A 144,179-nucleotide genomic window follows, 5' to 3' on the forward strand; every position below is an offset into this window, starting at 1 on the left:
GGAGCATTGAGAACCAAGGCTGACGAGCCCATGCCAGTGCCAGGAGGATTACCTGGGCCTCGTCTATGTTGATCTTTTCCAGAACCCTGGGAATTAATACTACCGGGGGAAAGGCGTATAGTAATGCTGTCCCCCAGTGGAGAAGAAAGGCATCTCCAGGGAGTGGCGTCCTAGTCCGGCTCTTGAACAATAAGTGGGACATTTCGAATTGAGTTCTGTCGCGAACAAATCTATTGTTGGAAATCCCCATCGAGCGAAGACACGAGTCAGCACGTCCGTGCGTACCTCCCATTCGTGGTCGTGAGGAAAACACCTGCTGAGAGAGTCTGCTATTAAGTAGTCGATGCCTGGAAGGTAGGATGCTGTGAGAATGGTGTTGTTGGCGATACACCAATTCCATAAACGAGTGCTCTCTGAGCAAAGAGAACGGGATCAGGCACCCCCTTGTTTGTTGATATAAAACATAGTCGCCATGTTGTCCGTTAGAAGCCTGGTCGTTGTATTCTGAATGTGGAATTGGAAATGTTTGCAAGCATGTCGTACCGCTCTTAACTCGAGCACATTGATATGTAGCAGCATCTCTTGTGTCGACCAACGTCCCTGAACCGTGAGATTGCCCATGTGAGCTCTCCAACCCGTAAGGGAGGCATCTGTAGTAATTTGTGCTGTGGGTTGTGGGCGATGAAATGGAACGCCCGTGAGAAGATTGGCCGGGTTGACCCACCACTGTAGGGAATCCCGGACATAACTGTGGCACCACTACCGGCCTGTGGACAGTGTGCTTTGACGGGATGTAAACCATGGCCAACCAATGCTGGAGGCAACGAAAACGTAACCTTGTGTTGCGCACTACAATGGTGGCGGCAGCCAAGTGTCCCAACAGTTGTAGACAGAAACATGTGGGAATTGTTGGAGCATGCACCACAGTGTGTACCAGCTCTCTGATTGCCGTAAAACGTTCCATTGGTAAATATGCTCGCGCTGCAGTTGAATCGAGTCGCGCACCTATGAACATGAGCTTTTGGGAGGGAACTAACGATGACTTCTTTGAGTTTATGAGGAGACCCAGAGCCGCAAATTCGTCGGATACTGTCCGAACCATGTGACATGTTTCCATATACGTCGTACCCCTGAGGAGACAATCGTCTAAGTAAGGAAATATTGTCACCTCCAGTCTGCGAAAATGGGCCACGACCACCGCTAATGTTTTGGTGAAAACTCTGGGAGCACATGCTAGACCAAATGGTAGGACCTTGTACTGATAATGCTCGCTCCCCAACCGGAAACGAAGAAAACACCTGTGCGCCACGTGAATCTCTACGTGGAAGTAGGCGTCCTGCAAGTCGAGGACTGCAAACCAATCCTTTTTGTTCAATGATGGAATAATGGTTGATAAGGTTACCATCTTGAAACGGTGCTTTCGAAGGTACCGGTTTAGCTTTCGAAGGTCTAGGATGGGTCTCCAACCTCCCGACTTCTTTGGTGTGAGAAAATATCGGGAGTAAAACCCCTTTCCCCAGAACTGTTTGGGAACTCCCTTTATCGCTCCGATGGCGAGCAAGCGTTGAACTTCCTGTTTCAACAGTTTCTCGTGAGAGGGGTCCCTGAAGAGGAATGGGGTAGGAGGAGTGGTAGGGGAATAGAGAGAAAGGGGATGGAGAGGCCGGACTGAACTACTTCTAGCACCCATCTGTCCGTGGTGATTGCAGACCACTGGTGATAAAATGAGCATAGACGATGGTGAAAAAGATGATGATTTTCCGTGTTGATTAAAGGCAGTTGGCTTGCATCCTCAACAAGCAAGTCAAATTTGCTGCTTAGTCGACGACTGATTAGCCGAACGGTTCTGTTGTGGCCGCTTGCGCTGAGGGCACTGTCTAGGATGCTGGTTGTCGATGGGACGTGTCTGCTGTCTAGAAAAATTGAAATCGTATCTCCGTTGGTAAGGGAAATAACGTCTCCGTTTGAAGGAAGGTGTGTACATCCCAAGCGTACATAGAGTTGTACGTGAATCTTTCCCCGAATGGAGGACCTCATCAGTGTTTGCCGCAAAGAGTTTAAGTTTGTCAAACAGTAGATCCTCAACCTTATTTTGCAACTCCTTTGGAGCCCCTGCTGATGAAAGCCAAGATGATCTCCTCATGGCAATACCTGTAGCAGCGGCTCGAGCTGCTGTGTCAGCCACATCCATGGCAATCCGTAGTGCAGTACTACATGATGCGTAGCCTTCTTGAACTACTGCTTTCAGGAGTGGCTTCTTGCTGTCTGGAAGGTGGTGCAGCAGCTCTGTTAACTTCAAATAATTATCGAAATTATGATTCGATAGATGGGCTGAGTAGTTTGCAATCCGCAACAACAGCGTGGCTGAGGAGTAGACTTTCCTGCCAAAAATATCTAATTTTTTATTGTCCTTGTCTGGAAGGGTATTTCTGTACTGTGGCACCTTATTCCTACGTTGCGCTGCGTCTACTACCAACGAGTTAGGTTGGGGGTGATTGAATAAAAAGTCCAATCTTTTCACCGGAACAAAATATTTGTGTCAGCCTTTTTACTCGTAGGGGTAACCGATGTTGGGGTTTGCCATATCTCATCTGCCACTTCCATTATCGCGTCATCAATTGGTAACGCGATCTTTGCACGTTGTTGTGGATGGAGGTTTTTCAAGAGGCGGTATTTCTTAACCGGAACATCCGCCAGCTGTATTTCCTGTGTTCCCGCCACTCGTTTGAAGAGATCCTGAAAGTGTTTCAGATCATCCAGGGGGGAGATGTCAATCGGGCATATCGCCTCATCCGGGGAAGACGAGGAACAGTCTGCTGGAGGAATCTCCGGCTTAGGGTCTTCTGCTTCAGACAACTGTCCCTCTTCCGGTTCAGACTGGTCTAGCTGTATCGTTGGACTCTTAGCCGGAGAAGGTGAGTGTAATGGCTGTGATCGGTGAAATAAGTATTTTGCTGTTGGTGATTGGCGGATGCAGGAAGATCCCCTGCGTGATGATGGAGTATAGTCACGCTGGGGACGATCATAATATGATCTATGATAGCAGTCATAATAGCACTCGGACCATGACGGGGAGGAGTGCCGAGAGGAACGTGCACTACCATGATGGATGTAATAGACGCGACATGGAGAGCGTCTAACAGACCCATACCTCGAAAATCGGGAGGGTGAACGGGATCGTGAACGGGACCGATGTGTGTCTAAGTACACTGCATCCCTATAGTCATGCCGGCTGCACATAATCCGTGAAGGAGACACATAAGCACGATAGCGATCATGTCTTCCTGGTGAAACAGCTGGAGAAAAGGATCTGTCCCTATAATGGGTCTTGGATAATGATTTTCTAGGTGTAGAAGTCCCACCCATCCCCAGAGGCATGGGGGAGCCAGGCACCGAATGAAAGTGAAGCGGTGCTGGAGAAGTCAGCTGTTGCGGTATGTCGTCCGGTGCCGAGGTTAACGACGGTGCCGTGCCTGAGGCATCAACATGTTCTGGTTCAGATGCCGGTGCTGGAAGGGGCGGTGCTGACGCCGGGGCAGGCAGGATAGGCACCGGTGCATTAGGTGCCGCTGAAGCCGGTGCGGAGAGGCTAGTCAATTGCGGCACCGGCGTGTCTGTCAGTTTCAGGGAGCGCGCCGCTGAAGCCGGTGCAGACTTGCTGGCCAGCTGCAGCGCCGCTCCCGATGTCGGTGCTGAAGCCGATCTCCCTCTGGGCGATGGGGGTTCTCTCCTACCAGCCCCAGCACGGTTACCAGACCCCCCGGGGGTCACCTTGGAAGCTCCCGCCGACGTTGTGGCTGCCGCAGGGAGAGAGCGTGTTGGGGATGGCTTTGCTGTCTTGGAGAGAGCCGATCCCGGAGAAGCTGCTCTCCTCTTATGCCCCGAGGTTTTTGTGGTCGCAGGAGGGATCGGATCAGGCTGCAATGCCTTGTCAAACATCAACATTCTGACCTTCATCTCCTGCTCCCTCTGGGCTCTTGAGGTTAATTTTCTACAATGGTTGCACTTGTCAGGGACATGAGATTCCCCCAGGCACCTGATACAAGTGTCATGGCCGTCAGCTGTTGGCATGGCTTCACAGCACTTTAAGCATTTTTTGAACCCAGTTGAGCCAGGCATTGTCACCACAGTTAAGGAATGCCTGTGTAATCCCCGTATGGGTAGTCAATTTCACCAGCTTAGCTGCGGCGGCTTTCACTGAACAGTCTTGAGAGAAAACTTTTTTTTTTTCAGAAGAACAAGAAAGAGGAACACGACTAACACTAAACTTTAACTAACTATTTACAGTAGAGAACTATCTAAAACCATCAGTAAAGAGAGATCAGGGAGCTCCGACCGCAACCTGAGGCGGTTGAGAGGAACTGACGGTTGCCGGCTCTCACACGGCTGATCAAAGGCGCGAACGCTGTCCTGGTGAACCACACATGCGCGAGCCGGCAGAGCATGGCTATGAAAAGTCTCCGAGCCGCAGCACCGGGACGGGACCCGACACCTAGAGTGGAGCACCCACGGGGCCACTCGAAGAAGAACTATCAGTTATTAAATAAAAATAAGAGGTAGCAAGTTTAAAACAAACAAAAAGAAGTATTTCTTTATGCCACATACAGTCAACATGTGGAACTAGCTACCAGAGGATGTTGTGAAGTCCAAGACTATAACAGGGTTCAGAAAAAGAACTAGATAAATTCATGGAGGATAGGTCTATAAAGGGCTATTAGCCAGGACGAGTAGGGGTGCAAAACCACACACTGTAATGTTCCTAGTTTCTGTTTACCAAAAGCCAGGAAAGGGTGACATGGGATGGATCACTTGATGATTACCCATTCTGTTCATTCCCTCTACAGTAACTGGACGCTGTCAGAAGATAGGCTACCTCAATAGATGGATCATTGGTCTCGGCCAGTAGGGCTGTTATGTTCTTAAACTTGTTTTTCTACCCAGGTGAAGCTCAAGATGACTTTTTTTCCCCCCAATAGCCTAGTGGAAAGTTGTTGTTATAGAATAGATCTATAGCACTGAATCTATCATTGGCATCACTTTATCTCTAGAGGCAACAGGAATTTGTTCTTGCTGTGGGCAATGGGATCTTGTTCTTGCAAACTGAATGTTCTTATTCCACGAGTTTAAAATCGTAGGTAAAGAAGAGGTATGACTTGTTTTAAGTGGACTGACAAACATCTCTTAACACTAGCGGTCACTGTCCTACGGACTACTATGAAACAAACCAAGTGAATTATCAAATGAGGCAGAGAAGAAAGCAAAATTTGAAAAACAAACATCTTACAGAATTACTGTAAATATAAAGTCAGAAAAGAACATTGGTTATCTTTCTAATTTATGCATAATCTGTATTGCAACTAGTAACATTTAGACATAGTGGGAAAAGAGAATCAAAAGAATTTCTGAAGTCTCAGAGTCCTCCATTTTGTTTGCTAATAGAAAATTTCACATAAAGGTAAGGACTATGAATCTTTTCCCAGTCATATTTGTATGCCAATCTTAATAGACAAGATGGACATAAAGCAGGGGTGGGCAATTTCTGAAGTAGCCTCGGGCCACCCTGGAAGGGGCAGAGCTAAACAGGAAGGGACAGGGCTACCCCACCCCCAGACTACAATTGGTCTGGGGGTGAGAGCCCCTGTGCCCCCCCCTTCTCACTAGGCACCCATGCCCTGGAAGAGGCTTGGCTTGCTCCCCCACCCCCAGGCCAATCAGGGCTTACTCCTGCCCTGCCAGGAGCACATGGCACTTTGAAGTGCCACAGGCTACTTGCAGGGCTGGGGCAGGGTGAAGGAAGTTTCATGCAGTTCCTCCGCCCCCAGGTCCTGATTGGCCTGGGGGTGGGGGAGCACACGAAACCTCCTCTGGTCTCCCCCCCTGCCCTGCGAGCATGGCGCTTCAAAGCACCACGTGCTCCTGACAGGGTGGGAGGAGGCTTCGCACACTTCCTCGACCCCAGAGCCTAATTGGCTTGGGGGCGGAGCAGCAGCAGGGCTTCTGTGGGCCAGATCCACCCTCTTGGTGGGGTAGATCCAGCCCATGGAGGCCCTTTTGCCCACCCCTGACAAAGGGTGAGGGAAAGGGTCAAACATACAGAGTATTCAATTTAATGGCAGCAAACATGTTTGCTGTTCCACAATTTTTGGGGGTGGAGTGGGAAAGCTAATTAAGAGGGGATAAGCTAAATAGAAAGAATAGAAGAAGAAGGGGGTTTGTGGATCAGGGCAGTGGAGAAAAGGGCAAAGGGATAGGTGTGGAGTAAAATCAGCTATATCAGCGCAATAGTTCATTTCTTCAGCCAGCTAATGATAACACATGGAAGAAGGGCCAGATGGGTTAAATCTAGCTGTATCCCCTCAGTTTTCTCAAAGAACCTCTTCTCCATTACCTCTTGTTCCTGAAGAGAAATTTGCAAAGACTTTGGTCTGTGAAGCTCCAGAAGACCTTGCACAGATCCAAATACATACACACAGCAGGTCAGAAAGGGACCAAAAAGGCTGAATGTCTCTGTCTCTCTCGCTCCTGCTCCCTCTAACCTGAAGATGGAGAAACCATTATTTTTTTTTCCAGTTTTATATACATTTTTACAAAGTTGCTGGGGGTTTTCCTTATTTTGTTTTTTAAATTTTTTTATTTGTGGGTGTAGAATTTCTTTTTCTTGAAAGTAAGGGATTATTGGTACTGACGAGAGCCAGAAACACTGTGGGAAGGTATTGTGCAAGCTTCCTCATAGCTCTGCCAATTGACCTCAATTCTTGACCTGCAAAATCTCAGCTATTCTTGTCCTGTGCCAAATTATGCAGTGGTTTTGAGAGGCACACAACTAAACCAGCAAACCCTTTCTGACATGTGACCTAACTAGTATTTGAACTCAAGTTCCAAGGTGATCGACTGCTATGAAAACCTGGCATTACATAGTGACCCAGAAGTGGTGTTTTAGGACCAAATGTTCAAAACTGAATCTCATTTTGTGTCTACAGTTAATTACTGAAGGAATAGTCAGACACAATCACTTGTGCATGCAACTCATCATTTAATACTCCCAGAGTAAATATTTTTGTGATGTACTTACTGATTTGCTAATGGATACACAGGACAGTTGACTGGAGAGAATTAGATACTAAGCCAGTGTTTCAGTGGACATTTAAAATATCATTTTACTATCAGTTATATCAGTAGAACCCCAAAGCAAGTCAGGGAATAAGACACCCAATCTCCTGTCCATGGATTCAAAATACTTTAATATAAGGACATATGCAGTGAGGTTATTCTTCGCTGGAGTGCCACAGGATATGTTGACTTTTCCATTAGAAACTACTTTTACCATGTTGTATTGCAGGCCACGAGCCATTTAGGTTTGAAAACATGTGCCAAGGCAGCAACTGTTTTTATAAAGTCACGCTTTCTCCATTATTTTCATTTTTTTTATTTATGAACCACAATTCCCATTGAAGCAATTCATATACAATACCCGAGGAATATAAGCATACAGTAAACAGTATTACAGGTAAAGTGCCTTTTCTTTATATGGACAAACTAAAAAAATGTTTCCTAAGTTTGCAAGAGAAAGAGAGACACTGTTTTTAAACACTGTTATCCCTATCAAGATTAACATTAGTGTTTTCCGTTTAAAGAACACATTCCAACTCCAAAGCCATTGCTCTTTTAGTTCCAGGAGTCATTACTCCTTTAAAAAAAAAAAAAAAAAAAAAAGGAATTGAGCACTGAAAGAAAACACTGTACTTTATGAATGCTGCTTTATCGTTATATCAACAATTGCACAGGGCCCAGCATTTAGCAAGAGCTATTTACTTTCTGCCTAAAAACTTCCACATAGACTGACGCCGACAGCACACATCAGGATCAATACAATGTGCCTAATTTGCTGCACTGAGAGCGCAAAGTGCAGAAATGCTGTGGACAGCTGTTGTCAGCACCGTATTTCATTGCTGTTAAGTTTACTTTATGCTATTCCTGCTTTGGTCATGTTCCAGCCAGAGGGGAAATAGAGGAAAGGGAGGTTACAAAACAAAAGGCATTAGGAGTTCAATATCAATTCTTATTTGCCAATCCGGAAAAGAGTTTTGCAAATAGGTCACTCATTAAAAGTTTATATAGCTGAATTCAGGAAGGCCACCTCTAAGCTGAACAACCGTAAAGAAAAAAGGATTTTATTGAGCCTTCTGGGTGGGCACAACCATCAGGCAGAATCCAAAGCTTACATAAAACATTACCTTTCAGATACTTATCTAGCCACTCAGTAAGCATTAAGTTATTATTTACCCTTATGCAAACAACTTAGTAATTCATTTTTGTTCCTCTTTACCTAAACCTTAAGTAGTAAAACTCAGCTACAGACTTAAACAAGTCACCTTCATGCTGCTTCTTACCAATAAGAGAATGTTATAAAGCAACCTGAAAAACAAAGGAATGACCTTAACAATTTAGGCCCCAATCCTGCAAACACTTACCTTGGTGCTTAAGTCTAGTCACACAAGTAGTCTCACTGACATCAACAGAACTACTTGCATATATAAAGCTAAGCATGAGGGTAAGTGTTTGCAGGACGGAGGCCTTAGAGTTTGTGAAACTAGCTATCGGCCTCACAATGGAATCTGAAACTTTCCTTATTTGAAAAACATCAAGACTTCTAGTTACACCACATACTTCCAAAACAAAGACTTAAGGAGTAGTGCTGCTCCACTGAATTTGATGAGGCTGTGACAAATTCATACTACTCAAGGTTCTACACTGAGAATACAAGTTAGGAATTGACACTACAGGAACATGATTTGAAGCCTGGTGGTAAATTAAATGCGACTGCCTGTCAATCTAAACTGCACAATGTGCATCACCTGCTACCCAACTTGCATTTTGCAATCTTTTAAAGTATTGTGTCATCCTGGATTGTGTACCATATTAACCCTTCTGGCGTACAGTTTGACGTCTCTCCATCCTTCATGACAGTATATTCATTTGACTTCATGCTTCCTGACCTTGCTCTCATTTCATGTAAAAGAACAAAATGTTCAGATGAATCAATGGTATGATACTGTTGAAGAAGAAGAAAAAAAAGCAAACATTCTGGGATGTATTAAGAGGAGCGTTGTGAGCATGACATGAGAAGTAATTAGTCTGCTCTACTCTGCACTGATTAGGTCGCATCTGGAATATTGTGTGTAGTTCTGGGTACCACATTCAGCAAGAAGGTGGACAAATTGGAGCAGCCCCAGAGAAGAGCAACAAAAATTATTAAAACTTCAGAAAACATGATCTATGAGGGAAGTTTGAAAAAATGAGTTTGATCAATTTAGAGAAGACTGAGGAGGGACATCATAGTTTTCAAATACATAAAAGAATATTATTACATAAAAGAATATTACAAGGCAGAGGGAGAAATCTTATTTTCCTTTACCTCTGAGGAAAGTACAAGTAGTAATGGGCTTAAATTGCAGCTAGAGAGGTTTAGGTTGGAAACTTCCTGTCAGGGTGATTAAGTTTGGGAATAAATTGTGTAGGGAGGTTGTGGAATCTCCATGACTGAAAATTAAGGGAAAAACAGACAGACAACTCTCAAGAATGGTTCAGATAATTCTTGATCTTGCCAGGTGTGCACTGTACTGAATTAGAATAATTTCCAGTCTTATGATTCAAGACTAGCTTCACGATGGAGAATTTAGACACCCAACTCCAACATTTAGGTATCTCTGGCATTCGTAAAACCACTGGCTCAGCTGCTGCCTAACCTTGCGGGCACCTAAGGATATATTAGCATTTGGTGTGATAGAGAATATATTGTACATTGAACAGAGAACTTTGGAGAGACAGAACTCAGAGTGGATCCCCCTGGATGGGATTAACACAGGGAAGATGATGACTAGTAAGATCAGGGACTGATTATGCTAAGTATTGTACAAAAAACAGTCTTTGCTGTGAAAACCTTGTATCTTAAATAGTGAAGATCTAAAACTGATGGGAGAAAGGGAGTGTAACCCGCTTCCCCCCCCCCCCAGGTTACTCAGGAGGGAGGTCACACTCACAGGTGTGCCTGGGCACCTGATGGTTTTAAACATAAAAGGAGATCCTGAATACCCCAGTGGTGATGTTTAGTTGGGAATTCCCTATCCACACCCTTGCTGTAGTCCCTGGCTCAAAGAATATGCAATGGCGGTGCCTCTACCTGGCTGGCCCTGTACACACTTAATGGTGTGCCTTTGGAGCCTCCAGGAATAAAAATTTTCCAGCAATAATCTGGATCTAACTTCAGAACAACAATTACAAATTATAAATAATATACATCTGATTGATTACATTAGAATGCACACACCTTTACTTTACAACGTAAAGAAACAGGGTTTAACAGATTAACTGTGAATAACATTAACAAAGTACACAGAAATAATAGGAACTTATCTATTTGGCATTTGCACTGCCACTATTTATCCCACGCCAGAGCGTGTACTCCTCTGGACTCAGAGTCCCAGACACTTGCTTGCATGGGCATGCTTGAAGATCTGCAGCTGGATTGGAGGTTCTCTGTAGGTTGTGTGTGTGTGTGAGTCCAAGCTGTGCAGCCAGCTGCAAACTCCCTCTGTCACTGGAGCAGGCTCCACCAAATGCCAGCAGCTCTGGTTGACTGGGCTGGACACTCTGCCTCTTTTTGGACCCAGAGTTAGTCTATAGCTCTGAGGTCTGTCCCAGGCAACACTTTCCCAAAGAGCCCATTTACTTACAGCCACCTTCTGTGTGCTGGTTTTTTTGTAGTCCTCCCTCAGCCATAGGCGCAGCCAGAGTCTCTCCCCTCTAGGGCAATCAGCAGCCTGCTAGATCCAAGCACCGCAGACTTTCAGTCCCAGGCTGTAGCCACAACACAACACTTCCTGGGCTGGATATAAGGCTCTTCCACAGCAGTCTGGCTCTCCTCTCTCCAAAAATGGAGCACCCCAGACTGCTGAGACCCTCTCTCAACATGCCTGGACAAGTCCTCTCTTCCTGGTTTCCTCAAGAGCTCATGGGAGTTGTAGTCTCTACGGCTAGATTGCAGCACATAGGATCCTCCCAGAAAAGTCAGAGGCACCTTTAGTAAGGGGACTACAGGAGTATTATCATTTTAGAAATGGAGGAAAGTAGCACAGATATGACCTGTAGGAGTTCAGAGACTCTGGGAAGTGAACTCAGATCTCCTGAGCCTCAGTCTGGTGTCTTAAAGACCATCTTTCTTTTTGCATAGGCTGCAGTTTTGGCCTTTTTGTTTTCAGTTTTTACTGAATAATTTCCAGGTTTTAGTAAAGCAATTTGGTTTTAACTGGTTTTCATCTGGATTTTGGACCACTTACATACATGGAAATAGTGATTATGTTATAAAAGTCCAATAAAGGTTGAACCTCCCTGGTCTGGCACCCTCAGGACCTGACCAGTCCCAGATGAGGGATTTTGCTAGACCAGGGAGGTCATATCTGTCCCCCTGCTACTAGCCCCCCAGTCCTGGACTGGCCACCAGCTTCCTGGCTGCTCCCCTCTGCCACCAGCCCACCAATCCTCCCCCTATCCCTGCTAAGACAAGCAGCCCAGCTCCCTGCGTACCAGGCTCCCGAATGCACAAGGCAGCCCCCCACTGGATTGTATGTAGCAACCCAGCTGTGGCAAGCCGGGAAGCCCAGCCTCCAGCCTTCCACCAGGACACTCTCGTCCTGCTGGACCACAGATGTTGCTGGACGAGGGAGTCCTGGTTAGCAGAGGATCAACCAGTACCTTAGATTCACAGGTGTCTGTATGTTAACAATAAATAAAAGTGCAAATGTGAGGCTGTATTTGAAAGTAAGACAATGTAGTGGAACACATGCACACTTACATATACTATCATGTACAATCCATGAAATAAACCATAGCATTGAACTACTTTTACTAAGCTGTTTTGTTTTTTATTCCATCCTCACTTCCTCAGATAATGACCCCAAGAACAACTCAAGTTAATTTTCTGCATATGCTTATAAGGCAGCCTACTATGTAAGTGAGAATGATTTGGCACACATACCACAATATCAAAAGAGAATATACATTTTTATAATTTCTCTAGTTCATAAAATACTTGATTTGTCTGCTGATATTTCCAAAGTAATTTTGAGGTCTTTGAGTCTATTCTGCAGTTACTATCCCTTTGAGTGAAAATTTTCCATGCTTGGCCCTGGAGGTTTTTCGCCTTCCTCTGTAGCATGGGGTACAGATCACAGCTGGAGATTCTCTGCATCTTGGGGTCTTCAAAGTATTTGAAGGCTTTAATATCTGAGATATAAGTGAGAGGATTATTCTGGGAGAGGCGGGTGAGATTCTGTGGCCTGCACTGTGCAGGGGGTCAGACTAGATGATTATAATGGTCCCTTCTGGTCTATGAGTCTATGAGAAAATGGATGTGTCTTAGTGCAGTCCCCAAACCTTCCCGCTGAAATTAGGAAATATTAAGAACATGAAGAAGTCAAGAATCATAGATATGCACTGAGTCACTTGAACTTGAGTTGAATCTTAACTTCTTAAGACATTGGAGTGTGATAGCCAGAGAAGTGACCACGTAAAAAAGCTTCAGAGGGGTAGCCTAGTTAGTCTGTAACAGGAAAAACTTAAAAAAAAAAACCCAACACACAGTCTGGTAACACTTTAAAGACTAATATCTGCATGTTTTGTTAGTATGTAAAAAAGGACACCTTACTGCTCAAGAAATCTGTTGTGTGTGTCTACATCTACACTACAAGTTTTCTTGGCAAAAAATATGTTGATGAGGGACTCATTTGCATGAACTGCAATCTCATTTGCATATTTTCTGCCAATCCATTTTTGCGCCAAAACGAGCAGCGTGGACATTTTATTTTTGCACAAGATTGGTATACCTACTTTTTGGGGGCAAAAACACCTAGCACAAAAACAGATCAACAGAAAATATGCAAATGAGATCATGACTCATGCAAATTACCATGACTCATGACTCTATTACCATTTTGCCAAGAAAACTCAGAGTAGACGTAGCCTGAGTGTAGAGTTTGTATTACAGGCTCAATTATAAGAGGTGCCTTTTGTGTTGTGATTTAAAAAAAAACCAAACAAACCCACAGCAACTTTTACTCTATTGCAAAGTCAACACAGCTAAAGGTGAGATAGCTGGGTTCTATTTCTTTTTATGCATTGTCAACAGAATTAGGCATGCTAAATATCATGTCTGACACTCCAGTTTGGCACAAGCCTATCTTAGGGATTCCACCCACTCAACTGGTCCCTTGACCAGAGCTCTCTCAAGGAACAAATGTAATTCAAGGAAGTCATCAAAGCTGGTGACTATATGCAGTTAATTAATGATATGATCGCTCCTATTGCAGGGCAGAATTCTTCCCTCAGTTACAAAATTACCAGTACAGTTTTTTAGACTAACAGATTACACAGGTGTTACTTGTGGGAAGAATCGGAACACAACTGATCTGTTCAAGTATAATCGGGGACATCCTTTGGCCAGGAGGATCTTTAATCCTGATGAGGGAAGAAGTCAAGTTGCAGAACTCAGGTGAGTTTTGCAGGGCAACTCTGGAAAAAAACTCATTTGATTAAATATGTTTTTTGAAATAATTGTGAATCTAGAATCCTCCCATATTTACATTCACATTTTGAAGAACTGCTACATTTAAAATATTTGAATGGTATATCACTTGAGGGCATCGAGGTGTAAATCCACTCTAGTATTTTTTCCCTGAAAAATCTCAGGGAAATTAAACGCAATAAAAAAGTGAATGCTGAGTAGACAAGCAGCAAGAACTCAAACATCAAGAAATTCATAAAACTGACACATCTGCGGCAACATTAGCTCAGCCAAGTCTCACATTGCTTGAATTCCTATACAGCCAAGAAACTCACATCAAGGACCAGGACTCTTATCAAAGGTGCTGTACATACACAGAACAAATAGATGGTCCCCACTCTGATATTTTTTTTAATCAAGTCAAGTCAGGTCTATGGCCTGTGTTATCTTCTTTGACCTGCTGCATCATAATAGCTCCTTGGGGCACCACAACCACAAAATGTTTGCCATTTCAGCAGGAAGGTCTAGAGACAGCACTACAAAACCCATTTCCCATTTCAAAGCTTGGAAAATTTTGGCTCAGAAAGAGACAGTAACTGCAGAATAAACACAAAGAACTCAAAATTAACTAGTGTTTGCTGTTTGGATATATCAACAGATAAATCAAATATTCAATGGTATGAGAGAAACCATAATAAAATGTATAAAATTGTATGAGAAAAAAACCAAAACATTGAGGTAGGCGAAGGAAAAAAGGAGGTATTAGTCTTCTTTGTAAGTCTCTAGAGTTTGTATTTCCACGCCTCTTGACAACCACAAGGGCTCAACACTCAAAAAAAATAAATAAACCTGACGTTCTCACATTACCACTAGGCTCCAGGAATTGAGAAAAAAAAATCACCAGGAATTGCGATACTTGTGACAGTTACAAGAAATGGCAACACTGTTTTCTTTGTTAATGTATACCTTGATACTGGAAAAGTTTTGAAAAGTATGAGTATGGTATAATTTGCAGATCTTCTAGTATATAATACAGTTACAATGTAATTTATAGTGTTGTAAGGGCTGGATAAGGCCTGAGGCAGTGGTATAACAACATAGCTCCCAAACACCTAAAACTTTTGCCATTATAGCTATGGTTGCTGAGGAGTGGGGAGAAAAAAAAAAATCACATTCCTACCCAACCCCTATGCAGGAAACCAAAACAACAACGTTCGATGGATTATATTTACAGGGTCCTTTTGCCAGTATAGATTATTTCATTCAGTGTAACCTATACCAGCAAAATAGTGCTTTTTGCATTACAAGCTGTATTTCCCTAAGAAAGTTTGCTATTACAGTTTTACCTGTGTATCATACCAGCAGAGATTATAGGTCTGGGGAGATATGGGGACATGTATCCTTTCCCTCTCCCCAATTTCCTGCTTGGCTTGTGCTGAGCATGCCCAGTCAAGTCAGCTGCCTTCAATGTGCCATCTCTACTATTGGCAGGCAGATCTGGATAATCTCTGTACAGCAGCAAACTCTTCCCATAGGCTGTGTCCAGACTCAGGGGTTTTTTCGGGAAAAGTAGCCTTTTTCCGAAAAAACTTCACCTGCGTCTAGACTGCAGCCGCGTTCTTTCGAAATTAAATCAAAAGAACGCGGCTTTTCTTTCGACGGCGGTAAACCTCATTTCACGAGGAAGAACGCCTTCTTTCGAAAGTGCTTCTTTCGAAAGAAGGCGTTCTTGAATGTAAATAGGGCTTCTTCGAAAGAGAGCATCCAGACTCACTGGGTGCTTTCTTTCGAAAAAGCGGCTTGCTCTTTCGAAAGTTCCGCGTGCAGTCTAGACGCTCTCTTTCGAAAGAGGCTCTTTCGAAAGTATCTTTCGAAAGAGGCTTGCAGTCTAGACATAGCCATATAGACAAAGCCTCAGAGGAGTATCATTGGGCAACAAATTAGAGACTTTCCTCAGTTTCCAGAATGCAGGAAAGTTTGTTTTCTAGCTGCTGGTCTCCAACTAATCAAAATTACTGCAAATTATTTGACTTGCACAGCTCAATATAAAAAAAAAAGGCAGAAAACAAACAGCAATATCTTAGGTTTGCAATACACTAACATATTCAGGATGTGTACCATGGCAAACTTAATGTACAAGAATCAATGTGGCAAATACAAACATGATATAATTCTACCTGGTGCTTTTCCTGAATACCTATGCTTGGATTCTTCAACCACGGTATTACATTTAACACATGCCTTTATAAATTCAAATATTAGGGACTTCATTAAAGTGTTGCAGTGCTGAGCACCAACCTAAGCAACCTGGGTATTCCCAATGGATACTCTAACTAGTAAATCTGAACCCTTGACTCTCCAACATGTTAATGGAAAAAATGACACCACTTCAAAGCGCAGGGAAATAAAATCTGTTAGCTAATGGCAAGATAATTAACATGCAAATTCAAGATCACACCGAATCCAGATTAAGCTCAGAAATGAGACCTGGAATAGACTTCATTCTCAATTCACAACAAATTACAGTAATGTCTCTGGGTTGTTAATGAGATGCAGCATGGCTTTGAAAACCAAGCAGCACACAGAAAATTAAAACATTGGTCCAAATTCAGCAGTTGTGCTTTGCCACTGATTTAACTGGAGTTACGTCACAGATGAACTTGACCCATGTAAAATAATTAGCACCATTCTCCCTTCATTCATATAGAATATAAAATAAACTTGCACATTATGCTTCTAAGAAAACTGCATGAGACACAAATGCAGGGGAAAGTTAATGATTAAAAGTAAGAGTAAAACCAGAAGACAAACTAGCTGGACTAATCCCAGACAATACCATCTGTAGTTTTACAATCATTAAGCAGCAAGTTCTTCCAATAGATGCCCTAGGAAAGACTGCTAACTCTGGGGGAAAAAAAGTTAAAAAACGAGTGATCCTGTAACAACAACAAAGCTTAAAATAAGTGGTCTATATTTTTTTTAAGTTACAGACTAACACAACTACCCCCCTCTGAGACGGATAACTCTGAAACAGCCAGAAGCTACTGATAGAAAAAATAATACACACTTCAGAAGAATAGAGACTATGAAGCTGCCAAGAACACTACAATGGCAGCAGCTGACTGACACTAGAGCAGACAGAAGGAAGAAGGGGTGCACATTTAACAAGGCCAGCAACAGAAGGATGCCAAGTGAGTATTGCAAATGAATGTGTACATGTGCTAATTTTCTTTATAGCTGTTATTTTTAACCAGAACAATTTCTGTCAGCAGCAGTCTGTGTATTCATGAGATCACATCTGGACACTTGCAAATCACAGTACGATACCAATCTACAAAACTACAAGCAAGAAGGACATCCATCTGTGTAGTCACGTATAATGAGGAATCGTGAAAATGTTCATTTGTTTAAGGATCCCACCCAAAAAGCAGTGGTTTTTAGGCTACAGGGAAAGAAAAATGAAGAAAGGCAGACAGGAGAAAAGGTATAAAGTTAGGATAATTGTATCCTATTACAGTAAAACTCCAGTTGTCCAGCATCCAGTGGTTCGGCACTCCTGCTAGTCCAGCACCACCTGGAACCCAGAAGTGCTCCAGGCAGTTGGACAATTGGAGCTGCTCTGTGCCGGGCTTCCCCGAGTCAGCCGCTGGTCAGTTTCAGCAGCGGCTGACTTGGGGATGCCCAGGGCAGAGCAGCTGGGGTGCTGCTGGGTTGGTCCCGTAGCGCTGCCCTTCGGCACTGTGGGACCAACCTGGCAGCACCCCAGCTGCTCTGCCCCAGGCTTCCCTGAGTCAGCCGCTGGTCAGTTTCAGCAGCGGCAGACTTGGGGACGCCCGGGGCAGAGCAGCTGGGGTGCTGCCAGGTTGGTACCGCAGCACCACCACCCCCCCATCTTCCCCTCCCCACCCCAGACCCCTCATAGCCTCCCCTTTCGATAGTCTGGCATATCTGATAATCCAGCACCCCCTGGGTCCTAAAGGTGACGGATTATCGGAAGTTTACTGTACATTGTATTTGCTATATCAAATCAAAAAGTTTAAAATGTGCTATTTACAGGTGTCCATTCTCGTTTTAAATGAGAATGGACATTAATCCAGTTGCACAGCCTTTGCTATTTGCAATTTAAAATCTTACTGTTAACTAATTTGCTAGACTAGCATGAGGTTATGAACAGGAAGCATTAGACACAGAAGAGTATGAAATGTGTCCCTGCTTGTTTTTTTCCTGTGTATGGTATCAGAAAAAGGCATGAGATTTCCTTTGCTTCTGCTCCATGGTCAAACTCACCAGATCCAGAATTCTGAAGCCAGTACTGACTTGCAGAGTTTTGTCGTCACACACTCATACATAACTCTAGGATGTGAAGAATGGCAACGATATGAGGGCTAGATGTAAAATTTCCACTAGTTTGAAAGTCACTTGTTTGAAAGATGCCCTTTTAGACTAAAGAAACTGTATAAAAATAAGAAATGCCAATAATTTTTGTAAAAACTGTCCAAGTCGTGGAAAAACATTTAACTATATCCACGGTACTACTCCTACCCATGTACCATCATACAAATCTTATTTGGAAATATTTGCATGGTTACAAGCCTTTCTGAAATTTTTGCTGACAAGTATTCTATTGGCATTATAGCACTGAGATGCATGAATGGTTTAACTTTCTATTGTGAAACTCACATGAACATATGACATGAGCTTCCTAAATTACTTTGTAAAGTATAGTCGCTATACTAAGCAAAAAAAAAGGATAAAAATCAGATTGTAGACCAGAGTTCATTTGTATGAAAGGTTTCCCCCTTAAAACTCAGGCAAAATGTTTAGTAGTAGAATTAATTAATTTAAAATTAAGCACTCAAATCCATATCTAGGGCCCACAAATTCCCTGTAAGTGGCTTAAAGTTTCAAAAGTGTCTATGGATCTAGGAGACTAACTTTAGCTACCAATGTATGATGTTAGCTTAAGTATTATGCAATTAAAACAAATCTAGAAATTGGAAATAATATTTATAAATGGCTGAAATGTTTTAATACAATACAGCACAGTGGTTGACTGCTCCTTCTGCCCTTAGGATATCACAACACCCAAAGTATTATCCAAGACACACATGCCAGATAGTAGATATGTTCCCCACTCCAAGCCTTGGTGCTGCAGAGACGTTGTCTTGGGCAGTAGAGGAAAGTAAACACTGGTGCACCTGTAAGGATTACTGCATTCCTTTTCCACTCTATGGGAGATCAGCTTTATTATGGGCATCTGGGACACAGGGGCTCCTAACGGATTGGCTGAGTGGAAGGTCACATCAGAAACCCACTAGCTGCCACACCTCTAGGAACAAGTTTTTATAACTCCTTTTCCCTGACTCAGGAACTGTTCTGCATTTGGGAGCAACAGCTATCATCCTTTCACCCTTTGGGAAAAGTGTGTGATTAGGTTTCTAGTTCTTACAGTGGGCATCATATTAATTGCTTTTGGCCTGGAAAGAATATTTCCCTCACTGCCAGATCAGCCTGCATGGAGTGAGGCTTATTCACCTTACCTTCAGCAACCCAGGACCCAAAAGCTGAAGTCAGTTGTAAAGTTTATGCAGTATGCCAGATGTCCAGCATAAATCTGGTTCCTCAATAAACTGAAACTGGATTAGGTAATCTCCAAAAGGTGGTGAGAAATGGGACTCCTACTGACTATTACGACGGGTCAGCCCCTCTTCCTCCTCCTCATTAACCACTGTACACGGCAGTATGGGGACCCAGCAACCGTGATGGGAGCAGCTTAAATGGGTTGAGGAGAATGGATAAAAGCAGCCCTCAGCAGTTGGTACTGATTATGGAAAGATGATTTACATTGGATAAGTTATCAGATTCCCAGATGTGGCTCAACTAGGCCACAGCTTTATTAACACATTACTGGACAAAAGAAACATGCAAGAAGAAAGCTACATAAATAGATTTTGTACAAGTTACTAGAAAATTAATGGTTTTTCCTCTCTCAAACTTCAAACCTCTATTCAGCATTCATTCAGAAACTGTTTACAGTCAAGCTTGTTTTCCAACTTTAAGGCACAAAAGCAAAAATGGCCAAGTGCCTCCAAACCATGGAAGCAGCTGCTCCTACCCAACTTACAGGAAATAGCAAGAAAAGTGCGCAGCATGAGACACATCTGGAAGAGATTGCATAGTCTTTGAAAATATTGTCCCAATTCCTTTCCTCCTGCTGATGAGATTTCAGGCTACTGAAGTGCTACATGAACTACAGACGATTAGATAATATGTAGGCTTCAACTATACACATTATTTGTGTCAGAATAAATGGCGAAAATTGTCATGCTCATCTGGAAATAAATATCCTGATTCAGAAGAAAGAATATGGTAAAATGTAGTGGAATAAACAGAAAAATATCAATCTTCCAATTGATTTTTAACTTGGGAAAACTGGTATTTACTGTATGAGGTGACAAAGGTAAATTATAAGGAAATTAGCAATACGTGCTTTTTGTGTTTGTACTAAGTAAGTTACATAATAAAGACTGGAATGAAGGGAGAGAGTAAATACAGAACGCTGGGATTCATACTCATTTAGCAATAAATTTACTTGTATTACATGCTCACATGACACGCATGAATACTAAAATGTGTTAATTCTCTAATGTAAGGTGCAAAACATAAAAGAAAAACATAATTAGCAAAACAAAACAATGTTTTATTTGCTTTTTTTCATAACGACAATGAATGCAAAAAAAAAAAACAGTTGAAATTCATGGGGAAATGCAAATAAACTATTAAACAATGATTTTTTTTTCAAGAAAAGCTAGGGAGTTTTCCCCTGACATGTTAGTCTATATTCATTTTTCTTTTAAGTAGTTTTGCAAGATTAAGAATAATGAATGTGACCAGTTAATATGCTTTTTAAAAAAAATTCAGTTATTAGATACAAAATTGAATATAACACTAACTTAAGACAATAAATCTCATTCTTTTAATGTTGGTATTAAAACCAAGCAAAGCTCTAATTAAAATAAAGGAACAGGAAGAAAAAAATAAATGTTTTTCAAAGATGTAAAATATACTGATTACTGATTGCAAGTAAGATTCCAGTTGTATTAAAGAATTAAGAGCGCTATTCTCCCATTGTGGTAGAAGCATAACTCTCACAAACAGTAGGAGTTATGTATGTACATGAATAGGAGAATCTGCCCTTCTAGAGATGATATATTTTAAGGAGTAATACCGTTACTTTTAAGTAAATACTATCAAGAGAGCTTTGTTTTACTTTTGCCAGTACAGCCTAAAAAAATAAAACACCCATGAAGAAAAAAAGACATTTCAAAAGTGACATTAAAATTTACTCATCAGCTTCATTCTAATGTAACACTGGAGTATTTATTCTCAAGAAGCATCGTAAGACAGCTACAAAAGCCCTTTTGAGAAAATTACAACATAACAAATTGTGTCTCTCTCACATAAAACCTTCTTAAGTAAGATGATCGTTACAAACCAAGGAACTGATCTGCAATTGCATCTATGCAGAAGCAGAGGTCCAACTACAGTTGGACACATGCAGAGTGATGCCCTGATGGCCCAATGCTTGAAAGGGTTGGAGCTCCTCTCACAAGCAATAAGACTATCCATACAAGTATGTGTTTTCAGGTTTAGGCTCAAATTGTTCAAATCATACCAGGAGAAAACTAATTCTTCAGATGGACATTTAAAGGCTTTTGCCCTCTTTTAGAATTATATCTAAAATAAAATTATACTTGAACATTCAAATTAGCAAAAAAATAGTGTATATATACATTGTCCATATTAAGATTAAACACAATTTACAGTGAATGAGAAAATATTGTGGTTACAAATATATTTTGACATAATTCCTAAGAAGCAATCTAACCAGTCATCTATGCATAGTTATTTACACAGGAGCTAGAAGGGGTGTTTCATTTTTAAATCAATTGATATTTTGGTCAGAAAGTTTGATAAAAAGTTCATCAATACAGGCTTATAATAATCAGGAACTGCAAGTTTTAGTAAATTTTATAAGAAATATGTATGTTGCACAATCATTAGATGAACCTAAATTACATAAAAAGCTAACAAAGTCAGACCTGGTTAATCTGAATCATTTAGTATATACCATTTTTACTCTCAATTTAACTTCAGATAACCAAGACAGTGGTACATACATTCTATGAAACTAACTATCACTTAAATCTTTCACAAACAACAAGCACAGATTAACCATGTCTGACTGTACTTAATCTATCACCCGACTGTATGCATGGTTTGTTCTCATTTCAATCTTATCCTTTGTTTTTGCACATTTGTATGTGCGCTAATTAAAGGCAATACTGAATATAAATATTTGCTAGAATGAACAGAACTGGCACTTAAACAAAAACCATCCTGTCACTCATTTTTGAAGCTGTATTTTTTTCTTCACTAATCTGTCTTCTGTTTTTAGTAGTCTTCTATCCTATTAACTTGGAGGGTTACTGATCATCTGGAAATTTCACATTGGTAAAGGGAAGGAATGTCTGGTTGATGCAGTCTGGAAATAAAGAAAGAATATTACTTCAGTTCAGGCTAATTACCTGTAAACAATGCTGGAGGTTGGGAGGGGACGCAAGGTTATACAGAGATAGTGCAGCAACTCCCCTCCCCCAAATCAGGGTAATTAAGCAGATGACAAGATTTTTTTTTTAAGACTGTTAGAATACTTTGCAAGGTGCCTCTCTCAGCTAACATTGACAAATTAGTAATTCTGTCTAGTGCAATAATCCCTTCTACTAAATGAATAAAATTCACTGATTTATGTACACATTTGCTTTGATTGTGTGATTATTTCAATTTAATACATAAAACGTTTGAACAAATATTAAGTCTCTCCAGCTTTGGAAGAGCTTCTCCTCTCCTCTCCCCCACCCCGTACTCTCTGAGGGTATGTCTACACTTGCACCCTAGTTCAAACTAGGGATGCAAATGTAGGCATTCAAAATAGTTAATGAAGCAGGGATTTAAATATCCCGTGCTTCATTAGCATGATCTTGCCAACACGTTACTCTGATCAACAACTGTTTTGAAAGTGAAAGTGCGCTCTGGGACGCGTTAGTTCGATCCAAACCCCTTGGTTTGGGGAGTAACGTTACTCCTCAAACCAAGGGGTTTGGTTTGACCTAACGCGTCCCGGTGCACACTTTCACTTTCGAAACAGCTGTTGATCAGAGTAACGTGCCGGTGAGATCATGCTTCATTGACTATTTCGAATGCCTGCATTAGCATCCCTACCTCAAACTAGGGTGCAAGTGTAGACATACCCTGAGAGTATGTCTACACAGCTGAGAAAAACTCGAATCTAGCTATGCAACCTGAGCTACATCAATTGTATAGCTGAAGTCAAAATAGCTTAATTTGACTTTTGGTGCTGTCTACACAACAGGGAGTCAAAGGAAGAACATGAGGGTCACAGGAGTCAGTAAGTAGTAAGAAGTCCTCCAGCTCACCATTATTTTGAAATAATGGCTTGCTGTATGGACGTGTACTATGTTATTTCAGAATAATGCTGCTGCGTATATATAGCCTGAAAGGTCAAAGGTTTGAGGACAAATACAGCACCCACTGAAGCTAACTCCCTGACTTCAGTGAGTGCTGCATATATCCCTCAGCTTTCATCCTATATTAGATTTTGGTCTCAGATGAAAGAATCATAGTCCAAGCCACCCTTCTTCAAGCCAGTATGTTCAGACACAATGTGGGCAGTTAATTTTTAGTGCCCATAGGTTTTGATCGTTATATGCCTGCGCGTATTTTTATTCAACGCCATAACGTAATTATTTAGTAAAGAGATAGTATATGTTTTCATGCAGCATTTACTATACTTTTACTTACTCTGTAAAGGTGGTTGTATTGCTCAGAAAATGAAAGATATGCTATTGCTAGGAAAAGAATAAAATATTGTAGTGTGGACACCACCAAAATTTATTTGACATTTAAGAGTAGCCTATCTCTTTAGTATTAAGAATTTGCTTTACCGCTTTACTGCAAAATGCCATGTTTTGACAAAATGACACAAAGTTAAACATAACACGTTGCAATTTTGTTCATGAAGATATATTTCTTGGATCAAGATCTGTAAAGCATAGCCGAAATAATTATTTTCCATATTTTATCAGAATGTGTCTAAATGGATTTTATCATCTTAAATAAAAGACCCATCATTTCTAGACTGTTTCCATCTTTTTCCCTGGACTTCCAATACTGTACTGCTGAGTATGTCATACTGATTCTACTGCCAATCTTTGAAAAGTCTTCTTTAATAAAGAGCAATCCTATGCCACTTAAAGTTTTTAGTCTCTAAGGTGTTACAGGGCTGCTTGATGTTTTTATAGTTACAGACTAACACGGCTACCCTCCTGAGACTTCTTGATTAAGTTACATATAGTTTCTAAATGAAATAAAAAAGCCCAACAATAAACACTTCAAGTATTCCACAAAATTAGGAAAATACTACAATCAGAGGTGTAAATAATTAGTCAAGTATACGATTAACCATTAGGCCTAGGCTTATCGATTAATCTTCTCAACTACTCACATCCACCCCGCCCCTGCTTCTGGGGGGAGCCAGCGTCAAAAGCCAGTTCTCCCCAACACAGGCTTCATGGTGCTGCCTCGCCCACTCTCCACTGCATCCCATGGAGCAGCCTCTGTCTATGCTGAGCCTGGGCCTGCCCTGGGCAGAGTTTGCTTCATGGTAGGAGTCCCTGTCTGTGAGTCTCTCTTTGTGGCCAGCCTGAGCCACTGTGAACAGCAGCCTCCTCCCCCTTACCCGCCCCTCTGCAGCAGCTTTTGTCTGTGGGGTGCTCAGACCCCATTGGACAGGGACTGCTGCCACCTTGCACTGCTGCCTCTGATATGAGGCAGCAATGTGGGGCAGCAGGCAGCCGGTCTGAGTGGGGAGCTGATTTTTAAACTGGCTTCCCTTACAGACTGGTTCTGCTTGGCACTGCACTGTTGCCTCTGATACTATCAAACATCCCTAACTACAACAGTTACTTGTGAACATGAAGACAGTGTTTAGTAACACTACAGGAGAAGGTGTCTCCCTGTGTTAAGTATGTAACAGAATTCAAAAGATCTACCTAATAGATGAAAAGTGTTACAAGAGTAAAAAGGCATACATGTGCCAGACTGATTAGCCAGCTAACTCAAGGATACACAGAGCATACTGTTAGATATATAATAAATATCTTGGCTCACAAGTGGCTTGGAAACAGTCATATACATAAGTGAATACACATCTATTCCTTACCTCTTCAAAGAAAACTCAGTCAAATGTAATATTCAGATAGCCAATAAGGAAGCACTGACCTGACTGATGAGCCAAATCAGTTCACATTTGCTAATGACTTATCCTGATTGGATGCAGATAGATCATGCAAGATGAACAATTTTAATCTTGATTTCTAAGTTGGTTTTATCTTAAAAACGCTACTTTCAAAATACATACTTGGAAAAAGTATCACCAAATACTTCTGACATGCCTTCAGAATATATGGTACAAGATCCTCTTTTTTGGTGACTTTGGAGAGTTAATGCTCCTTCATTTCAGCTACTCTGTGCTCAAGATTTACCTTTTAGAGACAAAAGTCTTAATGTTTACAAAATTGCTTACCTCTAATACAAGAAGAAAAATCTTGTTCTATGAGCAGCTGCCATGCTTTCAGACATGTTTCTGACTTTAAGGTAATTGACAAACCCTCGGAAGAACAGGAGAAGACCTGAAAATATTTAAAAGAAACATGAGAAATGCTAAGATACCCATCATATTAAAATAAGATAAGAGTCATTATTTGCATAACCCTAATCTTCCACAAACCACCCCTGTGTCTCAAATTTAGTGTCTCATCCCATTATATTTATATATATATGAATTAAATCAAAATGATAAATCAAACATCAGTAAAGACTTTACAATGAATTTCAGGGTACTAAATATTTAAAGTATACTTCTAGCCCAATAAATAAAATGCTCTAGCAGAAAGATATAATGAATGGCAGTAGATGACTGCTGGATGTTTGGACACACGACATTTTTTAGCTAGATAAAGAGGCACAGTGCTGATTAGCACAAGATCTGTTGAGCATTTGTTGTAAATGCATGCTTTTTGGTGCAAGTCATTTAGAAATAAACAGTGTATTTTCCCTCATCATTTAGTTATAATAATTCATAGAGTTATTTATAACAGTAGGTTCAAAATGGTCCAATGGAAGTTATTTTTCAAGTTTCAATGCATAATTAGATGAACTCACTTTCAAATGATGTTGATGACGATTCGAAATTTAATGACAATGACAGACTAGACATTTCTAAAACAAAAAGACTAGGCCACACTATCAAGGAGTATAAGGTAGGTAGATTAGTGGTTCTCAACAGGGGATGTGGACCTTCTCGGGGGCCATGACCAGGGCCAGCATTAGACTTGCTGAGGCATATAGGTAGGAGGCTGAAGACCAAAGTGATAAGCATGGCCACAGTTGGAGTAGTCTCATTCTGAGCCCGGCCAGGGCACTATATACCTGCGGAGCCATATGTCCTAGGATCTGAGACACTCTCAAGCTATGATCATGGGGGCAACTGCGAATTATTGAAGGAGGATGACAGGGCCTAAAACAGTGGTCTCCAACCTTTTTACGCTCAAGATCACTTTTTAATTGTCAGAACAAGCCAAGATCTACCGCCCTATCCTTCCCCCAAGACCACACCCCTTTCTTGAAGCCCCGCCCTCTCTGTTCTCCCCCTCTCCATCACTTACTATCCACAGCCCTTATACACTCTAAGGGTACTGCTACACTGCCGCTTTTTTTCGATTCCTCTGTAGGAAGAGGTTTTCCAACATTTGACCTGGGTAGACTGGGCCAAATGTCAGAAAAGCCCCTTCTTTTGGAAGCCCCCTTATTCCTTGTGGAACAAGGAATACAGGGGTTACCGAAAGAGCATGTTTGCTCTTCCTCTAAAAAAAAGTGGAAGAACAAACGCGTCTCTGGACGCAGAAGAGTTTCCCTGGGATACCTCTGGAATCCTGAAAAACTCCTGCAGTCTAGCCATAACCTCACTGGGTTGAGACAGGATGTGTGGGCTCTGGGGTGGGAATGAGGGATTTGGGTGTGGGAAGGGGTGAGAAGTGCAAGCTCTGAGAAGGAATTTGGGTGCAGGAGGGGCTGCTGGCTCAGGGAGGGTGCTCCAGGCTGGGGAGTGTTGGGGTACTGAGCAAGCCACAGGCTTGTGGATGTGAGGGTGCAGGAGTTTGAGTTGGGGGATGTGAGGGGCTCAGGGCAGGGAGGTTGTGAGTATAATGGGCTCAGAACACAGATTTGTGGTGTGTGGATGGTGTAGGAGTGTTGTGACCGAAGACTGAGGATGTGGGGGTGCAGGAGTTTGGGGATGTGAAAGGCTCAGGACAGGGGCTTCCAGTGTATGATAGGCTCAGATCTAGGGTCGGGGGGAGGGGGGTATGTGCAGGAGTGTTATGATGCTGCAGACAGATGGGGGGTTTATTGGCCAGGCTTCATTTTTAAATAAAATGTCAACGCCAAAAAGTTTCAGCATTGTTTTTATTCATGAGAAGGGCAGGGAACCTGTTTCAAGTCAGGGGTCTCTGACCCACAGAAAAGTCAGTTGGGGCCACACAAATGAGATGCAAAAAAAAAAAAAATTCCTCCAACCCTCCCCCCCCCCCCCCAAAGCCTCACTAATGTGGCCCCAACTGTGGTGGTGGGAGCAGGGGAGATGGTACTGGGGAAGGGTGCTAGCGGGTGCTGGGGCAGGCGACGGTGTCAGTGGGGGCAGAGGACAGGATGCTGGGGTGGGGACAGGGTGCTAGTGGGGGCAGATTGCCAGTGGGGGCAGGAGACAGGGTGCTAGTGGATGCTGGGGCAGGGGACAGGATGCCAGTGGGAGCAGGGGACAGGAAAGGATGCCAGTGGGAGCAGAGTGCCAGTGGGGGCAGACTGTTGGTTGGGGCACAGAACAGGGAATCCTCAGCACGCACCTTCCCCCTCCGAACTCCCTGCAGAGGAGGGAAGCTCCGGCAAGCGCCTCCTCCCGGGACTCCTTCCCCTCCCCCACAGAGGAGGGAAGCTCCAGCGTGTCTCCCCTCTGGAGACTCCTAACCCCTCTAGCCCGTCTCCCCCAGAGGAGGGAAGCCCCAGCGCATTTTCCCCTGGAACTCCTACCTCCTCCCCCCACGCAGCAAGTCCCCGGCAGCTGCCAGACTTCCGTCTACCCTGCGGGAAGCCGGCACTAACTCCATTGTTGCTGGAGGTAGGTAGTGGGGCTTCTTGGGGGTGGAGGGAACTGGGGTGGGGAGCCCTGAGCGCCTCCCAATCGACCAGCTGATCACAATCTACAGATTGGTGACCACGGGCCTAGAATCTCTCGACGGAGTGATGCTCTGGCTGTGGTCAAGTCTAGAACTGCCCCCTATGAACTCTATCCTTTGAGTAGGTGCCAAGAGGGACTTTTTCTTGTTTATTAGCAGACAGAGCTGGCAGCATGTGTCCAGCATGGACCTTTTGCCTCAACAGGCCCTTGATGAGCCAGTCATTCAGGTATGAATATAACTGTACATGCTGATGCTTCAGGTATGCCACAGCGACTGACACACACTTGGTGAAAACCCTGGGGGCCATAGAGAGGTCAAAGGGCAGGATAGCAAATTAGTAATGGTTCCTTCCCACTACCTCTCTCAGACCCTCTAAGATGGCAATATGGAAGTACACATCCTTGAGGTTGAAGGCAGAATACCAAGTCCCTGAGATCCAGATAGGGAATGGAAATGGTTAGGCAGACCATACAGAACTTGAAGTACACCAAATATTAGGCCATAGGCCCCCATTTGCCTTAGGGATCAAAAAGTAGTGGGAGTAGAACCCTCTGTTATCGAACTCTGGAGGCATCCTCTCCATTGCTCTCACCTGGGGCAAATGGGATAGCTCCTGCTTGAGAAGCTGCTCATGAGAATGGTGCCTAAAGAGGGATAAGGGCGGAGGGTAGGAGGGCGGTGTGGAGGAGAGCTGGAGGATGTAGCCACACTGGACAGTGGCCAAGACACAATGGTCCTATGTAATGTCCCTCCATGACAGGAGGAAGGGACAGGATAGGTGGATAGTATGTTGGGAGTCCAGTACGTTGTCCCCAGGCACACCCTCCAAAGGAATGCTCGCCCTGGAGTTTTGCCTGGCTGGTCGATTGCTGGCCAGACTGGGGGTGGCAGCCCTGATTTCCCTTTGAGGGCTTAGGCCATGAAGGGGCTCTCTCTGGCTGGGGATACTGACCTTATGTTGAGAGGACTGGGGCTTAAACCTTTTCCTCTCGGATCCTGGGAAATCCAGATTTAGGCTTTTCAAGGTCATATGGAAGTCCTTCAAGCCTGTGCAACTTCGCGTCCATTTGTTCTGTGAACACGGCCCACGTATCAAAAGGCAGGTCTTGAATGAAGTTCTGTGTCTCTAGAGACAGGCCTAACTGGAGAATCCTTGCCACCCGCCTCACATTGATGGTGGAGGCCATAAAGAAAGCTGCTGAGTCTGCTTCATCAGACTCTGACTTCAGGGCAGCCAGAGCTACGGAGGACCCTTCTTTGATGAGGGCCTTCTACTCCTTGTAGGAGGCTTCAGGCAATGTGGTCTCAAACCTAGCAAGAACCTGTCAGGCATTCACTTCATACCTGGTGAACAAGACTTGGTGGTTTTCCACCATTAACTGCAAGCTAGTCAAAGAACAGATCTTTCTACCAAACAAGTCCAGTCATTTGGACTCTTTATTCTTAAGGGCAGGTACTGGATGGCCTTCATGTTCCTTATGGCTCACCGATTCCACCACAAGAAAGATGGGAGATGGGTGGATATAAATGTAGTCATGATCCCCTGCTGGGACAAACTTCTTCTGCTCAGCTCTGTTGGCTATCGGCAGAATGGAGGAGGGAGTCTGCTGTAGTATCTTGCCAATCTTCGCAACCGCCTCATGCCAGGGTAATGCCACCCTGCTAGGCCCTGCTTGAATCAGGACCCCAAGCAATGAACCTGAGATCTCTTGCACCTCCTTGGCCTGGAGGCCCAAGCTGTTAGCCACCTCTGAGGAAGTCTTGGTCGGCTCTCAAGTCCTCCTGGGGTACCGCCAGGGAAAAAGCCACAACTGCCTCATTTGGCGATGAAGAGGAGGTGGCTAGGGCTGGTTCGGCATCTTCACAAGGCGGGAGCTGCTCTCATAGAATCATAGAGCTGGAAGAGACCTCAGAAGGTCATCAAGTCCAGCCCCCTGCTCTAGGCAGGACCAATTCCAACTAAATCAACCCGGCCAGGGCTTTGTCAAGCCGAGACTTAAACACCTCTAGGGATGGAGACTCCACTACTTCCATAGGTAACCCATTCCAGTGCTTCACCACCCTCCTAGTGAAATAGTTTTTCCTAATATCCAACCTGGACCTCTCCCACCACAACTTGAGACCATTGCTCCTTGTTCTACCATCTGTCACTACTGACAACAGCCTCTCTCCATCCTCTTTGGAACCTCCCTTCAGGAAGTTGAAGGCTGCTATCAAATCCCCCCTCACTCTTCACTTCTGCAGACTAAACAGACCCAAGTCATATGCTCCAGCCCCCTAATCATTTTGGTTGCCCTCCGCTGGACCCTCTCCAATGCGTCCACATCCTTTTTGTAGTGGGGGGCCCAGAACTGGACACAATACTCCAGATGTGGCCTCACCTAAGCCGAATAAAGGGGAATAATGACATCTCTGGATCTGCTGGCAATGCTCATCTTAATGCAACCTAATATGCCATTAGCCTTCTTGGCTACAAGGGCACACTGTTGACTCATATCCAACTTCTCATCCACTGTAACCCCCAGGTCCCTTTCTGCAGAACTACTACTTAACTGGTTGATCCCCAGCTTGTAACTAGGCTTGGGATTCTTCCGTCCCAAGTGCAGGACTCTACACTTGTCCTTGTTGAACCTCATCAGATTTCTTGTGGCCCAATCCTCCAATTTGTCTAAGTCATTCTGGACCCTATCTCTGCCCTTAAGCATATCTACCTCTCTCCCCAGCTTAGTGTCATACGCAAACTTGCTGAGGGTGCAATTCATCCCCTCATCCAGGTCATTAATAAAGATATTGAACAAAACCGGTTCTAGAACCGAACCCTGGGGCACTCCACTAGAAACAGACCGCCATCCTGACATCGAGCCGTTGATCACTACCCGCTGGGCCCGGCCTTCTAGCCATCTTTCTATCCATCTTACCATCCATTTATCTAATCCACATTCCCTTAACTTGCTGGCAAGAATATTGTGGGAGACCATATCAAAAGCCTTGCTAATGTCAAGATATATAACATCCACTGACTTCCCCACGTCCACCGAGCCAGTTACCTCATCATAGAAGCTAATCAGATTGGTCAGGCATGACTTGCCCTTTGTGAATCCATGCTGACTATTCCTAATCACTTTCCTCTTATCAAAGTGCCTCAAAATGGATTCCTTAAGGATCCCTTCCATGATTTTTCCAGGAACCGAGGTAAGACTGACCGGCCTATAGTTCCCTGGATCGTCCTTCTTCCCTTTTTTGAAGATGGGCACTACATTTTCCTTTATCCAATCGTCCGGGATTTCTCCCGATCTCCATGACTTTTCAAAGATAATAGCCAAAGGCTCCTCAATGACATTTGCCAAATCCCTCAGTACCCTTGGATGCACTAAGTCCGGACCCATGGATTTACTCCCACTACTCTCTTACTCCCACTACCTGTTGGGGGGGGGGGGGGAAGAGCGGGGAAAGAGAGAAGGAACTGGTGTCCCCATGTCCTGTTAGGGTCCACAACACTCTGGTTGCACTGAGGGGGCATCGTGCCCCAGTTTCTCACATGTAGACCAATGAGGACTTTGGACTGTTCTCCTCAGACACTGGAGGAGAGTGATCAGACTGTGCCAGGAGATCAGGGCTGAATGGCAGTTTGCCCCTGTGCCAGGGCCCCATTGGCATAGGGAACGGTACCAACACAGTACTTCTGTACTGCGCGACCTTGAAGACCACCGGCATGGAGGGAAGACGGATCTCCAGCACAGATGAAGATCACCTGGACACTGGGCTCAGTGCCTTCTGGGGCTTCTCTGGCCTGTCCACTGGCTGGTCATCCTTCTTCCACTTATCCTTATGAAAGCACTTGTCTCTAAGGGTATGCCTACGCTACAACGAATTACTTAATTCGAACTAAGCTAATTCGAATTAGCACGTCCACATTAAGTGGACCCTGAACCGGGGTTAAGGATGGCCGGAAGCAGTGCCAGCAGGGCAACAGAGGAGGACTTAGAGCGTGGAGATGCTGTCTCAGGCTAGCCGAGGGCTGTGCTTAAAGGGTCCCGACCCCCACCCCGGACAGACAGCTCTCAGGGGTGCCCCGCTTGCAAGGCAGTCCTGGCTTGGATTGCCCGGACTACCCACAATGGGCACATCACACTACTCAGCCATCAGCCCGGCTGCACTTGCTGCAGGTTGCCATCTGGGGAGAAGGGACAATTGGGGGGCTGCAGGAGAGCTTCCACCCCCGGAAGCCCGCAGAGCCAGCCCAGTCCTTCCCATCGGGGGCTCGTGCCCCATTCCTCCCTCACCTCCTTCCACTTACCCTTCCGTAGCCCCTCTTCTTGATGTACAAAATAAAGATAACGTGTCTTCCAAAATGGAATCTGTCGTTATTGAACAAAACTGGGGGAGACTGGGAAAAGGAGGTGGAAGAGGGGAAGAGAGAGGCTGGGAGAGGGGCGGGCAACTAAAATGATCAGGGGTTGGGAACAGGTCCCATATGAAGAGAGGCTAAAGAGCCTGGGACTTTTCAGCTTAGAAAAGAGGAGACGGAGGGGGGACAGGATAGAGGTCTATAAAAGCATGAGTGGGATGGAGAGGGTGCATACAGAAAAGTTCTTCATTAGTTCGCATAAAGAAGGACTAGAGGACACCAAAGGAAAGGAATGGGTAGCAGGCTTCAAACTAGTAACAGACAGTTGTTCTTCACAAAGCAAAGAGTCAACCTGTGGAACTCCTTGCTGCAGGAGGCTGTGAAGGCTAGAACTAGAACAGAGTTTAAAGAGAAGTGAGATCAAGTCATGGAGGTTGGGTCCATGGAGTGGTATTAGCCAGGGGGTAGGAGTGGTGTCCCTGCCCAAAGTTTTTGGAAGGCTGGAGAGGGATGGCACGAGACAAATGGCTTGGTCATTGCTTCAGTCCATCCCCTCCAGGTTGCCTAGTGTTGGCCGCTGTTGGCAGACAGGCTACTGAGCTAGATGGACCTTTGGTCTGACCCAGTGTGGCCATTCTAAGCTCAGGGCTCAGGGTCGGTGGTCTCAGTGGACCACCTTGATTTTCATGCAAACCTGCTCCTGGGTGGCCAGGCTGGCAGCTCTCCTGCCCTAGACGGCCGCTTTCCTGTGCCTAGTGCAGAGGTCGTGGACGAGGTCCACGATGTCTGCACTGGACCAGGCGGGTGCCCGCCTCTTGCGGTCCTGGGCAAGCTCCCGGGAGCCGCCAGCCTGGTCCCGGGAAGAGGGGGAGGACTGGGGGGCATCGGGTGGCTGGCTCGAGCCGTGCCAGGTGCGGGGTCTGCTGGCTGGGTGCTGGCAGGCTTGCACCTGGCACGGGCACCGTAGCCAGCCTGTGCCCCTTTAAGGGGTCTGGGGCCGGGAGGGGGGCATACGAGTTTCCCTGGTGTTGGCCAGAGTGGCCACCAGGGCAAGCTGGGGAGGTCTAGCCTCCCAGTAGTTCGAATTAAGGGGCTACACACCCTTTAATTCGAACTAGTAAGTTCAAACTAGGCTTAGTCCTCGTACAATGAGGTTTACCTAGTTCGAACTAAGTGCTCCGCTAGTTCGAATTAAGTTCAAACTAGCAGAGCGCTAGTGTAGCGCCTATCAAAGTTAATTCAAACTAACGTCCATTAGTTCGAATTAACTTTGTAGTGTAGACATACCCTAACTGGCTTCCTAGCAGGCCTACATAGGGCTGTGAGTGATGACTGGCACCAAGCTGTTGACGCCGGCAGTGCACTGCGCACCAAGGCACCGTCACTTGGTGCCGAGTCCAACTGCTGATCCATTAAGAGAGCTTTCAGATAAATGCTCCACTCTTTAATAGTTTTAGGATGGAAGGACCTACAAATGCGACACGTGTCCAACACACGTCTTTCCTCCAGGCAAAAAAAGCAGTCAGAATGTGGATTGCTGACTGGCATGGGCCTGCGACATGCTACGCAGACTTTGAAGCCAGAAGAAGGGAGTCTCATCCCCCAGACAGAGTCTGTTGGAGGGACCGAAGTTCAACAGTTCACTAGTACTTCACCAGTTCATTAATGACTATCACAATGCAAAGGGAGTGCTTGCTACAGCTAAGGCTAGAACATCTGTTCCACGCACGGTCACTGGCAGTAAGAAGGAACTAAGGATGATGGAGGGACGGGGGTACCCTATATAGCGCGGCATGCATGCGCCACTCCAGGGGGCACTGGAGACGCTGGTCCCTACAGGTACTACTTAGGGGAAAAGTTTCTGGCACGGGTGCACGTGGCAGGCACACACACCTTTGTTGAATGGACATGAACAAGCACTCAAAGAAGAATCCACATGTCTCCCACTCAATTCATAAGGTGCAGACCCTGTGAATTGGACTATCAAGTCTCTCTTGCTCTCTCTTATCCAATGAGCATTTTGCTTTTTCAACTGGAACTATTCACCTAAATCAACACAAATTCATGAAATATTTTGGTTGACCTGATAAAACGTTTTCAGTGAAAAGTATTTTAACCAGAACATTTCGTTTGGCTCTAACTAAAAGTAGGTCATATAGTTTTATTACTAAGCTGAATGCTGAGGTAACAGAGAGGTGAAGGTAAGACTGGCATTCTACTGCATGAACCTGCAGTCATCAACACAAATTGCTTCCACATACAGCTGTAAGGGCTGTGCAAGAGCATCAAGAGAGGGCTGATAGGCTTTCAAGGAACCACAACTGAAAGCTAATTTTTGATAGCATACATATTAAGCAGCAGATCCAAGCTCAATCAACTTTTTGAATTTCTTCCAGGTGGAGACTTAGCCAATAGTAGTGGAATTTTTTTTTTTTTTTTTTTTTAGAATCATAAAGCAACTTTTTATACAATTGTATTTTCCCTTCCACGTCCTCCCCCACGCCCAAATCATCCTCCCCTCCAGTGTTTAAAACAGTATTTTGTTAGTAGTCAGTCTGGTTCTTGTCGGTAGTATTCCCCATCTCTCCAGGGCCTTAAAGGAACTGAATATGCAGCTGGTGTCTACACCATGAAGGAAAGGAAAGATGGGTGGGCCTTAGCATGTTTGCTGGCACCATTCAAAAAATCCTTTTGCACAGAAGCAGGAGAGCAGTAAAACTTTCGTATTTTTTTTTTTGTTCAAAAGATAAAAAAAAACAGATTATGCCCATTAAATAGTATTCGCCAGAAAGTAGTAAATCATTTATATCTGTGTCCCTTCAAACTCAGAGTATTCTTTTCTGTGTTCTGTTAAGAGTCTCCACTTAAAAACCAGAGGGTCACAATTTAGTCACTGCAATACATAGCCTAAGATGTTAAATACTGTAATCTTAAAATATGCAAACAATTATGTCAGTCCAAACATTTATTTATCTTTAGAATAATGAATTATAATTATTCAATACATTTAAATGCCTTTTATCCCAAAACATATTATAAACATTAAAAAATAAGGTTAATATTTTCCAACTTTTGAGAGTGAAGTTAAGCTTCTCAATTTGAATTTACTCACAAGATGTTACTGAAATCAATGGGAACTTGAGGCACATCTTTTATATAGGTGGGCAAAAATGAGTTAAATGTCTTGACTTCAGGCACTCACGTCTGAAAATTTTGGCCCAAAATTTTATACAGAATCATTTCACCCACTATTGAAATGAAGTCGCCTCTGGGATAAAATACAAAAGCTATTTAAAAGGCCTGGTGCTCAGGTTTTCACCATTTGCAATTCCCACTGATTTCTCCAACAGTGCACAGCAACAGAGCAAAAACAAATTAAATATAAAAAGTTAAGAATACTTCTCATATTCAGTCGAAAGCACGAAGAAAAATGTTCGGTTACTGGCATATTCCAATGATCTTTATTACTCCTCAACAGTTAAGATCTCTTTTCTACATCTCACTCAACCAGTGTAAGGCCCCTAACATCTCAAGTGGAAAGAGTGCCACCTACTGATTCACATCACATTTTAGTACGTTTCCAGTTAGAAAATAGCAGGAATTAAAATAAGTTAATGGTATAGACTGAACTCTCGCAAAAACTACAAGGGTAGTATGTTCGTCAATATTTAACTAAAGCAGAAACTAAAGAGCAAAAACCAGAAATTTTATGAATCTGAACAGATTTCTTAGTCAAAGAAAACAGACTAAACGGAAGTACTGTGATCAAAAAGCATGACGCCTTTCCCTTTGCCTGACTAATGATTAATGTAATATGTATTTCAAAGACAAAAAAAGGATACTTTCGTAGATCACCCAGACTGATTTTCGATGGTGGTATCTTCTGAGCACTTTGATCATCAATGTAGACATTGAAAATTAACACTTATAACTACCATGTTTCTTAAACTTATAGTTTCCAATTGTGTAATTTCTACACTCTCACCAGCCGCATTTATTTATTTTTGTTTTTAAACACACAAGTTACAAATCAGACATGTGCACAATTATATTAACAGCATAGAACTCTGAACTGAAGATCAGACTAACCAGAGATTCACACAGGAATAGGAGTGCATCTAAGACTTTGGTAAAAGCAATGCAAATAAAATACTAAAGATGATTTTTAACAGATGACAAAAGCATACAGCTTTTAGTACATATTGTAATGTTTTGATTTTTAAAAACATATACAGAACTCATTAAGAAATTCTCTATCAATATAAGATTTGTTTTGAATTGTAACTTACCAAGTACGAGAAATATCCACCAAAGCCAGTACTGTCCATTGAAATATCCAGTAAAATAGTCTGAGAACTGAAAAATACAAGGATTAATCAATTTTAAGTGGTAGTATCTTGAATATATTTTAAATGTAGATATGATACAGTGAACTAGCAAATTAAAATATAAAATACACTCAAGTAGAAAAGCAAACAATTATTTCAAGAAGCTATAAAATACACAAACGGTGTCAGTTTAGTGTTTTTTAACAAAGGATTTCTAAACTTGTTAAAAATATAATACTTATTTGAATCATCTCGCATTTTCTATTAAAATGAATTACTGTCACCTCTTTTTAATGTCTGCAATCCCAAGCACACTACAGCAGCCTGCTGCTTTAGATATTAAACACCAAAAGCCACATTAGTTTAATCTTATCAGACAGGGATGTTCTGCTGACCCCTCAAAAGAAGAGCTTTTGACCTTCTGTATACCCCCTACTGTTAATCGCTGCCAAGAATACCAGCCCCATAAAGACCTCCAACTCATTAAAGCCTTTTCATTTTCAAACTAGATGCTCCAGCATTCAGTTCACAGCAGTGAACTGAACACAGCTACAATGAACCTTGAAGTGCATTTCAACAGTTCCTGTTAGTGACCATGGTAGACAGTCTTGTCCTCTCTGTTTTGTGGGAATATGAACAGGCAGCTGGAGGGCTGGGTGTGAGGGTATTTGAGACTGGTATCTTTTCCTTAACCAGACTCCAGACTGAGTGATTCACTGATAAAAAGGTTAATTAAATGCCCCCAGAGTGCACATCAGCTCTCCTTACCCCTATTTTTAACTCTTCCTTAGTAGTTATTAAAAAGGAACAGAATAATTTGTGCAAGCTGTAATAATTCAATAATGTTCTGTATACTCCCTGCCTACCGCTGTTCAGCTTGTTTGATGCATACTGTCACAGAGCTTACCCATACACTCCTTTACAGCACATTTTGTAGAATAGCTAGGCTTTGTCTATACAGGCAGTCCCCGGGTTACGTACAAGATAGGGACTGTAGGTTTGTTCTTAAGTTGAATCTGTATGTAAGTCGGAACTGGCATCCAGATTCAGCCGCTGCTGAAACTAATCAGTTTCAACAGTGGCTGAATCTGTGACACCAGTTCCGACTTAAATACAGATTCAACTTAAGAACTCCAGGCGTCCCCAAGTCAGCTGCTGCTGAAACTGATCAGCAGCTGATTCCAGTAAGCCTGGGGCAGAGCAACTCTGCCTCAGGCTTCCTGTAGTCAGCCGCTGGTCAGTTTCAGCAGCGGCTGACTTGGAGACGCCTGAGGCAGAGCAGCTGGGGTGCTGCCGGGTTGGTCCAGTAGCGCCAAGGAGCGGTGCTGCGGGACCAACCGGCAGCGCCCCACCTGCTCTACCACAGGCCCCGGGCTTTGCTCCACGTCTTCCTGGTCTGCTGGGGGGGACACAATAGCTGCGTCCCCCCCCCCAGCAGACCAGGGAGACGTGGAGCAAAGCGGCGGAGGACCCGGGCCGGACCGCGGCGCTTCCAGATCAGCGCCGCGGGTCCGGCCCGGGTCCTCCGCCGCTTTGCTCCGCGTCTCCCTAGTCTGCTGGCTCCCCCAGCAGACCAGGGAGACGGGGAGCAGCTTTTCTCGCCCCAGAGGAGGTGGGCGGCGGGACCAGGCGTCCCGCCGCTCCAGTCCTCCGGGGCGAGAAAATCCCCGTCCGTAACTGCGGATCCGACTTACGTCGGATCTGCGTAACTCGGGGACTGCCTGTACTACACGCTTTGCCAGAAGAGGCAATACAAATGAAGTGTGGATTAGCATTTTCTCGTGCTTCATTTGCATATTCTCTTCCGGTCACTTTTTGCGCAAGGGGTTTTTGCACAAAAACCCCTTGCGCAAAAAGTGACCAAAAGAGATTATGCAAATGAAGCACGAGAAAATGCTAATCCACACTTCATTTGCATTGCCTCTTCTGGCAAAGCATGTAGTGTAGCCATTGCCCTACTATAAAAGCCCAGACATCACATACACTAAAGTTAAGATATGAGGTCAGATCCTCAGTTGGTATAAACCAATCAATGGAGTTCTATAGAGTTAGACTACTGAGGATTAGGTTTATGAACTTCATTAGTATTTTTCCAGAGTAGAAATATTTTTCATTCATTAGTTAAAATTCATTACAAAAAGTCTTTGGTCTCTAACAGCACTCATTACAAGTAACTTCTTTAAAAAAAAAAATCAAGTATTCATGTAAGGTAGAGTCAGTGTTGGAATTGAGAGTTGAAACATTTTTATAATTGTTTCAGTTCTCAAATCCCTATCTTGGATTCCTAGATATCTAGCATCAGTTGCTTCAGAGACAAAGGTCCCTTCCTGCCTGCATTTGTGACTTTAAGAGACCACAAATCCAGCCCAGTGCATTGCAGTGGGACCAAGTAACCCAACATGTATATGCTAGGAACCAAAAATAGGCATATTTTGGATAATCTCAGGAGAGATGCCTTCTAATTTCTAGAAAGGATGAGATTCCTCAACTCCCTCTCCTCAGCCTTTGTACATTAGGTAAAAAGAGGCCAGTGTAACATAAAGGGACCTAAAAGCCCCAAATTAGCCAAGAGAAAATTCCCCTGGCACAAACTGAGGAAAAAGCTGTAAGGCTGTTTTTCCTCAAGAGCCCCATACCAAGTACTGGAGAGGAGGCATAGCTGGGACATTAGGGAGAGGCCACATCGCACAGTGTTATAGAGATTCTTGGCAACAATGCCACATTCAGGGCAACCAAATGAGGTTGCCATATACTGGCTAGATAATATTGCAGTGCTGAAATCACACCAAGAGCTTCTGCAGCCCCATAACAGCTCCAAACTGGGAGAGCACAAAAGATGCCCTAGCTCCCACCTTATTTGGATTGAGCTGAAAGTTCTGTGCCTGTGAACACGTGCTCCAGTACCACAGATTCAAAGTTAAAGCACAGAAGGGACTATTAGGTTATCTGTCCTGTATATTATAGGACATTAAATTGCTCACAGTTAACCCTATATTGATCCCGGTAACTTGTGCTGTTTTTAAGCATTTCCCCAGAGCAGCATCCAGAAAAAGACATCAAGAGTAGGACACTCTACCATTTCCCTTGGTAGTTTGTTCCAGTGGTGAATCATCCTCACTATTAAAAACATGCCTTTTTTTGTACCCCCAAATTTGTATTGCTTCAGCTTTCAGCCCTTTGTTCTTATTACGCCTGTTCCCACTAAATTAAAGACCTTTTGAAGACATACTTATCAAAGCATCTTTCAAACTTTTTTTATTAAAAAGACTGAGGTCTAAAATCTCTTATTGAACTGGAGAAAATGCCTTACATGAATCATTTTTGCAGCTCTTTTCTCCACACACCAGAATTTTTTGGAAACCACTTTTTTTTTTTTTAAATGTTGACAACAGAACTGGACACAATATTCCAGTACTCCAGGAAGAAGTAAGGATCACCTCCCAGCTTCTCATCTGCTGTGTATAAATCCTAGGACTGCAGTAGCCCTCTTTGCACAGCTAGTTTATGTTAAATTGCTTGCTTACCTTAACCAGTGCCCTTCATGGTACAGAAACAGGAATGTGTGTCCGCATCTGCAAAATCATCCGTATACATCCACATCCACAGATGCAGACACCTGCGGATTTGCAGGCTTCTAACCATAGCCCCATAATGCTTTTTAGAGTCACCACTTATATAGTTACAATCCTCCATTTTGTAGGGTTGGCCTATATTTAGTTCTTAGATATATAACTTCACATTTTACTGGATTAAAAACATTGTTTGAATGGACCCAGCTTGCCAAGTGAATCTCATTGTAAATATTTTAAATCTAAATATACAAAAGGAATCATTTTAGAGACTAGCTTAAGCCCTGTAGAATAGTCTACTATCCCTTCCAAGCCCTTTTTGGCATTCACGTTGGATATTCTTGTTATTCACATAAACATCCAACTCCTTTCTGAATCTTGCCAAATTCTTGGTTTCAACAGCAGACTGGCAGTGAGTTCCATAGGTTGTTTTTTTTTTTTAGTAAGCATTTCTCTTTTTAAATTTTCTACCTTACAGTTTCATTTAACGCAGGATCTCAATCTCCCAACCCACGGACAATCACTGACCAGAGCCATTGGGCAAACTGCCTGGGAGTCCCCATTCTCCAAACCCCGCCCCCAGACTCTCTTACAAGGATGTGGATTTGGGGAATTCTGAGGGGTTATGGCATGGCAGCAGCATTCCCTCCCCTCTTCAACAGTGCAGGAACCATGGGAAAGTGCTCCCTGGGGAAAAATCTAAATACAGATGTATAAGTACGCATCCTCGTGGGATGAAAGTCTGCTGGCAGAGCTGTGTCAATAGATTCCGGGCATGTCACAGAGAACAACAATAGGGCTATTAAGGAATTTCTTCACCTCCCAAAAGCTCCAAGGAGGCCCTGTCGAGACACTTGTATCAATTGATTTGATGGAATGTAAGAACCTAAGTTTATAATACACCTTTATTTGATTCTTGCATAATCTTTCACAGTTAAATCCTTTTTGATAGAAATAGGAACACTGCAAGGTAAAAACTGTTACAGCAGATACAAAGCAACGCCAATGTTCAATAACCCACACATTAAAAGGACAGTAAAAGCTATTAATTGAATAAAAAGATATTAGCTGACAAAATTTTTCAGTGTCTACTTTAGTCAATATTTTATTGTATTAACTGTTAAATATTAGAACCATATAATAAAAATGCATACATACCACTTTAAGTGGTATTTTAAATAAAGTAGATACACTGAAACAATCTTGATTCATACTATTTTAGTAGAGACAGTCATAAAATAGTCATCTGGAACCTTACCCGTACAATGAGAATCCATTTAATCAGCGATAGACCAAATCCACAGATTGCACCATATCTTCCTGCTATGGTGTTAGTTATACAGAAGGATAAACAAAATCCAATCCAGTTGAAAATAAATGCCACTACGACCAAGAGAAATAGTAGCTGTATTAGTTACTCTTCTTTAGCCATACAAACTAAGTAACTTTAATGAATAAATGAGTATATTTACAAGATTAGAGATAAAAAAATCATATCCTTCAGAAATCTAAATGTTCCTAACGATATACAGTTTAAAAAGTGCACTAGCTAACATCCATCAAGCCAGTTATTTTAAATAGAGAAGACAGACAAATAAAAGTAGATTCTTTTTTAAAAGAGCAAGTGTTATATCCTCTACAGCAGTGGTCTCCAAACTTTTTACACCTAAGATCACTTTTTAAATGACAGACCAAGTCAAGATCTACCGCCCCGCTCCTTCCTTGAAGCCCCGCCCTCTCTATTCTCCTCCTCTCCTTCACTTGCTATCCCCAAGCCTTATACTGCTGCTTTAAAAATTTAAAAAAAAATTAAAAAATTCTGCTGTAGGAAGAGGGCTTTCCAACATTTGGCCTGTCTAGACTGGACCAAACGTCAGAAAACAAACCCTTCTTTTGGAAGCCCCCTTATTCCTCATGGAAAGAGGAATATAGGGGTGACCGAAAGAGATTGTTTGCTCTTCCGCTTTTTTTAGTGGAAGAACAAACGCAACCCTGGAAGCAGAAGAGTTTTTCTGGGATATCTCCAGAATCCTGAAAAACTCCTGCAGTCTAGCCGGACCCTTGCTGGGTTGAGACAGGATGTGTAGTCTCTGGGGTGGGAATGAAAGATTTGGGGGTGGGAAGGGGTGAGAGGTGCAAGCTCTGGGAGGAAATCTGGATGCAGGAGGAGGTGGAGAAGGGGTCACTGTCTCAGGGAGGGGTCTTCAGGCCGGGCAGTGTTGGGGTACTAAGCAAGCCACAGGCTTGTGGATGTGAGGGTGCAGGAATTTGGGTTGGGGTATGTGATGGGGCTCAGGGCAGGGGGTTCCAGTGCATGATAGGCTCAAATCTAGGGTCTGGGGAAGGGGGAATGCAGGAGTGGTTGTGGCCAGATGGGGGCTTGGCCCCAATTGGGGGTTTGTTGGCAAAGGTTTCATTTTTAAATAAAATACTAGGTCAAACAAAAAGTTTCTGCATTGTCTTTATTAATCAGAATGTCAGGGAACCTGCCTTGAGTCAGGGGTCACTAACCCATAGAAAAGTCAGTCGGGAGCAGGGGACACAGTACTAGGGAGGGATGCTAGCGGGTTCTGGGGGAGGGGAGAGGGAACAGGGTGCCAGAAGGACAGGTTTCTGCAGCAGGGGCCAGGGTGCCAGTGGGGGACAGGATTCGGCAGCATGGGGGAGGGACGGGGGGTACCCTACACCAGCCACGGAGGGAAGCCTCCATCCCGGGCTTCCTCCAGTGCCGACCCTCCTCCCCCGCGAAGGAAGGAAGACCCGTTGCATACCTCTGCTGGCCCCGCCCCCTCCCGCCAAGTGGGGAAGCCCACTCAGGCAACCCTCCCCCCTCATACGCACCTGCCCCGGGGCTGAAACCCCCTCGCGCACCTGCCCCTCCGCAGCACAGGAAAATGCCCGCGTCGGGCTGAAACATCCCCCCCTTTTTCCCTCGTGCGGCACAGGAAAACCCCGTGCGTGCCTGCTCTGGGGCCTGCCCAGCACATACATAAACACCCCCTCACGCAGGGAATCCTCACGCGCACGCCTGACCTGGGGCTGACTCACCCCTTCTGTGCAGTGCAGGGAGCCGATGCTCCCTCCCACGCTGCATCTGGCAGAGCAGCAAGCGCACTTCCGGAACCGCCGGAAGTAGCGCTAAACTGTGGGACTTCTGTCCATCCCCGGGAAGCTGACACTACTTCCATTTTCATTTGAGGTAGTTAGTGGGGCTTCTTGGGGGCGGGGGGGAACAGGACACCTCACGATCGACGGGTCGAGGCCTCATGATCGAGTGGTCGATCGCACTCGACCTGTTGGTGACCATGGCTCTACAGAACTTACTAGAAGCTACTGAACCTCAGAAAAGAGCACCAAATAAGCACTATGAATTGGATAAATACACGAAGTGACACATTCATCTTAGAACAATGAAAAGTGTAGCACGATTATCAGTAAGGAAAATACGATTACAAACACTTAAATCGATTCTATACAGAGATTTGCCTTGTCTGCATAAAAAATTACTTTTTGGTTTATAAAACTGATAAAGTCAAAAAAATTATATTGGGAACCTGACATGTTACAAGAATAGGGCTTTCGATCACTATGATTTGATATCAATGAAATTTCATACCGGGCTCTGGGGGCATAATGCAATCTGCAGTATATTATTCAGATAAGTGATATTATGAAAATGTAATGCCATTTATTTTTGTAAGAGGCAGCCAGCTCGCCGGGAGCAGGGTGGGAGCTTGCAATCATTCACGGTGACTGATAAACCCAGGCTTATCAGTTAATGGTGTAAATGGTTATACTTTTACATCTCTAGTCTGCACTGCAGCTTGGACGGGGCATCTTAGCCCAGGCAGCCAGACATGTGCTACATTTGTTTGCGTCAACGTACTAAAGTTGCAACAAGGATACTGCTGCACTGCTGGAGAGCTGGCTACACCCCCGTGCTGGTGCGTGTTACCATGTAACTGCAGAAATTTTCCCCAGTTATCCAATTAACATCCCTAATACAGACATATTGAGTCTTATTTCCTGATTCACGGACCACCTGCAAAAAGCCACAAAGGCTAAGTCTGTCTGCCAGGATGCTTGCTTAGCTTAAAGAAAGGGAGATCAGTGAAGTCTCCTTACAAATATCCTGGATTATTGTCTAGTACATTCCAAAGGGAGCAGTCTTTCAGAAATTAGAATTTCTAATTGTAAATTAAATCCAGTGTAAAACAATACATTTTGCACCATAAATCAGCTGAGTAGAGCTATAGTTAATGTTTGACAGGAAAACAGCACTTGAAATGCTTGCTTTCTGGATACTTGAATACACTGAAGGTAAATGCATATACAGTTTTCCCCCTACCTTTAGCGTCTGCCCCCTCACCCAATCTTCCAGATATACAGTAGCCCAAGACTCAAGACAGGTCTGTGACCTCTGCCTGCTCTATTCCACAATGCAGGTCCTTGAATCCCCAAGTCCATGGTTAAATTAAAGGTTTCCAGGTAAAGGGAACCCCACTTTCCCTTCATGGGGCTTTTCTCCCCCTCCAGCCTTGAATTTTGATTCTTGCTCCTCCTTCCCCCAAAACAGATTCAGCAGCAACACTGGCTTCTGTCCCACAAGTTAAAAAATTCACCAAGCAAGGAAGACCCTGCCCTGAAGACATCATGGTCACAAAGCAAAGCTCAGACAGCGAGTCGCAGGAGCTATCTTTGTTATAGACAATTCTTTAAAGGCTATATTGTGATGTGACAATTGCAATAACTTTATTGGTGGCAGGACAGTGTAAAAGCACAGAGTAATTCCTCTCCACAGAACCACCCTCCCCCCTCCCAGGCAACAGAACTAGAAGTGCAGGTCTGGGCCATTTGCTGGACAATGGGAAACAGCTGCTCCATTATGCCTTACAATGGGAGTAACTGTTGTAGGATACAGAATGTGCATAAGCCAAGCCCCACCATCAGAGGGCCAGTTCGTGCCACCAGCACAACAGGCACCCCACTGCCAGCCAGTTGGACTGCCCTCTGGTGCATCACTGTACAGTAGTGGTTCCATGACAATATCTAGACACACAGGCAAAAGTTGAGAGAACAGCTCCTTCATGTTCCTTCTTATAAAACTTTTGGGTTCCAGGCATACTGCCCTTGTGTTCTTATGCTCTCAATGAGAACAAAAAGTTAGAGCACTCTCCCTGTTTTACTTAATCCAACTACTCTCTCACTAATGTACTTAGACCCTGATCTCTTTGAGGGCTGGTGCCATTTATTTTAGCCCTATATTCACTTCTGCAGTCCATCTGACCAGTTTTATATTAGCTGCTGCAATTTGGACAGGTTGGGTATCCCTGGTCCGGCACCCTTGGAACTTGACCGGTCCCGGATAAGAGATTTGCTGGAACAGGGAAGGTAATTTCTCTAGCCCCTGCTGCCAAACCCCCTGCCCAGCCTGCTGGCCAGCTCCTCACGTCCTGCTGGTCCTGCCAACCCCGCTAGGCAGCCACCACTGCTGGGACCCGCAAGGCAGCCACATGTGCCACACTGGGGCTCCAGGTTTTTCCAGGCAGCTGCGTGCACCATGCCAAGGCTAGGGAAACCAGTTCTAAGTGGTGGGACCGCATTGTCAAGAGGGATGAGAGAAGTGGCTATAGAACTTCTGAATGAGTAAAGCAACCTCCCTGGAGCTATGTGCTGAGCTGGCCCCTGAACTGTGGTGCAAGGACACCCCAATGAGAGCTGAGAAGCGTGTGGCCATTGCAGTATGGAAGCTGACCACACCACACTGCTACTGTTCAGCTGCGAATCTCTTTGGAGTAGGCAAGTTTACCATTGGGGCAGTATTTCTGCAAGTGTGATAAATGACATTTTGCTGGACAGGACAGTGACTTTGGGAAATATGGATGACAGTGGCTGGCTTTGTTGAAAAGGCCTTTTCTAACTGTGGCAGGAACAGTGGCCTGTACATGCTGCCACTTTTTCTAGACTTGAAATTTGCAGTAGGAGATATGGAAATGCCCACAGTGATCGCAGATGATACAGCCTTCCCCTTATAGCCATGGTACATGAAGCCTTACATGGGGCACCTGGACAGCAGCAAGGAGCAGTTCAACAACAGGCTAAGCCACTGCCAAATGGTTGTTGAATGTGCCTCTGGCAGACTGAAGGAGAGATGGAAGGATCTCTATAGCAGGCTGGACATTTAGGAGGATCATATCCCCAAGGTGGTGGCCGCATTCTTTTGCTTACATCATTTGTGAGAGTAAGGATATCCCATGAGTGGAGCACTGAGGTACAGCATTTTGACTCACACTTTGACCAGACACTTGAGCTATTAAGAGGAATGCTTATGTTGGCCATCAATATCAGGGAGGCTCTGAGGAACCTCTCTGACAATGAGGGGACTTGAGGTTTCTCTGTGTTTGGGTTGTAGGCGAGGCATTCAGGCCAGAGTGTTGTGTGGGTTCAACACAAAATAAAAAAAAAAAAATTCATGAAAAAATACCTGACATTTGTTTTTAATTGTATTTTACAACCTCACCGCTGTGCTGATGGCCAGCTATCCAAGTTGGTTTTGCAGGGAGTGGAGTGTAAGGGGGGAAATGTAAGGAGTGGAGTGTAAGGAATGGTTGCTGGATGCAGAATTTCACCTTTGCAGTCATGCATGATTTGGGAAGGTAGAGGCTGTGCTCTTCACTCTGTCTCCCTAACTTGTCTCTACTCTCTTTTGATTGACTGAGCAGTGGAGTGACCCAGCAAATCCTTCACCAGATCATCACACATCCGTGGCTCTCCCCAATACTCCCACACCTTAGTTGGTATATTCTGTTTGATGGTGTCCAAGATGGCTGACTCCTCAAGTCCTGGCCTGAAAACGTAACCATCCATTACCAATAGTGACTGTATTTTTCATGATAAAGATTGTTACAGTTCTATACCATGCAAGGCCCTGGAAATATATTCCCACTTTGTTCGACCATCGTGGAGGCAAGCAGATCTCTGCAGACACTTATATCATGGTGATTTCCTAAAAATGAGAGAGAGAGTGTGTGCGCGTGTGCGTGTGCAGGGGGAGAGTTGATGTTTCCCCAAGAAACATCACTTGTGCATCACTTGTACAAGGAAACATTTTTGATTATCCTACACTTATCTATGGGCTGCAATCGCTGACATAACCCTGCAGAAGGTCAACAATGTGCTGCCGTTGGTTCCGGCTGCACACACTGAGGGCTGGTTTGGGAAAGTGTCATACCAGAGGGGTGGGGTAAAGGCAGCCCTGCCATGGAATCTCAATGACAAAAACCAGTAATTACATCAGGCAAATCTTTTATATCATTTTCAAGGAAGATTCTATTGTTATCTATGCATGCATTAATGCTGTGTTTGGCCATAGTGAAATACAGCCTCTGGATGTCCCAAACTGAGGTTCCCCCTCCCCAACTACATAGGCTGCCCTGCATGGCCACCATCCGTTCAGTCCTCAATCCAGCCCACCTGTACAGCAACATACCGTGTCCTTTCTGTTGCTTCAACATGTGGCATCTTCATAACAACGAGTTCCTGAATGTCCTCACAAACATCATTTGAGAACAATTCCTCACTGCCTGGCTCTCAGATTGCCACCATAGTGACCCTAGCCTCCTGGCCCTCTTCAGTCTCTTCATTAACTTGGGCTTTTTGTTTATCTGGGACCATATTTTTGGCTCTCTTCTCTTCTTAGAACTATTCACAGTATCCATGGGTTTGGTCATGAGGTCCCCAGTCAGAATTCCATCCAGTTCTTTATGAAACTGGCATGTTTTGGATGCATCAGACTGTCGGTTTGCCTCCTTTGCCTTGTGGTAAGCCTGCTGGAGCTATTTGACCTTGGCACTGCACTGTAAGGTGTCTTGCTCATACCCCTGCTGGCACACAGCACTCAAGAAATATGACCATATATGCCCCAGTTCTTACAGGAGACTTGCAGTTCCAATTGCACCAAATCTTCACCCCACACACTGATTAGATCCAAAAACTCTGCAATGATCCAAGCAGGGGATCATTTTAACGCTACCAGCCCTGTTTCCTTGAGAAGACACCATGAAGACCATTACACAATGGTTTTAATTTTCCCAGGGTTTGCAGGTAGGAGGGGAGCATCTCTTTACCTGTAAACATTACGCGCTTAAAGACGAGCGGATGCCCAGAGTAGCCAAACAGGGCATTGCAGGATGCATGCTGGAGTCCAATCAACTCAACAAAAATCTTGTTTGACACATACTGCATAATTGTCAACAGTGTACACTAGAATCCCTTGTGGAGGGAGAAGTTTTCGGTCACGAAAAACAGCCACATGTCATGACATTTGTCATGCTGTAATATGGAAGCTCAGAAGTTTGAGAAAAGACAGTTTCTCCACAAAACATGACAATGTAGAGAAGGCCTGAGAGTCTGAAGAGCTCTGATGCATAGTCTCTCATGGAGGGACAGACAAAAGAGGAGTGATTATTTGTCTGTCCATATGCATGGGCATCAGAGAACCAGGGAATACCAGTGACAGGGGAGGTACTAGAGATAGTGGAGGTTGTAAATACTAAGGGGTCTGACTGAGATCAATAAAGCCACTGTACTAGGCAGGGTGGAAATGTGTGGTCTGTTATATCTCCTTGTCCCTTCTGAAGCAGCTCTTAAAACGAATAGAGATTTTCAACTTTGCACTGTTTCCTGTCTGAAAGCATCTGTGAATCTCTGAAAACTGCCATCGTAAACTGGAAACTCCCAGTATGTGAGATATCACTAGGCAAGTACTGAGTACTATGCATGCTCCACCTTTCCCAACATGGATGAGAAGAAACTTGGGGCAATTCAGCTGTCACAGTTCTAAATACTCTCTGCACAGGCGAAGAGGATACCTTGCATGCATGGGCGGACTGAATGAGCATTGCTGTCAAATATCTCTAATAGAAGGTACATGGGTTACACATACACCTGAAGTGGAGCACCCATAGGGACGCTACTCAAACAAAATCTAGCCACTCTTCTTGAGCTTAAGATAACCAGAAATACAAACTGTAAAAATTGTGGGAATGCCTAAGAGGCATTCCCAATTGTGTTAAAATGTGCCTTAGAGTCTCATTGCCTTGCATTTTTCTCTTGTTATTCATTTATATTCATTAACATCAGCATTTTCCTTTATAAGTATGTGCCAATTTTCTATCTACATTTGGACAATCTGGTCTGATTGGCTAATTTATTGTTCCAAACTACTGCCAAGTTTCTTAACATGACTAATCCTGACCATCATATTTGGTCATTTCTACCCTTATACCATCTTACTTTTGGCTAATATATTTGAATGTGGAATTCAAAGTATAACCAAACTAACATTAATATGGAATCCTAAAATAAACTCACTTGGAGACACATACATTTTTGCTATGTATTTTGGATGAAGAAAAAATAAATTGTGTTCAGTATTACTTTTAATTTATGTCCAGATGTGCTATTCAGCTAGGAAGCTTCTGGAATTTTACAGTATAAAAATAAGGTGTTACTTAAAAAAAAAGTGAGAAATGGGAGTTAACAAGGAAAGGCAGCAGTTACTTCTACGAAGCATAGTGATAGAAATGTAGCCGTTAGTCCTGTTTTTTGATTCAGCTACACCAGACTATGTAGCACTTTAAAGACTAACAAGATGGTTTATTAGGTGATGAGCTTCCATGGGCCAGATCTGAGGAAGTGGGGTCTGGCCCACAAAAGCTCATCACCTAATAAACCATCTTGTTAGTCTTTAAAGTGCTACATAGTCCTGTTTTTTGATTCTTCTATGAAGTATTTATTCTACATTCTGCTATCAGTTTAATTTATATGAATCACTATTTTACTCCTGCAATGTACCATTACCAGCATATGCTCTATTTATATTTCTACAAGGAAATGTGTTTGCTTATTTAGAACTCCAGATTATATGGATTTTTTTTAAAATAAATATACTGGCATTGAAGTTTTTTCTCCCCTTTTATAAAAATACAGACATGGCCACTAGATGGCTTGAAAACATGACTTTCAATGAACAAAACAACAACAACAACGAGTTTGGTGGCTCTTTAAAGACTACAAATGAATTAGGGGAGCTTTCATGAGTTCTCTCTCACACAAGCTTCTGCCCTAATAGCTCAATAAATCTCTTAATCTTTAAAGAGCCACGAGGCTCATTTTTTTGCTGCAAGACTAACATGGCTACCTCTCTGAAACATAACTCCTAGTGCAACTTAAAGAGTTTCACCACTAGGTGGTAGCTACAGATCATACATTGATTCCTCCAGGCGTGCTCACAGCACCGCCAGCCCCCGCAGTCAGGCCTCAGGAAAAGGCTGAGACAGGGCCAGGGCAGGCCCGGTGAGAATCAGGACCACAGCAGCCTGGCTGTGCTGGTCACTGGAGATGGCAGGGTCCCATTTGCGAAGAGCACAGCCGGGTTCACAGCCAGGGGGCTGGCTGCCCTCAGCACGGGAGCCTGGTAGGGCCCAAGAGGGCCAGCAACTTTGGAGAAGGGGGCTGGGTTCCTGCTTTGGGGCTCACTCCCCCTGGGGAAGGACGTTACAGATCATACATTAATTCTTAAAATCTTATTTGTATTATCTCTCAGTTTGAATAGAACAAGTTTAGATAACGAATGACTTGTTTTACTCAAAACTTACAAGTGACAAATCTGATTTTGGAGGATCTTTGGTTTCAAAATTGTAACATACAGCTGGAAACTTACAGTCTGTGATCTGTCTACACCACATACACCTTTCAGTGGTGTGTAGAGCACATGCATTACATGACCCACACAAATTTCAACAGCATTATATACGACAGGGGCAATGCTTAGGCAAGTGGACTAAAGACATACCTGAAACCCATGAGTATGTACTCTATTCGCTCAAGCAGTGTGTCTACTTCAGCACTACTTTTAGTAGGGATATAAAAATGTGTTTATTTTGGTAAACATGTAATCGCTGATTTTGTCAGCAGTTACACATTAACACACACAGGGAGGGTGTGGCCTGCATGTAACCATGAAGGTTAACCAATTACATTCCTATTTTCAGCAGCGTAATTTCCCCAATGCCTCAGCCTTTCCCCTGCCACAGGGAAAGGCTCGAGCAGCAGACAAAGCTCTAACAGCTCCCCATTGTGAAGACTTTCCTTGCTGCTTCCTCCTGCCAGAGCCTGTCATGGAAGCATGTTGCTACACGGTTGAAAGGATACGCAAACTAGTTTTCACTGTGGTGGGTATTAGGGATGTTAGATGTCAGGTAACTGAATAGTCATGTAAACACATGAAATTTTTGCAGTTACACAACTATTTGATAGTCCCTAGGGGCAGGTGCCAGTGCGTTCCCAACCCCACTCCTGGGGAGCCCTCTGCCGCCCCACACTGCTCACTGTGTCAGAGGCAGTAGCATAGGGCGGCAGGGGGTTGGGCTGCGAGGGGAGCCAATTTAAAAAAAACTCCCTGCACAGACAGGTTGCCTGCTACCACCCGCTGCTGCCTCTGATATAGAGACAGCGGGGGAGGTGGGGGAGGGAAAGAAATGCATGTAGTCGAGAAGATTAAGAGATAAGCCTAGGCTTATCAGTTAATCGTACAGTCAACTACACGTAGACATCCCTAGTGTGTATAAAAACATACCCTACATACCGCCGCCAGTGATGTGCAGTGTAGACATAGCCACAGAAAAGGAGTTCTCTCTTATGCCCCTGTTAAGGCAAACCACAAGAAAGTGTAGTGTAGGGAACTAATCCAAACAATTTAGTTTTACATACCCCAAGCAATGAGGACAACCCTCCAAGCTCTTACAGTACCCTTTTATTTCATCCCATTCCTCCATAATATAACGCTTACAGAACTTAAACCAGGGATGTTGGAAAGCATGTAATAAGGTAACCATTCATCTACTAAAGATCTCATTGGTTAAATACACTGTGGGCTCTTCAGTATTAAGTTTAGCTTTTACACTGCAGAGACTGCATCAAAGCCTCCTCCCTGGGCATGGAGTAGGCTGCCCTGCTCTCTCAGCTCCCAGGGAGGAGCCTTCACTGCCTTGCTTCAGCAAAAAACGCCTCAACAGGAACCAGCTGAGTTTATCGGGTAAATGATTATCGATTAAATGCTAACATCCCTAACTTAAACCATTTCCCTCTTCCCTGGTGTGTAAACTCTTCTCTTTTTTGTACATTTATATTCCCCCTTAACTTAATTAAATTATCTATGTGCTCAGTCTTCTCAAGCATTACTGTATCCCCCTAATCATTCCTTTAGGTCCTCCAACTTTCAAGCAAAGTTTTACTCAGAATCCAACACCATGGGTCTGCACTTTATGTGAAATGGAGGTATTATTGAAATTTCATTTTCTAATCAAATATTTGTGCACACAAATGCCTATTAACACATACAGTTACCTAACTGGTGAATGAACACAATGTAAGCATATACCTCCATGAAAACTGCTGCATGCACCAACTCGTGAAAAATAAGGTCTTAGTATGCCAGTCTCTTAAATGAAGGAGCCCAGTAAAGAGTCAAGAAAGAAATTACTGCTTGTTTGTATGGGCAATTTTTGTATCCTTGAAAACATTTAGAGAATTTCTTAAAAGCAGAAAAAATTTGCATGCCTAATGTTAACTCAACAGTTTCTCAAAGATGCCATTTGTTACAGTGTTACTATCTTTCATATTCTGCTATTCCAATGGAGATTATACATCTTAGACATGAAATAACTTACTGAAAAATGCCAACATGAAGATGCCATCATTGCCCACTCTAAGTTGATCTGCATCACTGAAGTCATCCCGAGGTGGATATTCTTCTTCCTGGATTTACACATTGGAGACACGTTAGTGAAGGAAATTTAATTTCAGATTAATGCATTGTCTTGTAGATTTAAACCATTAATTGTGTTTTTAAAAACATGTGAGACAGCCATTTAATAAATGAAAAACTCAGAGCAAAATTATTAAACTTATATTCAAATGGAGTCTATTGCTTTACTATGATAAAGCCCAGGTATCAATAACATTGATCTATAAACTTCAGATAAACTGAAACATGCACAATTGGAAGCGGTACATTCAATTTAAATTGAGCTACATGTTACTTGGTAGCCAAATTCTGTTCAACAGTTAGCAGAAAAACATCCATCCATAGAGTTATACTATGATTGAATTTAGCCCAATGTATTTTAACATTCCTCATCCATATACTCAGTGTGAACAGAAGAAAATATTCACATTATAATTGCCAATAAAATATGTAAACATAATAAGTAATGTCTATTTTCATCATTTATATAGTTCTTTTCTTCAAAACAGAGAATTTCTCCAAGTTGCCAAGGTATTCACATTTTTATGGTGACTAATAATATTTATCACATTAGACACACTTGACTTATTTTTCCTGAATTTCAAGGGATCTTATTTTCAGAGCCACAAAATTCTGAGGCTTGAGGATGGGGAGAGAGTGTTAAAGTAAAGATGCCATCTTCCATCACAACATACTCTACAAACAGGGATGTATACTGCAGAGACATTTTTAAATAATTCCCATTATCACCATTTTAGCTCCATATTTCTAAGCCATTTTCGTGTAACTACAGTTCAATCACAAATATGGTTGAAGACTAGATTTTAAGGGTCTCTACTGGAAGTTTCAGATCCCAGAGTTAGCAAGAAGTTTGTATTTGTTCAAATTGTGAGACCTATAAAAATCGAACATAATAGGTATTAAGAAATTTATATGCAAGAAGCATGAAAGCATTTTCATTTATCTTTTTAAAGTGAGAGCTTCACATGATCAGTTTTTGGGGTAGAGTAGAGGATGACATGACAACATTTTACACTACCCAAGTAGAATAAACGGAAATAACATTTAGAAGCTTTAAAACTGAAAAGTAAGTACTGTATTTGGAATAAGAAAAGTCAGTTTAGTACAACACACAGTTAAATACTTTGGTTTCCTAAGATGCTAAACTTACAGAGTCCCAAATTCAGAAGTTTATGATTGTACACACACTTTTTAAATACTTAAAGTTTAAATAAAATGACTATACCATTAAACATATCCAACCAAATTTAACCAGTACACATTTTATATTAGAGCTGTCTTTTCCTGAGAAAATACTTAGCTTTGCTAACAGATAGTCCCTAACTACACTGCATTAGGGTTTCCTGATCAACATTCTGGGAAATTCTATCAAAAACAAAACGATCTCACATGTGCCCACATGCTTCAAAATAAAGCAAAGAGAAGTAAAAGCTTCAGTAACATCCTGACACAAGTGTTCCCGCTAAACTGCAGGGCAGCACAGCTTCACAGGTGATTAATCAGCCCCACCCAGTCAGCTCTGTGCATGGAGCCCTAACCCTCTGAATGGGCACAGCTGATTAATCACCTGTGAAGCTATGCTGCCCTGCAGCTAGAGGGAACCACTGGGGCTACATCTAGACTGCAAGCCTCTTTCGAAAGAGCCTTTTTCGAAATATACTTTTGAAAAAGGATCTTTCAAAAAAGAGCATCTAGACTACAACCAGTACTTTCGAAAAAGCAAGCCACTTTTTTGAAAGCGAGCACCCAGGCAGTCTGCATGCTCTCTTTTGGAAAAGCCCAGTTTGTATTACATAGTGCCTTTTTTCAAAAGAGCACTTTTAAAAAAATAGACATTCTTCCTCATAAAACGAGGTTTTCTGCAGTCAAAAAAACTGCCCTGTTCTTTCGATTTACTGTCAACAGAACACAGCAGCAGTCTAGACGCATGGGAAGTTTTTCGAAAAAAGGCCACTTTTCTAGACATTCCCTGGGTGACACCAGGGGCCATTATCCAGGGCTCTGCAATCCAATAGGCACCAATTACGAGTGTTAGATTTGAATGTCCTGATGAATCTGCCTCTCACTCTGTAGCCCATGCAGTGCCTTGAGGTGTGGATGTGCAGAATAGGGCGCACAACTGCTGCTGCACCAAACCCACAGACAAGAGGCAGCCTGTGACAGATAACCAGCACAGAAAGTCACCATCGGGCAGAGCCCAAAAGAAGAGAAGATGTTGCTGACAGATTCTTGGTGGGTAGAAAAACCAGGTTGGCCTTCAAAATTTGGCCACAGCAGACCTCTAGCACAATGACTGTAAACTAGTTCTCGGGTAAGTACGACAATTAATTTACTAAGTTCATAATGAAGTCAAGACACATACATGGTGATGCCTGCAAGATAATAATTCACAAGATTCCTCAGTCATGTTAAAACTCTGAAATCCCTAACAATTCTTTGTTGTTGATTTCAGTGATTTAAATGTCTCACCTCAATCTTTAATTTTGATAGGAGACAAGATGTATAAATGGTTTCACATTTTTCTTGTCTAGATACAGAACTATAGGTGTCATAATACGTTGAGAAAAACATTTAATTTGATAATTATGAATTTACAGGGCAATATGCAGAGTTGTAACTGAGGGGAAAAAAGTCAACGGTCCTCTCTCAAATACAGGATATACACATAGTTTAAAGCCACTTAATTTAACATTCGAAACCTAAACCTAGAGCCCTTCATTGCTATTTGACCTTATTCCAGACCCAATTTCAAATTCTAGAGCTAGAAACAGCAATTTTCACACAAAAGAATTCCTATCTGTACCATGTAAAATCTGTATTACTATTTTGAGGAGTTTTAATAGAAGGTTTGGAAACGTGTATTTCAGATTTGTACATAAGGCTAAGTGCATAGAAGGTGAGGCAAAGCTAAAAATGATGATGCCATTCTTAAACAGCTACAAGATGGGTTTCCTCTTGCGGAAAACTGCATAAAGATCAAGGAAGAAAATATAAATTCCTATAGCTCCTTAAAGAGAGTGTCCCCCACTCACATCATCCCTAATATTATATTATGTTAGTTTATCTACATTAAGAAGGAAATAAACATACAATACCTAACTAGAAAGATTTACAGTTTTTATTCAAACCAAAATATAAACTTATTTTAGAAATAAAGTAACACTTGAGGAAGGTCTGATAAAAAAAAAAACACTTTCCCAAAGCTGCTCTAACCTTTGCTTTACATCTTCCACGACAGCTAAACAAATTATTTAAGTGTGTTAAAATAACATTACATGATCTGTAGATGAAACAGCATTGTCAGACGTCAAGTTAACAGGAGGAACAGGAACATTTTATCGTTTTGTTTTTTTAAACCAAGTAAGCTACATTACAGAAGAAAGGAGACACACCTGGGAAAATTTTAAAAAGGTGGTCAGCTTCACCCTCCATAAAGCCATATGATGGTCACTAAGGACATGTCTACACAACAGGGCTAAACTCGAAATAAGCTATGCAACTTGAGCTAAGTCAATTGCATAGCTTAAGTCAAAATAGCTTATTTCAACTTTGGGCATGTCTACACAGCAGTTATTTTCAAACAGAGCACTGAAATAGAGCACACTTGCCCCAACTTCCCTTACTCCTCATATAATGAGGTTTACAGAAGTCAGAGTAGGAAGCTCGTTATTTAGAATTTATTTCAAAGTAACAGGTTTGCTGTGTAGATGCACACTATATTATTTTGGAATAACGCTGCTGTGTAGACATGCCTTAAACGTCCAGAGTCATTTTTTAAAAATTCATGTTAAAAATACCCTGGATGCAGAGAAATCACTCTGCTTTGAAAATGCCCTGGGCATTATTTAACCACAGTACAGCACAGTGTATTGACACATTAAAATATTTTCAACAGCAGATTGCTTATGTTTTTATTTACAGACTTGAAAGTAAAATTCTGTCTAGATCCATGAAAGCTTTTTATACTCAGATTCTGGTATATTTACTTATCTAGCTCCCTCATATGAAAGGAAAGATACAAACAGAAATCAAGATCTTTCCTGGGGAATTTGAAAGAAGAAATTCACACACACACAGTACTAATAATTTTAGTATATTTTGTTAAATGTGAGGTTTATGTTATTAGCAGTGCAATAGAAGACCAAGATGTATTAACTATCATAATAGTTACATATTATATTAATGGCCTTAAATTATGCAAATGGGTATTTGATACTAATCCTAAATCAACTGGTTATAGCCAGAGAAAGTTTTCAACTGACCCCAGATTATGTTGCCAAATGGCTTGAATAATATTTTATAATCACAGAAATAACATATGAAAGATACCTCTTTCAAGCCAGAGGTCATGCCTCCACTAATGTAGGTTTGCCCCGTGCAGATTATCTTGTTTGTATAGTTTTGTTTTATATGTTGCAGTGTTTCCTTATAGGTAAATACTGCCAGCCTCTTAATGGTATTTTAGTGCGGGGGGTGGGTCTCTGAATTGTTTAATGTAATAGTCATGTGTTAACCTGAACTGAATACCACATATTGCTTAATATCTTTATTAAAAGATTTTTAGAGTAGCTAGAAACTTCTACAAACACAATGTTGAATCAATAGCATTCCATAAAAATTAAGGACATGTCCCTGCTTCTCAACTTGAGGCATTTAGAGCTCTAAACAAAAGCTCTAATTCACTTACCCCCTTTAATTGCTTAGCTCACAAAGCGGATCATGCAGCCTGAAAGATTCACACACATTTTTTTGTAACTGCTACAGATTTTATGATATACTTGTTACTATAAAAAACTAATTTGGCTTTTAAGACCAGAATCCAAGGATAACATTTAAGGAAATAAAATAAATAATAAGCATCACAAATACAATAGCATATACTGTGAACAGAAAAGTGCTAATCTTCCAGCATCTTCAGTTATAGAGGTATCTGGTACTGACACTATGGTTACAGTTCTGTCATCAGCTTCATCATGAATATTTTTCAGGGGGTTATAATTTTCTCCAACAGGTATTTAGCATCTATCCTGAGAAAAACTGGCTAATCAATTAAGAAATTTGAGTCTTAAGCAACCTGTCTGACAGCTGCTGCAGCTTTATACAGTGCAAAAGGTTTGTATAATATCTTTTCATAAACATAATTTATAATCCCCTGAAAAAGAGTTGTCGTAAATATTAACATAATTCAAATACAGATTTTCAAATGGCACATATTTCGCATATGTAACAATTTCTGAGATTTCAATGGTGATAAAATACTTCTGAAGTGGGTACGGGCAACTCAATGTTTACCAGTATGAAAATTCATAGCAATGTCTAAACTAGATAGAACTGTGCCATACCTCTGGTGGACTGAGGAATATTTCATCAAACAGACTCCTAGATTCCCTAAACTGGCCGTGCTAAGCATGTAAAACAGAAAAAACATAAGACAAAAGAACTAAGGAAGAGTGTTACAAGAAAGCCATTTATTACAAACAAATCATTAAACTATTCTGAAAATTATTTTTTTCATTTAAAAGATCTTATAAATATCACTTGGTTTTCATTACCTATTTCCCTTTTAATATTCTAAACTAAGACTGCAATTAGAATTTTTCTAAAGGGATAAATTAATGAGGGGAAACCTATGGATAGAGAGGGCAGAGTAGCACATACACAAAAAAACCCGAAATGAAAATGAAAAACCAAAATAAACATTAAAAATTGCAAAGTCAAGCACTCAAAAGTTAGGAAATGCCATATATATTTTTTTCCCCAGTCACCTCCTCTTGTCTCAATTTGTCAGTTTTTTCTTTGTCAGCAATAAAAAGCACCACATTTCTGACTCAACATAAATTTTTATCCCAGGAATTGGAATAGTTAACTCAATGAATCCTCTCATCCCCACCCTGCTGGTACATACTAACTATAGAGAATGGGAAGGGGGGGGGGGGGGGTTGAGGAGTTTAACAAACAGCTGTACTTAAATAAATGCTCTACAGTTCTATAACTTCAAAAGATATTAAGCAACCAAAAGACATCACCCAAAAATTATTTTAAAAAAAACCAAACACGTGGGCCTACATTCTTTTTACATAACTTTAGAGAACTATACATTTTTAAAATCAGCTTCATCTACAGATTCCCCCAAAGATTTTTACACAGATATTTCAACTTACTCTTTGTGCAGCTTCGGCTGCAGCAGCTGCCATTGCTGCAGCTTTGGCTTTCTCTGCTTCATCGTAAGTAGGAAGAGAGGTAGCTACACTATATGGAGGTGGTACAGGGTAAAATTCATTGTGTGTTTCTGTTTCTGTTAAAAACAAAAAGAATGAGATTCATGCTTTGTATCTCAAAAGAAAAAACAGAAAATAGTCTACAGCAATATTAATGTGCACTAAAGTAACAGAAGGGCTGGTGACATTTAAACTGTAGAGTCATTAATTTCAGTCTCTTTGTTTAACAGCAACTTGACCTATAAGTGTTTGCAGACATTGCAAGAAGTTTTTTGGTTAATTTTTTAAGAAAAGTTTACCCAACAGGCAAGAGTGATTCACAATTTAAAGAAGCCCAGAGTGACAACTCAAAAGTAATTTCATTAAAGTCTGACCTAGAAACTTTCTGTAGAAAGAGGGTGAAGAGTTTTGGAATTAAGTTTACAGTTTGCTAAAAAGCAAACAAGTGTTCCGCTCATACACAATTATTTTATCTGATGGTAGAACAAGGGTGCAAAGAAACATCAGAAAAAAAAGAGCTTGAGGTTCTTAATGTTAAAAAATAGACTCATGCTTACCCTGGACATATCACATCAGAGGCAAGACAACTGCTTGCTCTTCAAATGTTTCCGTTTTGATATGTTACTTTTAAAAAAGTAATACTTTACATAAAAGAATCATAGAACTGGAAGGAACCTCCAGAGATCATCAAGTTTAGTACCCTGCACTTATAGCAGGACCAAGCACTACCTAGATCAGGTATGAGCAATCATTTTTGAAAGGGGGGGTAGTGCCACCCGAGAAAGGTTGGGGCCTCAGGCAGAAGGGGCAGTGCCAGGAGCTGCAAGTCCTTTCAACTGCTTCTATTTAAGGGCTTGCGCCTTCCCTGCAGGAAGGAACGAACCCTTTGAATAGAAGCAGTTGAAAGGGCTCACAGCTCTTGGCCCCACCCCTAGCACGTGGCGTGGCAACCGGGATTATATTGGTTTGTAGCTATTTATTCATGCAAGGAGTTTTACCATACTCTTTTTAACTTGCTTACTAGTACTGAAGTTCCCTGGGGGCCTTTTAAATATAAAGATAGCACATTTTTAAAAACAAAATATTAGCCAACTTTGTCCTCTGCTATCAAATTTGATTATATATAAAAGGGAAGTTACCTTGTGCAGTAATGGCAGTTCCTCAAGATGTGTGTCCTGGTGGGTGCGCCATTACCCATCTCAAAGAACCACTGTTACTGCACAAGGTGAGTAACTTCCCCTTCCTCGACTGATGTTCCCACGGGTTCTCCAGTGTTGATGACTACTTAGCGGTACACAAAGATGGAAGGTGGGCTTTGGCTAGGTTTTATGTGCGATGAAAGGACGCACTGGCTACCACAAAGTTAGTGTCCTCTATTGTAGAAATTGCATAGTGCCTCATGAAAGTATGATTAGAGGATCAGGTAGCAGCACAACAGATGTCTTTGAGCAGAACTCCCTTTAAGAAGGCTTTTGATGCTGTCACCACTCGAGTGGAGTGCACCCTAAGGGGCATAGGAAGAGGTGTGCCTCGGAGGGAATAACACTGGAGAATGCAAGATGTTACCAATTTTGAGACACACCGCAATGAGAGTGGCATTCCCCTGGAATGCTCCGCCAGTGAAACAAATGGCATCTGTGATTTTTGGAAGGGCCATGTACCATCTATATAGAACACCCTCCTTCAGGCATCCAGGGTGTCTAGAATAACCTCTTCTCAGGGAGCAAGAGGCTTTGGGCAGAAAGCCAGAAGAACGATAGAGCTAGATATGAGTCAACAGTGTGCCCTTGATGTGGAAATTGAAACGGTAGGTAGGTAGGTAGGTGGGTGGGTGGGAGGGAGGGAGGGAGGGAGGGAGGGAGGAAGGAAGGAAGGAAGGAAGGAAGAGGGCAGAGAACCATCAACTGGAGGGTGGAACACTGCAAGCATAAGTGATGAAACTGATGACCATGTTGTTGCAGGAACATAAAGTAGTCGAGGACTGTATGGTGGGAGGTAGTCAAGGCTTGGATGTAGTTTCTCTCACATCAGGCCATAAATTGCCTCCACTTATAAAGGCAAGTGGTCAGATGTCTACGGTGGAGTAGGACATTCCTTACTTATTATGAACACCTTTGTTCTGCCTCTGAGAACCAGAGAGGAGCCATGCCATCAGATGTAGTGTCTGTGGTTGCAGGTGGCAAAGGGTGCCTCTGTTCTGCGAAAGGAGATCTGGGCAGGTTGCAAGAGGGTAGGGAGATTGGAGAAACAGGGGTAGAAACAGGGAATCCAGATCTGTCTGGCCCATGCCGGGATAGGAGGATGACTACGGCATTGTCTGACTATCTTGTGGAGGACTCTGGGGATGAGCAGGATGGGAGGAAAGGTGTCGAAGAGGTGAGTATTCCATGGAATAAGAAAAGCATCTCCCAAAGATCTGGGTAACATGCCTACCCTGGAGCAATACTGAAGGCACTTGGTATTGTGGCATGTTACAAAGAGGTCTACCAACAGCCAACCCCATCAGTGGAAGACATTGTGCAGGATCCTAGTATGAATTTCCCATTCATGTTCTATTGCAAACTGGTGACTAAGGGTATCTTCAATAACACTCTTGACGCCAAGTAGGTATGATGCGGTGATGGTAAGATTGTTGTGGATACACTAGTTCCACAGGCATACAGTCTCTGAACAGAGCGCAAGAATGTGTACCTCCCTGTCAATGGATGTAAAACGAGGTAGTGAAACTGTCTGTAAGGATGCGTACCATGGAACCCTGGATGTGTTGAAGGAAGTGTTTGCAGGTGTTGTGCACAGCTCAGAGCTCCTGAAGACTGATGTGGAGCCTGGACTCATTGGCAGACCATTTGCCCTAAGCAAAGCGACGTTGGAAACAGCATCCCAGCCGAAGTGCGATGCATTCATGGTAATGTGGCTGGATGCCTGTGTCTCATGAAATAGGATACCAGGTATGAGGTTCCTTAGATTGATCCACCAGTGCAAGAACAAAACGACACTCAGGGGAACTGAGATGTGACTGTGCACACAGTGTTTGGACAGCGTGCAGACCAAGGCAAGCCAGCGTTAAAGGCACCTGAAGTGCAGACACGTATGTCAGATGAAGTATGCTGTAGCAGCCATGTGTGCCATAAGCTGAAGGCAGGTAAGTATTGGGATCGTGGGACTCAATACCCTGGCTGGAGCCAAGATTTTTATTGCTTCAACGCGTTGGTTTGGCTCGTGCTGTGGTACAATCAAGACAAGCTCTATGAATTCTAGGGATTGGGTCGGTCAGAGGGTAGACTTCTGCTCACTGATAATCAGGCTGAGAGATTTGAAAAAGCCCTTGGTAAAGAGCATCTCTCGTGGCCTCCTGTGAAGGGCTGCAAATGAGACATTTTTTAGGTATGGAAATATAATGATGCCTTTGCTGCTGCTATAGCCAAGGTCTTGGAGAAGACTCTGGGAGCAGATGAAAGTCCAAAAGGCAGAACTCTGTAACTGGTCTGAAGACAGAGAAAAGTGGAGGAAGTGTCTGAGAGTTGATATATGGTTATATGAAAATACGCATCTTGGAGGTCGAGTGCTGCAAGCCAGTCTCCCTCCTCCAGTGCCAGGGTAATTGCCACAAGTGAGACCATCTTGAATCACTGTTTGCGGAAGTATTTGTTTAGATGGCGGAGATCAAGGATGGGTCTCCAGATGCCTGTTCTTTTTTCTGTGAGGAAGTAATTTGAGTAAAATCCCCTGCCCTGATATTGCCCGGGTACCCTCTCTATAGCTCCTATGCGTAGGACACCTCTTGAAGGAGCAGAATTCGAGAGGGGGATCTCTGAAGAGAGATGGGGAAGGTTGGAGGAACTGAAATCAGAGCAATAGAATATCTGCACTTTATCATCTCTAGGACCCAGCGGTCAGTGGTAATTGCTGCCCACTGGATGTAAAAAGGGCACAAATGGTGATGGAATATGGCATATTTAGAAGACACTGGTTGAGTGGAGAGATTGTGCAGGCCACCAACCAAAGCCTCAAACCTGCTGCTTGGAGGTTGGATGAGTGTTATTGGTTCGTTGGCGCTGGTTTCTTTTCCTGGCGCGATTACAGTCGAATGGCCTTTGATATTGCTGCCTACCAAATGTCAAGTCTCTCTCTCTCTGGCAGGAAGTACACCGTCTCCTACGACATGGGGGCATATACATCCCCAAAGTGTGTAAGGTGGTCTGCAAGTCCTTGCTGGAGTGAAAGACTTCATCTTTTTTTTTCACAAAGAGCTTATCTTTCTCAAATAGTAGATCCTCCACTTCGGTCTGGAGCTCTTTGGGGACCCTTACTGCTTGTAATCACAACACATGCCTCATCACAATAGATGTTGCAGTTGCTCTCACAGCTGTGTCAGCAGAGATGAACACCATTTGCAGTACTGTGCAAGATGGAGTATCGCTTTCCTGCACTACAGATTCCTTAATTTGCTCCATATTCACATACTAACAAACACAACAGTTTCAAGATATTTAACTTATATACCCAAGTGTACAAAATATTAATTCATTGCAAAACCAAGCAATATTAGAAAATGTATAGATTTGCTTTCCTTTATACTGCAGCATCAGCATATAACAGGTTTCTGCAGCTGACAGTGATGGTAGCACAGGTGTTTCTCTTGCAAATACTTCCTATGTGCAGACACATATTCATGATATTCACAGGGGAAATGTTTGCAGGATCAGGGCCGCAATGCATACTTCGGGACTACTCTGAACAAGAGCGAACAAGCAATTGTGGAATTAAAAGTATACACATATCAGATAATAGTAAGCATGAAAAAGATGGGATCATATTACCCCACAATGAGTAGCTGATGGAGAGATGCAGATATCCTCAAACAGTACTACTAGCTAAAGCGGTTACATAACCAAGAAAAAGTACCTGAGGTCACAGCTGCTTCTCCAGAAATACTACAGTAAGGTGGAGGAGAAACATCTGCTTCAGATAAAGTTGCTGGCTGAGAAGTTTGTGCAATCTCTGTAGAAGTGGATGGTTGCTCAACTGTAGATTCTGGAGGATCATCTTCATTGTGAAGCTTTAAAAAAAAAAAATCCACATTTCAGAAGATTCTTTACGTACAAGTTAAATGTTGACATTAACCTCTTCAGATTTTATTGAAGAATAGCAATTTACCACTATTTTTAGGTTACTGGAATCATTTAAAGCTTCTACTAATAAATTCAGGGATTATGCTAATATACCCAACAGTTAAGATTTAACAGACACAAGACGCTTTTATCAAAGTGCTTCCAAGAGTAACCTTTAAACAATCACTTCAAAAGTACCTCAGGTGTTCAGTACAATTCCATTCTATTTTAAAGCCTATCCTGCTAGTTTCTGAAACTTAAAATGGGTTTCACTAAACACTCAAGTGCAAAGCCTTGGTTTTTTGTTTTTTTTAAAGTATTAAAGATTCTAAATCATTAAAGAATTCATGATGTGTAGATCAGCGGTTCTCACTTGGCTCACTGCAAACCTTTCCACGGACCACCAGTTACTAATGGAAACTCTCCATTAGCTACATAATTATGCCCAAGCCATTCTGCGAGTGACGCAGCTAGAGAGAATGGTTTAATTTAAAATATTAAACAGATGAAGTGTTAACTCTATTTAAAATGAAGTTTGGGAAACTAACCAAAGAAAAATATTAATTCATGACCAACACAAAATGTTTCAATGTTTTTCTTTATTTATGGCAGAGACCACTGACCAACAGAAAAATCAGATGGGAACCACATAAGTGAGAAGCAAAAAAAAACAAAAACAAAAAAACAAAAAACAAAACTCCTCCAAAAATCCCCAATCCTCACTCATATGGCTCCCAATTGAGACACCTCACTCCTCAGGTGCTCTAGCCCCATAGGGTGAGGGGGAGAGACAGGGAGGACTGCGGTTCAGTGTTCCGATAGACATAGGTGTTCATAGCACATTTCATTAGGGTGTGAACCCAGGGAATTTTATTTTTAAAAGGCGAACATTTCCTGAATACTCAGTCATAAAGGACATTATTTTTATTCATCAAACAAACTAAAGAAACTAAACTCAACTGAACTTTAATTTTTAAAAAAATTAAACAACTAAACTTTATTTAAAAGAGTGTATCGTGCAATTAAAACAAAACGCAAAGCCGCTTTTTTTTTTTGAGACATTAGGGTGTGCCTGGGCACACCCAGCACACCCCCTCCACACGCCTATGCCCATAGGTCAGATTTACTCTTCCAGGGTTCTAGGGCTAGTGGATTTTGTGTTCTCTCCCTCCCCTCCCCCCCTCAGCTCTGGGATGGGGACAAAAAATGACGGGTTCAGCATGCAGGACAGGGCTGCCAGTGAGTGGGATAGGGATGCAGGATCTGGGTGGGAGGTGGGGTGCAGGAGAGGGTGAGGGTGCAAGGGCTGGGTAGGAGGTCAGATGCAGGAGCAGGTTGGGGAACAGGGTGTCTGGCCAGGAACAGGGTCTAGGAGCAGGCTGGGGGTAGAATGTCTGGCCGGGAGGAAGGTGCAAAAAGGGGGAGGGGTACAGAGTCTGGGCATAAGAGAATGGGGGGGATGGGGGACACACTTATTGCTTTCACATGCTGCGCTGCTCCCAGTCATGCGTCCCTGATTCCGCCAATAGGAGCAGCAAAGAAAGCCTCCAGACAGCACATCCATGCTGTTCCCCCCACCTGAAAAGAGGGAGCAGCAGCACACAGAGCTGCTCCTGGCTCCGCTTCTTCCTTGTGAGCTGGATCCAGAAGGAAAGTTGGGGGCTATCTCCTCTCTCCTACCTGCCTCACCAGTGGGAAGCCAGAACTGGCATCCCAACTTGGGGGGGGGGGGGGGGGGGGGGGGGGGAGAGGCCACGAGGCTGGAGCATTGGCACAGGCTCTCTGTTGCAAGGGGAAGCACAAAGAGGAGGTGGGCTGCAGACCACCTGGAAGGTGGGGGTCTGCGGACTGCAGTTTGAGAACCAATGGTGTAGAGCAGGGGTCTCCAAACTACGGCCCGGGGGCCGGATGCGGCCCGCGAGGCCCTCTCATCCGGCCCGTGGAGACCTTTTTGGATTCAAAGGCAGAAGAAGTGAGATTGTTTCAAAACCCATTTGAAGCAGATGTGGCCAGTTGCCCAGATGAACTGCAGCTGGAAGTCATTGAGTTGCAAGCAAATGACCTCCTTAGGGACAAGTTCAAAATAGGACTGGTGGGTTTTTACCAGTTTTTGCCCAAGGAAGACTTTCCTAATGTCAAAACTTTTGCATCAAGGTACCTTTCAATCTTTGGAACAACATACCTGTGTGAACAAACATTTTCAAGAATGAAATACGTGAAGAACAATTTGAGAACAAACTTGTCCGATGATAATCTCAGGTCACTGTTGATGTTAGGGACAACAAATCTAAAGCCAGAAATGTCTGCTATTTTGGCATCCAGGAAACAATTTCACCATTCACACTAATACAGGTGTTCATGTGTAGTGTATGAATGTGTTATTAAATAATAACTGAATAAAATAATATTAAATAAATAATTAAAAACAACATCCATGTTTTGATTGTTTTTTATTTGGACCTCAAGTGTGTAGTCGGCCCCCGAACTGCTGTTTGATAGTTAATGCGGCCCTCGGGCTGAAAAGTTTGGAGACCCCTGGTGTAGAGGAACAAAATGAATTCATTTAAAAACAAAAAACAACTCTTACCCTTTCACCATATTAATACAAAGATAGGTAATACACCCTAGTCTGTTTCTTTGTTATGACTATTTGGGATTGGAATCCTTGCATATTTTGTTTTATGGTCTTCTCAAGTTCTCAGTCAACTGTCTTACTAAAGACACTGCCTCTACCAATAATCTTTCCCACATACGTTTATAGTCAACACCTAAAGCATAGCAGGATTACCCCCACCCCCCAAAAAAACCCTTTGTATTTTAGAGCTATATTAAAGTAAAGTACACAAATCAACAGAATCTATAAGAAATGAATTTGCGTGGGAAAGTATAATGACTTAAGAAAAAAGAGTAAACCCTATTTGGCCATGATGCTGCGCTAATCCCCTTAAGTAGAAAAAAATCATCCTGGTGATTTGAGCCAAAAAACAAGTATTCTTCAGAATATAAAAATCCAAGTTAAATTTAACAGCTTGCTGTCCTTTCTGTGTCAGGCAGGCAGAATAGGTGAATTAGGAGAGCTACAAGATTTGAAGAGCAAAAAGCTAAAGAGACACCAAATATATGATATAAAATATATCAAAAAGCAAAAAATAAGATTGGTGAGGTTTTTTTGGATTAACAGAATAAGGAAGACAAAGACAAGTTACATCTTTACTTCAGTCTGCAACGCAAGATAGATTGCTGAGATGGCTCTCAGTCTTACTCTTAAGAAAGAAAAAGTGCTGTTGGAGATAGATGTGTCAAAAAAGGTGGTTGTTGAACAAACTTGGTAAGGGATAACAAAGTCCCCAAACATTTGGAGGAACTTTAAAAATAAAAGACATCACCTAATATACCATGGAGTACTAAAGAGATGCAAATATTGCTTCAGTAATTTTTTTTTTTTTTTAAAGGCAATAGGTAATATTGGGGGCATTACAGACTAATAAAACTTAGTTCCATTACAGGTACATTGTATGAAATAAGAATTTCAATACACCTTGAAGAAAATTATACAGGGACAAGCTAGTGTGATTTCAGAAAAGGAAAACTATTAAAACTCTTAAAATGTTTCACAAAGTAACTCATAAAATTTGATATAGATTTTCAAAATAAGCCTTGGTCAAGAATCCCTCACGACTTATTATTTAAGTACCTACTTATGCATCAGATGAGAAGTAAATATACCATCATGAATTAGGAAGTGGGTAAAAAACAGAAAATAGGTAAGAATTAGGGATATAAACATAATTTTACAAGTTAACTGTTCAGATGATTAAAATTAAATTAGTGGATTAAAGGGAAAGAGACTGGAGTCGCAGGGACCAGCACAATCAGAGCTTAATGGATAAGGAGGGTCAACAAGAAAGAGTAATGCTAGTTAACTGTTCACTTTCTCCTTCTAGTAATGTAATCAACTGTTATGACAAAGGATTAATACTAGGGTACACAAGGATATATTGCAAGACTTGCAGTATCTTATTATTGTTCTAAAAGATTGGATTGTGACGGGGTGCGGTCACAGATGACCTCTCGGGGTGCCTCCCAGGGTGCTGACATGGCCACTGACAGTCGCCTTCCTGCTCTCTGGGGCTCCTCACTGCCCAGTACCGCTGGGCCAGCTTCGCTGGTCTCCTCCAGAAAGGCCCCGAGCTCAGGTCCCTGCCCCCACTGAAAAGCAGTACAGACACCAAACCTCTTCAGGTCTAAGGAGTGCGCAGTTTAGGGCCCAGCCTATCCCATCTGGGGTTATCATTCCCCAGATGGGATCATACCCCAAAAAATTAAGTAAGCCACCTTTAACAATGAAAGCGGGAATGTGCACACTGGTTACCCCCTCCCCCAAAGGTAACATTTGCTTACACTGGGTTTGATAGACAATAAAAATGGTTTAATTAAGTTTAAGCAGTAGGATTTAAGGAGTAATAAGTGAAGACAGGCAGAGCAAAGTAGGTTACAAATCAAAAGAAACAAAACTGCTTGGCTAATTCTACATTGAAACCTCAGTACAATCAAACTTACCGTAAAACTTCTTTTCCAGCTGCCCCTCCAAACCAGGGCTTTCCTCCACACCCTGGGGTCCCCGGCCCTTCCTCCAGGTGCAGCCCAGCCAAAAGACCCCAGCCTCTCCTTTCCTAGTCCTTTTGTTAAGGAGTTGAGGCCACTCCTACCAACCACTGCTCAGACTTAAGGACAAAAGATTGTTTAACAGTGGCACATCTAGAAGATACAGGAAACACCTTCCATGTCTCCCATTCACACATTTGAAACCTCACAAAGTATTCCCTACTCCATGTCTCTAATTTTACGCACACAAATGATACATACAACAGCGTAAGAAACAGAGCCAGCAGATCATGACATGAAGATCGATGGGCTTACATAAAATAATTTGCACAAACCACCTTTGAGTTATATATATTCATGTCCATGAGTCCATTTCATAAAGCATGGGGGGGGGGGGGGGTTCGTCACAAGTGGTGAACGACTATTATGGTGAAAAATATACAGAAGACAACATTATTTAGCCTAGTAAAAAAATAAATAAAAAAGTCACACATACAGAACTGGAAGCGACTGTTTAGGAAGGAGCACTGCAGAAAGGGATCTAGAGATCACAGTAGACCACAAGTTAAGCATGAGTCAGTGTGACACGGCTGCAAAATAAGCCAACATGTTAATGCATCCCAGAATCAGGAGTGCTGTGAGCAAGACACGAAGTCATTCTTCCGCTCTGCTCTGTGCTGATTAGGTCTCAGTTGCAGTATTGTGTCCAGTTCTGGGCGCCACATTTTAAGAAAGATGTGGATAAAGTGCAGAGAAGAGCAACAAAAATGATTAAAAGTCTAGAAAACATGACCTATGATGGAAGACTGAAAGAACTGGGCTTGTTTTGTTTAGAAGATAGAAGACAGAGGGGACATGACAGGGGTTTTCAAGTATCTAAAAGGGTGTTATATGGAAGAGGGAGAAAAATTGTTCTCCTTGGTCTTTGATGGTAGGACAAGAAGCAATGGGGTTAAACTACAGCAAGGGAGGTTTAGGTAGGACACTGACCATCCTGACAATTAGGAAGTTTTTCCTAAACACTGGAATAAATTGCCTAGAGGGTTGTGGAATCTCCATCACTGGAGATATTTAATAGCAGGTTCGACAGACATCTATCAGGGATGATCTAGATCATGGGTTCCCAAACTGGGTGGTGTGCCCCCCTGGGGAGGATGAAGAAATTCCGGGGGGGGGAGGGAGAGGGAGGAGGGTTAGGCGACCCAGCCACACCCTCCCCATCAATCCCACCCCAAATTTTGCTGCTATTATTTTGGGGAGGGAGGTGTGAGGGTTTCTCAAAAACCAAAAAGGGGGCGTGATGCTGAAAAGTTTGGGAACCACTGATCTAGACAGTGCTTGGTCCTGCTGTGAGGGCAGGTGACTGAACTCAATGACCTGAAGGTCCCTTCCAGTTCTAGGATTCTAAGTAAGGACTCGAAAAAACCCTGTGGAACTTCAGAATGACTCAACAACTTATGTATATGGGAGAAAACTGAAAAACAAAATTTTATTATTACAACTATTAGGGGAAAGCGGAACAAACCAGACTGTACTAATACATATTGCTAGGATTTGAATTGACTGACTTCAGAAGAAATATCTGGGTACTATATTGGAGAGAGTTCCAAGGGAAGAAAAAGTGTTGGGAAATACAGGAAATCTGTTTTGTAGATATTGATGGTATACCCGCATTTGGAATGCTCTGTGCAGTTCTGATGATCCTAGCTCAAAAACAAATGAAAATAAGAGGTGTCTAATACAAAGGTGTCAAACGTTACAGGCAACAAAGAAAAACTTCCCTATACAGAGACTGAAAAGGCTGCAGCTATTCAGTGTTTTGATGAGGCATAATGGAGATATATAATTTTCTGCTCATTCATTCAACACATCTATCTTCTTTTTTATTATAAAAGCAATGGCTCAGTCTATGAAATTGAAAGACAACAAATTATACAAGGCCACACTTAAATAAGCAATGCCTACAAAACTCACTGCCACAATGTATCACGGAGGCCAGAGCTTAGTATGATCAAAAGAATTAGCCAGTTACATTAGGCAGAAAAATCTGAAGGTATGCAATCATATCCTCTTCTATACTTCAAGACATAATCCTCATCAGTTAATGATTGGTTCAAGAAGTCTAAGGCAATGCTTTTTTCCGTGATGATTCACCACAGGATTTCTTGCACCTTCTCTGAAGCACTTCAAGCCATCCTTGGCAGACACAGTATCCTCCTGGGCTAAATGATTAGATATGGTATATCAATTCCTCTGTTGGCTAAGCCACCGGTAATTTCTAGTAAGTTAATATTTAATAGTACCATTTTTCAGAAATACATCAGAATACTTCTTTAAAATAGAATGGCATAAATCAAATTCCTATTAAAAGAAACCAGATTTTATTTTCACCATCATAAAAGCAGTTACAAAGATTATTTTCTGTGCTAACCATTTTGTGTCAATCCACTATGATTTAAAAAAAAAAAAAAAAAAAAAAAACTTCAGGAACAAATATACTTAGATTTTTTTCTGTGCATTTTAAGTAAAAGTTTTGAACAGTGGTATCCTCTCTTGTCAAGTTTACATTTTTCTCATAGTTAAAAGCAGCAGATAAAAGAATATGGTTTTGTTTTCCTAACCTTAATTAAATTTGCCACTTTATACAAATCAACTTGCTTGACAACAATTAATAAGCATATTATGGCAGGTCATATACTAAGATATCTTGCTGACTGTATAAAGTCAGCTGACAGTTACAGGAGAGCATGCCCCCTTCAAGAGGAAACTAAATGTGCTGACACTGTTTTTGTATGAGTATATGATGCCTGATTTACAATCCACCTTTCAAAGCAGCCACAAGTTGCATGCTCAGAAGGCGTCAGTCATGTTACATAAACTAAAATCTCGAAATGAATCTTCCCTTAGGTGTAGCAGACATTCTTCTGGGATCAAAGGTTCAGAGACAATGGAAAGATCACTGCAGAACAATATACAGTACAAATAATTCATTTCTACCCCATAAAATAGCTTTTTTACACACAACTAGTTTCTTTTTTTCCCCTCTGAATAATTAAGTTTGGTTAAAACGTGTACCTCACACAATTTAAAATTATCAGCCACGCTCAATTTCAGGCCAGGTCGTTTTTCAGTGGGAGAAATTCAGTGTTTTTCAATCTTCTGAGATAAAAGACACTATATAAAATCTATGACAAGAATATTACCTGTGATTTTCGCACTTCAATTCTGATTACAATAATCATGTGTCTTTAAAAACACTGCATCTCCTTCTCTACTATATTTGCTAACTGACATGCTCATTTTCTATTTGACACATATTTCTACAGCAACCAGATGTGACGTCAAGTGATTTATGACTTCAAATAGAACATTTGATACACAAGATGGCATCTGCTTACTCCTGAAGAAATCTTTTAAGTGGGGAAGGGAGGTGAAGGAAGAAAAAGAAATGGCTGCCGATGACCTGCTTCTACATACAAACCAAACATCTACATCATATACTCTGTCTATACCTTTCATTTACCTTCAGAAGGTTGCATGCATTTTGCGTATCTCTCATTACTTGCATATTTTGAGTCTGCCTCTCCTCTGTTGTAATGCTGACTGATTGCTGAAAGAACAATGCAGCTGAATGAGGATCTCATTTAAGTACACTGAACTCTCAGCTTCTCGAGAATAGTGACGCTTTGCTGATTTAAGCACAATTACATCCTCTGACAGCCAAAAAATACAGAGGAATTATACAATGAGAAAACTGAACATATCCTGTGACACGAGGATGAACTGGGGCACATCTAAGTACACTGGAGCTAGTAGTTGCAGAGATTAATGTTATCATTGATATTTACAAGGTTTCATCTTGTATCACATGCATCTGACAAAGTGGGTCTTTGCCCATGAAAGCTTATGCTCCAACACTTTGGTTAGGCCAGTGTTTCCCAAATGGTACTCCGCGGAACCCTGGGGTTCCGCGAAGTGAACATAAAGGTTCCACGAGAACCCGAACGCTCCCCTCCCCCCGCACATAAAGAGACAGAGAGGAGCCCAGTGCGCAAAGACGCTGGCTCCTTCCCCACTGCCCTTTCAGACATCTCCCGTCCCCGCTGCCGTTCTGCTTTTACCAAGGGACCTAGCACTTAGCAGCACTTACTACATCCCTTGGAAAAAGCAGAGAACACAGGAGAAGAATCGGGTTGATGGGCAGAAGGAGGACAAGCAGCTGTTGCTGCTGCTAGGTCTGGTGGTAAAAGCAGAGCGGCAGCGGGGGACGCGGGACAGGGATCTTGGGTTGATCGGGCAGAAGCGGGACAAGCAGCTGTTGCTGCTGCTAGGTCCCTTGGTAAAAGCAGCATGTGTGTGGGGGGGGGGGGGGGAAAGAGTACTATCAGTGAGTGGAACACCAGAACTCCTATTCACTGTGAGGATCGGAACAAATCCCCATACACACTGAGAGGACACGTGGCTCCTGTGTGAGACTAAGTTTAAGAATTCAATCTAATATCAAAATTCCCCATGGATCGTTAGTTAAAAGAAGGAACTTTAAAGAGAAAAGGGAGTACTTCAAACTCCAATATTTTTACTGAAACCAGCAAGAAAAATACTGAGGCAGCTCAAGTTAATTATGAAAAATTTCAGCTGACTAATAAGAAATGCAGGTATTGTGAGGACTATTTGGCATTTGGATTCACAAGCAATGGAAATGAAGATGCTCCAGGTGCCCAGTGTGTAGTGTGCAACAAAATATTATCTAATAGTTGTTTAGTACCTGCTAAATTGCGAAGACATTTTGAAAGAAATCATCCAGAACACAAAGATAAAGACAGTTTAAGCAAAAGCTTGAATTGCTTGAAAAAAGTAAACTCTTCATGTCAAAAATTCATGCCAAATCTGATAATGAAAATGCAAGAGGCGTCTTACAAAGTAAGCTATCGTATATCAGTCGCTGGAGAAGCACACACTATTGGGGAATCACTCATAAAACCATGTGCAAAAGATATTGTAATGTGTATGTTCGATCAGGAGTCTAGTAAAAAAGTTGAGGCTGTGTCACTATCAAACAATACTGTCACACATCGTATTCACGATCTTGCTGCTGACATCGAGAAGGAGCTTATTTTTCGGCTGCATTTATGTGATGCATATGCATTACAATTAGACGAGTCCACTGACATTGCAGATCTTGCAGTTCTGCTTGTATTTGTCTGTTATGATTTTAATAGTTCTATTGAAGACGACTTACTTTTATGTGAATTTTTGCAAACCAATACAACTGGTGAGAATATATTCAATTGTATCTATAACTTTATGAAAACTCATCAAATAAGCTGGGAAAAATGTGTTGATGTGTGCAGTGATAGTGCCAAAGCAATGGTAGGAACAGTGGCTGGCGCTGTAACACGAATAAAAAAATGTAGCACCAAACTGCACCAGCAGTCACTGCATTCTCCACAGACACGCTCTGGTAGTTAAGAATTTTTCTCCCTCTCTTAAAAATGTGTTGGACAAAGCAGTACAGATTATTAATTATATAAAAACTCAACCATTACAATCAAGACTGTTCAAAATTATGTGTGAAGATATGGGTAGTCAGCACACAGCCCTGCTTCTACATACAGAAATCAGGTGGCGATCACGAGGAAAAGTGGTGGTTAGATTATATGAGTTGCGTCATGAGCTCTCCGCATATCTGATGGATCACAAATTCCAACTGTCTGATCGTTTAACAGACTTTTTGTGGTTATCGAGAGTTGTGTATCTTGCAGACATCTTTACAAAACTAAATGAAGTAAATCTGTCACTGCAAGGAAAGAATGTAAATATTTTTAATGTGAAAGAAAGTTTTGTCATTGTCACGGAAGCTACAGTTTTGGATCTCGTCTGTAGGACGAAATGATTTGGATTGTTTACCAACTCTGAATGATTTCCTTGAAGAAAATGGATACAAACTTGATGAAGATATTCGCAGCAACATTGCAGATCATCTCCGCGATTTATACACGAACATCATTAAGTATATTCCAAACATCAATGACAACAATAACTGGATTCGAAATCCATTATGTTTAACAGAAAAGCCAGTCAGTTTTTCTATACAAGATTATGAAAACCTAATTGAAATCACTTCAGATGGCCAATTAATAAAAAAATTTAAAGAAGTTTCTCTGATTACATTTTGGAATGACTTATGTCAAAGTCAAGAATATTCATCTTTATCAAGACGCGCAATTCGTCAGCTGTTACCCTTTGCCAGTACATACTTGTGCGAAACTGGGTTCTCGAACTATGCAGCAACGAAAACGAAATACAGAAGTCGACTGAATGCTGCTCCAGATATGCGAATCCAACTTTTTAGTATTAAACCAAATATAAAAAGAATTTGCAAGAAAAGAAGAAAAAACACTCTTCGCATTGAAAACTATGAATATAATTAATATTATTTGATAGTTTTATTTTTGTACATATTTAATACGATTTTTGTTGAATATAAATGAATGGTGTTATATTCAATACGTATATTCAATATGTTTAAATGAATGGTGATCTCATGACCGTATTTAGCATCTTATTACTACCAATTGTGGTGTACTGGCAGTTTGGGTGTGTTTGGGTGTTTTGTTTTTTTAATCCCTGGCTGGGGGGGGGGGGGGGGGGGGAAGGTGTTCCTTGAAATTTTTCTGAGTTTGAAAGGGTTCTGTGGTCAAAAAAAATTGGGAAACACTGGGTTAGTCTATAAGGTGCCACGGGACTCCTTGCCGCTTTTGCAGATTCAGACTAACCCAGCTACCCCTCTGATACTTTACAAGACTTTTGCTATCTTCCTAACTAATTACAAAGTCATACAGGATGTGGTTGTCATTAGGGATGTAAGCAACTACTTGAGTCGTGGACTACCCAATAAGCTTAAGCTTACTGAGTTAGTTGAGTCACTACTCAACTACTCGCTTCCTCTTCTCCCCTTGTTGCCTCGCTATCAGAGGGGGGGAGAGCAATGCTACTACATTTAAACTGAAGAACCGCAACCTATTGACTAATTGTGTCCTCGATACAAATTGTATCGAGGACACAATTAGTCAGTTACCCACTTAACAGCCTTAGTTTTCACTTGTCAAGCCTGTCCTCAAACTGCTTCTAACATGGTTTCAAACACTAGCATTTTCCTGTTGTCATAATGCGATACTGTATGTTATCACTTTTGCTACTATAATCAATTAGAGGCTTAAAACTGGATGGGTCATCCCTTAGTACATTTGGGTCCAAATGAGCTACTACATACAATTCAAAATAATTAACACTATCCAGTTACACAGTGTAAAAGGAGGTTACTCACCTCGATAGTAACTGACTTTCTTCAAGCTGAGTGTCCTGGGGGTGCTTCACATAAGGCTCGGTGGCGGTGCACCGATCTAACATTGGAGAATTCAGAGCAGCGTCCCTGGGGCCACGCACTCTTAGGTTGCCAGCATCATGCATGTACGAGCCTCCTTCCTCCCACTCAGTTCCCAGAATGATGCCATGAGGAAGCCAGAATCCTCAAGTAGAGGAGAGGGAGGAAGGGTTGTGGAGCACCTGCAGGGACACTCATCTCGAAGAACACCAGCTACTGCCGAGGTGAGTAGCCTCCGAGAGAGAGAGAGAGAGAGAGAGAGAGAGAGAGAGAGACACGTCCCTGTGGGTGTCCCACATTAAATGACTACAAAGCTATTTCTGTTTAAGGAGACAGGGACTTCGGATCTGCCAGAAAAGCGGTGGAAAGAACCACCTTAGCTAGCTTCAGGTTAGAGAGAGGTCCTTGTGTAAGCGTGTAGTACTTTGCCAACGTGTGGTCGGAGGACCGTGTAGCAGCTGCGCAAGTGTCTCTTTGGGTATTTTGTGAAGGAATGTTACTCAGGTAGCCCTGGCTCTGGTGGAGTGTGCCCTTATACTGTCTGGAGGGGGCACGTCTGACTAAGTATAAGAGCTTGATACAATCCAAGATCCAGTGGGATAGTCTATGTGATGAGGCGGTTTGCTATCGATACGAATAATATTGGAGATGCTCAAAAAGGTTTAGTTCATTGCAAGTAAAAAGAGCACTCTACGCAGGTCAAGGATGTGCATTTTCACCTTGAAGAAACTGGTTTGGGGAAGAAAGTGGGAAGGTGTATCGTCTAATTGAGGTGGACAGATGAGCATACCTTGGGGAGGAATTTGGGATGGATAGGTCGAGTGACCTTATCTTTAAAAATGGTGGTGTATGTGGGATCAGCCATTAGGGCTGCAATCTGTCCCACCCATCTCAGTGAGGTAATGGCTACAAGGAAAACAGTTTTCATGGATAAGTGCAATAATGGAGGTGGTGGCCATTGGTTCCAAAGGCGGCCGAGTTACAACATTCAATACTAAATGCAGGTCCCACAGTTGTGCTGGTGGATTGATATCTAGATTGAGTACCTAAAGACCCTTTAAAAGCCTCTTGGTGAGTGGATGTGCAAATACAGACAAGTCATCTATCTTAGAGTGGAAGGTAGTAATAGCAGCAAGATAAACTTTAATGGAATTTATTGCAAGGCCCATTTGTTTAAGGTGTAGAAGATAGTCAAGGGTGGTAGGTAAGGAGGCTGTTGAATGAGGTACCCGGTGGCGTACACACCACGTTGAGAATCTTTTTCCATTTCTGAAGATATGTCTTATGGGTGCTCTGCACCCTACTATACACTTGTGAGCAAGTCAGTTCTAACTCAGAGAACCATCCAATAGCCACGCCTTCAGGTGTAGTGAGTGAAGATTCAGTTCAGTGACATGGGGGCCCAGCTGAAGGAGATCTTTGCTGTAAGGTAGATGCATTGGTGGTGCACAGGACATTGCCATTAGGAAGAGGAACCATGGTTGGCGTGGTCATGCTGGAGCTATAAGTATTAGGTGAGCTTTGTCTCTCCTTGCCTTGTGGATTGCCCTGTTCAACAGGGGTTTGGGAGGAAAAATGTACATTAGGTGGGATGTCGAGCTGATGAGAAAGGCATCTCCCATTGATCTCTTGATGATGCCTGTCCTGGAACAGAATACGGGAAATTTCTTGTTAGACTGTGTGGCAAACATATCTATTGTGGGATAACCCCACTGTTGGAAGATGTCTGCCAATACGTGTGGATTCATTCCCACTGTGTTCAGTCGGAAGGGCTCTGCTGAGTGTGTCTGCCATTGTGTTCAGGGTGCCCGGAAAGTGTACTGCAGTAATATTTATGTTGTATTCAGGCACCAGTTCCAAAGTGCTATGGCCTCTGCACAAAGTGCTCGAGATTGGACTCCTCCCTGATGATTTCTATAAAACATTGCTGTGATGTTGCCAATGAATAGTCTTACATGGCTGGTGGTGATGAACAGGAGGAATTTGATGCATGCATTCCTGACTGCGCAAGTTCCAGGATGTTTATACGTAGGTTATTGTCGGTGCTGGACCAAAGACCCTGGAACATATGATATCATAGGTGGGCACCCTATCCTTCTTGAGATGCATCTGTCACCATGGAGATGGATGGTTCTGGTAGGTAGAAGGGGACTCCGGAACAAAGTTTCTGCAAATTTAGCCACCAGTGTAAGGATTCCTTTACCATCATTGGAATTACTAGGGATTTGAATATAGTGGGTGGACATTGGGTCTGTAAACCTGTCTCAGCCAGCTCTGTAAACATCTCATGTGAAGGCGAGCGCTGCTGACGCCGAAATTGCACGCTGTCATGTGCCTAAACATCTGAAGACTTTCAAGTGCCGTCGTGTGGGGACTGGATTGTAAGGTGTTTACTGAGGCCACAATTTTTTGGCAACTGTCCATAGGGAGGGATAGTGGCCCTTGTTGAGTCGAGGCATACACCTATAAATTCTATCTTCTGTGTACGAGACCGTGTCAATCTGGTTTTGTTCACTTGGAAGCCAAGGTGTCAAAATAGGTATCTTGTGATTGACAGAGAATGGCAGAAATCGTTGTGTGAGCACGCCTTATGTTTTCTCAGATATGCTGTGACAACCACCAGGACCTCTGAAAACACCCTAGGGGCTATAGAATCAGTGGAAGCACCTTGTATGAGTAATGCTGAGAATCTACAATGAAACGAAGAAAATGTCTGTGAGCAGGGTGGATGGCAATGTGAAAATATGCATCTTGCAAGAACAAATCGTCCTGTTCCAATGCTGGTAATATACAGGCAGTCCCCGGGTTACGTACAAGATAGGGACTGTAGGTTTGTTCTTAAGTTGAATCTGTATGTAAGTCGGAACTGGCCTCCAGATTCAGCAGCTGCTGAAACTGATCAGTTTCAACAGCGGCTGAATCTGGACGCCAGTTCTGACTGACATACAGATTCAACTTAAGAACCCCAGGCATCCCCAAGTCAGCTGCTGCTGAAACTGATCAGCGGCTAATTCCAGGAAGCCCCAGGGCAGGGGCTTCCTGTAGTCAGCCACTGGTCAGTTTCAGCAGCGGCTGACTTGGGAACGCCTGGGGCAGAGCAGCTGGGGTGCTGCTGGGTTGGTCCAGTAGCGCCGCCGCTCCTCGGCGCTACTGGACCAACCCAGCAGCACCCCAGCTGCTCTGCCCCAGGTGTCCTGATTCAGCCGCTAGCTGCGCCCCCCCCCCCTCAGCAGACCAGGGACGCGGGGAGCAAAGCCGCAGCGGTGGCGGAATCCCGTGCCTCCCCGGCTTTGCCAGAGCAAAGCCTCAGAGGCGCTGGACCCCTCCGCCTCCCCGGCTTTCCTCCAGGTGTCCCTGGTCTGCTGGAGATGGTCCCCAGCAGACCAGGGCCACCCGGAGGTCGAGGTGGCGGGACCGCTGCGGGCTCCGGGGCGAGAAAGCCCTGTTTGTAAGTGCAGATCCGACATATGTCGGATCCGCGTAACTCGGGGACTGCCTGTAGTGGCAAGCATTACCATCCTGAATTTTTGTTTCTGAAAGAATTTGAGGGCCCGAAGGTCTAAGATTGGTCTCCAACCTCCTGATCTTTTCTGTCAAGAAGTAATGGGAGTAGAACTCTTGCCCTTAAAATGTGGGGAGACTGGTTCAATCACACCTATGTGCAGAAGGTGCTCTACCTCGTGAAGTAGAATTTCGTGAGAGGGGTCCCTGAATAGGGACCATGAAGGGGAGTGGGAAGAGGGTAGTGACATGAAGGGGTAAGAAAGCCTTTTTCAGTTATCTGGAGGACCCATCTGTCAGAGGTTACATGTTGCCAGTTGTTAAAGAAGGGTAGCAGTTTGTGATGGAACAAGTTTGCTTGCGACAATAGCGCTGGAATAGGTGAGAGGCTCTTATGACCCTCGACCTCATGTTCAAATTTGCTTATTGGACTGCTGCAACTGTTGGGAGTTGATACAAGAAAGGTGTTGTCATTATATTTTGCCTCTTCCTTAGTTCTACTGGTGTTGATCTCGTCTGTTGTAATGTTGGGTATATGTAGGGTATCGAGATCTCAGGTAGGGCTGATAACTATATTTTCTTCTTCTAGGTGCCTGGTTGAGGATTCCCAGGGACCACAGCATTCCTCTGGAGTCTTTAATGGAGTAGAGAATGTAGCTGGTGTTAGCTGCAAACCACTTTAACCGTTGAAAGGAAAATCTTCCACTGTGGACTGAATCTGTCTGAGAAGTGGAGTTAAACCTTGACGCGTTTTTTTATGACTATTGTTGTGGATCATGTCAGCAGCGTCTAATGCAGCTTGCAATGCTGTCCTAGCAATCATGTGACTCTCCGATACCAGTGCTTTGTTTGGTGTAATTTCTGTAGTCATATTTGCTTAATAAAGCCGCATAGTTAGAAACGTGAAATTGTAAAGTGGAAGAAGTGTATATTTTGCATCCAGATGAGTCAAGTCTTTTGCTACCATGGTCCAATGGAGTGGACCAAAATTGTTGCTACTTGGTTTTTTTTGTTGTACCGCCTCCACTACGAGGGTATTAGGTACTGGGTGAGTAAATAAAATTCAGATGCCTTAGGTAGACCATAATACTTCTCATCTATTCTCTTGGCAGTAGAAGAGATGGATGCCAGAGTTTGCCACACCATCATTGCCAATTCCAGTATTGCTGGATTAATTGGCAGTGCTATTTTAGACCGTGTTACTGAGTGCAATATTCAGTTAACTCATGGTGATTTTCCACAACCTCCTGAAGAAGGTTTAATTCAGCAGCTACACATTTTAAAAGGTCTTGGAAATGTGCAACGTCATCTGAGGTAGTTGTTGCTGGGGTCACAGACCCTCCCTCCACTGTGGGGGTGGGGGAGAACATTTAGGCCCAGAGAGGCTCCCCCCTTTTGTGTGGGTGGGTCCCCTTTGTGTATTTGTTTAGAAGAGGAATATTACACTCTGTCATTTCCAGCTATGCTGGTGCTTTTGATAATATTGCCATTTGTCTTAGTATTGCCAGTGGGAGTATGGCGTGGGGGGAGGGAGCATGGGGGAAGAGGAAGAGGTACCCAGAGAGTGCCATAATATGAAGGCATATTCACAAATTCTTGGTGATGTCTGGAAGAGTAAACAGTCCAATCTGTGAAAGGAGAATTTTCTGGGGAAAAACCCCTAGAGAATTCATCTTCAGATTCGGATGAAAATCATTCCTGAGAAAGTGATCTCAGTGATGTTAACATAGCAGGAGAGTGATCAGGGTCTAAAAATGGTGAGTTAAAGGTAGATGAGATTAACAAGTCTCTGTGCTGAGTGTAGTACCCAGGTGCTGTAGTGGGAGGCATGAAACCTATTGGAGGTGTTGAATCATGCCTCAGTGCCGAGGAGAGACTAGCGCCGCATTAGGCATCTCTGTGGTAGAGGCAGAGGCGCCTGTTGATATGGTTGGTGCGCACTCTTACACTGCGCTAGCAAGATTGTAACAGTGCCAGATGCTACTGCAGCTAATGAGGCAGGCAACTCGAAGCCTGACACCTTAGAGTGTAGTTTAGCGCATATCTGATTGTTAGCTGCATGGGTGACTCCTGAGATGCCCAGTGAGTCGTAAGTGCTGAAGCACGGTGCCGCCACCCCACTCAGCACCGGTCATGAGAGAGATGTCCATTTCAGTGCTGTAGCCCCCCGCGGTAGAGAGGCGGCTCACTTTTCAGTGGGCTTTTTGGTTCCCCGCTGTTTATGTTCCTCAGGCTGTTGGGACCACGGCTGAAGCTGGTCTGACAGAATTTTCAAGTAAAGATAGCTTGAGACGGAGGTCTCTGTCTTTCCGCGCCCTCAATTTCAACTTTGCACAATGAGAGCATTTTTGGGAGATATGCTGCTCTTCGAGGCAGTGGATGCATTGTGAAAGCCCATTGGATATAGGGATAGGCTCTTTACATGAGGTGCAGCGTTTAAATCCAAACGAGCCAGGCATGAGACTGAAACTAGCCAGTAACTGCTGGGATGTAATAATTTAGTCAATTAACCCATAAGCTTTTGTGTATTGGGTAATGCTATAGACTACATGCCTTCTCTGTCATCCTCCTTCTAGTAAAATTTTTAGCAGGCTGGCCAGCAGCCCAGGTCAGTTCTGGCTCACACCGGGTCCAGGACCTACCCCCCATTGTGGCTCTGTATTTCAAGTGTATTAGGAGCCAGCTGAGCAGGCAGCCCGGCTCAGCATCATCTTGCACCAGGTCCAGGAGCTCAGCCCTCGCACCCTTCAATAGGGGCGGCTGCCACCTCATGCTGTTGACTCTGTATCAGAAGTAGCAGTGCAGAGCAACAGGCAGCTGGTCTGCGAGGGGAGCTGGTTTTTAAACTGGCTCTCCTCTCAGACCAGCTCCTGCCTAGCACAGAGGAAGCAGTGTTGATTGGCAAGGAGCTCCTCAGAGTCCACTGGCTGCCAGTCCCACCCCTGGGGACTATAGAATAGTCAAGTAACTGGTAAGAATTTATGTTGTTAATCGACTATTCAATTATATTTAACATCCCTAATGTCTGTCTACCCATGCTGGGAAATACTCATTCAGCTAGGCTGTGTCTAGACTGGCCAGTTTTTCTGGAAAATCAGCCGCTTTTCCGGAAAAACTTGCCAGCTGTCTATACTGGCCGCTTGAATTTCCGCAAAAGCACTGACTTCCTACTGTAAGAAATCAGTGCTTTTTGCGGAAATACTATGCTGCTCCCGTTCAGGCAAAAGTCCCTTTGGCACAAAGCTTTTGCGCAAAAGGGCCAGTATAGACTGCTCAGATTTGTTTTCTGCAAAAAAGCCCCGATCGCGAAAGAGGCGATCGGGGCTTTTTTGCGCAAAAGCGCGTCTAGATTGGCACGGACACTTTTCCGCAAAAAGTGCTTTTGCAGAAAAGCATCCATGCCAATCTAGACGCTCTGTTCCGAAAATGCTTTTAATGGATAAGTTTTCCGTTAAAAGCATTTCCGGAAAATCATGCCAATCTAGACGCAGCCCTACAGTGTAGATAGTTTCTAATTGACAGGAGTTATGAAGAAACCTCATCTTTTACAATTTATTTCCTAGCAGTCCAATACACATTCTTCTAAACCACTTAGTACTGGATACTGTTAGAGACCACTGGTCTTGTTCTACTATGGCAAACCTTACATTCTCATACTTGTTCATTGAACAAAAAGAATTCAATATCCAGGGATGTTGGTCTTGGACCTTGCCAAAGCATTAATTCCCTGCTAATACTAGGATCAAAAAGATACTGTTGCTAAAGGAGGGGTGAGCAAAAATCTGTAAAGGGGAGCCATTCCAAGATTTTGGCAAAGGGCTAAGGGCCACATGTCTGTGGAAGGGGTGTACAGTCTGGGATGAAGACTAGGTGAAGAAAGGAACTTGAGATGGAGGACTGGGGTGGAGGAGGGAGTTTGGGTGAAGGAGGCTATGATTGAGGCAGGGGCTTGGGGTGCATGGTCCAGTAGGGGGTATTGGTGCAGGAGAGGATTTTAGCCTGGGAGAAGGGCTCTAGGAGGTGGTGCAAGGTCCGGCAGGGAGGTGTGACCTGGGTGAAGGGAGTGCAGAGGATTTGGGTGGTGACCAAGAGGCAGGGAAATGCGTGCAGGGTCAAGGAGGAGTTATGGGTGCAGGAGAGGATTCTGGCCTGTGAGAGGAGTGTAGGAGGGGGTGCAGAGTTTGGGAGGGAGTTGTGACCTGGGAGAAGTGTAGACCACTGAGTTTTATAAAATGTGCTTAATGAGCAGTATGAGAATGAATGTTAAACAACTATAACTCTGCTGGCCCCCTTTCTCTGGTTAACAGGGAAGAACAGTCTTCTAGGCGCTTAATAAAGAACCATCAAGCAAACTGATTGTATTTGTATCTGATATCAAGAGACAAAAGGAATCTTCTGAATCAGCATGCTCACACTTGCTCTTCTGAGTCATTAGAATATAGATTGTGTTGTAAAGAAAACAGAATGAATGAATTACAAGTTTGTACTAATAGAAGCTTTGTATTAGGAGTTAGGTTGATACAATTGTTCATACAAAAGGTATCCCTTTTCCCATGTGTGAAATGATTGTGTAGTTCCTGGTGAGAGGGAGTGAATGAAATGTGACTGTTTGGACAGATAACTTGTAAGCTCAACAGTTTCAGAGTCCAGACAGTGGAAATGGGGAAGGGGCTCAAAGACTCAAGAGGCATCAAGGTACCAAAAATTGAGGCCTAATGCAAAGCACACTGACAGAGGATGTATGGATGGCTTTGGACTGTTAAGAAGCAAGTGCTCTGTTACAAACAAGACAGCCTTGAAATAACACTCGGAAGAAGACATCATCAACCTACTGATGTCAGATGGCAAAGAACAACGACTTTCAGATAATCCATCACCATTTTAACATCTGTTTAAGAGCTGACAAAGCAAAATACTTAGCCCTGAATGGGAGAAAAGTCCTATAAAAGATGGAGCATCTGGTACAAAGATCTCTGGGTCTCGTCTTGTCAACATGGGACCGTCAGTCTGGACTGAGAGAAGCCCCCACTCATTTCCCTCACATTTAACTTGTCTGGACAGTAAGTTAATGTGAGCAACAGACTGGTAACCTTAAGCAATGATAAGACTGGGAGGAGGGCTTGTCTTTACAGTAGAAAAACAGTTAACAAATGCTTCATATTCTCAATTAACGTGGCGTGTTACCTTTTCCCCTGAAAAAGATCCCATGTGCTTCTTATAAACACAACAGAAGGAGTTAAAGGGGTGCAGAGTGCTTGGGTGGTGGCCTGAAGCAGGTGGGCAGAGGAGGGAGAGAGGGTGGGAAGCAGGCACTGACTGAGAAGTGCTTACCTTGCATTTATCCAATCGATATTCCCTTAACTTGTTGACAAGTATATTGTGGGAGACTGTATCAAAAGCTTTGCTAAAGACAAGGTATATCACATCCACTGACTTCCCCATAACCAGAGCCCATTACCTCATCATAGAAGCTAATCAGATTGGTCAGGCATTACTTGCCCTTCGTGAATTCATGTTGATAATTCCCGATCACTTCTCCCCCCCCTCTCTCCTTCCAGGTGCTTCAAAATGGATTCCTTGCAGATCCCCTCCATGATTTTTCCAGGGACTGCGGTAAGGCTGACTGGTCTGTAGTTCCCTGGACCGTCCTTCTCTTTTTTAAAAATGGGCACTATATTCGCCTTTTTCCAATCATCCGCGATCTCTCCCAATCTCCTCGAATTTTCAAAGATAATGGCCAAAGGCGTTGCAATGACATTTGCCACAATGCAATACATTGTGGAGATGATGTCTGTTAGTATTTGTACCATTTTGTTTCAGATCACTGGAAGAAAGTGCATGCAAGCATTCCTTATGGCCCTTAGTTCTAGTAAGTTTATGTGGTTCCTGGTCTCGCCGTGGGTCCATTGACCCTGCACGAGCTCTTGTTGTAGGAAAGCCCCCCAAACCCAGTAGTGAAGCATCTGTAGTAATTGTTGCTAACCTGGGGGGAGGGGTTAATCTGTTGAAAGGGGGACTCCTATACATACATTGTATGTAAGGGCAGATTTTATCCTGTTGGGCATGGATAGGCTTTTGTTCAAAGGGTGGATGTGAGGCTGACAGGTTGTGCATAGCCATGCTTGCAATGGTCACATGAGTAATCTGGCATGTGGTACTACAAGTGTGGCTGCTGCCATGTGCCCCAGTATTTGCAAGCATAATCGTGATGTTATATAAGGACTTGACCATGCTGTTTCTCTCAAGAGCTTGAGTGAGGTCCATCTGTTGCGTAGTAAGTAGCCCTTGCTTTTATACAGTCTGTGTGTACCCCTATGAACTCTAGAGTTTGAGTAGGGGAGAGAGTACATTTTGCCACATTTAGAAGTAGCCCCAGAGAGGCAAAGAGGATTCTGATTGGTGAGACTACTTGCTGTGTTTCTTGTTGTGTAGGTCTAGTTACTAGGCAGTCATCTAGATAGGAAAATAATTGTAATTCGGTTTTTGTGTAACTACGCCATTACCACTGCCAGTACTTTTGAGAATACTCAAGGTGTGGTCGACAGTCTGAAAAGTAGCACTGTGTATTGGAAGTGCCTGTCCTTGATAATAAAATGGAGGAATCTTCTGTGTGACGGGTGGATTGATGTGAAAATAAGCATCCTGGAGGTCGAGGGTAGATAGCCATGTTCCTTCTTCCAAGAAAGGTATAATTGTAGCCAAGGGTAACAATCTTGAAGCATTGGTATTTGACACAGCGGTTGAATTTACAGAAATCCAGTATACGTCTCCATCTGCACGAATTCTTGATTGTAAGGAAATAATGTGAATAGAAACTCTTTCCCATGTTGTTTCGGCACCTCTTCTATAGCCCCCGTGGTAAGGAGGTGCTCTGCCTCTTGCAGAAGTAGAGGCTTATGAGAGAGATCCCTGAAAAAGTACAGTTTGAGGGATGGGATAAGGGGGGAAGGGGAATGGTTGTGAATGGGATGCAACGACCGGTTTTTACGATTTCTAGCACCCATTTGTCAGTCATGATGTTCAACCAGGCTGCATAGACATTGTTTAGTCTGTTGCCAAATGGTGCTGATGATCCTGGCTGCTGCCTTGGAAATATTGGGGTTGTCTGACCCTCGACCAGGACTTCAAAACAGCTGTCTGGATGTCCATGGTTGCTATGTGGATGATGGTTCCAATGTCTGGTCTGTCGCTGACGTCACCTGTTGTCATACTGCCATTGTTAAACAATGAAGGTCTGTATCTTTGTTGGAATGATCTGGATTTTTTCCCCCATTTTATATCAGGTACCTGGATGCCCAATGTTCTAAGTGTGGCTCTAGAGTCCTTGGCTACGTCTACACTGGCCCCTTTTCCGGAAGGGGCATGTAAATTTCACCAGTCGTCGTAGGGAAATCCGCGGGGGATTTAAATATCCCCGCGGCATTTAAATAAAAATGTCCGCCGCTTTTTTCCGGCTTTTAAAAAAGCCGGAAAAGAGCGTCTACACTGGCCCCGATCCTCCGGAAAAAGTGCCCTTTTCCGGAGGGTCTTATTCCTTTGAAGTAGGAATAAGACCCTCCGGAAAAGGGCACTTTTTCCGGAGGATCGGGGCCAGTGTAGACGCTCTTTTCCGGCTTTTTTAAAAGCCGGAAAAAAGCGGCGGACATTTTTATTTAAATGCCGCGGGGATATTTAAATCCCCCGCGGATTTCCCTACGATGACTGGTGAAATTTACATGCCCCTTCCGGAAAAGGGGCCAGTGTAGACGTAGCCCTTAAGTGTATGGAGGGACATGTTTGTGGACTCAGAGAAGAGTTCTGTGCCTTCAAAGGGGAGGTCTTCAACGGTGAATTGGACCTCTCTCAGAAAATGGTAGAGCTGAAGCCATGATGCCCTCCTCATCACCGCTGCTGAAGCCAAAGATCTGGCTGCTATGTCTGTGGAGTGCAATATAGTCTGGAGGGCTGTGCGAGCTATCAGTGTACCTTCCTTAATGTTTGCTCTGAACTGTTCTCTCTGTTCTCTCAGCCATAGATTCAATAAAGGATGCAATCTGCTCAAATATGCAGTGTGTGTATTTTGCTAATAACGTGATGAAGTTAGCTATTCTTATCTGCAGGCTTGCTAAGAAATACACCTCTTTTCCCCATAGTATCCAGCCTCTTCTAATCCTTGTCGTCGGAAGCTGTGTATGTATTTTGTTGCCTCCCTCTTTGATTGACTGCTTCCACAATCGAAGAGTTTGGTGTTGTGTGGGAGAACAGAAATTCTGCTCCATTAGGTGCTACAAACTATTTTTTGACAGCTCTTTTGTAGGTTGATGAAATTGTGGCCGGAGGGTTCCATATGTTTTTGGCTGAATCCATGAGGGCCTCATTCATGAGGATGGCTAATTTTTATTGAAGAGATGTGTGTAAAATAGTTGTGAGTGTATGCTGCAACTGCGGAGCATCTGAGAGAGGGATCTCCAGGGCATTCATGATTCTCTTGAAAAGCTCCTGGAACCATTTTATATCCTCCCCTGCTGTTGACTGTGGAGGCATTAACATGTTGTCTGTAGACACGGCAGAAGTATGTGCAGGTGGGGAAGGCTGTGATCTGTGCTCTTCCCCAGTGGTATCTCCATCCTGGTCCTCCGTGTCACAGCTGTTATGCTCTATGGGCTGACTGATGAATGGGACCATGGTGTCATGGGAGGCTGTGTAACCTGTTGTTGCCTATAAAGAGCCCAAGGATCCCAGCATGGCCAGTTAGGCGTAATGGGTGGTAGCATACCTTGTGGTGGCTGCCATTTCTGAGCCTGTCATGAGAAGAATGCCTTGATGCAGGATATGGATTATGTATCTCCTCCTCATCGTCACTAACGATTGCTGCTATAGAGCTGGCTGGAGTGGCTGAGAGAGAGTGCCCCGCTGAGTGTTTGGGGTACCATTGGTACCGAACAGGTGCGTTCCTGGTACCAAGTTCCTGGTGTCAGTTCAGCTGCCGTTGTGAACTGAGGCATTGGGGAGGGGCAGGCAGTACAGGAGGGTGGGAGGCGCTTGTGGCAGCATTAATTGTAAGGGAGGCTGCACATCATGAGCTATCAGTACCACGTTATTTCAGCAGTGCCACCTCAAGTAATGCGCTCCAGCTCGGTGCTGTGTGCAAATGCTGCTTGTTTCACGCCTCACTTGTCGGCGTGGGTTTCCCTGCTCGTGCTGACAATGAGGCTATTCTTTTCGCTTCTGTCAGTGGTTTGTCTGATGCGCAGTGCATCTGTTTGGTATCCCAGCTCTTCTACGTGCCAGTGTCTTTTGATTGCTGCTTGTCCAACACCTTTGCTTGTGGTAGAGGTGCAGCATTAGCACAGACTGATGGATGGCAATTCAGTACCCGAGGAGGAGCAAGACCATTTACAGTAAACTTCTGATAATCCGGCACCTTTAGGAGCCAGGGGGTGCCGGATTATCAGATATGCCGGACTATCAGAAGGGGGGATATGAGGGGTCTGGAGTGAGGTGGGAGGGGATGCCACCCCAGACTCCTCATAGCCCCCCCTTACGATAGTCCAGCTCTGCCCCAGGCGTCCCTGATTGAGCTGCTGCAGGTCAATTTCAGCAGCAGCTGAATGGGGGATGCCTGCAATAGAGCAGCTAGGGCGCTGTGGAACCAACCCGGCAGGACCCCAGCTGCTCTGCCCCACGGATCCCCGATTCAGCCGCTGATCTGTTTCAGCAGCGGCTGACTTTGGAACCCCTGGGTCAGAGCAACTAGGGTGCTGCCGGGTTGGTCCCGTAGCGCCGCCCCTCGGCACTGCGGGACCAACCCAGCAGCACCCCAGCTGCTCTGCCCCAGGGGTCCCCAACTCAGACACTGCTGAAACAGATCAGCGGCTGATTCCAGGAAGCCCGGGGCAGAACACCTCTGCCCCAGGCTTCCTGGAATCAGCCGCTGATCTGTTTCAGCAGCGGCTGAATGGGGGACCCCTGGGGCAGAGCAGGTGGGGTCCTGCCGGGTTGGTCCCGCAGCGCCGAAGGGTAGCGCTACGAGACCAACCCGGCAGCACCCCAGCTGCTCTGCTCCCGGCTTCCCCGATTCAGCTGCTGGTCAGTTTCAGCAGCAGCTGAATGGGGGAAGCCTGTCCGGCTGCCCCAGCACTTCCGGGTTCCTGATGGTGCCAGACCATCAGGAGTCCCGGAGCATTGGATGCCGGACTAATGGAATTTTACTGTATTAACATTAGTCTTTTGCCACTCCTTTGGGCTCAACCCGGGAGGAGCCACTCTTTCCGACCCCATCCCAGGTGATCTCTGTCTGGGAGGGATGGATCCATCAGGGTCAGTGGGCTGTCTTGAGCTACTCTCTATTAGGAACATTTTTAATTGAAGCCCCTTCGCTCTCCTAGAGCGGTTAGTCAATTTCTGGCAATGTGGGCAGTTGTCTGATACGTGACACTGCCCAAGACAGCGGAGGCACTGGTCGTGGCCATCGGCAATTGAAAAGGCAAGTTTGCAGATGGTACACTGCTTGAATCCAGACGAACCCAGCATCTCCCAGAGGGTCAGCAGTAGTGTGCAGCTGTTATGCGCTGCTAGTGTAATGAAGCAATCATCGCTTCTCTCTCTTTTTTTTTTTAAAGCCTTAGTAATAGAAACTATCACTATCTCTGAGAATGTAAACTATAACTGAACTTGTATAAACTATGAGGAAATAAGTCTTGAATTACATGAAAGGGAGACTGCTGATCTGCGAAAGTTGAGAAGGAACTGGGGGGGGGAAGGAGGAGGGAAATGGCTGCACGTGTGCATTTGCCTCCTCAGAACACTCACTAACTCCTCATGTGCAGCTGGCCAGGAGTACGGCTGTCACAAGTCTCTGTCTCTGGGCTCAGCAGTGCTAAAGCACCTAAGGTGGAGCACCCACAGGGACACTCTTCGCAGAACAACTGGCTGGATAACCATTCTCAGAGAGTAGTTACTAACGGTTCACAATCATGTTGGAAGGGAACAACAAGTAGGGGTCTGTTTTGGGATAGGTTCTGTTTAATACTTTTATTGACAATTTAGACGATGGCAGAGAGAGTACAATTGTTAAGTGTGCAGATGGTATCAAGCTGCAAGTGCTTTGGAAAATAGGGTCAAAATTCGAAATGATCTGGACCTACTAGAGAAATGGTCTGAGGTAAACAGGATGAAGTTTAATGAGGACAAATGCGTAGTACTCCACTTAGGAAGGAACACCCAGTTTCACATATACAGAATAGGAAGCAACTGTCTAGGAAGGAGTACATCTAGGGGTCATAGCGGACCACCAGCTAAATATGAGTCAGCAGTGTGACACTGATGCAAAAAAGCAAATGTGATTCTGGGATGCATTAACAGGAGTGTTGTGAGCAAGACATGAGAAGTCATTTTTCCGCTCTACTCTGTGCTGATTAGGCCTCTATTGGAGCAGTGAGTCCAGTTCTGGGCACCACATTTCAAAGATGATGTGGAGAAATTGGAGAAGGTCCAGAGAAGAGCAACAAAAATGATTCAAGGTCTAGAAAACATGAGCTATTAGGGAAAGCTGAAAGAATTGGGCTCATTTTGTTTGGAGAAGAGAAGATGGGGGGGGAGGGGAGAGAGCAGGAAGACGGGACATGACAGCCGTCTTCAGGAATCTAAAAGGGTGTTACATGGAGGAGGAAGAAAAATTGTTCTCCTTGGCCTCTGATGATAGGACAAGAAGCAATAGATATAAATTGCAGTAAGGGAGGGTTAGGCTAGACATTAAGAAAAACTGCCTGTCAGGGTGGTTAAACCCCGGAATAAATTGCCTAGGGAGGTTGTGGAATCTCCATCACTGGAGATATTTAATAGTAGGTTGGATAGACAGTATTTGGTCCTGCCGTGAGGGAAGGGACTGAACTCTATGACCTCTCAAGGTTGCTCCCAGTTCTAGTATTCTATGCTTCTATGATTAATTTCCCTAAACCTATAATCAATAACACTGTCAGAGTCCAACTGTAAACACTATCCTAATCATTTAAATTCAATAAAAAGGCTGTGCTGAAACTTCTCATATTTTAGCCTCTGAAGAAATATTTTTGGTAAGTTTATGCAAGATCAAGTGGAGTTACACTGCAATTTAAAAACACATGCCAATAAAACAAGCTCCCCAGTTAACATAAAATTCACCCACCCACTTAGTACTCAATGAGGACACATTCCTTTGACAGGCAGACAATCTGGGTAAGTGAAAAAATTATAAACTCATTAAATGCAGAGTTCCACACTGAGGATTGATTGTTTATCAACAAGTATCTCTGTGATGCTGGGGTTCAGAGTTTCTCTTGGGATGTGTCAAGTAAATGTTTGTGAAATAAAAGTATCTGGGGAAAGAGAACAGAACAGAACATTTAAAAAAATAGGGGGATAGGGTAGTTTATAAGTCTGGGGAACATTCAAATACTTAGAAATAAAAACAATTCTGAAACACTGGAGTTTGCAAGAGGCAGGGGGTGGCCATACTGGCTTCATTGGTAGCAAACTAGTTAATACTGAGATCCAGGATCTATTTTAACTTGACTTAGGCCAGGTCTACAATAAAATGAAAGGTTACATAGCTGGAGCTGACAAACCTTGCTTTGAGTTTACCCCAGGCCTCTCACTGTGGGAACAACAAAAGCAAATGCTCCAAGCAGCTTCCCTTACTCTTTGCAGAAGCAGGAGTTCTGGGAGCCCACGGGGGCACTCTGAGCTATATTTAGCAAGTCTTAACTAGACTGGTTATATCAAACTAGACCTGTAGTCAATCTACAGGTCTACATTTACTAACTTGCATCTGATTGTCTTTAGTATGAAACCTATTACCTAAGCAGTCTATCTTCCTGCAGGATTAAAATAAGGAAAAGAACCACAACCAATACCATTTCATAAACTCATAACAAGCAGTTACATGAGTAGTGCATTGGTTTTTTGTTATTACTACATCTCCAAAAATCTGTTAATAGTACTTTACCATAGTTTATTGATTTAAATACTTTTTTTAAGCTAACTAAAAGTTACAGGATGATGGATTTGAAAGTATGAAAACACAGAGGCTTGTCATGGTTTAAAATAACCTCCTCCCCAGTTCATACTGTAGAACCTCAGAGTTACACTCATCAGGCAATCATACACCTTATTCGACATTAAGTAAACAATCAGACATCAGAGGGGAAAAAAATACAGTATAATAAGATGCTAAATATAAATTACTAAAAAAGGGAAAGCAGCGTTTTTATTCTGATTACTGCTGTTGCAAAGCTTTATTAATTTAATGTTCAGATTTAAGCTTTTAAATTAACTGTAATATTTTGTTAAGGGTTATGAACAATCTCCATTCCTGATGTGTTTGTAAATGTGAAGTTCTCAGTTTCAAAAATGGTTTGGCTTAGTGTAATGGGGTTGGCACTCACCTCCCGAGAGTACTCCCATTTGGCCAAGGGTAGATTCCTGCACTCTGTCCATCTTAAAAGCCTTGCAGCTACTCAGCCCTCCCATCAAGCACCACACTGTGGAATCACAACCCTATCTGGGGTTCACCTCTAACAGAGGCCCATCCTGGTACCCTCTATAGTCCAGTTCATTCTATCAGTTGGTTTTCTCAATCAGAAGGAGTGTGTCTCCAGGAGGAGAAGCCTTGGAGGCACCAATGTTCTAACAGCTCCCCAAACTGAGCTGTCCTTGGTTCTGCCTACCAGGCAGCTACCACCCCGACACCCTTCTTTCCAGGTCTGGGCTGCAACTGAGCTGCCTCTAAGGCTAGGGTTGTTCTTAGAAAAATCTCCCGGTGGATTGTGGTTATGGCCCTCCTGGCCATAGGGATTAGCCCCATTGCACTCAGGCTCTCCAAATGTATTTTGTTTGTTTGTTCTCCATGAAAGAAAGCACCAGCTTATAGTTTTTGGAAGACAGGAGGATAAATTGAGACAAAGGAATTGATCACCAGGAAGATTAGAATTTCTAACAGGCACAAGTATCTGTTACAACCACAACTACAGAGCTTATAAAAAGGACCAGAGAAAGACTCCAGGACCTGTCTTGCGTACTAATCTACAGGAGCAGAGCTTTTGCCAGAGCCTTTATTATTTTTATAATGACATAGATGTGCAAATATTTTTAAAACAAAATTATGTTCCTGACTTGAGTTCTTCACAATCATAGAGCCAAACTGGGTTTGTTTTACTCCCTTAAGTCATCCCAGTTAAGTCAACGAGATTGGTTTACTTATGCACTCAAGCAGGTTTGGCCCTTAATGAGCAAGAGTGAAATGTTTAATTAAGCCTCCTTATATTCTTTAGTTGCTTGAAGGCTGGGTTCAGTGAGAACTTCCTGCTACTTTCAACTCCAGCTTACTGCTAGCATGTGTTTTGAAATATAGGAACATCTTACACACATGCACACAGCTCATCAGTCACGCTTCAACTAAATGGGGTGGATAGACTATTTTTATTTAACTGGTCTGTAGATTTTTCAGTATAAAAATTGTAATAAGGTGGGCATTAGATGTCAAGTTACATATTGAATAAAAATTTACTTTTCTTTAAATTTCGTTTTATATATATGTACACACTTCTACTATATAACATGCTAATTTCAACGTGAAAACTACTTACAGAAAAGGAACCTTCTTGAAACTGCCTTGTGTATGCTTGCTGATGTACACAAATGAATTTTTCTGCCTTTTCAATTACCTGTGTTTCTTGGCTCAATATTTATCAGTAATAGGAAGCTGGCTGTAGTTACACTACAGTCATTACTTAGGTCAGAATAATTAGGAAAGACTCATGCATAAAATAAATCCAAAGCCACAAAATGTGATACTTTTAAAATAGTCTAATATCTGATGTATGGCCCAATATCTGATGTATGACCCACTTACTTAAATAGACTGCAACATTCTACATTCATTATTTTTATTATTCAGTTATAATGCTTCAATGCAATAGGGACTGTTTAGGGAGGCAACACAATTGTTCCTCAAATAAGAATATAGTTATACACACACTTGAAAGGTAACCAGTGACACTACTAACTTCCACAATCCCATATCCTGTCTTCAGCAAATAAACAAGCCTTAATCTTTCCAGGCTGAAAATGCTACTGAACAGCTTCAAGTGCTAGGACAAGAGGTGGAGTGATTGTCACTTGCCAAAGGCTGTCTAGGAAGTTGTAAGTGACCTCAGACAGCATAAGCAAATGTAAACAAGCCTGGCTGAGCCTTCACCAATTCCAGGAAATTGTAAGCCATGAGAAGAAGTAAGCATGCAAGTAGGTTTATTGTGTTTTTAAAATGTTCTCATTGAGATTTTGTCCCAAGTAAATATTTCGATTTAAGAAAGCTGTTTGGTCACGAGTAACCCCTGTCATTGCTGCCATAGAAAATGGATTTTAGGTCAATATCAAATGTCACACCAGCCAAGATAATCAAACTGATACCCAGAGGATCACACCCAGAACTCGTAGGGAGAAAAATTCTATCCTGAGAAAGATGACAGGTCGTAGCCAGAGGAGCTGCATTCAAGACCAGGAGCAGTAAGAGGCGTGGTTAGCCTGGAAATTGTGATAATCAGTAATGTTAGGAATACACAGACAAATGGAGTTAACTTTAGTAATGCCTATACAATCATACGTGTTTGTGACAATTTTCCAAACTACACATATCAGTAGACAATTCTCTAAGTTCAAAAAAGGGTTTAAAATGATAAAGAAGTTATTCCACATTCCATGGTGTTCTCATTTAGTAATGTGTTGAGACATCACATAATGTATTAGGGATCTTTGAGATACTTACCACTTTCTAAAATACCACTTTCTAAAATACTTTACTAAGAACGAGAGGACTGGCATACCCAACAGTATAGTGTGCCTAGGTAAGCCTATGCTTAAATGATATATTAAAATAAAGTCACACACATTTGGAATGTGAACAAGCTAATTATTAAATATATGAATGAATGACAAGACCTTGTTAATATGCTCTACTACACTAAAAACTGTGACATACTGTATAACTTGTCAAAAAATAGTAAATTTCTGCTCATCCTCATTCCTTTGGTTTACAAAGGAAATCAAATAGTATTTTTTAAATGCCCCCCCAAAAAATTGAGAGACTTGAATGAGCAAGTAAAATTTTGTAAGATTCTTGCATATCACCTTATAATAATAAAGGCTGAACATGAAAGCTATCCTGAACATTACAACTCAATAGTTTACTACAGGCTGAACCTCTCTTGTCTAGCACTCTGGTCTGGCAACATCCATGGTGAGGCATGACTTCAGGTAGCTGGATGTCTACTTATAATGGGTGGGAACAAGTTTTACCACAGTCCCTTTATTTACAGCCACCAGCCATGGCTCTCAGTGTTCTGTGCTGTTATTTAGCTACAATTAATCCCTAAGGCTACATCTACAGTGGCAAGATTTTGCGCAAATACTTTTGACGCAAGAGTTTTTGCGTTAAAGTATTTGCGCAAGAGAGTGTCTACACTGGCATGTGCTTTTGCACAAAAGCATCCGTGCCAGTGTAGACGTTCTCTTTTGAAAGAAAGCTTCGATGGCCATTTTAGACATCAGGCTTTCTTGAGCAAGAAATTCATGTTGCCTATCTACACTGGCCGCTTGCACAAAACAATTGCATAAGAGGACTTTTTCCTGAGCAGGAGCATCATAGTTCTTGTGCAAGAAGCACCAATTTCACACATTAGAACGTCAGTGTTCTTGCACAAGAACTCCCCACCAGTGTAGACAGCATGTTTTTGTGCAAAATCATGCCAATGTAGACACGGCCCATATGTCTCTAAGAGCCCAATAAACAGTGCAAGTGTCGGTAATGCTGCTAGACAATACTGAACTCTCAACTCTCCAGTTTGGCATCAGTCAGGCCCCAAGGATGTCTTACTAGAGACGTTTGATCTGTTGCGTCTATTCATTTGCATTTAGTTACTCCATTTCTATTGTTCTCCTCTAATATGACTAAAAAAAATTCATTCAGATCACATCTCTGCAATGTGTTTGAATACAAAAATTAAAAGCCAATTAACACCAGATAACCTCCAAATTACAGAAGAACATACGAATGTGACATTGTGGGAAAACTGATAGCTAAAGAAATTTGTCTCCTTTTGAATTCAATCCTAGTGGAATTTTGTGTCTGACTTCAATTACCTAATAATGAACAGAGCAGCAAAAAGGGAGACAGACAAAACAGGAAAAGGCATAGCAGCGCTGTTCATGTGCATAATGAGGCTTTAGAATTGTGAAGCACTTGAACCAGTAATATTGCAGTTTACAAGATACTGAAGGGAGAAGAGGAAAGCGCACACACACAAAAAGGGTGACAATTGGCTCGTTTATCTCTGATGTCATATCCTCATAGGAGAGGATGACAAAATCCTACCCAGCAGTTAGTTGTTCACAGCCCAGCAGAAGTGATGACAGAAAGGGAGGTGCAGAAAGAGCAGTATCAATCACACACGTCCTAGGAGAGAGAAAGTTACATAATCATAGAATCATAGAACTGGAAGAGACCTCAGAAGGTCATCAAGTCCAGCCCCTGCTCTAGGCAGGACCAATTCCAACTAAATCAACCCGGCCAGGGCTTTGTCAAGCCGAGACTTAAACACCTCTAGGGATGGAAACTCCACTACTTCCCTAGGTAACCCATTCCAGTGCTTCACCACCCTCCTAGTGAAATAGTTTTTCCTAATATTCAACCTGGACCTCTCCCACCACAACCTGAGACCATTGCTCCTTGTTCTGCCATCTGTCACTACTGAGAACAGCCTCTCTCCATCCTCTTTGGAACCTCCCTTCAGGAAGTTGAAGGCTGCTATCAAATCCCCCCTCACTCTTCGCTTCTGCAGACTAAACAGACCCAAGTCCCTCAGCCTCTCCTCATAAGTCATACGCTCCAGCCCCCTAATCATTTTGGTTGCCCTCCGCTGGACCCTCTCCAATGCGTCCACATCCTTTTTGTAGTGGGGGGCCCAGAACTGGACACAATACTCCAGATGCGGCCTCACCAAAGCCAAATAAAGGGGAATGATGACATCTCTGGATCTGCTGGCAATGCTCCTCTTAATGTAACCTAATATGCCATTAGCCTTCTTGGCTACAAGGGCACACTGTTGACTCATATCTAGCTTCTCATCCACTGTAACCCCCAGGTCCTTTTCTGCAGAACTACTACTTAACCGGTTGGTCCCCAGCCTGTAACTATGCTTGGGATTCTTCCGTCCCAAGTGCAGGACTCTACACTTGTCCTTGTTGAACCTCAGATTTCTTGTGGCCCAATCCTCCAATTTGTCTAAGTCATTCTGTACCCTATCTCTTCCCTTAAGCGTATCTACCTCTCCCCCCAGCTTAGTGTCATCCGCAAACTTGCTGAGGGTGCAATTCATCCCCTCATCCGGGTCATTAATAAAGATATTGAACAAAACTGGTCCTAGAACCGAACCTTGGGGCACTCTGCTAGAAACCGACTGCCATCCTGACATCGAGCCATTGATCACTACCCGCTGGGCCCGGCCTTCTAGCCATTTTTCTATCCATCTTACCATCCATTATCCAATCCACAATCCCTTAACTTGCTGGCAAAAATATTGTGGAAGACCGTATCAAAAGCCTTGCTAAAGTCAAGGTATATAACATCCACTGACTTCCCCTTGTCCACCGAGCCAGTTACCTCATCATAGAAGCTAATCAGATTGGTCAGGCACGACTTGCCCTTTGTGATTCCATGCTGACTATTCCTAATCACTTTCCTCTCACCCAAGTGCCTCAATATGGATTCCTTAAGGATCCCTTCTATGATTTTTCCAGGAACCGAGGTAAGACTGACCGGCCTATAGTTCCCTGGATCATCCTTCTTCCCTTTTTTGAAGATGGGCACTACATTTGCCTTTTTCCAGTCATCCAGGATTTCTCCCGATCTCCACGACTTTTCAAAGATAATAGCCAAAGGCTCCACAATGACATTTGCCAACTCCCTCAGTACCCTCGGATGCACTAAGTCCGGACCCATGGATTTATGTACGTTTAGCTTTTCTAAATAGCTCCTAACCTGTTCTTTACCCACCACGGGCTGTCCATCTTCATCCCATCTTGTGTCACTTGGCGCAGAAGTCCAGGAGCCGACCTTGTCCGTGAATACAGAGGCAAAGAAAGCATTGAGTACTTCAGCTTTCCCCACATCATCTGTCACTAGGTTACCTCCTTCATCCATTAGGAGCCGCACACCCTCTCTGATCACCTTCTTGTTAACATGCCTGTAGAAACCTCTCTTGTTATCCTTCACATCCTTAGCCAGTCGCAATTCCATTTGCGCTTTCGCCTTCCTGATAACCCCCCGGCATTCTCGAGCTATACCTTTAAACTCCTCCCTGGTCATTTGTCCAAGTTTCCACTCTTTGTAAGCTTCCTTTTTGTGCTTAAGTTCACCAAGGATTTCCCCTGTAAGCCAGTCCGGTCTCCTACCAGGTTTGCCTCTCTTGCTACGCATCAGGATGGTTTCTTTCTGTGCCTTCAATAAGGCTTCTTTAAAATACTGCCAGCTGTCCTGGACTCCTTTCCCCTTCAGGCAGAATCCCCTGGGATGTTAACATATCAGATCTCGGAGGGAGTCAAAATCTGCTTTTTTGACGTCCAAGGTGTGTATTTTACTACTCCCTTTTCTTCCTTTCGTCAGGATCCTGAAATCTACCATCTCATGATCACTGCTTCCCAGGTTGTCACCCACCTCCACTTCCCCTATTAGTTCCTCCCTGTTTGTGAGCAGAAGGTCAAGCTGTGCACGGCCCCTGGTCGGATCCTTCAGCACCTGTGTAAAGAAGTTATCCCCCACATTCTCCAAAAACTTCCTGGATTGCCTGTGTACTGCCGTATAGGTTTTCCAGCAGATGTCAGGGTGATTAAAGTCCTCCACGAGAACCAGGGCCTGTGATCTGGAAGCTTCGCTCAGTTGTCCAAAGAAAGCCTCATCTACCTCATCCACCTGATTTGGTGGCCTGTAGCAAACACCAGCCACAACATCAATGCTGTTTGCTCCTTTAAACTTAACCCATAGACTCTCAACAGGTTTTTCTCCCTCTTTATACTGGAGTTCAGAGCAATCGTAGTGCTCTCTTACATATAGTGCAACTCCTCCTCCTTTTCTCCCCTGCCTGTTGTTCCTGAACAGTCTATACCCTTCCATGACAGCGCTCCAGTCATGCGAGTCATCCCACCAAGTCTCTGTTATCCCAATTAAATCATATTTCTTGGTCTGGGCCAGGGCCTCCAGTTCTTCCTGTTTGTTGCCCAGGCTTGTCGCATTAGTGTACAAACACTTCAGGTAACCAGTTGATTGTCCTATCTTCTCCATTCGAAACATGGGTCCTCCTTTCTTGCCCCTTCCTCTCTGCATTTCTTCCCGGTATCCGACTTTCCCACTCCCCTCAGGGTTTTGGTCACCGTCCCCCGACGAACCTACTTTAAAGCCCTCCTCACTAGGTTTGCAAGCCTGCCCGCGAAGATGCTCCTTCCTCTCTTCCTTAGATGGATCCCATCTCTTCCTAACAATCCTTGCACCCGGAACAGAGTCCCATGGTCGAAGAAACCAAAGCCCTCTCTGCGACACCATCTGCGCAACCACGCATTTAAGTCCTCAATTAGACGATCCCTACCCAGTCCTTTCCCTTCAACAGGGAGGATGGAGGAGAATACCACTTGCGCTCCAAATTCTTGGATCCTTCTTCCTAGCGCTACATAATCCGCAGTAACACGCTCAAGATCATTCTTGGCTGTATCATTAGTTCCCACGTGGAGAAGTAGGAAGGGGTAGCGATCCGAAGGTTTGATCAGCTTGGTAAACCTCTCAGTGACATCCTGAATGCGAGCTCCCAGTAAGCAGCACACCTCTCGAGATTCCAGGTCCGGACGGCAGAGGGATGACTCAGTCCCTCTTGGGAGGGAGTCCTCGACCACCACCACCCGTCGTTTCCTTTTGGGCGTGGTGGCCGTGGAACCCCCATCCGTAGGACTACGCATCCCATGCCTTCCAGTAGATGGTGTTCCCTTCTGGTTTCTTCCTTGTGAGGTCCCTTCCAGAGCTTTCAGCACTTCAGAGCCTGCGGAGAGAGCTTGAAAGCGATTGCTTACCTCTATAGCATCGGGGGATTCCCGTGCTGGCCTTTTTCCCCTTCTAGAAGTTACATGCTGCCAGTTCTCTTCTTGGTCACGTACTGCCCTCTCTGGCTCTTCTGCCTGCCGTGCTTGAAGGATTAACTGCTGCTTTCTATCGAGGAAGTCTTCACCCTCTCTGATCAAGCGTAGGGTCGACACTTGGGCCTCCAGTCCTCTAATTTTTTCTTCCAAAATGTCGACCAGCTTGCACTTGGTGCAGATGAAATCCGTTCTTTCTTCCGGGAGTAAGACAAACATGGCACACGCTGTGCAGGTAACAACCGCAGACCCATCACCAACCATCGCTGCTGTCCTGGAAAACGGATTTAAAAAGAAAGGCAAGAGAACCTCCCACCCTTCCCTCTCCCCTTCCAATCTCCCTCTCAAAACTCCCTGTTAGCAATCAGCTGTTCGCAAGCTCCTTGGTCACTTGCCCACTGCCTTATAAAGCCCCTCCCCCTACCAAGGCTCAGCCAATCAGCAGAGGCTTCTAGAATTCAAACTTTAATTAGAAGCCAACAGTTTCCACCTGCCAATCACAGCACAAACTCCATCAAGGGGAGGGGGAGGGCAGAGGGGCGAAGGGGGGGAAGAAGAAAGAGTCCCAGACCGCACCAGGCCCAACCTAAAATGCCAGTCCATCGCGCGCTGGGGACTGTTACCCAACCCCTTCCGCGCGTGCGGGAAGGCAGCAGGGGGTCTGGGACTGCGCCAGCTCTGGCTGCTCAGGCAACATGAGCGTCCCAAGTGGTTGGGGCTGGTGTGATCTGGGACTCCCCATTCCGAGCCTGTTCCCTCCCCCCCCCCCCCCCCCACAGGCAGGAAGCAGAGGAATAAAATCCCCAGCACGCCTGTTCCAGCTGCTTGGGGAGCACATGCTGCCTGAGCAGCTGGAGCCAGCATGCTGGGGATTTTATTCCCCTGCTGCCTGCCTGCAGAGGAGGGAGGAGTCCCAGATTGCAACCTCTCACGAAGCTTGCGCCTTACTCCTCCCCTCCGCGCGGCAGTAAGCGCTGCCTGAGCAGCCAGAACCGGCACAGTCCAAGACACCCAACCCCTTCCCCATGTGCAGGAAGGCAGCAGGGGAACGAAGTCCCCAGAGTGCAATGGACCGGCATTTTAGGTTCCGGTTTTAGGTGCCGGTTGTTCGGGGGGGGGGGGGGGGGGAGAGAAAGAGCAGTCCGCACACTTCAGGTACCAGGCACACAGCTGCAGAACTCTCCCCACCACGCTGGAAGCCCGTGCTACCTCCGTTGTTCCTGGAGATAGCAACAGCACAACATTCATCTTGGGGGGTGGGGGCCGTGAGAGCCCCCCCCAAAAAGCCTCACAATCGATTAGTTGGGCCCCCTGGATTGACCAGTAGATCGCAATTGATGGGTTGGTGACCACAGCCCTATAGTAAGCACCCAAGTAAAACATGAAAGGCACAGCTACCATCAAAGGAAGAGTTAACTATCACTTTGTAAGTTTTGAACAAACAACCTTGATGCAGTCCTAAAAAATACCTAAACAAATATTTGTAATTATTTTCCATTACATAAACACAAGAAATGTTTACATTCAAACAGGTTAGGTCTTGTGCTCCAGAAAGATGAGGAAATGGACTAAAAGTATGTGTAACTGACTTGTTTTCATTATTTACTTCTGAGTTTGAAACCTTGAATATAAAATTACATTTTATTAATTTGAATTATGACTGGTCACACAAATTAACCTTTTAAAACATTATGGTCCTTTAAAAATATGATTAAAAGCCACAAAACACAAGACTATGGATAAGAGCAATAAGGTTAAAACTTCCTCTAAGTCAGTCTTGTGATTATTGCTGAGCCTCCATTTCACAACTGTAATTTATGTGCTGTTAAATATAGGTACTGTGACTAGAAAGACAACACAATTCATGACTGAAGGGTTGTCATCTGTGATTCTGGCTTTGGGAAAGGAAGTAGCCACACGGTGGGAAAGGAACATTACGCCTAGAAGTTAATGAAGGGGATTCTCTGAAAGACTGGAGAATGGGTCTCCCAAGGAGAGATTACACCCCATGTTACATCCCCAAACCAGAGAACCACAGATTACTCAGAAGAGCGTTTAAGAAAAAAACTACACCACCTCAGGCCAGCCCACATAGGAAGGAAGGACGAACTGGGGAAATTACCCCGTCACTCGTCGCTTCCCTTCCATGTTCTCAAGGTGGGTGGGGCAGACATAACAATGTCGTTAATTTGAGATTCCTTCCCCTTTGGATAAAAGCTCTGTCGACTGCAGCCGTGGGCCTGCGAGTTAACCTGCACTAGTCACCCCCGCCCCAGCAGCCAGGGGGAGAGTGGCCGAGTCCAGCGGGGCGATGGCGAGTGCCAGCCCCTCGGCGGCCGGGGCACGGGCACGGGATCAAGGTTAAGCGCTGCGGGGCCATTTCGCTGAGGCCCCCCCAATGCGCGAGGCTGGCGGGAGCTGGGCACTCACCGCCCCGACCCCGGCCCAGCGACCCCTCCCCGCCTCTCCCGGCGGCGACACCGCGACCCAGGCCGGCTGCTCCGTGACAGGCTCGCTGTGCAGTCCCCACGGCGGCGGGCCCCACGTCTCTGCACAGCCGGGAAGGCAGGCAGGCTCCGGCCGGTGGCCGCAGAGCCGCCCGGGCCGCAACGGGGGTCGCGGGCCGCGCGGCGGAAGGAGACGGACCAGTCACTCACCACTTGGTAACGGCTGGCGGGCTCCATCCCGGCCGCCCGCGGACACACACAGGCGCGGCCCAACCACCGACTCCTCCGCACCCGCTCGCTGCTCGCGATCCCTCCGCGGCTGCCGCCCTGGGTCCCTGCCGCAGCGGCCGGGCCCTACCTTCCTCCTCCGCCCACCGCCCCTCCCCCTCCGGATGCGGCCTGGGTTCCGACCCGCCTTCCGGGGGCGGGCGCCGCGCGACAGCCGCTCCCCCCGCGGCCGAGGGGCACTAAGGCGCCGCCCCCTCCCCGTGACGCACGTAATAAGAGGCGGGGGAGGGGAAGCGAGTACACGCATCACCACCGCCTGGCCCCTGCCTGCAGCTCTCCCCCCGCCCCCCAGGTGACTGGCGTGTGTCCTGCCCCCCGCCCTGCCCCGCTGCTTGAGCCTCCCGGCCCCCGGCTCTGCGCCGCAGCGCGGATACCAATCGCCGCAGCGCTTACGCGCCCTGTACTCCGCTGCCCCCGCCCCCACTCCCGGCCTTTTACCTCTTATGCAGATTAGCTTGCTCTTGCACATATATATGCATTGGCTCTAAACAGGTTTCAGGCCTCACGCATAAGCAATTTACAAACAGTAACAAAACGTTCATGAAAAAAAGCGTTCATGAGTACTTAAAGGTACTCACAAATGGCTGAACCCAGTGGTACTCAGACGCACATTGGTCTGCTCCAATATATTTAGCAATGAACCCTTTTTATACCTTTTAACAAACAGGTGATGCCATTGCTATCACTGACTTCAGCTAAAAACAATTTGAGACCGTTCATCCTAACTTCCAGTCTTAATCCAGATAGGATTTACAACCTTCTTATTTTTTCCTGTTTTTTGTTGCAGCCAAAGGTTTACATAGAAAATAATACTAGCCTGTGGGGTGAAAAGATCCATGACGACTCCTTTTAGGAAAGATTTGGTGTTTTTTTTTTTAATTGAAAAACCAACTGCATTCACCCCTTCCAGTCAGAGGCCTTTTTATAAACTTCCTCTGATATAATTAGTTATTCTTTGACCAGAAATCCTCCAAAATTCATTTTGTGGCTTCTTGCCTATGCAAACCATATGTCCCAGTTTTTCCAGGACAATTCCCATTTTAAAACTCCTAGCCCAGTGTCTCTCTACAACAGTGAAATCTGGAAATCAGTGCATGGGGAAGAAAGCCCCCAAGTTCCCTGCTAGATGCGGCTTGTGCATGCTGCCATTTCCTTTACTCCACCCCCTAGACAGCTTCCCAGCACTCCCTGGAGGCTTTTCCCTTTGTTCCCATGGGTCAGAATCTAGCCCATGGCATGGGAGCAAAGGGGAAAGCTTCTGGGGGGAGGGAGAGCACTGTGCAGAATCTGGCCAATAGGAGCTTCCTCTGCACAGCTCTTCCCTCCCTTCCCAAGAGATGGGGCAACGTAAATGCAGGGACATGCTGTGCTCAGGCCTGGTGCTACCCAACTCCCAGCTCTGCTCCTGCAGAGGCTCAGTATGAATAGCCCAGAAGCATTGCGTGGGGTGGGGTGTTTTCCCAAAGCAAAGGGGCACGAACTAACCTGCCTTCATCCCCAGGACTTTGCTGCACATGAAACCTGTCTCAGGGAGTGGCAGAAATCCTCACCTGAGACAATTCCTGTGTGAACCATTCACACAGGAACCAGGAGCAAAGCCTCACAGCAGGGGCAGTCACTAGGAGTGTCCATACGGGACAGACTGAGCACAATGTTAGTTGCCTTTGAGTCTGGGGGGCTCTGGGTCGGGGCTGCTGAGGAGCAAGGCTGGGAAGTGGTGTCACAGAGGAAGTTGGAGGGCGGGAACCTCAGAACTTCCTGCTTCTGCCTTCCAAAGCTTTGTTTTGCCTGGCAGAGAATCCTGGCCCTGGCAGGGGGAGGTGCCAAAGGCCCCCACCGCCGCTCCGATGGCCTGAATCTAAGTGTCCCGAGCACAGAGCCTCGCGATCTCCTGGCCCCCTGCTAGAATTGCAGCACTCAGAGCGAACAGCTGGGGGCTTGGCAAAGCCGCCCTGAGGGTCACACCTGTCTGTACCAGTGACCAGTGCCTGCCTTGGAAGAAGGCAGAGATTTTAGAAACACTGCTGTAGATCTAGGGGGGCAGGGGAGAGGGGGAACACTTTAAAGCTAAAGTTATTTTGCCTTAAAACTAATGAATCCTTACGTTCCTTTCTCAATTATCACAAAATGTTTCTTTATAATGGAAGAAAAGGCTGCATATCTTCCTATACGGAAATCTACTCATTTTAAAAGATAGCACAGAACAGATACATAAGGGCTGTGTCTAGACTGGCCAGTTTTTCCGGAAAATCAGTCACTTTTCCGGAAAAACTTGCCAGCTGTCTACACTGGCCGCTTGAATTTCCACAAAAGCACTGACTTCCTACTGTAAGAAATCAGTGCTTTTTGCGGAAATACTATGCTGCTCCCGTTCGGGCAAAAGTCCTGCGCAAAAAGGCCAGTGTAGACAGCTGAGATTTGTTTTCTGCAAAAAAGCCCCGATCGCGAAAATGGCGATCGGGGCTTTTTTGCGGAAAAGCGCGTCTAGATTGGCCGCGGACGCTTTTCCACAAAAAGTGCTTTTGCGGAAAAGCATCCGTGCCAATATAGACGCGCTTTTCCGGAAATGCTTTTAACGGAAAACTTCCGTTAAAAGCATTTCCGGAAAATCATGCCAGTGTAGACGTAGCCAAGCACTTTAGTTAAAATTAAATGATCTAAAAAGTTGCATTTGTGCAAGGCCAGGGGGAAAGCTTGCTCATTACAGCTGCCAAGCAAAAACCACCTGTTCTGGTCACAGACCTATGATGAGATTTTAAATATGAGCAACTTACATATAACAAATCTCAAAACAGGCTGAACCTAAAACAGTATTGTTTAAAACTAATTGAGTTTAAATGTGTACAATTTTTGACAAACACTGTAAACTTAAGTAACTACTATCTATCCATTGGGAGTGATGAAGCAAAATAATTTCAAAAAGCTTTTGCCAGTCTTCCCTTAAAGCCTGTAAAGGCCAGATCTGCAATGAGCTCTCCATTCTCATTAACTTCAGAGTTCACTGGGTCTTAAGTAAATGGATCTTGAATGTGTTTTGCATTTTAATTATTCTAACACACAACAAGGGAAACTAGGAGATTAAAAAGTGAATTTCTTCACCATGTGCCATTTCAGCCACTGTCATCCAATCAGTCCTCTACAGAAATATTCTTGCATTTGGACAATACATCTGTCTTGATGACTCCTGTGGGGGTCTGAAATGTGCAGCACTGATAGTTAGGAAAAATACTTTTCAGCTTTGTAAATTGAGTCCATTTGAAATCACAGCCAAAATGTACAGGCAACCCCTGCACGCATGACCTAATTGGTTCCTGGAGAACTGACGTAAGTTGAAACCTTTTTTCCCATAGATGCAATGATAAAAATGGGGGTTCTGTTACTGGCCCGCTTTGTTTGCTGGGAGTTGTAGTCCGCAGCGCGAGGTGCTCCCAGAGCTGGCTGGGGGCTGTGCCGGGGGAGGGCAGCAGTCAAAGCAAGGCAGTCATAAATGTGGGGAGTCGTATGTTGGGCAGTCGTAAGTCGGGGCTCGCCTGTATATGAAACAATACAATTTCAATTGAATGATTAGTAGGCAGTGGTGCATCAGCAGTGATGAAAAGGCGGAGGGGAAAAGCTTGTCATAAGACGATGTAAGTGGGTGTCCTTCCTGCCCAGCCCCAAGTGCTCCAGAGTGTCATGAGCTCAGCCTCCACCCCACCTCCTCATTGCTCAGCTCCTGCCTATGGCCACTTGCCAGAAGCCACTGCCAGGTCAGGGGAGTGAGCTGGGCTTTCTGCTCCAAGCTGCTGGCACCAGCCCAGTTCATGGGGCACAGAGATCCCCCCCCCCCCCCGCAGCCAAGAGCCAGCACCAGCTCCCCATGATAGCCCTTGTCCCAGTGCACAGGGCCACACCGAGTCCCTTCAGGCCCTGTTGTGCCACTAGAGCCTCCTCACACATCCTGTCCCTGTGCACAACACTACCACATACATGTATCTTGCCCATACTGCCACTTCCACACACCACTATACACAGCTCCTCTCTAGTCACAGCACCAGCAGCACATCCACCACCCCACACACCATGCCCCTACACACTTCACCACTTCCACACACCCTCTCCAGATACACAGTGCCACCAACATGTATACACATGCACTGCCCACAGGCACAGCACTGTCATACACACCCTGCCCCTACACACACCACACCACATCACCTCCCCACAGCACACCAGCACCTCCTATGAGGCCCAAACCCATCCCAATTGGTAGAGGGGCGGTGAGAGGAGTTCTTGAGAGGTCTCATGACACCTTTTGCTTCTGGTCATGTGTCCATCTTGACCCCAGCTGTACTACCCCCAGGGGCGGGACTGCCTCAGGCAGGCAGGCAGGGCCTTAAAGGTCAGGTGGCGTGACTAATGTTTGATTCATGGTAGGGCCCTTATATCAAGTGTTCCCATTTTTGGTTCAGAAAATATGCTCACCATGATTATCACTTGTATTCAAGCCCTTTCTCGTACTTGTTAGTAAAAGAGCCTTTTTTGACATCATGCATATATTTCCTTAACCAAACTTAAACTACCTTCTTATCTGGGCTGGAAGATACCTGATTTTAAACTTGGTGGGTCACTCATTATCAACCATCTACAACCTATCCTGGCAAATGACCCCTCACTCTCACATGCCTTGGGAGACCGGCCAATCCTCACCTACAGACAACCCCCTAACCTCAAACAAATTCTTTCCAGCAACCACACAGCACATCTCCATCATATTCATCCAGTAACCCATCCCTGTAATCAATTCCAGAGCCAACTCTGTCCACACATCTATAAAAAAGTGACATTACAGGACCTAACCACATAAATCACCACATCAAAGGCTCATATAACTGCACATCCACCAGTGTGATATATGCCATCAATGCCCCTGTGCCATGTACCATATATTGGCCAAACTGGACAGTCTCTACAATGAAGGATTAATGAACACAAATCAGATATTCAAAAAAGTAACACACAGAAACCTATTGCAGAACATTTTAACATACCCAGGCACTCATTAATGGATCTCAAAGTTTCCATATTATTACAAGCCAATTTCAAAAACAAGCTTGAAAGGGAAGCAGCGGAGCTTAATTTCATTTGCAAGTTTGATACCTACAATAGAGCTTTAAACAAAGACCTTAACTGGATTACCCCCTACATTCTACATCCTAATGACATTAAAAGCCAAATGATGGGTATTTAGAACCCACTCTTATTAACTTCATTTAGGGTGGACACTCTGACTATTCTTTTCCCGTTTTTTTCCTCCTTTCCTTTCCCTCACCATCCCCTCTCTTGGTGCATCTACACAGCAGCGTTTTTCCGGAAAAACGGCTGTTTTTCCAGGAAAATAATACTTGCATCCACACTGCCATTGAGTTCTTTTGACAGAAAGTCAAAAGAACGGAGGGATTTTTCCGACAGAGGTAAACCTCATTCTATGAGGAAGAAGCCTTTTTCCAAAAAAACATTTTCGGAAAAAGGCATGTGTAGACACAGAAGAGGGAGTTCTTTCGAAAAAAGAGGCCTCCAGGAAATAGTACAGGTGCCCTGGTGGCCATTCCACCCATACTAATCACAACTTAAATGTGAGATAACGTCCAATCAGTGTGGACATTATCTTTCAAAAAAGCACATCACGTTTTCATTGCGCTTTTGCTGTGTGGATGCTCTCTTACGAAATAAGCTTTTCTGGAAGATCTCTTCCGGAAAAGCTTCTTCTGAAAGAAGCTTGCAGTCTAGATGTAGCCTCTTTCTCTGCTATTTATTTGGAACCTGGACCTCTTAAACTCCATTCATCTGAAGAAAGTGGGCTGTGCCTGCAAAAGCTCATGATACCATCTACATTTTTATTAGGCTCTATGATGCTGCAGGACTATTAATTGTTTTTAAAAGTTTTTTCAAGTACAGACTAACAAGGCTACCCCTCTCTTACTTTGCAATTACCTACAGATATCAAATTTTGTATAAACAATCCTGCTACTTAACTTAGCTAAATGCACTACTTTTTACACCAGAATATGCTGGGTGAAAGGTTTAAATATTTTTTTCAGATGAAAAACAAAAATAAGTCATGACTATTATGATTAGAGTTCATGACAAATATTTGCTAATAAATTTAAAATTTAATTGCCTATTCAACTGTCATTTTAGTGCAAACAAAATGTTTACTGTTACAAATCACAAAATTCAAATTAGTTTCAGGAAAAGTAATGGAAGTTTGATTCAAATTTACTATATATGGTAATTATTAAATAAAATGAAGAATGTTTACAAATTACAAATTGAAAACTGTCCTTTTACTTCCCTTTTGCAAGCACATTAATAAAAATCTCTATTACATATATTTAATTTCTTGAACTTTCCTATAAGCGTCATCTATGCAAAATGACTTTGCACAGTTAACAATGGGCCTCACCTGCTAGTTGCACATATTTTTACACTTTTAGAGAGACAGTTAAATTCAGGTGGATGATACAATTTGGATGGACTACAATTTGGATGGACTGCAAGACACCCATTGACTTCAAAGGGCTTTGGATCAAATTATAATGGCATTTCTTTTTTAAGCTCTGTGTATTAGTACCAAAGTTCCTGAATTCACAGCTTGATCATGAGAAGTGGCTATTACACAACACAAAGAGTCAGACGAACCTCTGGTGTAACTCCACTTATATTCAACATTAATTTAGGATGAAACAGAAAGAAGTTATTCCACTAGGGAAATGACTCAAAGTTATGTAGTTGTCACTTATGCTACAGTATATTCTGGGCTATTTTTATTGCATCAGAAGAGGAAGAAAGTGTAGCCAAAGAGAGGAGAAAGAAGTACATTACTCACATAGCTGGGCTGTCTAGTGAGTCAGAATAAACCCTTTTTTATATGTACCATATATGGCGCTATTTTGAAATAAAACATGCTGTGTAGACATGTTATTTTGAGAGAAAATCCTCTCAAAATAACTGTTAAACCTCTTTTTATGAGGAATAAGGGTTATTTTGAGAGAAGGGTTTTCTCTCAAAATAACGCATCTACACAGTGCGTTTTATTTCGAAATAGTGCTATTTTGAAATAGCACCATAACGCAATTATGCAAATAAAGCATGGGATATTTAAATCCCGTCTTCATTTGCTATTTCGAATGTCTTCATTTGCATCCCTATTTCGAAATAGGGTGCAAGAGTAGACATACCCTTAGTTATTTTTATGGAAGTCACAAGTAATGAAGTACCAAAAAATATGCCACTCTTCAGGCTGGATTCAAACTGTAGAAGGCACTTATTATTACAAGTGTTTATGTTCTCAAAGTAGTATCTCTTAAAGCTTTTAAATTAAGGCTCTTTCATCATTTGTATTACAAGCCATGCTTCTCAGATGACAATTTGCCTTAAAAAAATCTGTAACATGGAAAGTTTTTTTCCCTGAGACTTTTTGTTTTGAATGAATAATTTAAAAAATAATAATTCTGTTTGTTTCAAGTTAAGCTACAAAAACAAGGAAAATTCAGACTAAAAGCTTAAACTCCAAGCCGTTTCTTGATATATCATTTAACCTTTTTTATCCAACTATTATAACACTGTGTGGGTGTTTCCACTGCAAGAAGTAAGTTGCTCAGATTTATTAAATGATCTTTTAGTGTATTGACAATGTTTTGGCAGGCCCACAGGACAATTCTCTCCCTTCTACCCTTCCAAAATGATTTTGTTGCTACTGTATACAGTACTCTTTTCAACAACGGTTGTATTGGTGCATTCTGAGACTCCTCGACAGCTATACCATTAGGCTACGTCTAGACTGGCCACATAAGACGGAATAGGCATGCAAAGCAGGCAAGTCAGAATAGGGAAATCCGCGGGGGATTTAAATATCCCCCGCGGGATTTAAATAAACATGGCCGCCGCTTTTTTTCCGGCTTGGGGAAAATCCGGAAAAGAGCGTCTAGACTGGCGCGATCCTCCGGAATAAAGCCCTTTTCCGGAGGATCTCTTATTCCTTACTTGCAAGTAGGAATAAGAGATCCTCCGGAAAAGGGCTTTAGTCCGGAGGATCGCGCCAGTCTAGACGCTCTTTTCCAGATTTTCCCCAAGCCGGAAAAAAAGCGGCGGCCATGTTTATTTAAATCCCGCGGGGGATATTTAAATCCCCCATGGATTTCCCTATTCTGACTTGCCTGCTTTGCATGCCTATTCCGTCTTATGTGGCCAGTCTAGATGTAGCCTTAGTGTCCAGGAGTGTTGTTTGAAACAGGGATTTTTCAGAAAATTGCCAGAAGAGAGGGACTGAATTATGGGATGGAGCCAGGACCACCCATAACACCAGTGAAGCTGTAATGCTGATGTTTCCTACCCCCACTGATAAGTCACCACAATGGCTCAGTCCAACAACTTGTTTAAAGAACTTCAGCCGATCTTCACCTAATGTAAAACAATGTAGCTGCATTGACGTTAATGCTACTACAATCATTTCCACCATCCGAGGATCTGGTGGTCATAGGCCCACCTACTGAAACTAAGCAGCATTATTAACTCAAAAAAAAAAATCGCTCCAGAGCTGAAGTGTCGCCCAAACATTCCAACCATTTGCACCTTTGAATTGATAGTGTTTCTAAACCTAATCTAATGAAATTAATGGCCAGATCTAAAAACAGCTAATTCATCCTTTTGTTCATTAGTAATAACAATGTATAAGTTTAACCTCTCTGGTCCATCATTCTCTGGTCTGGCAATATGTATGGTCCAACATGATTTTAACTATCATAGGTGTGGCTAAGTTTCCCATAGTCCCAAGAGTTTGCTTACAGCCACCAGTCCTGACTCTCAGTGTTCTGTTATTTAGCTCTAATTTACCCCTAAATATCTTCTAAGAGCCCAGTAAGCAGCTGAAGTGTTGGTAGTTGGTAATGCTGCTAGACAATATTGACCTCCCATGGTTTGGCAAATGCTCCGGGTTTGGCACCGGCCAGATCCCCAGGGTGCCACATGAGGGAAGTTCAGCCAAGTCCAGGGGAAGTGAAATCTCCAATTTCACTGTCAGTGCTAGGAGAGTAGAGAATTGGTGCTGACGAGCTATAAGTATGACTTGTGGTTTGGTCCCGTCCCATCTTTTGCAATACCATGTAAATGAATGGGATTGGTGAAATAGAGGAGCCTGCCTGGCAACATCAGGAAAAATATATCTGTTATGGAATCTAGACTGTGACTCTCTAGGGAGCAAGACTGCTGATACTTTATTAGACTTTGTTGTGAATAGGTCTGCTGGGGGGAAGGGGCGAACCCATGACCCTTTTGGAAGATACCATTCCTGATGACATGGAAGATTGCTCTTGTGATGACTTGTAAATAATCTGCTCGTATGGTCATTCCTTGCACCTGGCAGCTAAGATAATTCTAGATCTATTGAGTTGGCAATACAGATTGCTCCCAAAATAGAGTTGCTTCTTGACAAAGAGAAGAAAAGCAGGGTTGCCCCTGATTGGTGAGGTAAAACACTGCCACCAGGTTGTCTGTGAGAACTAGCTGATCTGAAATAGAAATGCTTGTCATGACTGTGTAGCAGCTTCCAATTCTTTGACACTGATGTGGAAGACCTCTGAGGACCATAAACCCTGCATTTGTAGAGAACCCAGGAGGCTTCCCATCCCAGAGCTGAAGCATCTATCTCCTAGCATGAGAATCGGCTCCGGATAGGCAAACAAGCCATCTACACGTACTTTGGCTGGAGTGGCCCACTCAACTAGGGAGACGAGAACAGAGGGCACGCTTACTGATAGAAGTAACTGATGCCAATGAGTCCTGAAGAGTTTTGCAAACCATATATGTACAAGAGGCCATCTGAGTCATAAGCCTCAAATAGTTGTGCGCTATTGTGACTGAAGGAGCCTTCTAATCTATAACAATTAATTGAATTACCTATGCCAAGCTGTCCTACAGTGAGTGGCTCAAGAACATGAGTACCAACTTCAGGGCAGACTGTTAGTAAGCAAAGCATAGACTTCAAATTGGCTGTGAGTTCTACTGTTAAATTTTACCAACTGAGCATCAAGTGTTAATACTTCAGGCACTGTAACACCACATGCCTGGAGTCCCCAGTCCCCATGGATACCTGGATCTATTTTGCCATCAAGGCAAAACTTGCCTTTGATAGATTGCTCCTTACATAAAAAAAAGTTATAACAATATTTAGATTACTCCCAGTTACTTACTGGAGGTTAATAGCTTCATAGATCTCACACCAAAGAAAAACTTGATTGTAAATGACCACTCATTTCCTTATTAAACTAAGTTAAAACAAGTTCGTAGATGTACACACAATTAAGTTCCAGTCTTAAATTTGAAAAGGTAATACAAGCTTCTACAACAAACAAATGTTGTATATCCTTTAGGATAGTGGTTCCCAATCTTTTCAAGTATTTGGACCCCTTTTCAATCTATTAAAAATTCACTGACCCCCCTCTCTCCCCTTCTTAGGGAAGGGAAGAAAAGAAAAGTTGGTAGGCCCAATCCTTTCTTTTAAACTTTCCACAGACCCCCTGCAGTACCGCTGTGGATCGCTGGGGTCTGCGGACCAAAGGTAGGGAACCACGGCTTTAGCGCTAAACCATGCCAAAAACTGGGAATCTTTTGCTTATGCTTAATATACTTTGCCATTCAGAGTCCGTGCAGCATAAAAGATTGTTTCTTCTTGTAAAGGCCTTTTATTCCTTCCCATCTTCTGCTTCAAGCTGCATGTTCAGCTGTTGACACCTGCAACTGAATTCCTCCCCTCTTCATGGAAGACTATAAGGGGAAGATAGAGTTTGTCATCCTCTGATGATTTGTCTTGTGTTTACGGGCCTTTTGTTGGGCAGAAGATACCACCACCACCCATGTCAAAATGGCATTTCATACTTGGCAATTCTGCTCTCCTGACTGGTTTGCTCTAGTTACAGAGCAAACAATGAACAGTTATCTTATTATATGGAACACATGATAAATCTTTGTTCATAAGCCTTGGAGGTAGCAACAACCACACATTTATACCTAGATTTGATAGCCAGCACATTATTGCAGCAGTGAGCTACTTTCAGACCCCCGGCACAAAAATAAAATAAAAGAAGGGCGACACTCAGATTTGATGCGCTCTATCATTTGTGCCTGGTGGTCACAGTCTCATACAGGTTTTGCTCTTCACTTTCCATTTAATGAATTGTACTGATCAGATTCAACCTGCACCAACCTTTCTGATATATCAAAACCTGGTGGTTCATTGGCAGGGTCAACAATAAGCTGTTTTGAGCAGTCAAAATGCTTTATGTGACTGTCCAATGAGCTTCAGTATCAATGCTGGATTTAAGAGTCTTGGTGTGGTTCCATAAATGTTAGTGGGATTTTAATCTTGCCTTTGGTGGGTTTTGAAGGTTATTGTGCAATTGGATCTTCACATTTGCATTGGCATGGTTAAATGCCTGAGCAGCTCTTCTAATTGTGGAGGCTGGATGTGCAAAAGGACCCAGAACCAGTCAACTAGAGTCAATTTAAGCATCCCTGATGCTATGCACATAAGCATTAGAGTTAAGCGTCAAAGAGTTTAGTGTGACTGCTGTAAGACCACACTGGTGTACAAAATACTGAGGCAATTGTTGCAGTTCGTAAGATCCATGGACTGTAGCCTCATGATGTTCCAGCCAATTTTCTGGTAAGGGAGACAGGAAACCTGACCTCACCGCAGGTGTTCTTGAGATGTTATTGAAAGGTCAAACTCTGGTTCAATGTAGTGCGAAGATATGTTGGATTAAATGCATGACTGACACTTTGACTGCAGAAATGCACATTGAGTACGTATTAGACATTTTATGGTTACCATGTTTTTTTCAGGTTAGGCCTAAATTTCCTGTATTCAAAATAATCAGCCATTGTGCTAAGATCTCTGGCCAGGATAGGCTTGTATGCCCAATAGCTAGAGAATGTCACCGCATACATGAATTTCTTTGATTTTATCACTTTAATCTATACACTGCAGAGATATAAAAGTACAAGAGTCAGGATGATCAGGTGTTCTTGGCCTACTCATCTGGCCATTAAGGAGTATCTTAAAGCATCAGTCAATGCCACCAAGAGGCAAATAATTGATAAATACAAAGTTATGAACATTAGAAAACAGTGTTATGCTTGAAAGAAGCACACAGGGGCTACGTCTAGACTGACATGATTTTCCGCAAATGCTTTTAACGGAAAAGTTTTCCGTTAAAAGCATTTGCAGAAAAGAGCATCTAGATTGGCATGGATGCTTTTTCGCAAAAGCACTTTTTGCAGAAAAGCGTCCGTGCCAATCTAGACGCGCTTTTGCACAAAAAAGCCCCTATTGCCATTTTCGCGATTGGGGCTTTTTTGCACAAAACAAATCTGAGCTATCTACACTGGCCCTTTTGTGCAAAAGCTTTTGCACAAAAGGACTTTTGCCCGAACGGGAGCAGCATAGTATTTCCGCAAGAAGCACTGATTTCTTACATGAGATCGTCAGTGTTCTTGCGGAAATTCAAGCGGACAGTGTAGACAGCTGGCAAGTTTTTCTGCAAAAGCAACTGCTTTTGCAGAAAAACTTGCCAGTCTAGACACAGCCAGGATGTTTTTCAGGGGAATAAGGCAACACGCCGCATTTATTGATAATGTAACAAAATAGTATATGCATTTACACACACATCCTGCTGATGAAATAGTTACCAGTCTGTTGCTCAGCCCAATCTATTGGCCAAATAGGTCGGGTGCGAGGAAGGAGCCAGATTCATGTCAGTCCAGACTGATGCTTCCCGTGATCCTAGCAAAACAGAACCTGAAGAACCATATAAGACACCCCATCATTTATAGGATTTTTCTTCCATGCAAGTCTATGCATTTTGCTTTGTCAGGCTGTAACTAGTCATTCAGTATCACAATCAATATTCTACAACATATGCTTATTGGGAAGAAGTTGTTCTCATGGTCATCTAATACCAGTATGCTGACAACCCCTCTTGGGTGTTGTCTTTCCGGCGAAAGTTGTGATTGGTTCCCTATCAAGGGGTGCTTGCCTCTAGCTTCAGGGTTCGTCAATCTGCCCGGGTAGTCTGCATCTTCAGTGTGCTTTGATTATTATTTGGTGCTTCTGAGTGCACTTGAACTGAGCTAGTAGACAATACTGAGTGTTTATGTCAGCAGACAGTCCAGGATTTGTGGAATTTGGGAGTTAGTGCTGCTGTCAAGAGTAAGACATTTGTTAGTTAGGCCGAGCATGTGCCAGTCTAGTGGAATGGCTTTTACTGTTTGGAGGGCTTAGTCTACACTAAGACCTTAGTCTGAAAATTACGCCTCCTCTCCCCTGCCGCCAAGGTTAAATTTATAAATAATGTGTCCACGCTACTAAGCTTTTTATTATGGATTAAGAGGCCACAACATTTGCACTCGGTAGTCCTGCTTTTCATAAGGAATAATACTATTCCTGAACTTATAAGTCTGAAATAACAGTGTGGATGCTGTGGTGCTGCTAATTCAAACTTATTGGCCTCTGGGAAGCCTCCTGCAGCTTTCCAGACTGCTTCCTGAGGCTCTGAATCTGAGGTAGTGTGTTCACGTGAACAGAGCCTGCCTCAGACTACATTCGATTCTACCCAGTAGCGAGGACCCAGAACTCTGAATGTGTAAAATCGGGTGTCCAGAAGTCAAACTCAGTAAATCCAGACTAATCTCTAGTGTAGACATGGCCTAGATGTGCAGAGAGCAAGATATTTCTATGTCTTGCCCAACCAGTGCTCATGCTGTGAGATGTGGGGAGTCTGGATCCAGGCAGTTGCATTGTCCTGAGATATTAGGAGGTAAGGTTTCTAAAATGCAAGATGAAAAGATCATCAGATCTAAACACCAACACAGTCTTGGCCAGGCAGGTGCTATTATGATGATAGTAATCAAATCCTGTCTTATATCTCTCAAAACCCTCAGTCAGAAAGATGGGAAACTAAGTGTACATCATCCCTGGAGAACATGGATGCATCTGACCGGGATCCTGGACTTAAGCCTCCCCTCAAACAGAATCAGAGTATTTCTTGATAGTGTCTCTTGTAAACCAGCCTATTGATGATTGACTTCATTTCTGAAAGGTATTTTGGAAAATGGAATCCTTGATTGTCCACCTGTAGTCGATAGAATATCATTTAGGCAGGCAATTCTCTAAGACATTTTGTAGCTCCGAAAGATTTAGTGCTAGGGCAGAGACTCATTGGCTGATGCACCAATTCCATAATAGAAATGCCTCCTACAAGCCCACTGAGGAGGTAAATGAGGGGCGGCCAAAGAGGCAGTTGCCCTAGGGCCTGGCAATTCAAAAGGGTTGATCTGTTATTAACATCTTGCTTGGAAGAAGTTAGGAGAACAATACACTCATGCACACTTGATTGGGATCCTTACACAATGACAGCAAAAACTTGAACTCACATGCCTATACGGTGTGTGTTTGGCAGACAGCAGCTAGCTCTGCATGAAGCGAAGGTTAAGTCTGGCTTCCTACTTAACTTCAGTGAGAAGGGAAATAAAGAAGTCCTTAATTACAAAGAAAAATGAGAAAAAACAAACAATGTTACATTACAACTCCTTTAAGGGGTGCCTGTTTTTCCCTGATTCCTGCACTAGAGCTACAATGTGTACCTCGAGACCAAACTAGATTCAATTTCACCTTTGATTAAAAAAAAAAAACAACAGATGCTAAGTACATATTAGTATTTGATTTTTTTCCTTCTTTTAAAAAAATACCCTTTGTCCGAAGTTCAGACAACAACAAACATTTTCCTGTTTGCTGGTATAAAAAACCCCTTTGCTTTCAATTTTCATTCCCCAACTCATACCATTACTTCTATCTTAGAAAGGTCTTTTATATACAGTAAAGTAATAGTTACATATGAACTATAGGAAATCCAGCTGAAGTTTGAATACTTCACAACAAGAACCAAATCATCAAATCTAGTCCAGTTGCTTTCAGATACATTGATGGCACAAAGTCATAAAGCCAGTGGCCACAACCCCTTGAGGATTTCTCCTTTTTAGGGAGAACCTTGAGTGGCATAGAGTTACCATAGCAGCTCCAACACCAAATCCTCTCCCAGCACACAGGACTTTTCCAGGATAAAGTGGGCATGGCTATCCATATGTCCTCACAGCCAGAATAGCCCCTCTGCATCATGGGCATCCGGGAGTAAGTGAGTCATAAGGCTGCACTAACTTATGCTAGGACACAGCATATTCTCTCATCATGGGAGAATATAGGTAGCTTGATGAAATTCTCCCTTTCTTCTCCCTCCTAGCATCTCAGTGATTTCACTGCACATATTTCAGCCAAATCTCATATGCTAGGGCCATCCAAAGTCCATTATAACAGTTGTTCTCCCTACCTCATCCCACCCCAATTCCCATATTTCAAGATTGTGTGCATTTTCTATTTAATTGTCTATGTTGCTGAACAAATCTATGTAACACTTTCCTGGGGATATAAATGATAAGTTCATAGTGACAACTAGCTCTTTTGTATACTGATAAATACAATCATTCACAGAGTAGTAAACAAATAAAAAAAGTACAGATCTTAGAAACTTGAAGAGGTTGGTTACAACTGTCTCAGAACAAACAAATCAAAGATGAAAAGTAAGTACCATGATACACACCACTCGGGGCATAAGTACTATAGGATGCCATGATTACATTTTGCATTGCTTGATTAATCTGCCACTGCAAGAGTACTTTAGCAAAGCATGGACATTTTTCAGAGTTATGTGTATAACATCTTTTTTTAGGCAGGTTTCAAACTATTAAACAGTAGGCACAGATGAGATGCAATATATTAACAAGCCACAGATACTGCTACTATCACAAAATACTCTGAGCACTGCTTTGAATTGTCAGGTTCTCTACTCAACACACAAGCCTCTTGCTCAAGAAGTGTGTGGGGTACCAAAATTTGGGCTTAAGGCAATAATATGCTTCCTAGTAGGTTGTGAGCAGTACTGTACACCATATTCTAATTAGGGCCCAAACAAGTCTTTAATGCAAACTCATAATTACAACTGTAGGACAAATAATTAATAGCCATCATATGGGGTTATTTCCTACATTTAGCATTGGCAGGATGAAAAGGATATAGAGAGACATTTTGAGATGATTGTATACTAACTGTCAGCTTGTTAACTTTTGTCAGTCAAAATACAAAATATAAATAGTGTCTGCCATATTGAAGAAAACCACAAACCCCATTATAAGATTTAAAGGGGAAAAAAGCCTTAATGGTTTCTCAGTGTGTATAACACTGTTTTGATTGCAGAAACAACTTTTCCTTAGCAGACCGCCGATTCAGAGCCAGCAACCCATATCCAGAAGTAATACATGGAAGACTACAAGAGCTTGTCTGACCAAGAAAATAAATATTTGATGCTCTTTCTTATATATTAAAGCATTCTGGAGATTTTAGATTGCCTCAGATTGGTATGTAGGCCCAAATTTTGCCCATACAACAACTCTTCACATAGGCATTGTGTCTATGTATCAAAAGGCAAAACTTGTCCCATACTGTTTAGCTGTTACAAATATTTGAAATCAAGAAAAAACATACCGGTAATCAATTGTAGGCTGAAAGCTGATGTTTCATCAAATATAGTTATACACATGAACTCTGAAAAAAGTGTTGTGCAGTGAAAACCATAAACAGAATGTTCCTGTATTAATCAAAATGTTTTAATTGCATAATAACCAATTGGAAGAGCATTTTCTGGAACGCAATGATCAGTTGACAGCCAAAGCTAATGCCAAGAGCTTTTAATCCCACAGATCTTGAACTAACTTTGAAGAGGAGCAGCATACACCATCAGCTGCCTCGCATGTGGTACAGTTAGTAACAAGCATGTTCACTAGATGAGGGCTGGCTACATACCCTAGAGCCAGCAGATCCTTCTGCAGCCTGGAATTGTAAAAGATCTCCATGTCTAGTACTTTGTGAAATATGTAGACCAAAGCTTTCAGAAGAAAGTGCCTCAAGATAGGCACTGAATCTATATTGTGTCAGTTAAATAGCCAGATTTTTAGAAGTGTTGAACACCCAGAAACTTCCATCGATCTTATCAGATCGAGGCTTATCCGCAGCTTCCAAGTACACAGTGTCATACCCAGCCTATGTTTACTGTGCAAACATAAGAGAATAAAAACAAACAGAAAAAAATCCTCAGTTCATACTTTGTCCTTGGGTTGAATGGCTCCCACCCACAGGTTGCTCATGATCCTGCTTCTGGTAGCTTCTCAACTCCCTTTCTGGAACCACAACCCCAGGGCTATCTTTCTGACACTGGGCTCCTTCCTCCAGGGATTATTTTACCACACGAGTTAAGTGAGCTTTATTCTCCAGTAGCACGACTCCCCAGACACAGACTGTCCTAATAACTCCTGTCCTCTGACAATTCTTCTCAGCTGAAGGTATAACCCTGTTCCCTTTAATTAGCTCAGTTGGGCCCACCTGCTCTGATCCAGCAGCGCTGGGCTGGGTTTACCCACAGGGATACACATCTCAGTAAGAGTCAGGTGCACAACACTTTCAATAATCAAACAGGGGCTTAAAGATGGATGTAGGAGCCAACCGTTTGGCTCCCCTTTTTAAAATTGGCCTAAATTGATGTAAGCAGGATCTGAATGAATGCTTCCCTGATAGCTAGCTGGGGGAAAGATTTTGGATGTGCTTATGTAAATACAGTTTGCTCCTGCTCTGCTTGCATATTCAGCAGACACAGTGGTGTCCATGTGATCAACTTTGGCTACTGTTGGGTACAAATCACCTTGGTACTAAATGCAGGGTAGTGAAACATGGTTACTAATGTTGTAATTATTCTCGGAATACAGAAAAACAGGACTGCTTAACCTGTCCCAAATGAGGTGGACCAACCTCAGTTGAAAGAACCTCATAACTATGGTGACCATATATTCTGAACCAAAAATAGGGACACCTTGGCCACACCCCCTAAAACCATTAGCCATGCCCCTGATCCCTTAGGTCCCAGCCACCTGCTACCCCTGGGATAGTTCCACCCCTGGGATAGTATTTCCGGGGTCAAGATGAACACATGTCCGGAAGTAAAGGGTGTCATGTGACACCTCTAAGAACTGCTCCCACCATCCTCTACCTATAGGAATGGATTTGGGCCCCATAGACATCCCCCATGCAAATATACTGCAATTGCATTAACCCAGAGTCCAGACCTAAGGTCCCATGGCAGTGCAATGCTAGGGGGTCTAACCTCAATTCCAGATGAGATCCAGGATCTAAGACCTATTACTCTGCAGTGTAGATGCAGCACTATTTGACTCAGAGCCTGGGAATCATCCAGAACTATCCCACAATTTCATGGGACTTCCATGGTCCTCTTAATGGATGTTGCCTACTGGTTCCAATTAACTGCTAATCAGAGGAGGCTGGAGCCAGGGGTTCCACAAGCCAATGTAAACCTTTCCATTGCCCACCAGTTGGTAATAGAAACTCACCCTGACCTTCCCCTCCAGACCTGGCTCCCTGCCGCTCCCCAAGGGGAGTCGGAAGGGGGAGGGAGCTCAGCCGCCTACCCAAACACAGCGGGGATCCTGGCACAGCCATAAGGCTGCAGTACCAGCTCCCTGCTCAGAGGTCAGGGTGGGGAGTGAAGAAACCCCAACCTTCCACACCAGACCAGGCTCACTGCCAGAGAGGTAGGGAGAGGCATGGGGAGAGAGAGTGGTAGCACACCCAATCTGGCTCTGTGGGGCCCCTGCTAGGCTGAGGCAACAGCTTCAAGGCATGGAGGTCTGGGAGCAGCTCCACCAGGTTTTGTCTTAGACCCTTCTGGCTCCCTGGCAGCAGTAGCTGTGGCAGCTGCTGTACCAACAAGTACCCTGGAGGAGGAGGAGGTGGCATGTTCAGACTGGGGACCCCATGCACCAGAGGCAGTCCCACAGTGGGGGGAGGGAGGGAGGCATGTGGTGCTGGGGCAGTGGGTAGCAAAGTAGCCAGTGTTCCCATCAAGTAGTGAAATGTGCAGCAGGGATTTCCAGGACATTTCACTACTTGATGGGGACACCAGGACAGAGTATTTAAAATCAGGACAGTCCTGGAAAATCCAGGACGTATGGTTGGTGTAACTATGAGGATCCCCATCACCCTGTCCTGCTGGGTCAGATCTTCTGGTCACCCCCAGACAATCCCAGGCACAGGTTTGGGGTTAATGTTTCTGCCCCCCTGTAGAACAACACAGACACTGAACCAGTTCAACTCCAGGAGGGTTCATCTCTAAGAGCTCATCATCCCGGAGCTGCAACCCCCAAAAGAGACCAAAACCTCAAATAAATCCAACTTAACCTGCATAAAAGTTTTACACAGTGAAAGCTCAGAAGCTCCACCCACTTTGTCAATGAAAGAGAGATATGCACAGTGGTTATTCCCCTCCCAGGTAACAATTATTTGCATTGGGCTTGATAATAAACAAAGGTATTTTTACAAAAAGTATAAAAGTAGGATTTAAATAGTTACAAGTGAAAACAGTCAGATCAAAGTAAGTTACTAAATTAAAATGAACAAAACGTGTAGCTAGTTCTCATCCACTTAAAAACTTGTTACATTCAAATTCTTACCTTAAAGAGATATTCTTATCTCAAGTAAATAACTTCAAGTTAGACTTGATCTTTAGACTTGGGTTTACATCTTATTCAAAATTCTTTGTGTTCTTTTAGGGTGGGCCAGGCAGTTCCCAAGGCCAGCTGAAGACAAAGGCTGATTGCTTTCCATTGCTTCAATAGATTTTCCCCAAGGACGGGAACCTTTTGTTTAGCATCCCCCAATTCCTTGGAAAAATATCAGGTTCAAGATGGATTCCAGTACAAGGTGGCATGGTCACATGTCTTTCTAGGACTAACCACAGTTGGGACTTGTAGGACAAACAAGACTATTCACAGATTGTTGATCTGATAACTGAGGCCTAAGTATCCAGGGCATCAGTAATAGCCATCATTAGCACATTTCAAATTATAAACAGCTTCACATTTCATATTTCTAACTTCACATACAAGAACGATATATGCACAAAAATAGGATATAGACATTAAACATTAAAATTGATATATTCCATGAGGTATTTTGCATAAAGCATTTTTGAGTTATATGTATTTATAACCAGGGCTCGTTGAGCCGCGGCAAGTCCCGCTCGCCAGCCATGCTGTCCTGCAATCTGCGCATGAGCAGATCATTCTGCGCATGTGCAGATTGCCCAAACCCGGCTCTTCTGGGTTGTAATCTACTCACCACAGGCGAGTAGATTACATAGTTTGTCGAGCCCTGTTCATAACCATAAGCCAATTTTCATAAAGCATGAAGGGGGGAGGGGCCTGTGACAGGTGAAATCACTTGAGATGGGACAGTGTTACTGATCAACCTGCAAAGAGCTGAAAATTACTACAAGACTTATGTGCAGAGACAACAGCAGAAAGGCAGGTGGAAGCAGAAGGTGACTAACAGTCAATTGGTGAATGAATGGCTGGTGAGGAGATGGAGAGGTGCAATAAATAGCCAGGAGAGTGGCTGGTGGAGAGGTGTGATGAGCAACCAGCAGAGAGCTTGGCAGGGAGGCACAGTGAGAACAATGAGCAGGAGTAGTTGGTGAGCAGCCAGCAGGGTGGCTGGCAGAGAGAAGTGTCAAGTGAGTGCCCAAGCAGCAGAACAAAGTTGCCTCTTTACTCACCCAGGGAGAGATGAACTATGTAAATGTACTTCTGAACTCTGGGTCTGCACTGAGCAAAGACAGCAGCTGGGATTGAGGTAAGGTGCAAAGAACGGTCAGGCACATGAAAGAGACTAATTCAACTATTTCCACGTTTAGAGAGATGCACATAATTCATTATCATTCTGATCTGAGCAGGAGGGGGAGAAAACAGGACAAGGGATATAATTTTGGGGGAAAGTTGGGGTCTTATAAAGCCTTTTCCGAAAGATTCCTTATTTTATTTTCCAAAAGATCCGTGTCTAGACTGGCGCTTTTTTCCGGCAAAGCGCCGAGCTGGAAAAAAGCGGCAGCCATTTTTATGCAAATGAAGCGGGGGAGATTTAAATCCCCGCTTCATTAGCAATTGCGATAGGTCTAATTTGCATCCCTTTTACAGAAAAGGGATGCAGTCTAGACACAGCCAATGTGATTAGGATATTGCCATCTGGCCCAAAATAGTTAAAAACCAATACAGCTAATATGGATGTTTAAATATAGTCTCAGATCTCCATAGTGTATGTATGCATATATACAGAGAGAGGGACTATGTGTAGCAGAATGGGAAAAATTTAGAATTCTTTTGATTTTTAAGGTATGTTTATGCCAGAGCTGAAGTTGGTCCCATGACTTTAGTGCTTTATATTTTTCATTGAAAGAAGACAAAAGTTGTTTTTCAAACTCAGTTTGTTTTTCTGTGATTTTTTTTTCGCTCATGTATGCCAGCCCAGACAGGGAGAGCCCTGCAAATCAGTAGCTATCTGCTTTATATCCTTGGGTATTCTCATCCAGGGATGTGGATGCAGATATCTGCAGCTCATTTTTGCGTATATGGACAGACATTTTTTATCTAGAACTCTGCAAATTTGCAGATATCTGCTTTCTGTCTACTAGTATCTGCATCCATGAATGTCAATATGGATATCTGCAACTCATTTTTGCAGATGCAGATACACATTTTTCATCTACACAGGGCTCTACAGACAGGTATGGCACATCATTTTACACCAGCAGGGAGGCAGAGACTTACAGAAAGCATTTTATGATGAGGGATTCTGTTCCTAAATCACTTAGATTTTTTTTGCCCATCAGGAGAACATTTGAAGCTTTTCAGCTCACATGACAACCTAATAAATCAATAAAATGAGAAAAATAGATCAAAAGATTGGCTAGTAAATTGAAATTAACATTCTCACCTGTAGTGCTCACATCTCACTAATCCTAATTGCTTGATTGCATCAAGCAAAATGGCTTAAATAAGAAGTCTGAAACCATATTGTCCAGTTTTCATTCTCTACTTTTGTAGTAGTAAAGCTAATCATTGACATGATACACAGGGCTAAATTCCCTTGTATTACTTTGCACTGTAAACAGAGTTGCATAGGAAATTAATTTTGTCCACAGTATCATGTTTATAGTGCGTGCATGAGTGAGAAGCTCTCATGAGAGTTAGAATTGGGGAAAACTGGGTCATATTTGCATGTCCCAGAAAGTGCAGAATGTCTCACTAGATTTAAAATATTAAACACATTCATTCTGAAATCCCATTTTAACAAAAATGTCAGGGGCTGTAAAGAGACCACATCAGCTATTGTTCTGTTAAAGGGCAATTGCAATGTCACAGTCTATAACCAAGCAGTTTATAAGGCCCAGCCCTGGGTCAGTGCAGGGTGGAAAGACAAAAGTTTACCAGGAGTGGCTTGATAACAGTTTAAGGCTCCGTCCAGATCCCAGCCAGGCAGGGGTCAGGTCTCCTAGCTAGCAGAGAGCCGACAAGCGCAGGGGGTTTGCCCCTCACAGGGGGAAGCCTGCCACCCAAGGGGAGAGGTGGCAGCAGTGTTCTAGATTGGGTCGGCAGGGTTCCAGACTGCAACATGCCAAGCCAGGTCTATGGGTTAGCGGGAATCCAAGCCACAACATGCTGCCCACCCGAGCTCCATCTCCACTGCTCTGGGTCGGCTGACCCAGAGCTGCTTCCCAGTTCCCCTGGGGGCCAATATGGTTCGGGCACTGCTCCTCGGAGTCAGCTGGGGATGGAGGTGCTGGCAGTGTGTCCATCGGTTCCAGCTCAGGGGTCTAGTTGCACCAGTCCAGTCATTGGACATGGTTGGGCCCTTTGCTGCGGGAGCTGAGCATCTGGCTTGTTCAGCTGCTGGGCTCCAAGTGAGTGCTGAACTCTTATACTCTGGGTCCTGCTTCCTGTGAGTGAGGCTGGACCTGCCCACCAAGGGGTCTTAGAGGGAACTTCCTCTCCAGGTCAGAGGGAGACCATGTTGCTGCCCTAGACTCCTTACAGGGAATAATAATAATACAATCAACAACACTTGGTACAAGTGAGAGCCAACACAAATAGATGCACAGAATTCTCACTTTCATATACCAATTTGTTCTTTTATCAGAAATATCCAAGGCAATCTACAGAATGCATTTTTAATACCAGTTTTTATCATTTGGGTGAGCCATAACTGCAAGTATACCACAAAGGCAATGATATAATTTAGAGAACAAAGAAACCACAGAGTTCCATACTTAGAGATAATGGGCCATATTCATCTCTTGAGTAACTCCAATCACTTCCACTCCAGCATTGTGTTGGCAAATTGATCTCTTCATTCTTGCAATATGATGACAATGTTGTTTTTCAGTTTTGCTATGCATGAGAAGAATCACAACTGAAGTATGGTATTCATTACCTAAAACTGGTCAAATAACTCATCATGGTGAAAAATTGTAAATTTTGACCAAAATTTCAATCAATATTTATTATTAATAAATTCAATTATTTAATAGCTCTAATAGAAATAACTATTTAAAAGGTTAAATTTGTTAAATCCTACATCCACAATATATTTGAAAGAGAGTGTGTGTGTGTTCAAGAATACCACCTAAATAGTAAGAGCTACGACCACCAAATTTGGTATGCAGCTTCGCTTTATCATAACTTAAAGCAAGGTCAGAGTTTGGTTGTGCCAGGACAATGGGACGTGCCTGGAATTAATTTTTCATCAAATACAAAGGGAAGGCTCTGATAGTAGGGACAGTTATACTCTAGACTGAATAAGGAGGGGCAGCAAGCACCCCTCAGGAGAAGCCACTGGCTGGGCAGCATGGCCTCCGCCACTGCAGCCTGTCACAGGGAGAAGGTGTTGGCTGGGTAACATAGTCCATGCTTCCCTAGGCAGGACCCATGGAACAGCTGCTGGCTGGGCAGCATGGTCCCTGTTGCCCTAGGCCAGCCCCAAGGAGTGGCCACCCCTCACACCCTGCCTTGAGCCCCCACACCATGCCCTGACTCCTCCCCTCCCACAACCTTCTGAGAGCCCCCCCCACACATCTCCCAACCCTGCCTCATCCACCCCCACATCCTGCACTGACCCCTGCATGTCCTGCCCAGACCTCTTACTCCGAACTCTGACTCCCTCACCCCAACATCCCTAGCTCCCTACTCTGAAGGACCTGAGCAATGCCCGATACATTTTCTAGTTTCTAATAATCAAGCCTCAAATGATGGGAACACACAGGATATTAAGTCCCACTCAAAGTCATTGATAATTGACAGTCAACACTACAAAGTAATATTCTAAACATTAGAACAGTGTACCTGACATAAAGCTACTTTTGCTGACTGATTAATAAAACTCCTGCAAAGAAAATATGTGGTAGCAAAGTGACTGTCTCCTATAGTAAGCAATAGGCAGATATTTGAAGCATGTCAGTGCAGAATGAGTACTTCTCTGAACAGAAGAAATCAGACCAAATCCCAGGGATGAAGAAGGCATAAGAGAAAATGTTGTCAGATTATAAAACATTAGTAACATTATCAAATAACTTTGAATAGCATTTGCTCTGTTAAGCAGGTAAACTGAGTAAAACCATATATTTTGGGCATACAATAAAGCCTGCATACTGATAACGTTACAGAGAAAAATTAGTTGTAGAAAAGAACTAAGGTTCTTTCATGAAGTTACTCAACAAGGTTCTAGGCCTGGGGAAGGCTTATACACCTGTTTCACTTTACACACTGTGGCTACGTTTACATTGCACATTGTTGTGCAAGAAGATATGCAAATGAGCCTTGGTGATGAATATCACTGCGCCTCATATCGCCACACCTCATTTGCATACCTAATGAGCCACCATTTTGCGCAAGGGGCTTTTGCGCAAGAAGGGGCAGTCTACACTGCCCGTTCTTGCGCAAAAAACCTCTCTTGTGCAAGAGCCGTTCTGCCGCTTATTTTCAGGAAGAATGGCTCTTGCGCAAGAGGGGGGTTTTGCGCAAGAAGGAGCAGTGTAGACTGCCCCCACTGGCACAAAAGCTACATGCGCAAAATGGTGGCTCATTAGGTATGCAAATGAGGTGCAGCGATATCCATCACCAAGGCTCATTTGCATATCTTCTTGCACAAGAATGCGCAATGTAGACGTAGCCTGTGAGTAATCCTAATGGTGTCAGTGAAGCTACCTACAGTGTGTAAAATTATGCACATCCAAAAATATTTGCAAGATCAGGGCCCAAAAGAGGGGCAGTGACAATTTTTTTAGAATGATTTTTCTTACAGTGAAGAAGAGAACAGTTTCTTCAGATGAGAATCTGAACATATATTTGTCTCTGATCAGTCTTCAAAGATTAATTGCCTTTCTGATATTTGCTGCTTCTTTTTTTTAACCTTTTATTTCCTGCCACTTTTTTTGCTTCCTCCCTCTCCCATTTATGCAAATAGGAATGGGCTCAACCCCAAAACCCAGACTCAAACACCCCCCTAGCTCTTGAAACATAAATGTTTAGATCTAAATAACAATCCTGATTCTTTAAGATGGTGAGCATCTCCAGAAAACTCCTGAGTGCTCTCAATTTCCATTGATTGCAATGGGGCTACTAATGTGTATAAATTACATATCTTGCTAAATCATGGGCTTACTTAGTGGGACTAAATGCATAAGTTCTTTAGGGCCTCATTATATGCAAACCTATGTTATTTTAGTGGATATTAGCTTGTTCTTAACACAGTATATTTTTATACATAACTGATACACAACTCTGACCAGATAAAACTAGAATTGTCAGGCACAGTCTAGTTCAGACTTCATCTGTCAATGTGTAATAAGTCTACAGTGAACAATAAACATGTAAACAGTTTGTACATGTCTGAACTAGATTCAGAAAATGGTAACTGGTTCTTGTTTCAGTGCTCAGAAATCTTAACTTTGCAGCCTGTAGTGAATTAGAAATGCAAACAAATTTCAAAAGAAAATATACATCCCCAGAACTAAGACATACGTCCACCTAGAGGCAATAATATTAGAAGACTAAATACACCAGATAGTAGCAGAAAGTGTGTTATAAACACCTACACTTTGAAAGCAATATCAGATTTCTGCATTAACCTGTTAATACAAAAACAATGTTGTTACTTAGACTATAAAGGAAAACAGTAAAAACATTTAAAATAACCTAGAGGGATAGACAAGGATCAATATCAGATAAGGTGAATGCAGTTGCATATATTGAAGGAGTATGTATATGAATAAGGAATGAATACCCTATCATAAATTACAAAATACTGATAAGGAACTGAGATAGTTGTGGGTATAAGGAGAGGTTTTTTTTTTTTCATGGTGCTTTCACTTATCCTGCTAGTGAAACAGATGAAAAGCCTTACCCAGATTATAATTAGACTTTTCCAGTCATACTCTAAAATTATTATTCCCTAAGGGTATGTCTACACAGCAAAGTTATTTCAAAATAACTTTACTAGCGTCTACATAGCCAAACTGCTATTTTAAAATTAATTTGAAATACTGGAGTGCTTATTTTGAATTTGGTAAACCTCATTCCACGAGGAATAATGCCAAATTCGAAATAGCTATTTTGAAATAAGTGCTGTGTAGACACTTACATCAAAATAGGGGGCCTCCAGCCTTCCCAGGGTGCCCTGGTGGCCACTCCAGCCTCAACTAAGAACACTCCTCTCCCTCTCCCCTTCCCGGAGCCCTTAAAGGGGTTGACTTTGGCCACAGTGCCTGTGCCAGCTCCAAGCCTTCCAGCCCAGAGCCAGCAGTCACTGCCCCTGACCCAGTGGCCCCAAAACATGAGCCAGCAAGCCACTTGGAGCCAGCCCTCCACTGCTCCCCAGAAGCAATATGCCAGCTCCTAGGAGCCTGCCAGGGCCCGGAGAAGGTTGGCGCCTTCCTGGTCCAGGGTGGAGATCATGGACCTTACTCAGGTTTGGGGGGGATGCCCCCAATGTCCATGATCTCCACACTAGATGGAGGAATGGGGCCGTCTATGGTAGGATAGCTGCTAGCCTGGCTACCAAAGGCCACATGTGAACCCAGGAGCAGGTTTGCATGAAAATCAAGTTGGTCTGGCGAGACCCCAAGTCCTGAGCTTTCCCTCCCTCTTTTTCCCCTTGCTTCCCCTTTCGAGCTCCCTCCTCCCATGTTTCCCCTTCCCTTCCCCCACCCTTTATTTTCCCATCTCCTGCCTCCTTTCCCCAGTCTCACCAGAGTTTCGTCCCCTCCCCCCACCCAGTTTTGTTAAATAGAGTTTGTTCATGAAGATACATGTATTTTTATTTGACATTAAGGAGGCGTAAGTGGAAGGACATGAAGGAGGAATGAGGCACAAGCCCCCAGCGGGGCAGACCAGGGAGGCTCTTAGTGCTCCTCAGGGAGGAAGCTCTCCCGCAGGGCCTCCTAGATATTGACAACCTCCCAATGGACCTCCCGGATGGCAGCCTGCAGAAAGTTCAGCCAGGCTCACAGCAACGCGTCCACGAGAAGCACCAGAGTGCCCAGGGGCAGTTCTGGCTCCATGTTGCAGAGTGCCATGGTGTCCCAAGTGAGGGCAACCAGAGCACACAGAGAAAAAAATGCTTTGCTGTCCCTTATCGAGGTATACAAGCAAGCAGGGAAACCTGAGAACTGGCTTTTCTTAATATAGATGGGGCTATCAATGCAATCCTTTAGATGAGGGATGTCACTGAAGTTCTTTCTAGTTGAGCTAGTGAACATTAAAGTTCCTATGGGAGTTTTCAAAAAGAGTATGGGGGAACCCTAGTGCCTTGGCCAACGTTCCCTCTCCCAGTAAGAACAGGTCCATATCTAAAGACCCAATTCAGCATTTCTTTTCAGAACTCCACTTAAGCATGTCCATGCATGTTTGCCTGAATGGGGCCTTAGCATAAGTTGGATGTATGGCTACTCCATTTGCCCACAGTTACTGCACTGAGAGCACGTAACTCAATCAACTCCTTGGTATATCTAGACTATGAGACAATATATAAAACTCTTGCACAACTTTCCCTTGTTAAGATTTTATTACTCAGCTATTTTTAAATCCTTCCACTGTCCACTCATGTTTGAGAGGCATATAGAGTACACTTCCATGATTTCACATGTGCTTATAGGCTGTTTAGCTGCATGGCAGTTCTGTGCTGGCTAAGCACCTATTTGCCAGACTTGCCTTTATTTTAAGTAATTTCTTTTTCAATACCCTTCTCAATGTATCACTTTACTGAAGATTCTCAAAGATGCACTATAAAACATTAGTAAAAGTCTCAGATAACTCTTAGTACTTGCTTTGTTGAACAGGTAAACTGAGTAGAGTATAAAATATTTTTGGCATATGATAAAGCTTATGAACTGATAACAATGTTGCAAGTACAACTTTATTTATAGCACAGGGCTTGTATTCTTTACTAAAGTTTGTTGACTTGGGCAGCAAATACAACATATACATAGGCATAGCAGAATTACATTAAAAATGAATAAAAGGACTAATTTTTAATTTTTATCCAAGTTGTGAAAAATTATGGCTTTAAGCATTTTAGATTTTTACCTATTTGAATGTTCACAGTTCTGGGAAATTATAGGGAGGGTTGGACAACTATTTTATGACAATAGATGTTGAGATTCAAATGCTTTATAAACCATCAAAACACAAATTGTCATCATATGTTTAAATATACAAAGTAAATATCCTTAAAACAACATATCACAAATGTTTTTAATATTTATTCACTAGTCCATATTTATTAAGCCTAGTTCAAAGAAGTTAGCAGCACTTATCTATCTTTGAGTACTTTTAAATTTTGATTATCAATAGAAACAGTTAAGTAGTTTTCTAATCATTTGGGCCTTTATCCTACAAATGCACAAGTAAAGCTAGGCAAATGTTGGAGTATTCTCTTTGGCTTCAGTTGAATTACTTACAGCAGTTATGTTAAGCATGTGTACAAGTGTTTGCAGAATAGGGGCCTTTTTTTACATAGAAAGAAGAGGAGCAATGGGGTTGAGGAATGTATGGATGCTCAAAAATGTATACAGCAACCAAATGTCTTGTAAACTAGTTTCACTTGATGTATTAAGTTTGCACAATCAAAGTTTATATTTTTTAATTACTGGATTTTTTTCATGTTAATTCAAACAATTGCTGACAGTAACTCAAAAGAAGGAAATTCACTAAAGATGTATGACACTACTGTAAGTAATTGATATCTCATCAATTAGTAAATAAAAAGGAGTGTAACAGTGTCTTAACTGTCGGAATTATGTTATGTGAATTCAGTAATGGGCAAATAAAATAATTTGTTAATTAAAATGGAAATCAATTAAATGTGTTAATTTAAGTAACTAACAGAGGCAGCATAGTCTAGTGGAAAGAGTTCCATATTGGGAATCATGAACCTGAGTTCTGCTCTTGGCTTTGCAGCTGACCTAAGGTCACTTCACTTTTCTGTGACTCCATTTCCATTTCTACCCATTATGTGTCTAGACTGTAAATTCTCTGGGGCAAGGCTCATCTCATGCTAAGTGTTAGTACAGTTTATCACAATGAACCCTGATCTGAGTTGGTATCTTAAGGCACTACAAAATATAAACTACAGCAACAATAGTAATAAGCATAAATAGCTTATGTAAATTAGTGTTCTGATAATCAATCTATCATCAAATGTATTTCATGTTTTATTATAGCCACAAACATTGACAAAATAGTAAGTTTAAATTTTAGCAAACACACATACAAATCTCAGAAACTAATTTAAGATGCAGTTAGGCTATTTTAAAATCTGACAGCTTATAAACCATTACAAAATGATTGTAGTTTTAATTTCCACATTGTAACGTTATGACACAAAACAAATCCCTATAGAATAGGAGGTATTTTCTGTTATGCCAATCAGACTGACAACAACATATCAGAATGCATTCCCATACCTGGGGTTTTAGTACATTATATTAGGATAAAATACAAGCTAATTACTATGTGGCACAACTGATTAAACAGATCTAATAAAGAACAAATTTAAGTCTACAGGTTTATTTGCATTGAACTTAGATTCCATCATATATTCTTAAATTAAAACCAGTAACACTGCTATCCATCTTTCAAAGCACAGCTGTGAACTCTTCCATTACCAAAATATCCAATATCCATTTCATCCATTTGTATTCACTTGGCAAGCTGCTTTATTTTCAGGATTGCATAATGATGTTTTCAACCTTCTCCAGGATCAAATGACAACAGCAGTTCATATAACATTTCAGATGAATAAAAAGAAACAGAGCTTGTAGACCAGCTCCAGCAGACGAGGGACACCGGGAGCGAAGCCGCAGCCCCGGCGGGGTCCCGCGCCTCTGAGGCTTTGCCAGAGCAAAGCCTCAGAGGCGTGGCACCCTGCTGCCGCTGCGGCTTTGCTCTGTGTCCCTGGTCTGCTGGGGGGGGGGGGTGCAGCTAGTGTGCCCCCCCCCCCCAGCAGACCAGGCTTTTGTTGTGGACCCTGGGGCAGAGCAGCTGGGGCACTGCCAATTGGTCCTGCAGCGCCGCTCTGGGCACTACTGGACCAACCCGGCAGCACCCCAGCTGCTCTGCCCCAGGCGTCCTGATTCAGCCGCTGCTGGTCAGTTTCAGCAGCGGCTGAATCAGGACGCCTGGGGCAGAGCAGATGGGGTGCTGCTGGGTTGGTCCAGTAGCGCCGAGGAGCGGTGCTACTGGAGCAACCCAGCAGCACCCCAGCTGCTCTGCCCCAGGCGTCCCCAAGTCAGCCGCTGCTGAAACTGACCAGCGCTGACTACAGGAAGCCCGAGGCAGAGTTGCTCTGCCCCAGTCTTCCTGGAATCAGCCCCTGATCAGTTTCAGCAACAGCTGACTTGGGGACGCTTGGGGTTCTTAAGTTGAATCTGTATGTAAGTCAGAACTGGCGGTTAGTTTCAGCAGCGGCTGAATCTGGACGCCAGTTCCGACTTACATACAGATTCAACTTAAGAACAAACCTACAGTCCCTATCTTGTACGTAACCCAGGGACTGCCTGTAATGTGGAACAGCCTCCCACTGTCTATGCACCCAATGATCTCCCTCTCTCCATTGAAATCTCTTAAAATAAATTTCTTCTCTTAAGAGGGGTGGGCAATAACTTTTGACAGAGGGAGGCACTCCAAGATTTTTGAAAGTGGTTAAGGGCCACAATCTTCCATGATATTAATGGAGAAGATACAGCATCTGGGACAGAAGATGGGTACAGAAGGGAGCTTTGGGTAAGGGACTGGGGTGCAGAAGAGAGACTGGAATCTGGGAGGGCATTTGGGTGAAGAAGGCAGTTGTGACCTAGGGCAGGGGACTGGAGTGAAGGGATTTGGGATGTGACCTAGGGTAGGAGGGGATTGTGATCTGGGGCAGGAGACTGGGGTGCTGGATCTGGGAGGGGGTATGGATTCAAAGGGGGCAGAGGGTTTGGGTATGTTGAGTGGGGTGAGGGCAGAGGGTTGGAGAAGGAAGGGTCTGGGGTGCCAGAGGAAGGCAAAAACCCCCTCCTGCACATGAGCTGTTCTTCTGGATTTTTTTTCAGGAAGAACAGCTCTTGCACAAGAGGGGGTTTTTGCGCAAAAGCCTCTTGCACAAAAACGGAGCCTCATTAATTATGCAAATGAGCCGTGGTGATATTCCATTCTTTGCCTCGTTTGCATATGTTTTTGCGCAAGAGGCTATAGTGTAGATGTAGCCTTAGTCTCAGAATATCAGCTGAATCTAAAACGTCTGGTCTGTGCTTAAACAAAATGGTGCGTCCTTTGGGAAAAGGTCACATTTCCATATCTGTATAGAACTTAGAGGTAAGACTCAATAAATAATATTCACAGTGACAAAAAGTTAGTATTAAGGATAATTTAGAGGACAGGTTTGTTTGTCTGGGATTTTTAAAAATATGATCCTGGTAGTATATTACGTTTATTTCTTTTTTTTTTTTTTCAACTCACTGACATTTAGTGAAGTGTCTCTCTCAAAAATCCAACATGATTGGCCACATCTTTGAGAATAGCTGCAGAAGATGCTTGCCCATTAGTCTAATGGATGCTATTTCTATTATGAAATTAGAAAAAAGAAATAGAATATAATGTTAGCTTATCATACTTTAGTGAGGTATAACTGTATTTAGTTAGATTGTGTCTGCCAAGGCTGTACTGTACTCTTGGATGAAAGTGTCAGGATGAAAGTGCCAGCTGTATCTGAATACTGACTGGCTTTATCTGGTCAAATTTTAACTCGTATAGCCCACTTAGAGCTGGCCAGCCTTCAAAGCCAGCTGGTGTACTCACCACACTCCAAAGTTGAGAACCCTGAGTGAAACCATTTTAGGACTTCCCACTGGCTCCCTCAGAATCTGAAACTCCATTTATACAAAGGTTTTGGTCATCCACTGAAACTTTTGGTTAAACAAGGATGTACGGTATTTCAGATCCAAAGACATTATAGCAGTTGTGGTAGGAGTCAAATTTTCATGCTTAATCATGACCGTTGACCGTTTCTTATAAAATTTGTTGCTTATCTAAAAAAAAGGTGTCTGACATAAGGACCCATCTTGTATACTGGGTGCTTCTGAAACAAATCCCAAGGCTTTACCTTTCTGCAGCTGCTTCTCTGTAATGTGTACTTTTAAGTTATAGATAAACTAGAAGATTTACCCAGCATTCCTAGGGTCATTAACTCAATTAATTTTAAGGTTTTTGGAAAATAAAATGAAAATGTACATGCTTCATTTAAATCATTACTCTGGGGTGGAACTAGGGATGAGGAGTTCAGTATGCAGGCTGCCCCAGGGAATGAGGACTACTCCTGCCCTCTCTCACCACGGCAGGTGAGAAGCACCTCTCCATGACTTCTGCAGCTTCAATGGGCACCGCTGGTGCATGTCCCCTGGGAGGGGCTGGTCCAGGTTGGTCTGCCCCATGCGCTCTCCAGCCAGAGTAAAGAATGCTGCAAATGGTGCACTTTCCCCTCGCTCCCTGACAAAGGGGAACAGCCAGCAATGTTCCCATATAAATTGAGAATCGGGTAGCTTCAGCTACCCTGTCCTCCATAAAGGGCACCTTGGGGCTAGAGAAGTCCCAGACGGCTCTCACCTGCCTGGTGATTCTGCCTCTTTTCTATGTGGTTTTATGAGAAGCAGTCCCATTCCAGGCACATCCCGTTCTTCCTGGCATAACCAAACTCTTAACCTGCTTTAAGTTATGATAAGAGGAAGCTGTATACCGAATTTACTCTTTCTGTTTAGAAGGTGTTTTTGAATGAACAGATGGACACGGAGACACACATACAAACTCTGTCAAATATATGTACTATATATTTGAGAAGGTTTCTTTGTGAGCAAGCGAGCAAATGAGTCTGTCTGTCCATCCATGCGTTTGTTCAAGAACTCCTAAACAGTCAGAGTTAGGACCACCAAATTTGGTGTGCAGCTTCCTCTTATCATAACTTTAAGCAAGGTAAGGGTAAGGTTGTGCCAGGACAATGGGAAGTGCCTGAAATGTGATTGTTTTTCTTAACACAGAAAGGGAGGGGCCTACTAGCAGGGACAGTTATACTATGTAATGACCTCAAGAGGGAAGCAAGGAGCCAGAGTTGGGAACTGGGACAGCTATAACCCTAAGTGGGTAAAGAGGGCAGAGATGGAGGTGAGCTTCCTGCTTGCCACCCAGGCAGTCAAGTCCCCATTGCAGCCAGCCCCAAGGAGCCACCCACCTGGCAAGCAAGGCACCTGCTGTCTCCAGTCCCAGGGAGCTGCTACCCAGCCAGCATGGCCCCTGCTCCCCTCACACTCTCAGCCCTCCGTCCTAAGCCCCTCCTCACCTCCAAACAAGGACTCTTTCACCCGCCCCAAACCTTGCTCTGAGCTCCTCCTTACCCCCAACTCTGACTCCAGCACCCCCACACACCCTCAAACCCTGACTCCTGCATCCCCTACATTTCCAGCCCGCTACCCAGAAGTACCCAAGCAATGCTCGGTAAATCTTCTAGTAGTAGATAATTCATTGGCAATATGTTTAAAACTTCTGACATTCGTTTTTCACACATGCTAACTTTTCAGATTGATCATATTCAGAAAATACTTGTTTTTCACATTTTATTTCTCACTGACATACTATGCCCACACCAAATCATTTCTGTTTTCTTTTTGCTCCCAATGTATGTTCTAGAGTCATGCAGATAACTGGAACATATGACAAAAAAGTATGATTATTCTTTCCTTTTTAAAGCTCTTTACACTAATAATGATAGTTTTATTAAATGTCCTGCTCATAGTACTGATTTATCTACTTGAGGGCTTCTCTGCGAAAATCAATACAATATTTTTTAAAAAGTGTTTGTGACTCCATTTACCATATATATTTTACAAGCATATTTTTGTATGCAAGAATGTTTGCATAAGTGGCAGTGCCATGAGTACTAGTGCAAATATTCCTGGGAATGGATATAGGTATAGTTATTCACACTGAAAATGTTTGCTTGGACTTCTTGAAATCTTTGTTGGTTTCTGGGTTGAAGGTCATGCAGTTAGGTAACAGAACAATACAAAGTAACTTAAATGACCAAATAAGTGATGGGCAAATATTGACTCCTCATGATGCATAACCCATGAGCAATCAACAGGCTAAAATGTCTTCAGCTTTGCGAACAGGGGCAGCTAACAGAGTTTCGAGAGGGAGTTATCCAGGTGAAGGAGGAGCGAATACGGGACCCTTGAGATAAGTGGCAGTCTGTAGTGTGTGTTTGGGGATTACTTGTTAGTTGCCTGAAAAACTGTGTGCTGAGCTTGTGTTTGTCTGTCTGTCTATCTGTCTGTTGGTTTGTTTGTTTGGGGATTCAAGTGCCGAGCTGTTTGTTTGAAGGGCCGTGTGCTGTGGCTGGCAGTTGGAAGCTGTGAACTTCTTAATGTGGATCTAGAATGTTGATTGGTCGAGCCTTAGCCGGGGGTGTGGCTATCAGAAAGGCCAGGGCTTTATAAAGCCCATGAGTAAGTGACCAGGGAGCTTTGCAAACAGGGGCAGCTAACAGGGACTTTAGAGGGGGAGTTGGAAGGGGGTGATTTCTTTACACTTGCTATTCTTTAAAACTTTCAAACTAAACTAAAAATAACACTTCCTGATTTAAATAAAAATCCTATCAATAACCTAAGTAGCTGTAGGAGACAATGCAGGCAGAAGCCCAGCAGGAGAGTGGGAGCTATCCTGTTTATTGCACTCAGTGTAGCATGTATGATTACCTGCCCTATGGACAGGTGGTGTATGTGTGAATTCGGTGCAAGGAGCTCCTGGCCCTCAGAGACTACATAGGAGCTTTGGAGGCCAGGGTGGCTGAATGGGAGGAGCTAAGGAAGGCCGAGAGGTACATATATGAGGCTTTCCAGGATGCTGTAGAACTGTTCCACCTTTGGTCAGACAGCCCCTGTGCTGTTAAGGAGGATGAAAGGCTCAGGGAAGGAGAACATTCAACTGGAGCAGAAGGAAATGATCCCATAGTTGGGACTCTCCTTCCAGAGGATATTATGGTATCCTCATGCACTGAGGATACATCTCCAGAGGAGGGAACTCCAGTCCTTAGGAAAAGGCAGGTATTAGTAATGTGGGATTCGATCATTAGAAACATAGATAGCTGGGTTTCTGATGACCGGGAGAACCGTATGGTGACTTGCCTGCCTGGTGCGAAGGTTGGGGATCTCTCGAGACATCTAGATAGACTTATATGTAGTGCTGGGGAGGAGCCAGTGGTCGTGATACATTTATGGACCAATGACATAGGGAAGGGTAGGAGAGAGATTCTGGAGGCCAAATTTAGACTGCTAGGAAAGAGACTGAAATCCATGACCTCTATGTTAGTGTTTTCTGAAATGCTTCCAGTTCCATGCACAGGGCGAGGTAGGCAGGCAGAGCTTCAGAGTCTCAATGTGTGGATGAGAGATGGTGTATAGAGGAGGGATTTAGATTTCTTAGGAACTGGGGAAACTTTTGGTATAGGGGGAGCCTATACAGGAAGGATGGGCTCCACCTAAACCAAAATGGAACCAGACTGCTGGCACTTAACATTAAAAAGGTTGTAGAGCAGTTTTTAAACTAACATCTGGGGGAAAACTGACTGATGCGGAGGAGCACATGGACCAGACAGAGATATCTATTAGGGGAGGTTCTATTAATGGAGATGCTCCATTCTAGTCAGGAGGAGAGGATGGAAGTATGGGTCAGATCAAATGAGACACAATTAAATGAAAAAGAGTCTAACAAATCAGGAAATGACTGACAGATAAATAGTGACAAATTATTAAAGTGCTTATATGCAAATGCTAGAAGTCTAAATAGTAAAATGGGTGAACTGGAGTGCTTAGTTTTAAAGGAGGATATTGCTATAATAGGCATCATGAAAACTTGGTGGAATGAGGACAATCAATAGGACACAGTGATACTAGGGTACAAAATATATCGGAAGGACAGAACAAGTAGTGCTGATGGGGGAGTGGCACTACATGAAAGAAAATGTAGAATCAAATGAAGTAAAAATCTTAAATGAGCCAAAATGTTCCATAGAATCTCTATGGATAGTAATTCCATGCTCCAATAATAAGAATATAGCTGTAGGGAGATATATTAGCGACCACCTGATCAAGACAGTGATAGTGGCTATGAAATGCTAAGGGAGATTAGAGAGGCTATCAAATTAACCTCAGTAATAATGGGGGACTTCAACTATCCCCATATTGACTGGGTACACATTACAGGGGAGTTGAAGAGGGAGTTGAGCAGAGGGAGTGACTGATGGTGATGAAGACCCGTAGCGCTTGTGCCAGTACTTCTCCTGTCTCCTCCACCTGTGCCTGTATCCAGACAGAGAACCTGAGCATGGATGCCTCTACCCAGGTCCTGGTGTGGTCTTGCTGTATTTGTGGCTTGCAATTCCCACTGAGTGATCTCCAGGCTGGGGGAGACAACCGTTGTGAAAGGTGCCTGCTGGTGGAATCTCTCAGGCAGCAGGTGGGAGAGCTACAGGAGGAGGTGGCCAGGCTGAGGAGCATTCGAAGCCATGAGGAATTCCTGGACAGTATTCCTGTGGAGTCCACGGAGGTCACTGTCCTAGGATGTGGGACTGTTGACCAGCCACTTATGGAGGAGGCGGTGGTGCAGGGTGAGAACTGGCAGCTGGTTACTTCCGGCAGCAGGCAGTGTTCCACCCCTGCTCCTAACCCTCCCACTGTGTTGTTACATAACCGTTACACTTTACTTTCAGCAGGAGACAAGGAGTCACCCCCCACAGTGGAAGAGACCAGGCCTTGCACCACCAAGGTTGAGCAGTCTCCTGCCACCACTGCGAGGAGGAAACGTAGGGTAGTGGTGGTTGGAGACTCTCTTCTGAGGGGAACGGAGGCACCCATCTGTCGCCCTGACAGCTCATCTCGAGAGGTATGCTGTCTGCCAGGGGCCCGTATCCGAGATGTTACGGAGGCATTGTCGAGGATTATCCGGCCCTCTGACTACTACCCCATGCTACTCATCCACGTGGGCACAAATGATACTGCCAGGTGTGACACTGAGCGGATCAAGTGTGACTACAGGGCTTTGGGAGTACGGGTGAAGGATATCCTAGCATGATATCACTCTCGTTTTTTACCCCTTTTAGCTTAACCCAGAGACTCTCTACACAGCTATCTCCTACATTCATCTCCACTTCAGTCCAAGTGTGTACATTTTTAATATACAAGGCAACCCCTCCTCCCTTTTTTCCCTGTCTGTCCTTCCTGAGCAAGCCGTACCCTTCCATACCAACATTCCAATCATGCGTCCCATCCCACCAGGTTTCTGTAATACCAATGATATCATAGTTGTATTTATTGGTTAGCAATTCCAGTTCTTCCTGCTTATTACCCATACTTCTCGCATTTGTATATAGGTAGGACAACTTTCTGTTTCAGAAGGTTGAAAAAGCTACCAGAGGAGAAGCTGTTCTGGATTTGGTTTTAACAAATAGGGAGGAACTAGTTGAGAACTTGAAAGTGGAAGACAGTATAGGGGACAGTGATCACGAAATAATAGAGTTCATGATCTTAAGGAAAGGTAGAAGGGAGACCAGCACAATTGAGGTAATGGATTTCAGGAAGGCAGATTTTGATAAGCTCAGAGAACTTGTAGGTAAGGTCCCATGGGAAGCAAGACTGAAGGGAAAAACAACTGAGGAGAGTTGGAAGTATTTCAAAGGGACGTTGTTAAGGGCCCAAAAGCAAACAATTCCGCTGTGTAGGAAAGATAGAAAATATGGCAAAAGACCAGCTTGGCTTAACAAGGAGATCTTGCACGATCTCAAAATAAAAAAGGAGTCATATAAAAAATGGAAACTAGGACAACTAACAAAGGAGGAATATAGGCAAGCAACACGGGAATGCAGGGGCAAGATTAGAAAGGCAAAGGCACAAAATGAGATCAAACTAGCTACAGGCATAAAGGGAAACAAGAAGACCTTTTATAAATACATTAAAAGCAAGAGGAAGACCAAGGACAGGGTAGGCCCACTGCTTAGTGAGGAGGGAGAAGCAGTAACAGGGAACTTGGAAATGGCGGAGATGCTCAATGACTTCTTTGTTTCGGTCTTCACCGAGAAGTCTGGAGGTGTGCCTAACGTAGTGAATACAAGCAGAGAGAGGGTAAGTTTAGAAGATAGGATACACAAAGAACAAGTTAAAAATCACGTAGGAAAGTTAGATGTCAGCAAGTCACCAGGTCCTGATGAAATGCATCCCAGGATACTCAAGGAGCTGATAGAGGAGGTATCTGAGCCTTTAGCTATGATCTTTGAAAAATCATGGCAGACAGGGGAGATTCCAGAAGACTGGAAAATGGCAAATATTGTGCCCATCTTTAAAAAGGGGAATAAGAACAACCCAGGAAACTACAGACCGGTCAGTTTAACGTCTGTCCCAGGGAAGATAATGGAGCAGGTAATTAAGGAAATCATATGCAAACACTTGGAAGGTAATAAAGTGATAGGGAATAGCCAGCATGGGTTTGTGAAGAACAAGTCATGCCAAACTAATCTGATAGCTTTCTTTGATAGGATAACGAGCCTTGTGGATAAGGGAGAAGCAGTGGATGTCATATACCTAGACTTTAGTAAGGCATTTGATACGGTCTCACATGATATTCTTATTGATAAACTAGCCAAATATAACTTAGATAGGGCCACGATAAGGTGGGTGCATAATTGGCTGGATAACCGTAGTCAGAGAGTTGTTGTTAATGGTTCTAAATCCTGCTGGAAAGGGATAACAAGTGGAGTTCCTCAAGGGTCTGTTTTGGGACCCGTACTGTTCAATATCTTCATCAATGATGTAGATATTGGGATAGAGAGTACGCTTATTAAGTTTGCAGATGATACCAAACTGGGTGGGGTTGCAACTTCTTTGGAGGATAGGGACATAATTCAAAATGACCTTAGCAAGTTAGAGAAATGGTCAGAGGTAAACAGGATGAGGTTTAATAAAGAGAAATGCAAAGTGCTCCACTTAGGAAGGAACAATCAGTTCCATACATACAAGATGGGAAGCGACTGTCTAGGAAGGAGCATGGCGGAAAGGGATCTAGGGGTCATAGTGGACCACAAGTTGAATATGAGCCAACAGTGTGATGCTGTTGCAAAAAAAGCAAATATGATTCTAGGTTGTATCAACAGGTGTGTTGTAAGCAAAACTCGTGAAGTCATTCTGCCGCTCTACTCTGCACTAGTTAGGCCTCAGCTGGAGTACTGTGTCCAGTTCTGGGCGCCACATTTCAAGAAAGATGTGGAGAAATTGGAAAGGGTACAGAGAAGAGCGACAAGAATGATTAAAGGTTTAGAGAACATGACCTATGAAGCAGGCTTCATGAACTGGGCTTGTTTAGTTTGGAAAAAAGAAGATTAAGGGGGGACATGATAGCGGTTTTCATATCTAAAAGGGTGTCACAAGGAGGAAGGCGAAAATTTGTTCCTCTTGGTTTCTGAGGACAGGACAAGGAGTAATGGGCTTAAAGTGAGCAGGGGAGGTTTAGATTGGACATTAGGAAAAAATTCCTAACTGTCAGGGTGGTCAAATATTGGAATAAATTGCCAAGGGAGGTGGTGGAATCTCCCTCTCTGGAGATATTTAAGAACAGGTTAGATAGACATCTGTCAGGGATGGTGTAGACGGAGCTTGATCCTGCCTTGAGGGCGGGGGGCTGGACTCGATGACCTCTCGAGGTCCCTTCCAGTCCTATTATTCTATGATTCTATGATTCTATCACCTCAGGACAGGATGCAGAGATAAAATTTCTTGAACGTTAAATGACTGCTTCTTGCAGCAGCTGGTTCTGGAAC

The 144,179-nt window shown here is 43.5% G+C and overlaps 1 protein-coding gene across 3 annotated transcripts; it reads right to left on the reverse strand.

Moving 5' to 3' along the window:
- Positions 1–20,237: 20,237 nt before the first annotated feature.
- NDFIP2 (Nedd4 family interacting protein 2) lies at positions 20,238–103,908 on the reverse strand. 3 transcript variants are annotated; one of them, XM_075918832.2, is made up of 10 exons: positions 103,673–103,908; positions 72,465–72,551; positions 64,131–64,284; positions 59,169–59,302; positions 58,350–58,409; positions 52,910–52,997; positions 41,437–41,561; positions 36,571–36,637; positions 25,224–25,329; positions 20,238–22,103 (listed from the first exon to the last, which is right to left on the reverse strand). In XM_075918832.2, exons 1-9 carry the CDS (start codon positions 103,697–103,699, stop codon positions 25,226–25,228), a joined length of 846 nt encoding a protein of 281 aa, XP_075774947.1. In that variant the 5' UTR covers positions 103,700–103,908; the 3' UTR covers positions 20,238–22,103; positions 25,224–25,225. The 3 variants fall into 3 exon arrangements, with proteins under 3 accessions (XP_075774947.1, XP_075774948.1, XP_075774949.1); XM_075918833.2 differs by lacking the exon at positions 58,350–58,409 and having other exon boundaries at positions 103,673–103,897; XM_075918834.2 differs by lacking the exon at positions 72,465–72,551 and having other exon boundaries at positions 103,673–103,895.
- Between the last annotated feature and the right edge of the window lie 40,271 nt (positions 103,909–144,179).

The sequence above is a fragment of the Pelodiscus sinensis genome, chromosome 1 (assembly GCF_052426305.1).
Source record: "Pelodiscus sinensis isolate ZL-2025 chromosome 1, ASM5242630v1, whole genome shotgun sequence".
In the NCBI taxonomy this organism is placed as follows: Eukaryota; Metazoa; Chordata; order Testudines; family Trionychidae; genus Pelodiscus; species Pelodiscus sinensis.

What these genes read in the sequence shown, in the direction of transcription:
- NDFIP2 (XM_075918832.2), bottom strand. Translation starts at nt 103,699, where the DNA reads ATGGAGCCCGCCAGCCGTTACCAAGTG. An exon ending in CCGCCAGCCGTTACCAAGTG is followed by an intron (nt 72,552 to 103,672) that starts GTGAGTGACTGG and finishes TTGTTCTTTCAG; the next exon opens with CAATCAGTCAGCATTACAAC. An exon ending in CTTCATGTTGGCATTTTTCA is followed by an intron (nt 41,562 to 52,909) that starts GTAAGTTATTTC and finishes TCTTGGTCGTAG; the next exon opens with TGGCATTTATTTTCAACTGG.